Source organism: Pyrus communis, chromosome 17 (assembly GCF_963583255.1).
Source record: "Pyrus communis chromosome 17, drPyrComm1.1, whole genome shotgun sequence".
NCBI lineage: Eukaryota > Viridiplantae > Streptophyta > Magnoliopsida > Rosales > Rosaceae > Pyrus > Pyrus communis.
In genome coordinates, this window is record NC_084819.1 from 2,143,791 (window position 1) to 2,286,064 (window position 142,274).

The 142,274-nt window shown below is 36.4% G+C and overlaps 13 protein-coding genes across 21 annotated transcripts in view; 7 read left to right on the forward strand and 6 right to left on the reverse strand.

Moving 5' to 3' along the window:
- LOC137722471 (histone-lysine N-methyltransferase ATX2-like) overlaps positions 1–9,930 on the reverse strand; it is a 13,121-nt gene extending 3,191 nt beyond the window's left edge. The window contains exons 1-19 of one of the 4 annotated variants that reach the window (XR_011066766.1): positions 9,223–9,930; positions 9,056–9,107; positions 8,861–8,935; positions 8,508–8,727; positions 7,571–7,694; positions 7,344–7,448; positions 6,585–6,790; positions 5,624–5,716; positions 5,396–5,493; positions 4,069–4,245; positions 3,338–3,481; positions 3,045–3,092; positions 2,730–2,847; positions 2,582–2,647; positions 2,442–2,503; positions 2,163–2,219; positions 1,437–1,505; positions 1,067–1,265; positions 28–303 (exon numbers count right to left, since the gene is read on the reverse strand). Coding sequence is in view for 2 of the 4 variants with exons in the window: in XM_068461479.1 (XP_068317580.1) it covers positions 28–303; positions 1,067–1,265; positions 1,437–1,505; positions 2,163–2,219; positions 2,442–2,503; positions 2,582–2,647; positions 2,730–2,847; positions 3,045–3,092; positions 3,338–3,481; positions 4,069–4,245; positions 5,396–5,493; positions 5,624–5,716; positions 6,585–6,790; positions 7,344–7,448; positions 7,571–7,694; positions 8,508–8,727; positions 8,861–8,935; positions 9,056–9,107; positions 9,223–9,827 (2,794 nt within the window). In the remaining 2 variants the exon portion in view is untranslated. Of the gene's footprint in view, positions 1–27; positions 304–1,066; positions 1,266–1,436; positions 1,506–2,162; positions 2,220–2,441; positions 2,504–2,581; positions 2,648–2,729; positions 2,848–3,044; positions 3,093–3,337; positions 3,482–4,068; positions 4,246–5,395; positions 5,494–5,623; positions 5,717–6,584; positions 6,791–7,343; positions 7,449–7,570; positions 7,695–8,507; positions 8,728–8,860; positions 8,936–9,044; positions 9,108–9,222 lie in introns of all 4 variants that reach the window. The other 3 variants (XR_011066767.1, XM_068461479.1, XM_068461480.1) reach the window with 3 other exon arrangements.
- A 10,541-nt stretch (positions 9,931–20,471) lies between these two features.
- Positions 20,472–25,043, forward strand: LOC137722634 (nifU-like protein 4, mitochondrial). Its single transcript, XM_068461683.1, has 6 exons — positions 20,472–20,771; positions 21,184–21,345; positions 22,056–22,231; positions 23,476–23,579; positions 23,738–23,849; positions 24,577–25,043. The coding sequence occupies exons 1-6, from the start codon at positions 20,561–20,563 to the stop codon at positions 24,643–24,645; spliced, it is 834 nt and encodes a 277-aa protein (XP_068317784.1). The 5' UTR covers positions 20,472–20,560; the 3' UTR covers positions 24,646–25,043.
- Positions 25,044–28,646: 3,603 nt separating this feature from the next.
- LOC137722329 (importin beta-like SAD2) lies at positions 28,647–40,967 on the forward strand. The gene is made up of 22 exons (XM_068461298.1): positions 28,647–28,905; positions 29,443–29,578; positions 29,673–29,760; positions 29,976–30,125; positions 31,249–31,411; positions 31,517–31,701; positions 31,826–31,999; positions 33,256–33,401; positions 33,480–33,603; positions 33,699–33,879; positions 34,757–34,916; positions 35,001–35,042; positions 35,121–35,239; positions 35,327–35,525; positions 36,005–36,136; positions 36,642–36,745; positions 37,143–37,322; positions 37,998–38,137; positions 38,376–38,515; positions 39,119–39,279; positions 39,850–39,976; positions 40,074–40,967. Exons 1-22 carry the CDS (start codon positions 28,816–28,818, stop codon positions 40,232–40,234), a joined length of 3,102 nt encoding a protein of 1,033 aa, XP_068317399.1. The 5' UTR covers positions 28,647–28,815; the 3' UTR covers positions 40,235–40,967.
- Positions 40,968–55,297: 14,330 nt separating this feature from the next.
- LOC137723606 (probable pectinesterase/pectinesterase inhibitor 35) lies at positions 55,298–58,448 on the forward strand. The gene is made up of 2 exons (XM_068462804.1): positions 55,298–56,375; positions 57,614–58,448. The coding sequence occupies exons 1-2, from the start codon at positions 55,304–55,306 to the stop codon at positions 58,312–58,314; spliced, it is 1,773 nt and encodes a 590-aa protein (XP_068318905.1). The 5' UTR covers positions 55,298–55,303; the 3' UTR covers positions 58,315–58,448.
- A 1,118-nt stretch (positions 58,449–59,566) lies between these two features.
- LOC137722477 (UDP-glycosyltransferase 92A1-like) lies at positions 59,567–61,324 on the forward strand. The gene has a single exon (XM_068461485.1). It carries the CDS (start codon positions 59,597–59,599, stop codon positions 61,136–61,138), a length of 1,542 nt encoding a protein of 513 aa, XP_068317586.1. The 5' UTR covers positions 59,567–59,596; the 3' UTR covers positions 61,139–61,324.
- A 55-nt stretch (positions 61,325–61,379) lies between these two features.
- Positions 61,380–63,735, reverse strand: LOC137722478 (chitinase-like protein 1). The gene is made up of 3 exons (XM_068461486.1): positions 63,267–63,735; positions 62,639–62,798; positions 61,380–62,169 (listed from the first exon to the last, which is right to left on the reverse strand). Exons 1-3 carry the CDS (start codon positions 63,652–63,654, stop codon positions 61,752–61,754), a joined length of 966 nt encoding a protein of 321 aa, XP_068317587.1. The 5' UTR covers positions 63,655–63,735; the 3' UTR covers positions 61,380–61,751.
- Positions 63,736–71,830: 8,095 nt separating this feature from the next.
- Positions 71,831–72,425, forward strand: LOC137723626 (putative lipid-transfer protein DIR1). Its single transcript, XM_068462823.1, has one exon. The coding sequence runs from the start codon at positions 71,878–71,880 to the stop codon at positions 72,202–72,204; it is 327 nt and encodes a 108-aa protein (XP_068318924.1). The 5' UTR covers positions 71,831–71,877; the 3' UTR covers positions 72,205–72,425.
- A 4,450-nt stretch (positions 72,426–76,875) lies between these two features.
- On the reverse strand, positions 76,876–84,609 carry LOC137722617 (signal peptide peptidase-like 5). Its single transcript, XM_068461661.1, has 14 exons — positions 84,229–84,609; positions 83,833–83,991; positions 83,495–83,606; positions 83,154–83,273; positions 82,611–82,768; positions 82,000–82,176; positions 81,233–81,267; positions 80,996–81,152; positions 80,387–80,440; positions 80,149–80,241; positions 78,594–78,733; positions 77,643–77,713; positions 77,247–77,330; positions 76,876–77,123 (listed from the first exon to the last, which is right to left on the reverse strand). Exons 1-14 carry the CDS (start codon positions 84,367–84,369, stop codon positions 77,008–77,010), a joined length of 1,617 nt encoding a protein of 538 aa, XP_068317762.1. The 5' UTR covers positions 84,370–84,609; the 3' UTR covers positions 76,876–77,007.
- A 1,660-nt stretch (positions 84,610–86,269) lies between these two features.
- On the reverse strand, positions 86,270–93,989 carry LOC137723580 (prolyl 4-hydroxylase 1). Of its 3 annotated transcripts, none has more exons than XM_068462778.1 (12): positions 93,816–93,989; positions 92,702–92,749; positions 91,474–91,542; positions 91,315–91,364; positions 90,492–90,557; positions 89,364–89,438; positions 88,851–88,925; positions 87,818–87,888; positions 87,675–87,726; positions 87,469–87,558; positions 86,935–87,027; positions 86,270–86,723 (listed from the first exon to the last, which is right to left on the reverse strand). In XM_068462778.1, the coding sequence occupies exons 1-12, from the start codon at positions 93,877–93,879 to the stop codon at positions 86,616–86,618; spliced, it is 861 nt and encodes a 286-aa protein (XP_068318879.1). In that variant the 5' UTR covers positions 93,880–93,989; the 3' UTR covers positions 86,270–86,615. The 3 variants fall into 3 exon arrangements, with proteins under 3 accessions (XP_068318879.1, XP_068318881.1, XP_068318880.1); XM_068462780.1 differs by having other exon boundaries at positions 91,470–91,542; positions 93,816–93,908; XM_068462779.1 differs by lacking the exon at positions 91,474–91,542.
- A 2,722-nt stretch (positions 93,990–96,711) lies between these two features.
- LOC137723147 (mitochondrial import receptor subunit TOM40-1-like) lies at positions 96,712–103,640 on the forward strand. 2 transcript variants are annotated; one of them, XM_068462318.1, is made up of 12 exons: positions 96,712–96,994; positions 97,408–97,489; positions 97,590–97,689; positions 97,782–97,877; positions 97,989–98,039; positions 99,543–99,608; positions 100,811–100,912; positions 102,415–102,483; positions 102,604–102,687; positions 103,164–103,259; positions 103,355–103,446; positions 103,528–103,640. In XM_068462318.1, the coding sequence occupies exons 1-11, from the start codon at positions 96,859–96,861 to the stop codon at positions 103,409–103,411; spliced, it is 939 nt and encodes a 312-aa protein (XP_068318419.1). In that variant the 5' UTR covers positions 96,712–96,858; the 3' UTR covers positions 103,412–103,446; positions 103,528–103,640. The 2 variants fall into 2 exon arrangements, with proteins under 2 accessions (XP_068318419.1, XP_068318418.1); XM_068462317.1 differs by having other exon boundaries at positions 103,355–103,640.
- A 1,433-nt stretch (positions 103,641–105,073) lies between these two features.
- Positions 105,074–111,015, forward strand: LOC137723481 (uncharacterized). 2 transcript variants are annotated; one of them, XM_068462676.1, is made up of 9 exons: positions 105,074–105,522; positions 106,160–106,371; positions 107,308–107,589; positions 108,537–108,659; positions 109,100–109,250; positions 109,565–109,785; positions 110,349–110,385; positions 110,485–110,644; positions 110,780–111,015. In XM_068462676.1, exons 1-8 carry the CDS (start codon positions 105,138–105,140, stop codon positions 110,601–110,603), a joined length of 1,530 nt encoding a protein of 509 aa, XP_068318777.1. In that variant the 5' UTR covers positions 105,074–105,137; the 3' UTR covers positions 110,604–110,644; positions 110,780–111,015. The 2 variants fall into 2 exon arrangements, with proteins under 2 accessions (XP_068318777.1, XP_068318778.1); XM_068462677.1 differs by having other exon boundaries at positions 109,688–109,785.
- A 377-nt stretch (positions 111,016–111,392) lies between these two features.
- LOC137723482 (clathrin interactor EPSIN 2) lies at positions 111,393–119,261 on the reverse strand. Of its 2 annotated transcripts, none has more exons than XM_068462679.1 (14): positions 119,061–119,261; positions 118,508–118,633; positions 118,203–118,254; positions 117,977–118,056; positions 117,816–117,894; positions 117,479–117,562; positions 117,094–117,239; positions 116,337–116,696; positions 115,817–115,858; positions 115,308–115,400; positions 115,010–115,209; positions 113,309–113,532; positions 112,299–113,232; positions 111,393–112,203 (listed from the first exon to the last, which is right to left on the reverse strand). In XM_068462679.1, exons 2-14 carry the CDS (start codon positions 118,540–118,542, stop codon positions 111,740–111,742), a joined length of 2,793 nt encoding a protein of 930 aa, XP_068318780.1. In that variant the 5' UTR covers positions 118,543–118,633; positions 119,061–119,261; the 3' UTR covers positions 111,393–111,739. The 2 variants fall into 2 exon arrangements, with proteins under 2 accessions (XP_068318780.1, XP_068318779.1); XM_068462678.1 differs by having other exon boundaries at positions 113,309–113,550.
- Positions 119,262–123,232: 3,971 nt separating this feature from the next.
- Positions 123,233–127,463, reverse strand: LOC137723139 (mitochondrial import inner membrane translocase subunit PAM16 like 2-like). Its single transcript, XM_068462310.1, has 4 exons — positions 127,315–127,463; positions 125,090–125,177; positions 123,738–123,871; positions 123,233–123,639 (listed from the first exon to the last, which is right to left on the reverse strand). The coding sequence occupies exons 1-4, from the start codon at positions 127,315–127,317 to the stop codon at positions 123,508–123,510; spliced, it is 357 nt and encodes a 118-aa protein (XP_068318411.1). The 5' UTR covers positions 127,318–127,463; the 3' UTR covers positions 123,233–123,507.
- Between the last annotated feature and the right edge of the window lie 14,811 nt (positions 127,464–142,274).

Genomic DNA, 142,274 nt, shown 5'->3' on the forward strand with positions numbered 1-142,274 from the left:
CATATGAGTAAGAAAACTATATCTTACCAAATGCTAGTCTTTTTCGAAAGGTGTCCCTCATGTATTTATACTTCTCAGCCATAGACAGTATGTCATTAGGAGCATCAAGCTGGGAGGCTTTCAGCCTCTGAAGGCTAGAGCAGAACTTAGAGCCATTTGGAGGCTGTGAATTACTTGACAGTTGGTGTTGGCTGTAACCACCAACTAAGTAAGGCTGGTTTTCGACAAACAAACGCTTTAAGGATGCAGCAGCTATGGCTTCAGGTTCTTTTCTCCCTCTTCTACAAAAATAGTTGTATGGCTCTGCCCAAGGGTTGAAAGGAGCACAAAATTAATGAATTTCAAAATAATAAATTCAACAAACTGAGTGTCTAATATCTATATCAATGATTCATAGTAAAAATACACTATACAAGCATTCATAAAAAAAGATCACAAACTCTACCGAATCTCATTAATTAAACAGAAAAGATAAACATGCACTTGATTGTTTGGAATTAAGTATCTATCCCATAAAGCGTTGAACCATCTTTTAGTATGATCCCAAAAAAGAAGTAAAGTGATGATGGCAGGAAAGGCCAAAAGAGTAAATGAGAGTGACATGATGAGGGATGGTAGAAGATGTAGAAAGTTATACTGAGGATGGAGTCAAGTTCAGGGTGTCAAACCTAGTAAGTTTGGAACATGTTGCAGAAGACAAACAAGCAGTATAACTCATAATCAACTTTGACTCTCAGTAAATGGAGGCTGGCAACCTCAAATATTCATGGCTTCATAGTACAATTTTCCTTAAAAGGATGCAATATTGCAATGACCACCTGTGCAAAAACTACAAATACTTCAAGAAAGACAAATCTTCCTATTATATGGGGGACTGGAACCAGTACATAAGCAAAGCATGCGAAAATAAGTGGAGAGACATTATGATTTATAACATCATATCTGTCAAGTGTACCAAAAGCGCCGTAGAGATGTAAACAAACTTGTGAGGTAATTTGCAGCAGGATTGTAAAATTTCACTCAAGTAAACTTTACTCTAAAGTAGACTGATTACGCATTTACTTACCAGTCCGAGCACAACCAGATGGATTGGACGGTGGAATGTATTCTGAGCATCGGCGCACCGTTCGGCTAATACGGTTATCAGCAGCTGAACGGTCATTTGTTGGCTGCCTATGCTTCTTGCAGAAGGAAAGAAGACGAATGCACTGCTCTACTTCATCATCGTCTACAGATAGTAGATGTAGTCTGTCCTCATCCTCAAGCTTCGTAGTAATAAATATAGAATACAAAAACAAACAGAAAATAATTAAGAACTACCTCGGGCAAAAAATCTATCAAAATCATTCAGTAATGCATCCAGCAAATTATTGAAAAAAAAAAAAGAGAGTAACATAAAACCAATGATGCAAGTAAAATGAAAAAAAATCAACTACCTCAACACATAGACCAGCAGCCCGTGCACAAAGTGGGTGATATGCCACACAACACGTATGGTTTGAACACTGGAAGGGGCAAAAAATGAGACAGGTTATTATCAATGAATTTTGACCAACAACATTTATACAGTTAAGAAAACTAAATCAGGGAAGATACAAAGATGGATATATATATATATATAAATAGATATATCATATGAAAATAAGTAAAGAACATATGAAAACCAACCAATTTCTACATAGATGCAACAATCATGTACGGGACAAAAAGAATACAAATTTAAAGTTTTTCACATGATATTCTAAGATGGATTAAAAGTATATTTTTCTTTAAGACACATTAACCATTTTTTTCAAGAAATGTAACACCAAATAAAGAAGATTGGTAACCAGCATTATAGCATAAGAGTAAAAGATTCTACCAAATGCTCAATTCTGGAACATTTATTATGTTAATTATTTTACTTGGATCAGGTACCCTTCTTTCTTCAAAAATGCAATAAATAAAGCAGATTGATAACCATAATATAAGTAAAACATTCTAGAAAACCCTCAATATGAATCATTCATTCCGTGAGTTTCTAAACAGACGAGAAAACATTCAACAAAATTTCTTCCCCGCAAGTTGCAACAAAATATTCAGCCAGTTTGACATCACGATACATGTTATAAATTCAACAAATTCACAAGCCGTTGGCTGTTATTGGAATATAAATGAACTACCTGAATGCAGGCTCCATATGAAACCCCACAGATACTACATAATAGCTTCCAACGGTCCTGTCACAAAACAGAAGATTAGTGGAAGCGGGAAAACCTCGACAGTAAGGTTTTTAGTAATTTTGATCCGAAATGATCAAAACTATATGAGACCACTGCAACACACAAATCCTCACAAGATAAACATAAAAAAGGTGACACACGTCAAAGACAAAGGGGAGTGGTGCGAACAAAAGAAGACGGCCATATGGTGTGGAAACATACAAGTGAACAAGGAAATACCTTGTTGATTCTACTAAGCCCATCAATTGGCTCCATTCTCTTAACATCAGATAGGCAGGTTTCTGATACATTTTCAAAGCATTAACAGGAAAATAAATAAATATTCAATGACCAAAAATGGAAACTGTATTTTCATGAACCTGGTATCCATATGGCACAAGCCAGATGAGCCCAGCACCCATCAGTTGTAGGCTTCATTGCACCCCCTGGAGGAAAATCAGTTCAATAATTTAATGATGTGAAATCCATGGCGTTACAAAGGTCAAAGATTAATTGAATTATAAGTACCTATTACAGGACAAAGGTAGCAAGGGGGTGGAGGTTCAGGAGCCCCAGGCCGACATAAGTTGCATAACCATAGTACCCCACCAACAGGTTCCAATTCTCCATAGCATCTTGCATGGACCTACGAAAAGATTACTACTGATTAAACAAGGAACCAACCAGGAAACACACACGACAAAGTGGAGAACAAAGCATTCCAAATAGCCTTGAAAAAGAAACTTGGTTGACTAAAGCAAATATGACAAAATCTATCTTGAATTTAGTAGTTTAACCACCATTAGCAGTAATGTGATCCCCAGTATCAGAAAAGACCCTTACCATCATTCTGCATTTGTCACACTGCAGGAACAGGTTGTTTTCGTACTCCTATGAACAAACACCGCTTAGCAAACCAATAGGGAAAAATGTTTAAACAAACTCCCACTTAATAAATAAAACACTGCAACTTGCAGAAATGAAAGAAAAAAGTAATATATATATATATATAATTATATATCTAGTAGACCTTTTAAAGTAAAGAAACAAGATGAAATAAATACAGAAAACCAACAGACAATTATTATGCAGAAGAAAAGAATGTCACTGATATGGGGAAAAGCTTCAGTGTCCACCTCATCCATGTGGCAAACACTGCATTTATCAAGGTCCTTCCAGTCCACACAAACAGGTCTGTAACCAACAGGAGCATCTCGATATCTCCTAGAGGCTAACTTGCACTTAGGTAATTTTGAAGAAAGCCTGGATTTTGACAACCTCTGCCAATACCCCAGATATTCATATTAGGCTAGAAATCAAGGAATACGGGCTGAAGCAAAAATTTGTGTAGCATCTCAAAATGGAATGGGCTTCAACAATTTACAACTTGTCACCAAAACAAATATTAGTCAAGAACCATTAACTAAGCAACAGAAAAGATTCCATATATTCAACAGAGAAGTATATCATCAAAATTAAATAATAAAGAATAAGCATATGTGTGTGCACTGCACATATACATATATACAAACAAACATATGCATTTACATTTATATTATATCTTCATGGTTTATATGGCATTTATTCTATATCCAACCCAAGAGTACAGTAGTTCGGCCTGATTCCCAATGCCTTAATTTGATTATATTCATTAGAGAGGTGCAGTACAAAACAGTTGAACATGCTTATGAATTACAAGTTATAACAATCGTTATTACAAAAATAAATAAATACTTGACCTTGACAGGACAAATAAATAAAACTTGGCATCAAAGCCCAAGAAAAAAAAAGGATCACATTTTATTCATAAATACGTTAACGGCACAAGAAATTTAAATAGTGCTAATGCACAACTCAGCTTAGGTACCTGAATACGTTTAGCAACTTCCGGTATAGAGAAACCAAACATATGAGAACCAGATTTATAGGTCCTTTCTAATCTGCCTTCAGCATTAGCATTAGAACCACCAAATGAATTGTTTTGTGCTTTCCTTATCCTTTTGTATATTTTATTCCAGCAAGCTGATGGTGTAGATCCCTTGAACTAGAAGAGATGAGCAGAAAGGAAAATGAATAACAGAACATCCGCAGATATTCATTCCAGATACTTTTTTGTGCATCATACTCCTGTACTCAATAAAGGAATCACAAATAGAAGATGAAACATATAACAAGACAATACAACCTTTTATTGTGTACTGCCTAGGCAGTGCATCATAATTATAAAGAGAGTATACACAGCTGTCATCGCTATTAAAATTAGTGAAAATAACACAATAGATACATATTCTGGACTGTAAATAGATATGTTTTCTGGATTGTAATTGTAGACCATTTAAGGGATTTAAAGTTTAAACTAAGCAATGATAAGTTACTAAACCTTTAATCAGATGCCTAACATGTTTATATACATTAGGATTAAAACGGAGGAGAATATACAAGTCCATTTACTATATAATTCAAGAAGATTATCAGCAAGAAAACCACCGTGGAAGTAAGAGGTATAACTACAGCTTAACAGGTGGTGAAGCTATACACATTAATACATCAGGAAAAGAAGTACACGGACAAGATCCACATAAACATAAAACAATAGAGGAAAACTGGTTATTCACTTCCCAAACAACAGATGAAACCAACCACCTATATTGATTTTAGATTTTGAGAAATGTAAGATCCAAGATTAAGTATCAGAGTGATCCAGGAACTGAGCCCTTTTGGAAGACAACAAGGTAAGAAGTAACACTTTCGAATTCAGAGTCATCAAGTTAGTCAGGACAGCTATTACTCTGAGCTAGGCCTATAAGAAAGTAAGGAGGAGAAAGAAAAGTACAGTTGACAATTCTTCAAGGCAACAGTGATAATCCATGGGTGCAAAGTTCCAATCCCAAATACTACCTAAAAATCTGTCTCTGCTAAAATGGGATTTACCAGATGGCATGATCATGTCTGATAAATATACGCATATTATATGCACTCGAGTATTACGCAGACATCTGAGATATCATAAGTGATGAATAACATATGAGTAAACAAGAATAGAAGTATATTATTGAGGCACAAACTGATAAACTGGATGAAGGAAGTTAAAGAGACAATCACATACTATACAAACTGATAAACTGGTGAGGAAGTTCAAGATACAATCACATACTTTCAAATGCACTCAAAACTGAAACTGGAGAAAGCCTAACCTGCTCTCCTGTATCTAATGACACTTTGAACAGAGGTCGAATATTTGATTCGGTATCTCTCAACACCTCCATCTTATATAAGGCAAGTACACTCGGATCTGATCCAAATATTTATCAGAAGCAAGATCATTACAATACTAATATCATTGCAATAAAGATGGCATTAACCTAATAAATAAAAATAACTTTATTATGAAAAACCTGTCTATAAAAAAGAGAGAATCCCACCTGTAATTGAAGTAAACTTCCTCAAGGCAGTATAGCCTTCAGGCCAAATGTACTTCTCATCCTGAAAACATTCTGAGTCCCTGTCAATCTTTCCTGCAAGAAATTTCCATATGGCACTGAGTAGGATGAAAGTCTCAAGAACCAACTGGATATACTTTGTTTCTTATATGTGTGCGTACCGAAAACAGGCACTTACTAAAATACAGAAGGTACAAGAAAAGTGGAGTCCACAACTGAAAATACTAAATTTAAAGTATCAGCCTTAAACTAATGAAAAAAATAAGACTACAGAGAAGACTGCATATTACAGAACACCTGCTCTTTAAACAGAACAAATAACAGAAAAAGATAACTCTCTCGACTTCGATGCAGTAGATGCCCACAAAGAAGACTAAAATCAAATTCTACCCTATAAACAACTTAGCTCCTCAATGGAAACAACCTTGAAACACTCCTATTCTCTATAATTGTCGTTGAAGCACAACTTCAGAGGTCAATAATTAATGAAGTACCATTTATTGAACAATTTCTATAAACTACCAGATGTTAAAGAATAATTGTATAGAAACTATTGAATTTAATCTATATTTCTTGGCAGAATATCTCTAAATCAATTAAATACTAAAAACATTAAATAAAAAAAATGCTGGCAATCAGCACCGGGCATCCTTTTCTCATACATTCTTTTTATCAAAACGTCTGGTCTACAAAATAGAAATAGCATTCCCTCTCCCAACCACCCCCCCCCCTGCATGGATTGAACCCAATACCCTCCCTTTGATGGTGGGAGGTACAACTTTGGCTACAAGACTAGTGGTGTTTCCTCGCACAGTTGGGATTCAGAAAAATCTAGCCTTGAAGAATGAAAATGTGTTCAACAATTATAACATCAAAATTTGGACAACGCATGGGAACCATCCAGCTTATATTATATAATGTCTACAAGAGTATAAAGAATTACCTAGGTTTATTATCTGTAAATCTCCGATCACAAAGGGAGAAGTTCCAAGGTAATCCAGTGTCCTCGGAATCCCTGCATCATCAAAACATCCCTCACCAGAATCTGCACTCACTTCATCCTCTCCACTTATGCTTTCACATTCATCAATGTTAATTCCATTTTGCAGCCTTAGCATTGTTCTTGGAAGCTTTTGTTCATTGAGATACCTGATGAAAACAAAAGATTACCCAGTTATGCTATAATAAAAAAGGTCTTCATATTGCACTGAGAAACAAATTTAATCAGGTTAAAGCCTGTATCTTACAAATGATCTGTAAAATTTGAATGGGTACAAACTACAAACAAAAGGAATTACATAAGAATAAGAAAAAACCACAATGCAGTCATTACCAATTAAAGCTACGTAGGGTGATGGATTCACATAGCCTCCTTGATAATGTCTCAAAGACATAATAGTTTTTCGCATAAATATTAATTAAAGTGAATGCACACATTGTCTCATCAAAACTTGCCTCTTAGCGTATTAGGTCATTATATACTAGCACAACATATTCAGAGCATGCAGAGTTAGGGTCAGAACTACAACAATCTCAAAATGCCCGATTTGTGAAGGATGCAATGCCATGTTAAAAAAATACATTATGATGTAACAGGTTATAGTAACAAATGAGAACAAATGCATGGATTTTAAATTCATGAGTTTAGCACCATGAATAAACTCATAAATGAAAAGGTGTGTAAAAAACCATAAAAGATTACATTTTTGCTTCTTCCAAGCTTTTGATGAATCCAGGCTTCTTGCACTTCAAATGGAATGAAGAAAGAAGCCCTTTGAGAAATGAGATTGCTTGTTTCACTTTAATCCTGTATAAATAACAACAGGAAAACGATGTCATGTAAAAAAAAAATGGAAATTTCAGGTATAATATGTAATTAAGTGCACAAAATATACATAAAAGTTCTGTAGATGTCAAAGGATCCCAAACCTTGCAAAGTCATGGGTACCGAAAAACTGCACTGGAACTGATATTCCTCCCAAAGTTTTGCTTAAGCCTTTACGATCACCAATAAGGGATTCATCCACAACAATCGCTGGCCACATAGCATAACCTGCACTACAGCAGTTGAAAGAAGTTTGAGTGAAATCCAATAACTGAAATCACCAGTTGGTGCAAACTCCAATGAATAAAAAATAGATGTATAACGGTGGAAGAAACTCACAACACAAGTAACTGAATATTTATATCTATGATTCATGAAACCTAATAAATCCTCATATAGTCGGACAACAGTCAGGGAAGATGAAATGATCAAACTGCCATAGTTTTACACTTTCAATTAAAAACAAAGCAAGAGAAATTAGATTCTGCAGATAATTGGATACATCACTATTAACAATTCCGATCTAGTTTTGAGTTCAATGTGATATGATATATATTTCATGATTCTGATCTTGATTTTGATGAACACCGTTGACTCTTTCCCTTCTTTCTTTTCAATAAAAGTTTGTGTTCTTGTCCACGAAAAAAATATCATATCAAGAAACCACAGCGATAATTAACATCAATATCTACAGTGGTTAACATAGCAGAAGGAAAGGAGCCACTCAGGCCGCCTAACACAATCAGAGCCCTACTACTGCTCCTAAACCATAACCAAACAGAAATACATGTTCAGTTGGGTCAATATACTCTTAACATAAAACTGGTATCTAGTTTCTACGGAGGAGCCTCTGAATCATCTAGGACAAAAACCATCTGGTTTGTGTAGGCGCCTGAAAGGCCCAAGAAACAATTTGTTTTTTCCAATGCAAATGGATTACCTTGTTATTTGTTATCATATGTGACCATCCTCTCACTCAAAAGTCATAAGAAATATAATAACAACTAAAAGCAAAATCAAAACAGTAGATTAATCACACACCAGTAAGCTTGGCCCATATAATATCCCCAGGCTCTAGTTCTTGGCAGTCATCCAAACTCGCAGCCAACACAACCATCTCATTATAATCATAGACATCACTATTTGTACTCTTGGGACTGCAACTCAAATTCAAACTTTCCATTTCTTCTCCAGAGATATAAAACTTGACTCTCTCGCTTGATAGAAGCAAATCTTCCTCATCAGCATCTTCATATTCAATCTACATTGCAAAATTCATAAGTTATTGCTCCAACGACTTTTTATGCCTTAACTTTCACAAATTGTCTCGGGCGCTCAGAACAACATAAAAATGATTAAACAAAGCAGAGAGAATGAAGATGATAGAGCAATACATGATGTCTATTAGTGTCAGAGTTATAACCCACAATGCGGCCCGAATACCAATCAGCATCCAATGGCCAATAGACCTGTACTGAACAAAGCAAATGTTCAGAATTTCCAACAAGCACAGCAATGCTATGCTCCTCACATCCTCAAAACAGAGCAAACTTGTAACAATTGTCAAAAATAGCTTACAGAGAGCTTGCCTTGCATTGTAATCCAATAAAAGTTTTGGGATTCACATCTTTGAAACTCAACCTGTCGAAAACAACCATTAGCACTTTCTCAATAATCATTCAAACATATTAGAATTGAAACCTTTTCTACGAAATAACAAAAAGACAGAGAATTGAAACTCTAAACTAACACATACCCGACCCATTTCTTCACAGAAGGCGAATCCAAAAGAATTTTCTCGCAGTTAGCAGAAGAATTTCGCTTCTTGAGGCGCAATTTATCTCCTTTTTTACTGCCATCGAGCTTCAGATTGCTGCGAGAATCCCTCAATCGAGGCCCCTCCATACTACACAAAATACTAGAATCAACCCCCAATTTGAGTAACTCGTTAAACCCGAGCTTCCTCTTCTTCTTCGTCTCCGAAACCCTCTCGAATTCACCATCGACATCATCAATCTCAACCTCCTCAATCTCAACCTCCTCAATCTTCACCTCCGCCGGCTCGTTCCGGGCAAGCAAAGCATCGAAGAATGAGGAGCAATGGCGAGGCCGCTTGGCACGGCGCGAGTAGACATTGACAATTGAGGGTTTGGGAGAGGGCTTCAGTAGATTCTGATCGCCGCCACTGCCATTACCATCGTCGAAGTCGTCAAGCTTGCGAGCCTTGACCTTCTTGGACATGACGTTGGAGGACCCACTGGCGCTGACGCAAGGAGAGGTGGCGGAATAGACGTGGTTCAGAGATAGGTAGCGGAGGGGCGTTAAGGCGTCGTCGTTTTGGTGCTTGAGGGGAAATGCCATGGAGAGAGAGCAAAAGAGGGGAGCTTTCTCGCTTTTGCTCTCTCTTTCTCTCTCTAAATCTCTCTCTCTCTCTCTAAATCTGGAGATTTGTGGGTTCGAGTGGATTAGGGTTGGGGATTTAAGGAAAAAAAGAAAGAAGAAGAGAGACGCCTTCTGACAGGTGTCTCTGCGGTTTTTGGGTGGGAGGGTTTTGTTCCCAAATATCAGTTTCCCGCCTGCAGTAAGAGAGAGGAGAGAGAGAGAGATGGAACCACTGAAACTCGTTAAAATGGTGGGACATTTGATCTTGTGTACCCAATCCTCACAACTAGAGGTAGCATCTCCAAATAAGATGTTAAATTGTCCAAATCAGTTATAATAATAACAAAAGATATCATTAATGTTTTTCAATCGAAAAGTCAAATCTGATGTGGCATAACATGGATTGACATCTCTCCCCATTGCTGCTAAATTTGACAACATCTTCAGATTTTTTTAATTAATTATTAAATGCTTTTTATTAATTTTTTATTGGTTTAAAACATTACCATTTTGTTTATTTTCATTCCTAATGCAAAGAAAATACATATGAATTATTATTTTATGTTTAAAATTTGACATATCGGTTGGAGAGCAAAAGTTTAAAAGATGTCAAACTGCCTCGTAAGCCTTCAAATTTAAATTTTAGGTTTGAAATTTAATATCTCCTTTGGAGACAGATGTTTACTTTACTTGCCAGGTGCCCGGCTAGAAATATACATCGACTCGAAAAATGACTTTCGCACTCTGTTTTTTATTAGTATGCACTCACATGTTTTGTTTAGGATTTTTATTGAATAAATTAAGGAAAATTCAACTAATAGAAACAAAGAGACGGTCAGACAAACTAGAAGTGCGGCAATTATTTCTCGTAGAAGATAAATGCAGATGGACAAAACAAAAGTGCATCAATCATTTTCATGAAAGATAGTGCATAAGCGGAAAACAGATGGTGCAGAAGGAGAGACAAAATGCATCAATCCTTACCTTTTATCATGAAAGTGTAGAATAACAAAGCAAGAGGGTAAAATTATTTCATGAAAGATAGTGCAAAAGCAAAAACCGAAAGGTGCATAAGGAGAAGATACAATGCAGTTATCATTTACCATGGAAGATGATGCATAAGGAGAAATAGAAGTGTGGCAATCATTTTCCATGGAAGAGGGTGTAGAAGGAGAAAATAGAGTGCGGCAAACACTATCCTTTATATAATCGTTTTTTGAAATATTTCCTTATGTAGCATATATAAAACAAGTGTATAATGGCTTTATCACATTTTTTTTCTAACTGTGCGCCTTCTCTTCCATCATCTTCTCCCTCCACTCGAGCAATCATTCAAACCCCCAAATTTGGAAATCTATTATCATATCTCACAAAACTAATTCCATCACATCCCTCTCACCCTTTTACCTCTCATCTCTATGACGTGCCTTGTCATCTTTCACAAATTCTAAAATCCCTAGTTAAAGGAAATTCTAAAATCCCAATGATTTATCATCTTTTTGGGCCTCTTTATTGTTATCATCTCCAACTCCCCAAATTATTCGCCTTATATTTTCAAGCCAACAACACCATCGGTAATCTCTGTCACATGTACCTTATGTGATATCTTGTCTTAATATTGGTGGATGTATGCCCTAAAAGTAATTAAAGGGTTGATAAACCGTTTAGAGGGATTTATCCATAATATATTAATGTGAGCAAGCCCACTAAAGCTAATTGTAACCACATCCAATATGAGAATGTTACGTGGACACTAGACCTCTAAGGGCCCGACATCCGTCTACCCTATAGATCTTGGGCCTTTGGGCCCACACACATATCAAGGTGTCCATCGGACCCATGATATTTCATTTATGCCACCGTGTCCTCTCACCCAAGGAGGTAGGAGTTGACTCTTCAATGTCTTTTTTGGGTGCCCTACACTACGGTGTCACTACCTACCAAAGGCCTTTGAGAAACTTCATGTATCTGCATGCGGAGATTGGTTTGTATCATACAGCAGAACATAACGATATACCCTGTATACCCTACGGCCTCCCTTCCAGCTACATGCAAGGATGTAAAAACCTAAATTCTTATATTAGTATTAATATTTGATTATTTGTTGGATTAATTGGTTTTTTTTTATTTATGTAAATAGTTATTCAAGACTTCTAGCGTGAAAACAGAGAACACAACATGTTCTCTTCTCATTGTATCAAATTGGAGCTCATTCAATTCATCATTATATATAGAACTGAGGAGCTTGTGAGCAATCTATGAGGATTTGTTGGAGGTCTCGTTGCATATGAGATGTCCCTGAATTAAGATGCAGCTTCATCACTTCGAGATGAAATTATTAAGATGGGAATGCTACGTATGTATTATACTCTATAAATGTAAATGCAAGTGACCTTACATTGTTTGCAATATCAGTTTGAAATATCTCATAGGAAATTGATATTTGGATAAGATAGGGAGTACAACGATTACATATGTGGTACCATAGTTGCTCAAAGAGGGGAACAACCTTGGCCAGTTGGTGAAGGATTTGCTCAAGGATTATCAGAATTAGGGATGGGCAAATACCCATTGGTTATGGGTAACCAAGGTTACCCGCCTATTTAAATTTGACGATTACGGTTATGGGTGGTTTAGATAAATAAACGATTATGAGTATAACCGTTTACCCGTGAAATTTAAATGAACGGTTATGGGTATTACCCGCGGTTATAAACGGGTACCCATTTAACATTTTAGTTTAATATATGTAAAACTAAAAAAATAAAAATAAATAAATAAATAAATAAATTAGTTTCTAACTAGGTTTAGTATCCCGAGATATATTTGGTTATAAAGGACCATATAATATATATATATATATATATATTTTTATTATTATTATTTATGCCTCGCTTGAGAGAAAAATATAGTTAATAGAACGGGCTAATGTTTAATATATGTGATTGAATGTGCTAAAGCATTAGAGTGTTTGACATTTTTGTTTTTGAGTATTTTGGAGCTTTGACCAATTTAAGATAATGATTACCTTTAGCATTTAGAAACATATTATTATCAGATGATGCGTACCTATATATATTATCAGAGTTGTTAGAGATTGAAATGAAACGGGAGCCATGTATTATTCTATTTATTTTCTTCACTAGTATCAGATAAGATAAATGAACAGAGAGAGGGACAAATGAGGAAAACATGATTATTACTTTCTGCTTTTCATCTTTTTGTAATACTCATACAATACAAGCATACGTCTCTTTTAATGCATGTATCAGGCTTACACACCAAAACAATAAAAACCAAACTTCTACTATTTAAGCAATATAATTTTGACTTCTATTCTTCCACTTTCCACCCTTAGCCATATGTGGTTGTTTTCTTTATGTGGGCATACATACCAATTTCACAACAGAAATCATTACTTGAGTATTTATAGTCTCAACAACTATTAATGTGAATGAGAAACAATTCAAGAATTAATTGCAAAAAACAAAAAGGCACAACTTTGTATTACTTGTAGGGCAAGTAACCCCATTATTTTTCTTTAAAAAGGCACAAGGTACGGAGAAATATCATCAAAGTAATTCCCAAGCCTATCTTTTCTCTTTATGCAGCTGCACCCATCTCTCTCACCTTTATTTAAATTTAGGCCACAACGCATTGTTAAATACACTCCTGACACTGAGCTAAGGCACTGAATGCTTGTTTACTACAAGGCCGTTCACAATATTCATCAAGCAATCCAAGTAATCTATAAAACATAGCTTCAATATCGATATTTTTTCAGCAATGATTGCATGAAACAGTCATCATGAAGCATGAACTCTAATTTTACGGTTTTTTTTTTTTAAATTATAGATTCAACTTAAATTTATTGTTCTTATAATTGCAGTGAATTGAATATGCGTGAATAAGAGAAGAAAAAAAATGGGATTTTTCAAACCCTACACGCATGGGAGTTGCAGCCTGAAGCCGCGTTACCCGAGCCACCAAGTTGTTCCTGCTTCAAAACTCTAAGGTCCAAAACAAAGCTGTTTGCATCATCTTTCTTATGGACCTGGGCTGTATGCAGTCGACCCGCAACCCAATTGGGCATATGCACCAAACTGTCCCACTTGTTTTTTTTTTCTTTTGGGCCTTTGTTTTTTTGGCTCGCATGAAATAACAAGCCCACGGGTTAGGTCTTGTTTTTCACTTTTCATTCTTAGCCCAATAATTGGGTATATAATCTGTTAACCCATTTACTTCTCATTTGTTACCCAGCAACCCAACAACCATTATTTTGGGCCTGCAAGCCAAGACAAGCCCATATTTTGGGTCGCCACTCATTCTTTTCACACATAGGTCCCGAAGCTATACCCGTTCACTACATATGTATAGTGTGTTTGTTTGCAGGTATCATGAACGTAGAGTTCGTACTTAAACTCGAACTTGAAGTTTTGAAAATAAGTACGATAGAAATTCGAAGTTTCATAAAACAATACTCCCATAAAAATCCGGAGTTCTTGTAGGTGATTTGTTAGGATTTTGTAGATGATGCTTTTAAAAACAACTGTAAAATTTAGTTTGTATTGTCCATAATTTTATTTTGTGATAGGAGACAAAAATGTTTTTTCACCCTCTTATAGTTGACAAAAATAGTTTCATTAATATGTGGTTTAAATTAACTTATTCCTTACAAATCTATTATGTGTAAATAAACTAACTTGAAATAGGTCCAATTTTATGGAAAAAAATCCTCTCCACATCCCTTCCACCAAATCCACCTAATCAATCAATACAGGCTCTTGAAATTTGATCCAACGACTACAAACAAGAGGCCCCTTTAAAAGTTATAACTACTTTAGCGGTTGAACTAAATTTCAAGGGTCCGAATTAGGTGATTGGGTGGATTTGGTGGAAAGATCTGGAAATTATCCCTTTCCCAATTTTATGGCCTAACAATTAAATTAGTCCAATTTTTAGTTATTTTTTTATTTAGGTCCATGAATATGACTCCATGTGTCAGCACTTTTTGTTGTTAGATAGATACCTTGCATTGTAATTACTATTTTACTCTACTATAGTTATTCAATGGAAAAAAAAAAATGATACGATCGGTACTTTGGTAGCTATTCTTGTCGAGAATAATCGCCACAAAGATAGCGACTAGTAAGGAAAAACGTCGCTATCTTCGTACCGATCCTACCCTTTTCAATTTTTTATTTTTATTTTTTATTTGGTTAATGTTTATTTTATTTCTCTTATCATAACAACAAACTATCATATTCGTGGTTTTCAAAATATATTATAATTCATTTTTAAACACTTGTAATCAATGATTTAAAACCTAAATTGAAAGATATTTTTATATTTTCTCACTTTAAGAATCAATAAAAAATAGTTTCAAGACCTAATAATCGGTAAGATTATATCTAAAGGTTTTGCAATATTTTCCTTAACTCCAGTGCAAAATATTCTTAAAGCTAAAAATTTCAATTTTTTTTTGCAAAAAATTGTGTGCTATGAGTGTGACAGCCCATCTCAAATTATTCGTACCGTATGTGTGAATGACGATTTTGGCCTTGGTGGGTATTTGTCATTTTGGGATGTTGTTTAATTGTTTTTAGGGGGTTGATTCTACAGGACCACACACCTACACCCACATCATATTCTCCCGTGCTCTCTCTCTCTATCGCAGACTTTCTCTCTCCTTCTTACTTGTACGGACGAGACTCAAAACCCTTGCAAACGTGACGGATCGAAGTGGAAAATGGTACCTTTGTGTTCATGAGGATCATACAGGTTTAACCATATCAATTTTAGGTAAGGAATCCTTCGATTTCACGTCGAACCAGGAACCTCCGATTTTGTCACTGTTCATGCACACGTGAAATATTATTTTTCAAGGAATTTGAAGCTTATAGGAAGTTTAGTGAGGTCCTTAGGAAGTTCGGGGTGGTTCGTTGAGTGGAATTGGACGTCGGGAAAGCTAGTTTTGAAGTTGGCCGGTTTCTCTCGAATTTCTCCGGTGAGATCCTGTGATCTTTGAGGTTTCAAACAGGTATAACGTTGTTATACTCATCTCCAACTTTCCATTGGTGCAAATTTCATAAAAATTGGTGAAGAAACGAGTGAGAACGAAGGGTTTAAAGTTTTTCCAGGTTTCTGGCGACCAGCGACTCATCGGAGAAGAAGAAGGAATATTCTGTCAGTTTGGACGAAATATTCTGACGCTGTCAATCAGATTTAACGGAATTTGTTAGGGTTTAACGGAATATTCCTAACGGCGTTAACTGACATCGTCAGTGTGACTGGCACGTGGCTGCGCGTGGGGGGGCGCGTAGGTCCGTGCACTCGCCTGTGCGTGGCGTCTCGGAAAATTATTTTAAAAATATGGGGATATTCGTGAGGTTAAGTACATCACGTTGGTATATCCAAACACCCCACTTGAGCATTGTATGAGAAGTTATTACCTAGTTTTGGTTATGTGCTTTAATTGACGTTTTTATAATTGTTTCACATATAGGTGAGACTTATCCTGAGGACAAGCGCAGTCACTCAAGGTTCGGGGGTTACGACCCTTTCACATACCAGTGAGTGGGCTTTTGGTTTTCCGTATATACCTATATACTTGAGAATTTTCCCAGAAAATGAAATTGAACGTTTATATGTTTTAAATGCCATGCATAGTCTTTGCCTATTTTAATTATGCATTAGTAGTTGCATATATTTATGATTGATACTGCGGACGCACATGTAAATGCCAGGTAAGGTTACAGATTATGGTTGTGAATTAGTGGTTATGTGAGATGCATAGAGAGCTCATAACCTGCACCCCTGTTATTACTGCTTCCGCCCAGAGTAGGGCACAGTCATTCACGTGATGTTCACCTCCCGCACCACACGCTCATCTTGGATCCAAGTTAGGTGCACAGTCATGTCGTACAAACCACTTTAGGTGGTTCCGACTCGTAGGTGACCCGCGATTATCCGCATAGTCTTCACGTGATCGTAACACTTGAGCGTATTTATTTACACTCAGTCCTGTCGTATAGACCACTTTAGGTGGTTCCGACTCGTGTGCAAGTGTAGTGATTGAGTTGTGGATTTGAGCTCTAGATTCAACTGTACAAGTCACGTTAGGTGACTCTGGCTGACATATTTTCTGCATTGATTAACATTACCTGGATTACTTACATTATATGTTGAGTTAGTTAACATGGCTTACATACATACATATTTATGAATGTTGCTACTCTGAGTATAGTTGTGATATATTTATATATTCTATTTTTTTGGAAAATTATACAGGTTTTACGGAGAAGGGTTAGAACTTTTGAGAATGAAGTGATTTTGAAAAGCTTTGTTTTTGCCCACTCACACTTTCTGTTTTGTGCCCCTCCAGGTTCTAACTAGAAAGCAGCTTTGGTGGTTCACGAGGACTTCACGGTGGTTCTGATAGAACATCACAAGTGTAGGATCACCTTTGGGTGTTGTGTAATTAGTATTCGTTCTTCTGGACTTCACTTAGGCTTTCTGTGGTCTGATACCAAACTGACACACCCCAACCGAAATTAAGGCGTGACGCCCATCACACATTGATTTCGGTCAAGGTGTGTCAATGAGCCAAAGTTAGAGTCATTCTATTCGCATTGCACCACATATTTCCTAAAATTAATTTAGGACATTTCCAAAATTTCGGATACCTATAAATCTATTGGGGGGCCTCGCTATTAGTTATATTATTTTTCTATTTTTTTTTTCAACTCAGGTACCTATTAGTCGGCATAAACCCAGATTTCAGCTGATCTTTTACAATCTAAACTATCTATCATATAAGTATTTTTACAGTCTAAACTACATGCCATATAAGTAGTTATACAAGTTAAACTACCTATCATATTATAATATTAGTCGGCATAAACTTAGATTTCAACTGATTTTTTATAATCTAAACTACCTATTATATAAGTACTTTTATAGTCTGAACTACCTGTCATATAAGTACTTGTACAAGTTAAACTACCTATCATATTGTAACTACCTATCATGGTGGAATAAGTAATTTAACATGTTATAACAGTAAGATGTAGTTCTTCATCTTGGTAATGTTAAAAGCCCCCGAAACTAACACAATCAATGTCAAAAGTCTCTTGAGCAATTACTTACATAAGACAATCAATATATAATACTCGCGAATCATGTAGACTAGAATGATGTAACAAATACCAGCAAAAATGAAGCTTACTGTTGTAAACGACTCAACAAAAACATGTAAAATTAATTGTAGTTCTCGTAGCTTCATGCAAATTCAAATTCAAATTTGGATACTAATATGTAGAAATCGCAAGGAAAATTCAAAATAGGAGTAGGATAGAGTTTTTGATGAAATGACGATATTTGATGAGTAACTTTTATTTTATTTTATTTTTAATACAACAATATATTTTACACTAAAAAGATGAGAGTTTTTTATGAAATGATGAGATTTGATGTGTAACTTAAAGTTACATGTTAATTATGGAAGAGTCATGATAAAACATTCAACGACAATCGATGCAATTTTGTTTTCAAATTATGGACACTTTAATTGCTCTATTTATTAGACCCTACCTATGACTGTGCAATACATTAGATCCATATCAAAACATGAGGATCAAGATCCTTTCCTAAGCAAAGGGTGAAGATCCTCCTGACCAAGCTCATCGGGCTGTTGAAATTTTATCCAATGACTACAAACAGGAGACCCCTCTAAAAGTTATAATAATTGTAGCCGTTGGATAAAATTTTAACGGCCCAATGGGCTTGGTCAGGAGGATCCTCACTAGGGATAGGCAAATACCCATTGGTTATGGGTAACTGCGGTTATCCGCCCATTTAAATTTGACAGTTACGGTTATGAGTAACCGTTTAGATAAATAAATCGTTATGGGTATAAGCATTTACCGTGAAATTTAAATAGACGGTTATGGGTATTACCCGCGGTTATAAACAGGTACCCATGTAACCGTTTATTTTAATATACGTAAAACTTAAAAAAAAATAAAAATAATTAGTTTGTAACTAAGTTTAGTATCCCTAGATATATTTGGTTATAAAGGGCTATTATATATATATATTTATGCCTTACTTGAGAGAAAAATATAGTTGATAGAACAAATTAATATTTAATATATGCAATTGAATGTGCTAAAGCATTAGTGTTCAGTAGTTTTGTTTTGGAGTATTTTGGAGCTTTGACAAATTCAAGATAATGATTACCTTGAGTATTTAGAAACATGTTATTATTAGATGATGCTTACCTATATATACATATATATATTTAATTGACCTCGAGTTTTCAATAAATATTTGACCCCAAAATTAGAAATCAATTAAATGACTTGGATCAATGAACATATGTTTCTAAATAAAAATCCAAATATTTATCAAATTAGCCTATTAGCAGACTGATGCGTACTTACACACACACACACACACACACACATACACACACACATATATATATATATATGTATGTATATATGTATACAAAAATATTAATTAACCTACAACTATGCATGATTCTTGTAATAGATTGACCGTCAAATAATTGGGAGACATCGCATATATTCATAAATAATATTGTCGTTAATATAAAAATACATGTTAAATGTACTTATAACGGTATTTAATAGTTAGAAAAAAGAAAATTATGACAAAATTCTTTTTAAATTTCAAGTTGTTAAAAAAATAGGTAGACAGGTAAAAAAAAAGAGTAAATGGGTATGTGGTTATGGGTATGGGTATACTCGTTTATGTAAATACTCAATGGGTAAACGGTTATGTGGGTAAAAACTTAAGCGGTTATGGTAAATAACCGTGGTTACCTGCCTGCCATAACCGTTGCCCATCCTAATCGGAATAGTGGGTTGGTGGTGTAAAGGAGTACATCGGCAGGCTTGGAAGTGGCAGGATTTTGATTTCGGTAGCCACCACGGTGGTGTCATTTGTCGACGCCAACAACTACACCATTGTCCCCATTGTACTGGCTCTGGCATCAGAATGATAGGATCGGTCCATTCAAAGAGAAGAAGAGGGAAGAGAAAATACAAAGAGAAAGGAAATATACTTAAATTCATTAATAACCATATATATATATATATATATATTTTTTTTTTAGTATATCGATATTTTTACATCAGGGAGAGGAAGTTCAGCTAAGCCACAAAATGGACCCTAATTTGGTATCAAATTCGTCATCCGCAAAGATTCGAATCTAAGACCTCTCAATTCTAAGTAAAGAGGAATATCGTTAGACTGTAGTACTGAGTGACAATTTCTTAATAACCAATTTTGACCCAAAAAAGAGAGAAGGATAACTGGTGGTAAGCCAGGGTCATCCACTTATTTCGTGGCAGGAAAGACTCATAGAGGGATTTCAGCCTCAGAAAAAGAAAAAGAAAAAAAAAAAAAAAAAAGAAGATAAAGAAGATATTAGTACAGCTCGGAAAAGACTAACGAAATACATAAGAAATACGAAGGAAATACGGTAAGATATGGAGGACCACAATTGGGCCTCAGCTTGGGCTTCGTAAAAGCGTTCTAATTGTAATTGGGTCTCATAGTCCCCAAATCTATTGAAAGTTGAAACCCTAGAATCCCAAATTGGCCCCAAATTCCGTTAGTCTGATACATCTTACTGAGAATTGTTCTTCAACTCCATAACGAAGAGGTAGAGAGAGCTTGCGGGGATGAGAGGGCTACGAAGATTGCTTGGACGAAGTCTTTCGTCTCACACAAGGTGCCAACCTCCTCGGCATCGCAATGGCACCCAGTTCATCTCTCGCCGAACCTATTTCCTATCTGCTCATTCAGCTCCCACGACGTCGTACCTGGCTCACAACAACTCCCCCTTTTCCGATGCATCTCCTTTCAATTCTCTGAAATGGGGCCTTCTCGGCGGTTAGTTTCCTATATGTTACAATTTTCAATTGAAATTCCAATTTTTAATTCACTTTTTTTGTACCCTTTCCTCGAATCGCTTGGAAAATGAAGGAAATGAAACGATTATAGCTTTGTAATTTTTACTTTTATAATCTGCCATTTACTCATGATTATAAATAATTTTGTATCATTCATAATTTTTACCTTTTTTTTTCTTTTTTTCGAACAATAGATTTTGTTAGATTAGATGTTAGAATAGCCACCAACGGGGTTTGAACCCACGCCGTCATGCAAGAGCTCAACATTTTTCCATCGCTGTGGTAAAGGGCCACTTGCATAATTTTTACCTAATTAACATCAACAAAAAGTAGTTGTAGTTTCAGATTTATGTTTAGTGTTTAAATTACATTAAGTTGCTGTTTTTTCACAGGGCAGAAGAGAAGCATGTTTATCCAAACTCAATCCACACCCAACCCTGCATCTCACATGTTTTATCCTGGGAAACCCGTTATGGAAGTTGGCAGTGCAGACTTCCCGAATGCTCGTTCGGCCATGAATTCACCACTTGCCAAAGCCCTTTATGGAATTGATGGTAAGATTGTTGTCGCCATTACTTTACAAGTATGCATGGTCATCCTATTTCTTCGTCTTCATGAGAACGATTGCCTGCATGTTTGTGTATTTAAGATTAGTGCTTATGAAAATGTAACACTTGATTTTTGGTTTTTGATTGCCTTCAAGGATGGTAATCATTTTTTTGGTTATATCTATGACTCTGAGCCTTTAGTTTTCTACTTTTGTTGTGTAAGATTTATTTTTTCTCTGAATAGTGAATGAATATTATTGTGGTTTTAACTTGTTTATGATTCATAAGAACATGTGGATAGGGGAAAAAAAAGGCAGATTTCAGTGCAGGCTAGAAGCGTGAAATGGAGGTTATAGAAGTAACTCTCAAATGTGCCATAAAAATTCTTTCAAAATATGGTTTAATTGCTATGTGGGCAAACTTTGCACTTTGTTGTTAGCCACTCTAGTTACTATTTGATTTCTCCCCACCCACCCTTCCATTGGATTGAGTGTTAGTCGATTATGTCTGAATCCTTTGAAATTAAAAGAGTCATCATTTTCACAATTTTTTCCAGTTGCTGCAGACTTTATTACTTACTAGTTTTCTTCCACTCATTGAACTTTGTTATTTCAGGTTTAATTTATCTTTTTCTTCTTCTTTTATTCTAAACATTTAATTGCTTAGTAATGTTTTGTTTGACGAAGTAATAAATCTAACCTGGGATCCTAATACAGGAGTCACTCGAGTGTTTTATGGATCAGATTTCGTTACTGTAACAAAATCTGAAGATACTTCTTGGGATCTATTGAAGCCTGAAATCTTTGCTGCAATCATGGATTTTTATTCTTCTGGGCAGCCACTCTTTCTAGACGAAAAAACTGCATCAGCAATGGACACAGCTATTCAAGAAGTATGTCATCAAATTTCTCTCTGTGAACTTTATAAGTTTTGGGGCCAACATGTTAACAGAGCGATTAGATCAATGTTTTACCTTTGCTTTGAAGATATTTTCATTTTTCTTTAGTAATTAAATAGCATTTTATTATAATTAGATTGTTCTTTCATAGACTGGATATGCTAGTATTAAGTCGCCCCAAGTGGAACTGTGGGAGTATACAATCTAGTGTAGGAAACTCCTAGGTGTTGGTCAAGGTGTAGGATTAGTCTTTTGTGAAGTCTTATTAGGATGAGTGTGCAATAGACATTGGAGAGCATCAAAGAGGAACCTTGTGTTGTGTATCTTTTGTTTGAGGCACGGTCACAAGTAACTAATGTCGTGGTTTCACTTTGTAACCATTATCAGTGTTTTGATAATCTTACTGTTGAAAGTTTGTGCAGCTTCATATTAAATCTCTTTTATCTTACAGCATCTCTTGTATTAAATACTAAGAATGTAATCTCTGAAGTCTGAAGCAGGATTTACTACCTTAGCAAACCCACCAACACAGCTTGTAGCCAATCATTCCTCAATTGTTATTGATTCTGCTACACCGGTTGCCTATTTTAGTGCCATGGTACTGCCAAGTTTACAGATCCTAAAAGAATCTCAAATATTTCGAGGAGCAGGATAACTTATCTATTAGAAAAAGAAACCTTTAAAGAATGTGCAGCGCTTTAGAGTTAGAAGGAAACAGAAATTACTTTCAACTACAGTGACAAAACTTGCACTTATGCAGCATTTGATTCTTTTTGGTCTAGTCATGAAATCATGGTCTGAGTTCATCATTATGTCTGCCTTTCAAAATTGTGTTTGTGTTTGCGTGGTTGCTTCCTATTAACTACCAATGCTGCCTTACTAGCTCCACTAGGGGGTCTCCTCTTCTGGATTGTATTTTTGTATTTCTTCTTAAGTTTTTTTGTATGCTTGAAAGATGTGGGATTGCTTTGGCAAGCAATCATCCGTGCTTGAGTTTACAGATGATACTGTTTGGTTATTGTTATGGGCTATCATTACTAGGCTATAATGGACATGCAAGATGATTCATTAAACTCTGTACAGTGATGTGCTATTCTGTTATTTACTGGGATGTGGCTCGGATGAACAGAGTCATCTGTCAGTATGAAAGAGCAGAAATGAGAAGGAATTTTGGTTATGTTATTAATTTCTTTTGTGCATAAATCTGAGATATAACTATTTCGGTGGTTGCTTTGCAGGATGATTCAGAAATCGTTGCAATGATAAAAGAATTGTTGGAGACTCGCATCCGACCAGCAGTGCAAGATGATGGTGGGGACATTGAGTATAGGGGATTTGATCCGTAAGTTGTTCTCCTTCATTTGATATACTGTTCTTAATTTTAATATTGGAAAATGCCTGAATTCTTTTCATTTTCGTTGTCGTTTTTATTTCTGGGCGCGTGGCTTCTCTCTCTTTTTTTTTCGTGTTTTTTTTTAACTTTTCGTAAACTGTGTTTAGAGAAACTGGAACAGTGAAATTGAGAATGCAAGGAGCGTGTAGTGGCTGCCCAAGCTCATCAGTCACCCTGAAATCTGGAATTGAGAATATGCTCATGCACTATGTACCTGAGGTAACAGATGCCAACCATTTTCTTGCATTTTCAAGAATGTATATATTTCTTTGTCTTCGAATCTGTCAGTACATGATTAATCACCCATTAGAGGGAATGTAGACCCTAAAATAATTAAACAGACAAGTCTTCCAAAACACAAAATTTCTCCTCTCCCATCCCTGTTATCTTTCAAATTCTGTTGTTATCTTTGAAGGATGAATCTTGTTGAAAATACTGCCAATCCTGCAATTAATTAGTCAGGTTGTTTCCAGTACCACTTTATATCGTATTAAACAGTTTCATGGCGTTATTTTGATTCATTTATAGTTAGGTTTTATTGTTCAAGAAACTTTTTCTTTTGGTGCCCGTCTTAAGATAACCTCCTTCAGTCCTCAAAGCTTCACTTATGCCTCGTGCCTTTACTAGATTACCAATTTCTTTGATTTTATTTACAATGGCATTTCTCCTTTAGTACATGTTGAGACCTCTATATCAGTTAACTGCAGCTTTTAGAATATGAGATGATAAGGATGGACTTTTTGTACTTTTTTATACTTCTTAACGAGCACAAGAACTATAAGAAAACCGAGTGACAAGTTCTTCCAAAATCTTTCTAAAATTTGTATTGTTTATTAGAGGAGCGAAACCATGAGTGATTATCTCTCTGATACTCTTCCTGAATAGATGCTGACAAAATATGACCATTTTATTTGTGTTTATCTGACATAGATGTCTGCATTTGTAGGTCAAAAGTGTAGAGGAAGAGCTAGATCCTGATGACGAAAATGCAGCTCTAACAAGTCAGATGGAGTAGGAGTTTAAAATTTTGTGCTCGAGCGGCAAATGGTGAGCTAAAGCAGGACTTCGGGTGCACTTTCCTCTGTACATAAGCAAATAAATAAGCTGTTATACTCAATTTATTGATTGTTTGCCTCTTATGGAATCATCAGTGTAGTAAAATGCATGTTAAAATAAATTTTGAGCTTTGTAAGAACATTGTACAACGGGAACAATGATTCGTCCACTGTTACCGGTTAAATTTTCCTGCTCGTTAGAAGGCTACTAACATTCAGATTGTCCGTATATCTGCCACTAATCAGTCATGTTTCCGACAGCGTTTCAGTGTACCATACTGATTTGCTTTTATGCAAATAAACCATCTTATGCTCTTCTGTGGTAAAATAAAGACATTCCCATTGATCATGTGTCGAATATTACAATTTGTATTGGATGTTTACAGTGCGACCCATTCCTTTACTGATACAATTTGTATTGGATGTTATTGCGTTCGGAGATAATTTGCGTTGCCTACTCGAGCTATCATTCCGGTCCCTACTTGAGCGATCGTTCCGGTCCCTACTTGAGATTCTATCGTCGTTTCCTAATGTGCCGAGGTTGGGGTTCGGTGATGGAGCGAAGAAGGGTGCTGGCAGCGGTTTGATCACGGCTGAGGGCTGGGGCAGTGCGGGAGTTTAGGGTACCTTTACAACTTTTAAACAGAAAATTAAGACGGAATATGATGGGTGCGGCAAATTTCTCTTTTTTCGTTTCTCTATGCGTGAATGTTCCATCATTCCCGCATCTGTTCTTGTTAATCCACACGCCAAAACACACGAGCCTCGCATGTCCCGTATCGTGCCTTGGCCTCGAGTGTGTCTTGTTATGTGAATTACCACCCATGACACATTCGTTCACGTGCCATCGTTATGACAATTTTCATTCCAATCCATCATGATACAACCCCATGTAACTCACACGATTCATGCCTCTCATAATTGCAATGCATGATATGAATTCCATCTTGTATACGTATAACATCCAACCACATTTATCAATGAACGAGTTATTAACACAAAAGTTCACCACCGTGGTCAAAGCAAATCACTAAATCAACACCAACAGATTCAAATAGTCATATGGTTGGTGTAAAATACCAAGTCATCATAAAAGAAACGTACGTTTGACTATGTTTGGAAAAAACAAGAGAAGATGCAGTCAAATAAAATCCAAGGAGATAAGCTCGTTACAAACTTCAGTGTATAGATTGTATATGAAAAATCTCGATTGAATACGTTACAAACTCTAGTGTATAGATTGTATATGAAAAATCTCGATTGAATACGTTACAAACTTCAGCGTATAGATGTACATGAAAAATCTCGATTGAATCCACACATGCATCCAACCGTCTTTTCATGATTGATCCATGAAAAGGGATCCTCTTCAAATTCCTTCCACCAAATCCTAGGGATCCACCAATCCGGACCCTTGAAATTTGATCCAATGGCTAAAAATAGGGGTCTACTTTAAAATGATTAAATTTCAAGAGTTTGGATTGGTGGATCCCTAGGATTTGGTGGAATAGATTATGAGAGGATCCATTTCCTTGATCCACATAGACACTCAATTAACTCTCTCATATATATCATAAAATAATAGGGCTAGTAGGCTAGCAGAAATCACAACATTCCTTATTCCAGATGCACTTATGGAATCAAATAACGGAAGGGGTGTGATATCCACACACCCCATTTTACTTCTCACACATTTTTTTTTATTTTCGACCGTCGGATCGGATGAATTGAAGAAGATCAACGGACATAAATTATCAAGGGGGTGTGTACGAAGTAAAATGAGATGTGTAGATAGCACACCCCCTAACGAAAATACATAGACATTGGATTTCATACTTTCTCGTGGCAGTCTGATAACATAAATATATAGATATTGCATTCCAGAAGGCAACCCGAGCATAGTTTTTTGTCCTAGACTTTCTCATGGCAACTAAAAGAATTCTAGGCCTAGACTTTCTCATGGCATACCTAGAATGAATGTATTCGCATGAGTCTCAAATCAACTATTGAAACCAGAAAGAAAGATATAAATCTAGGGTTCCAAACCTACACATGGAGCCAGAATGAAAAGTATACAACGATAAGAGTTATCTGCTAGCCCTCTCAGTTTGCAATCATTTCAAACATACATATATATCATTTTACAAAGCAGATTGATGACTCGGTAATAACATATTTGTAAATCCATGCTATACACACAAAGTATATAACAAAGAAACCTTTTCATATGCAAAATAGTTTATCACATAATATTATAGTCCATTCACCTCGAGTCTTGTGCACTTCCAGAATAACCATAACAAAAGCGTCATGCAAACTAATGTGCACGCAAAATCATGTGCATGTCATTGAGACATCTCATATACTAGATGAGCCAACAAGACTCTGGTAGAACGTAATATTGTACACGACACTCCACTTAGGAATCTTTTCAAAATTGACACGCAAAACGAGTCATAGTGCTTGAGACGCACGTTAATTGGGGACTATACATCATCGTGATGAGGCAACTAAGCTCCATCAAGCCTCTACAACACATTAAAAAAGTCAATCCTCACTCAAAGTAGGACCTGTTAGAGTCAACAATCTAAGATTCTCAAAATCTAGAACGTCAGGTTTCTAATCCACAAGTTCTCAAATGTTTGAATATTAATAAATAGCAGGATCACAAAATTGTACAACAATCTAACGGTCAGATTGTCGTTAATTTTGAAAATCGTACAATTGTACAATTATCCCAAAAATCAAATAATCGTACTTTGTCCAAAAGTGGATAGAAGACGTCCAATTTTACCAATAAAAGTCGCAGGTGCAATAAATTTCACGGTGTTGAGTTGCTGCCTACAATGGTCTAATAAGGCCTAGGTTGGTTTGGTTTTACTCTAGGGATGTTGGGCTACAAGACCTAGATCCAAGAGGTGGTGTCGGTCGTTTCTTTGTAGATTTGCCGATCAATGGATAAAAGCCACAGGAACGATTAGGAACGCTAGAACTTCACGCCCTAGCACCGCCGTGTGTGGTGGTTCTTGGGTGGGGCTTGTAGGGGGAGTGAGAGCTTCAATTTGGTAGTAGTGGCGTCAACCAATTATGTTGAATATGGCTGGAATTTGAGTCAAAAAATCGCAATGGGAACGGGTCATGGCTCCCGCCACAGGTCGGTGGCTCTGGGTGATTTTTCTGAAATTAGAAAGTTTTTTATGGCAAGTTTTCAAAAACAAAAAGTTACTACTTGTAGTAAGTCCAAAATATCAAAACGTCTATCACTTTCAATGCTAGTAACTTCTTCGTCTGTCACACCCAATGCTTGTAACTTCTTCGCGTAATGCTCGTAAGATCAGGATCGGGCTCTATCCACCCATTCTAAACTCACCTCCAAACACCAAAGTGAAATTTAAAATGACCAAATCGCTATTCAAATCGTTTTTTCCAAAATTGTAAAATAAATAAATAATAAATTTCGAGACGGAATATTGCAGTTGTGACACTGCTTTTCCTGCTCATAACAATGTTAAAAATTACAAATTTACAACAGATTATTCTCAAGGTACATTAAAAGCTATTTATATAAAAAGGAAGATCAAATTGCCTAAACGAGTGCCAATAATCTTTTTTCATACATCGATATATTTATAATAAAAAATGTGAAATAAATTAATATTCAACACGTCAATTCATAACATTTGAAAATAAAACTCGTCATGTTTGTATTTTTAGCTATCATTTATGACCCAAAATAACCACTACATCTAAATCAAATAGTATTTTCATATGTGCTATTTACACATTTATTTTTATTTGTTATACACTTTTGTTAATTTTTACTATTAATCTTCTTTAATTTATTTAATGTGACAATTGAAAATTAAGAAAAAGGAATTAAAATGAGTGTACGGATTTCATATGATGGTAAGTGAGTTCAACGGCCGCAAAACCCTAGTGGTTTAAATAGCAGCACACTCCGTAGCTGTCTCTCTCCTCATGTCCGTCTAAACCCTAGTAATTCGTCAACACTCTCTCTCCCCATTCCCATCCGCATATCATATGCCTTTTCCCCTCGAGGGGTTTGGATTGATTCGCATCAATTTCTGATCGTCGAATTTTGATCCGAATTGGTGCTCCGATTGTCAGCTATGGATCTTCCCAGCCTCGCTGTAATACTACAGGCTGCTCTCAGTACCAATCCCGATGAGCGGAAAGCCGCCGAGCAGAGCCTCAATCAGGTACATACATCATTTGGTTGGCTTAAATTCCCACTTGTACTGAAGCTGTTCGCCATTTTTCGATTAATTGGGTGTAATTTTGATGCAAAGTTGGGATTTTTGTGATGAGAATTGAGCTTGATTGTGCAATTCGATACCTTCACTTGCTTTTGAGTACTGAGGAGAAGTGGTCCTGAGAAATTATTAGAGAGAACGATTTACTTCGGATTTATATTTGGTTTTGAGCTGTATATTGACTTTTTGATTGGGAAGAAAAAAAAATCCCACACGTAATCAATGCATCTGTCCATACAAACAGAGCTTAGTTGCTGAGAAACCATTTCTTCTTTTTTCCGTTTTATAAGATTACGCGTTGGAGAAAGACACTTCAATTCCACTAATTAGATAAACACCCTTTTTACTTTGCAATGGGAGAAGGGCTCCAAAGTAATTTTGCAACTGAAGTGGATAGTTAAGGATTTTTTTTATTATTTTTTTAAATTTACTGCTGTATTTTCGTCAACGGAGTTGTTAATATTGGGGTTTTGTGTGTTGCAGTTTCAGTATACACCACAGCATTTGGTGAGAATGTTGCAAATTATAGTGGACAGCAATTGTGACATGGCTGTGCGGCAAGTTGGCAGCATCCATTTCAAGAATTTCATTGCAAAGAACTGGTCACCTCTTGATCCTGGTATGCAATGATTGTGTGGAATTTAGCTAGTATTGAATGCCCACTGGTGATTCGATCCAGTTGGCTGTTGCTTATTCTTTGCGTGTTGATGTAGATGTGCAGCAGAAGATATCACAGAGTGATAAAGACGTGGTGAGGGATCACATTCTAGTCTTTGTCACACAGGTTCCCCCATTATTAAGGTACTTGCTATTTTGTTCACTGTTTTCAGTTACTTAAGTTGAGATGTGTGCATAGCTAGGTCGATGAAACCACTATGTCTGCGAGTGCACAGACATAAAATTTCTCAGTAGTTTTAATTTGTTAGCTCCTTTGTAATATTATGTGCTGTAGAATAATATTTGGCTTTATCTTCTTATTTGCTGGCAATGTCAAGTCTCAAAGTCATTTTGTACAGGGTACAGCTAGGTGAGTGCCTGAAGACAATTATTCATGCTGATTACCCCGAGCAGTGGCCACGCCTTTTAGACTGGGTGACGCATAACTTACAAGATCAACAAGTCTATGGAGCTTTGTTTGTTTTGCGGATTCTGTCTAGAAAATATGAGTATGCTAAGTTATTTCTGCTATTATTTTGAAATAATTCCTAGTTTAATGGCTATTATGTACGGCTGCATTGCCTTCTGAAAAAAAGCTACAAGCTTAGTTAGTTTTGCTATGTGATGCATGCTAATGGTTTTGAACCTGTAGTTTGTGTGTGACATATATAATTGACTCACTTTGTTCTCCTATATTGTGTGCTTCGTATCTACTGTTCATTAGAAAAAATATAGGATTCAAATTTTCCCAAATTTATTTAGTTACATCATGACTATTTCATAAGTTCCTTGTTGTTCTTGTAATCATGTTTGTGGGTGTGTGGTCTATGCACGTATCTTGATGTGCAAAGTGATGCATGGACATTGTGAAATTGTCACTGCTGTGATCAAAGTTTGGAGTTGATTCAGTCCACCCAAACTTTAAAAATATAGGATTAGGGGAGCATGTTGGTTAGGGTTTATGAATATAAACTAGGCCAATATTATTGCATTCCAAATTCTGAGCATTGCCTGTCATTCTTTCATCTAGTTCTATTAATTCACCTTGCATTACTTCAGCAAGACTATAAGTACGCTCAATGACATAACCTACATGAAGTACAGGATCAGTTTATTATATCTTTACTTCTCTATTGTATTGCTTTTTACTTGGTGCAATTACAGTTTATATTACTAATTTGATCTGCCCAAAATGAATAGAATGAGCATCAAAGTTGCATAGTGCATATATTTTATGCAATGCAGAATTCTAATATTTCAGGACACAATATCCAAGTTTTACTTGCTATGCAGATCAGAAGTTCTGTACTGCTGAAAAATTCACAAGTTCTCACTTTTTAAGTTTTTTCTTCATTTCTTCTGTGTTGAAGTTATATTCTTAATCTAGTTTGTTTAGTGGGTGGTTGTAACTTGAAACCACTGTCTGTCTGTAAGTAAACAGACCTTCAAATTGATCTGTAGTTTTACATAACATGGTATCGTTGTGGAGAACTGTTGCGTTGATGAAGTTGTCATCTTTCTAGTATTTTGAATTGATGAAATAACTAACAGAAAGCCTTGACTTTCTATATTTGTGTAATGTGTATCTTCAGAGTTACTTTTGAAGTTTAACTAGTGATTTTATATTCTTAGGTTCAAATCTGATGAGGAGAGGACACCGGTTTATCGCATTGTTGAGGAAACATTCCCAGCTCTGCTAAATATATTCAACAGGCTTGTCCAAATTCCCAACCCATCACTGGAAGTGGCAGATTTGATCAAGCTTATCTGTAAAATTTTCTGGTCATCCATATATGTACGTTCTGGACATAAAGGTTGAAGGAATCATGATATGTTCACTAGAATAAAATAAATATTAGACTAACTTTTATATGTATCATTTTTTGGTGCCTTTTCTCAGCTGGAGATTCCAAAGCAACTATTTGATGCAAACGTGTTTAATGCTTGGATGATGCTTTTCTTAAACATATTGGAGAGACCTGTTCCTTCTGAAGGCCAGCCTTCAGATCCCGATCTTAGAAAAGCATGGGGGTGGTGGAAAGTGAAGAAATGGACTGTTCACATTTTGAATCGGCTGTTCACTCGGTAAATTTTTAGATAAGTTTCTTCTAGAATAAGTTTTAGATCAAATTAAAACTGAACAAGAACTAGGGATCACGATGTAACCATATTTCTGACGTTGCATCACATTTTCTATTGTTGTTTCTAGGTTTGGAGATTTAAAAATTCAACAACCAGAAAACAAAGCATTTGCTCAAATGTTTCAGAAGAATTATGCAGGGAAGATTCTGGAGTGTCACTTAAATTTGTTGAATGTGATCCGAACTGGTGGCTACTTACCTGACAGAGTTATCAATCTTGTTCTTCAGTATTTAAGCAATAGGTGGGCAATTTTTTTTTCCTCATGGGTTAAGTCCTATTTGATTGCATTTTATTTGTCTGGTGGTGTATTTATTCTTTTATTGGAAATTTAATGATCTTTTTTTTTTGTTAAATTTCATTTAATGGATAGGAAGGTGGCCAAAACTTAAACGGAGTTGACCAATTATTTTCTGTGATTTATATAGTCCCAAATGTGTAATGAATTTCTATTTGATACGGAGAACTCATGCACAAGGGAGATCACTGGTAGTTCTGACTATGCGTGAAACCCAACTTTGGGTTATTGAGCATGAGGTTTTGATGTATGATGCGGAAATGTTACTTGTTTTCGGTAATTTATTGTTTTTTGTTACACCTCTGAAACATTTGAAAAATTGGATGCTTTTTGTGTGTCCAATACAAATTCAATGAACTCCAACAGGATTGATATCTCTTGACTAAAATAAATTTTCATGTCAAAATTGGAACTTTTAATGTACTAGATTTTGTGAGCATGGTTCCATAACGTTATGGAAAACTTCAAAGTTGTGCTAATAGGTCCTGATTGTACTTATAGCCTACTATGTAGAGCATAGCACGGAAGGCTAGAGAGAGGAGTAATTCGTGAGTTTAGAGAGAGGGAAAGCTTGGAGAAGAAGAAATGTAAAATTCTGATACATTTCCCTTAATGAGAAAGTCATTACAATTACTCACTTATTTAATCTAACAATACAATAATATAACAACTCTCTAATAAACTAACTATAACTCCTCTCCTAATCAGTTGACACTTCGCATGGTGCATGCATTTGTATCCTCTAACAGAGAACCTTAGCACCACTACTTCATTGCTTATTATTCCTTGATGCACTTTAGCATATTATTCTTGAATATTCTGAAAATATGACTTGATTGTTTACTTTTCCATTTTATTATCCCCTTTTAATTTTGAAATTACTGTGATCCTATGAATATTGAATGTACTTGAATTTTTCATGATGTTGCACTAAGAAAGAAAACCTAATTTTTGAAGTGAGCTCATTTCGTGTGACTAATTACTAATGTATAACCTCTAAAGAAAAAAATTTGTTAATACTTATATTGTTGAATGGTTTCTGTTGTATTGGATCTGTCAACCTTCAATATGAATTCTCTGTATAAGACGATGTTCTTTGTGTTAATTAACTTATGATTTGCTTATAGTACTGCTCCAATGGTGGAGATGTACGGAACATTTTTGTATCTCCCTAACCTCCTTTCGTTTGCTTATATATGCAGTATCTCAAAGAATAGCATGTATAATCTGATGCAACCTCGACTTAATGTTCTTCTTTTCGAGATTGTTTTTCCCCTTATGTGTTTCAATGATAATGATCTAAGGCTTTGGGATGAAGACCCGCATGAATATGTGAGGAAGGGTTATGGTCAGTTTTCAAACTCTTGTTTTATTACTTGCAGATCTCTGCTTCATTGGTGGTTTATTCGTTTTCTTGTTGGTGCAGATATCATTGAAGACTTATACAGTCCAAGGACAGCTTCCATGGATTTTGTGAGTGAGTTGGTTAGAAAACGTGGAAAGGAAAATCTTCACAAGTTCATTCAATTCATTGTGGAGATTTTTAAGAGGTAGCTTTTCGTTATCTTTTGAATATGATATGTATGTATTGGTGACTTAACATTGACCATTTTTTTCCTCTTAAATTTTTTATTTCTTGATCCAGGTATGATGAAGCACCAGTGGAATATAAGCCATATCGACAGAAAGATGGTGCTCTTCTTGCTATTGGATCACTTTGCGACAAACTGAAACAAACTGAACCCTACAAGTCTGAACTTGAGCGTATGTTGGTGCAACATGTATTCCCCGAGTTTAGCAGTCCTGTTGGCCATCTTAGAGCTAAGGTTTGCTACGTGAAATTCCTTTACTGTATTTCTTACAATAATTGTGTTTGTTTTTATTTTTCTGGCTATGTTGCACCACCTCCATGATATTCTATAGATCTTTATTAGGACTTTCTACTTGTTGCACCCGTGCAAGAAATTATTGCATATGAAAATAAGGTGGACAGTGACATGCTAGTGTTCTTGAAACACCGACCCTAAAGATCCTTGAAATGACATCTGATCTTTCCATAATCAAGAATCTTTTATTTCTCTTTATCCATAAAATCTCAAAAGAGGCCCACATGGTATTAGAAATTGGCGTACACTAGAGTGTTGCACAACAACAGACAAGAACCTGTCAACACTTGCTACTTTGTCCAGATGAAACTTGAAATATACATCCTTCGCACACAAATCAATATATTAGAAAGGTGCTCATACAATGCATGTGCATCATAGAGGGAGTTATTGGTAGATCGATTTTAAATGAAAATAGTAAGTTGATTTTAAGTAAACCATAGAACATTCTCTGTTTCTCAGTCTATTATCAAAAGTTGGTGGTGAAAATGTTGGAGCCTCTTTGTCCAGCAAGGGAGAGTGAGCTTTTAATAATGGTAACAACAATGCTTGTCAGTCGTGATAATTTCTGTGCAACTGTCTTTGGTTTTCCTTGTTTTATTTTCACAAATGTTCTTAATGTTTTGTTGAACCCTTTTTAAATTAATGGAGGAGAGTAGATGCTCAGTTTTTATTTATTCTTACACTAGGCAGCAGTTTTGACTTTAATATGTACTTTATTCTTCTTCCCTTTTGTAGAGTTCTATATGCATTCATTGTACCTTTCCGTTTTCTGTTAAAAGGGTATACTTATCCTTCATTATGAAATGAATATTAGGCAGCCTGGGTTGCGGGACAGTATGCTCATATTAGCTTCTCGGATTCGAACAATTTTCGTAAGGCATTGCATAGTGTTGTCTCGGGGATGCGAGATCCAGAACTTCCTGTTCGAGTTGACTCAGTATTTGCATTGCGCTCTTTTGTTGAAGCTTGCAGTGGTACATAGCTACATCTCTCTGTCTCTCACACGCATTCATGTAGTCATCTTTTTGTGTGTGAATTTTTTTTTGTATGCTGTGCAGATTTGAATGAGATTCGGCCAATTCTTCCGCAGCTTCTTGATGGTATGTGGGATAGAAAACATTGTTTGCGTCCTTAACAATCATCTTGAGACTTACCCAATGTGTAATTTTTCTGTTCAGAGTTTTTCAAGCTCATGAATGAGGTTGAAAATGAGGATCTTGTCTTTACTCTGGAGACAATAGTGGACAAGTTCGGGGAGGAAATGGCACCTTATGCTCTTGGTCTGTGCCAAAATCTGGTAATATTTACTTATCGGTGTTTTTGAGAGTACTTCTGCTTCATCTTCAAATGTGCTTGCATAATTCTGTTGTTTACTTGTTTGCAGGCAGCTGCATTTTGGAGGTGTATGAATACAGCTGAAGCTGATGATGATGTTGATGATCCTGGTGCTTTGGCAGCAGTTGGTTGTTTGCGTGCTATTAGCACCATTCTTGAGTCAGTGAGCCGGCTTCCTCACCTTTTCGTTCAAGTTGAACCAACTTTGCTTCCTATAATGCGCAGGATGTTGACAACTGATGGCCAAGGTTTGAATGACACTTGTTTTCCTTTGTCTCGTATATCTAGTACTTCTGTTTACTCCATTTCAAAAAGTGTATGTTTCACTGCTTTCAATAGGGTTGAGGTCACTGTTATATAAAACAGAACACTGCTTGATGGGTGTATCCTTCATCCTGAACTTCGTCAATGCTTTATATGGCAGTTTTTAACGACTAGTAAAAAAGCTCTTGGGTATTCTGTTCTGTTAAAATCCCCTCAAGTCAGAAAATAAAAACTTTGTTTCTCTGAGGTCCAATTTGATTTATACCTCTCCTTTGAAATTTTTTACAATTCAAGAAACTTACAATGTACGTTTCTAGATTAGTTTAATGATCTTTGTTATAACAGTTCAAAGCACTTGTAAGATCTTACGTGATTAAGAAACCTGATTTCTCTTTCTTTGGTGTTATGCACATTGTTGATTAAGACTAACAGATCTACACCCCTCTTATGATTTCCCTTGCAGAGGTTTTTGAAGAAGTGTTGGAAATTGTTTCATATATGACATTTTTCTCACCAACAATATCTTTAGATATGTGGAGTCTCTGGCCATTGATGATGGAAGCATTGGCAGAATGGGCTATTGATTTCTTTCCAAGTTAGTCTCATATTTCCAAGATCTATGCATTAAAACTTCAATTCTGCATGAAACAAAAGCACAAGACAAATAGTATCATTCCATGATTCCCTGCTTCATGTTCTATAATTTTGTTATTTACTGTGATAATTATCTCATCTTAGGATATTCTGGGCAGAAGCTATTGTTTTTGGGCTTGCAGTTCCTTTTGCAGTATGCTATAGTGTATAATTCGTAACCTACCATTTCTTCTTGATGCAAACAATAAAAAAGCAATTAAAGAAACCTTAGGAGAAACTTGAACCTGTAAAATGATACAATGCCACTGTACATAATGCTTAACATGGATGTACAACATTGATTTTTTTTTTTTTGTTTTTTGTTTTTTGTTTTTTTGGGGGGGGGGGGGGGGGTTGTGATAGAAAAAATCATTATGTAAGTGGAAATTTTGATGGTTCATGCAATTATGCACTCATGTACTCTTTTTCTTTCCCATACACTACTCATATTATTTGTTCCTTTGCAGATATTCTGGTTCCTTTGGATAACTACATATCCAGGGGGACAGCACAGTTCCTCACTTGTAAAGAACCAGACTACCAGCAAAGCCTTTGGAATATGATTGCAGCTGTGAGTTCCCTTTATGTTACCAAGTTTTTATATTCTTGTTAGACTGAAGAATACATATAGAATATGTCCCGTGCACTTTATTTCTATATTATTTAAGCAACCATCTAGTGAATGGAACAGTTCATAAATTAATAAAACACTAGATGGTAACCCACGAACTGTCCCAATTAAGAAGATATTCGGTCATTAATCCTGTCCAATTGACTTTAGTAAGTTGCTTGAGTTAATGTGATAATTAAGTTAGTGATTTCATATAGTTAGATCCTATTGTGAATTTCAGTTGGTCTAACAGATATTTATTGGCAACCAAGCAGACCCTTAATATCTCTGGTGATATAGTAATATGGTCTCTATGCTCTTGTTGATGAGATTTGTGCATTCTCCTTGTTCTGTTCAGATCATGGCAGATAAAAATATGGAAGACGGTGATATTGAGCCTGCTCCAAAGCTCATTCAAGTAGTTTTTCAGAACTGCAGAGGGCAGGTTGATCAATGGGTTGAACCATACCTTAGAATTACAGTTGAGCGGTTACGCCGATCTGAGAAGCCGTACTTGAAATGCCTTCTCATTGAAGTTGTAAGTAGCCTGACATCAACTCTGTATTTCTCATTTTAAATCTTCTCTAAAGTCTTATGTCTGCCTAGTGGATCTGTGCCTTAGAGGAAAGTAGACATTCTAGATTATTTCTGTCATCGTAGCTATTAGCCATATCAATTTTTCCCCTGGACCCAGTCTATTAGTTCGATAAAATTGGTGCTTTTCGCCACCTAGGACATTTTCGGACATTTTCTTATTTTGTTTGGTTTTTTATTACTGCAGTCTCAACCCATCTGTAACATGGATTTATATTATCATGGACCTAGAAACTGTTATATTAGTCCATTAAAATAGTGAAGCCACTGAATGTTTGTTGGAACCTTACATGATATGTATTGCTCTCACAATAAGGACATGTCTACAGAAAGTGGTTTTAATTGTCAATGGACAATGTTTCATTGGCTTTACTGTTTCTCTAAAAAATTTGATTAACAAATTGACATAATTAAAAGAAGCTTCTCTGCAGTTTCTACATGAGCAAGATGTAGCCTTTTCCTTTTATTGTATGACTGCAATGCCAGAAGCGATGGTGATATGCATTCAGAACTTTCTATTATACATGACTTTGTAAACTGACCATTTAAAGCTTTTATAATGACAACTGTCGGAGCCTTTGTATATATGTTTTTAATCGTCTTATTTTTCTGCTGGCAGATTGCGGATGCACTGTACTATAATGCAGCTTTGGCGCTCAGCATATTGCAGAACCTGGGTGTTGCAACAGAGATCTTTAATCTTTGGTTCCAGATGCTGCAACAGGTCAAGAAAAGTGGTGTGCGTGCAAATTTTAAGAGGTAATTTGTGAAGTTTGTTTCACATTGTGTTGCCCCACGAACTGAGTTTGTTTCCATGTGCTTACCTGTCTTGTATGTGAAAGCTCACATTGGTATTGCGAAGTTTGTTTCACATATTGTTGCCCCACGAACTGAGTTTGTTTCCATGTGCTTGTCGGTCTTGTATGTGAATGCTCACATTGGTATTGCTCCTTCTGGAAGTGTTTGTTGTAGAGCGTGATTGAGTTTTTCATTGCAGGGAGCATGACAAAAAAGTATGCTGTCTGGGTTTGACATCATTAATGATACTCCCAGCTGAACAGTTGCCTGGGGAGGCATTGGGCCGTGTTTTCAGGGCTGCCCTTGATCTCCTAGTTGCGTACAAGGAACAAGTTGCAGGTCTGTTCTCCCTCTTAACTATATAGATTATATACTAATACAGGCCTCCATTTTTTTCATTGTGAGCTTTTGTCCTTCATATGCACTTAATTTCTTTTAATCCTCCATTTTTCTTCCTTGGACTTGTCCACAATAAATCGCTCTTTTTTTCACTTGAAATTTTAATGAATATAACTGTTAGATTATCACTTTTATAATTGTTATGAAAAACATGTAAGCTTGAGGCCACTTACTTTTCTTTTCATAATTTTTCTGTCCTTATTCTCTCCCATCCCTATTGTTATCTTAGTCTTATTGTTAATTTCACTCCATTTTGTTATGCGTTTTATTTACTCTCTAGTTGCATCTCCACTTGGATTAAATATCCTTGAAACAAATAACGTATGAGAGGAATGTGTGACAGTGATTTAATTCAACAAATGGGAATATTTAGATTTATAACGTGAATCAATTCAGATTAAGAAATGAGAGTGTTTATACATTTCATTGTAGCTGGTAAAATATGTTACTTCTACATTTTAATTTGTAACTTTTGTTTGCATGGCTCATGCACTTAAGTTTTTTACTATCAGTTTTAGATACTCATTAATGTTGTGTTGGCAGAAGCTGCAAAGGAGGAAGAACCAGAAGATGACGATGAAATGGATGGTTTCCCAACTGATGATGATGATGAATATGGTGATGGATCTGACAAGGAAATGGGACTTGATGCCGAGGATGGTGATGAAGTTGATAGCGTTAAACTTCAAAAGTTAGCTGCACAGGTGTGCCCTGTTTTCTTATTAGAATTTTTTTAGAGAGAATACTCGTTATTCTATGGTGGTCATCTTTTATGATCTTTTGAGGGTAAGGGTGAAGTTAAACATTCTGTGTAGTGTTGTCACATTATACTGGTTTGTGATGCATAATATTGACTGAACAATTCACCTTTCTAACTTATCCCAAAATTTGAATTTCTTTTCCCCTTTTTTCGTTATGATACGAAAATTACATCACAACAAGTTAGTCAGGCTTTCAGGTGATTCTCGATGCTTGATGTTTGTTCAAGTTCAATTTCTTTAAATTATTTTAGTCCTTGTGAGGTGTGCTGTGAAAGGCCAGCCCGGTGCTTGCCCAGGTACTAAGTCAATAAAGATGCCTAACAGTCCCATAGGACCCTTATGCATGCAATTTAATGACGCGCTTCGTCCCCTGCATCCCTTGAGAGATTGTCGCGAGCTTTTTTATTTTTTGTTCAAGTGATTGTATTTTCTTTTACTGCATGTTTTCACATTATTCTTTCTTGCTATGTATCCTCTGCCGGCTAATTAATTGTTGTTTGCGGGGTGCTACAGGCAAAGTCTTTCCGCCCTAGTGATGAATATGACTCAGACTCGGACGATGATTTCAGTGATGATGAGGAATTACAGTCACCAATTGATGATGTGGACCCTTTTATCTTTTTTGTTGATGCAGTCAAAGGTATGTGGACAAACTTTCCTGTGTTATCTGTTGAATAACTTTTAAATTTATGGCATTTCTGACATGTTTCCTTATTTCCTATGCGTTGCTTGTGAAGCCATGCAAGCATCAGATCCGTTGAGAGTTCACAGCCTTATGCAGACTCTGGACTTCCAGTATCAGGCTCTTGCAAATGGGGTTGCACAGCATGCTGAACAGAGGAGAGCAGAGATTGAAAAAGAGAAGATGGAGAAGGCAGCAGCTGCCACAGCTTCATGATTTTACTTCTCTCGTTGTGGCTTCAATTTTGCCTTGCTCTTCTTTGCCTCTTCCATTCATGTAGTTACGGGAATATAGAGAAACAAAGTCGTTGACAGTCCAATCAGAGTATTTGGTTGCTTTGGTGGTCGCAGTTGTCGGTGAGTCTCAAGGACTTTTCATTTTGAAGTACTTGGAGCAGTTGTCTGATGAGTTCCAACAATATGCAAAATTTTGGGGAACTCTGGAGCTGGTACGTCAATTCTGGGTTTGGCTTTTAGTCATTGTCCGGTGAGTCAGGCCATTCTGTGGTAGGATATGCCTTTCTCCACGGGTTTGTGTTGTCCTTTTCTTGTTTCTTCTTTTTTCGTTCACGTCTCCTGTGGTTTAGGCATACCATTTATTCAGGTTGAGATTCTCTTCACAGAGTATTGTTGATTTAGATCCGATACGTTATTATTGTGCATACCAGCGAGGGTTCAATGCACTCCGGGTCTGTAATATTTTCAGTGTTGGCCATTATATGGGGTGTTTTAATGGCTGTTTTCTTGTTAAGTCTGCAATTCTTTCCCCTGTGTTCCTCATCTTGTTTTGGTATATATAGCAAAAAAAAAGGTCGGCGGTATCGGTTTATTGGGTTGGGAGTTTTGACATGAACGCAGAGAGCTCCAAGGGTTGCTTGCTGCTTATTGTAAAAACTCTGATGGATCTATTTTTTCGCAGATTGGTTAATTGGAAATGGTGGGTTTATTTATTTTCTTGACTTCTGCGTTGTTTATGTTATTAAATCGAAACCTTATGCAAGAACTGTAACTTTGTCTTTATTTTTGTTTGTTTGTTTGATCACCATAGCACCTACTTTGGTGAATGCTTCATGCAATGGAGGCCGGAAAAATATCAAAATTTGAATGTGTTTTAGACGTTACTTGCCTTGCTGCTTGAATATTGTGAGCGGGTTTGTAGAAGAATTGCTTTCAATTGCGGGTTTTCATCTTTAATGCATTGTATTACGTCCGACCTTGACATTGAAGAATGAGTAGTTGAATGAGTAGCAAGTATATCAATTTAATAAAAGAACAAGTTAATCAGAATAATAATAATATGAAAGCAATATTCTCCTAATTGAAGACGTTGAATGGTTGTTAAAAGAGGTGGACTCCTTTGGCATAACATTTTGGAGACTGGATCATTGATTTTGCAAGTCATGTGGGTGATGGAGAAGTGCTTGAACCAAAGCTACGTTGGACATTGTTAGGATGGTTAGGAAGCACGTCCTAATTCCTAAGATGGATTACCAATGCATCTCAGAGTGGGTGTATTTAATTGGAATTTTAATGGATTATAAGAGTTTAAATACATGGGGTTTTAGATTCGATTTTTGTCAAAGGTAAATCTGAACTCACTGTTCTAAAAATCATCGCCTATCACTACCTAGGCTGTTAGCCACCGCCTCGATTAATACCTAGGCATTTGAAAATTAAGAAAGGGCGCCTGCATAAACCGTCTAGGCACTTGCCTAGCCCATCCAGACTCGCCTGGGCACCCGCCTAAGTTGCGACTCACTTTGATAGAAAATAGATAACTTTAATTTTGCATTTTATTTTTTTTCAATAAATTGTAAGAGACTTGTTGAATACTTAAATGAACACATATTATATGCTTGTTCCCCATGTTTTCATTATGTTTCAATACTTCATAATATATGTCATTCTATTTTATAGTTTATGATGAAGTTGTATATATTCAAGTATAAGTAGACACTTATTTATACGAAATATAATAGATTTACTTAAATTCGCCTAGAACTGTCTAGGCGCTAGGCTCTAGCTCGCCGTCCGACTAGCACCTAGCATTTTTTAGAACCTTCTGAACCACATTATTGATAGTCTATTGTGAGACTTAGTCCACTCTTCATCCCTTAGTGTAGATAATTTCGTTTGTTCACAAAAAAAAAAAAAAAAAAAAAAAAAAAAACAAACAAACAAACATTTGTATTCAAACAAGATTTTAAAGGAGTTCATAATGACTTTTTGGTAACGTTTTACAAAACGACTTTTGAAGAACTGTTTTGTAAAACCAGCAACACACACAAAATATTTATTTTTATGGTTTGAGAATCATCTAGTAGTTTAATCCGAGAATGATTTTTGAGAATGAAAACATTGTAAACGCATTTGATATCAATAAATAAAATGTTAAAATAAATAATGTAAATTTGTATTTGGTAGTAATTGTGGAGACATAATAACTACATCCAGTAGAAGATGGACATGTAGACAATATGCTCAATATGTGCTCTTACCAATAAGGACCGTAAGAACTACTAGTTGGCAGGACTGTGGATATTGGCTTGCATCATCAAGGATTGCCTAGTATGCTTTGCAGTCTCCCCTCCCAGCTGCCTGCTAGGATTATTCCCTATAAATAGGCAGGTAAAATAGAGGAAACCATAATCGCCACTTACTACTAAGAACTCTCTCAAGTTCTCTTTTCTATCCACTACTTTTTGACTTAGGCATGAGATGCCCTTCGATACACCCTCACCCGAATATCCACGTGGACCCAAAAATCAAGGCATGCTAACCATCACCTGGAGGGTCACGAAGCCATAATATATAAGCGATGTGTAAAAGTACAGATACATTAAAACCAAAGTCTAACTAAAAGTTTTAGTGCGAACTGTAGGATGAACCCTTATTACAAAGCATGCAGTGTCAGAGCATAAATAAAAGTGTAACACAATTAAAGAATATTCTCATTTGGATAGGATGGATATTTGTACAAAATAACATAAACTAACTTTTTACATAATCGGAAGTGGATGTCAGCAAGTACCAATGATCCTCGTCTACACCGGAATACAACTACTAAGTCCTAGAGGGCGCAAAACAAAAATATAAAGATTTTCTAAAACCTTTGTTTCTTGGAATATAGTAACCCCTCACACCCTATCCACTATTATACTGGATCACATGTTAGATTTTGATATCGTGGACTTTTTAGTTAGTGTGGATCTTGTTCGCGTTTAGCCTTTTAGGTGTTTTTATAGTTTTGTTGGGATTTGTATCTTGTACATGTCTCTAATTTATTGTTGAAATTGTTTTAATGAATATCACTATTTTTTAAAAACATTAAAACAATTTCACATGAGAAAATTCAATTTAATAAGATTGATAAGGAGACTTTCTCAAAGTAAAACTCTTCATGGGCTTTCAACCACCTCATACTTTTGGCATATTGTTTTATAATGTTGGCACGAGAATTGTACCAAAAACATAAAATAACGGTGAATCAAAAGTGAGGGAATCTCCTTAGCGTTTATAATTTGAACATATAACATTTTCCAATAAAGTAGAGATTAAATAATTATTGGCGAGTCCTTATAGATTTTAAACCTAAGCACTCTTTTCGTAAGCATTTGACATCCTTCGTTTTTCTAAAAAGATTAATTTAAGGACGACTATCTTTTTTTTTTTTTTTTTTGAGATCAAGAAGGAGGATCTTTAAGATTTCTGAACTCCACTTAAACAATTAATTACACTTAAATTCAAATTTAAATCTCTCTGTCATTTAATCCAAGTGGCTTCGAGAAGCATGTGGATTCGACACCTAGATGATTCTTTCCAAAACATAAAAGTCAAAGAGAGTTTTGTCTAGTTGTTCATTTGATTTGATTTCTCTTGTCCTTTTTACATTATTGAGTTTTTCTAAGGCCCCATATACGTATTTCAATACATATAACAACCATTCGACTTCTGACGCATGTATACCTCCAACCCTTTTGGTATGGAAATGACATAGTATATAGTCCCATATATTGCATTATTAGGTTAAGCTGAGTCACTAAACCATATTTATCGCTTCAATCTTAAAGAGGGGTTGGATTAGCCTAATTGTGTTTTTGTAGTGGCACCTTAATTATATATATATATATATATATATATATATATATATATATTGAGAAATGCTAAGGACACTTTCAAGTGAGACTTTTCATGGACTTTCTGTCACTTTATAGTTTAACATTAATTTTCGTGTCAACATTATAAAACATTGTATAAAAAACATGAGGTAACGAAAAGTCCATAGAGAGTCCTAAACATTAGGGTTTTTATCACAAATGATTCCTGAAATTGACCCTCACCATCAAGATGGTCCCTGAAATTGAAAATCAATCAATGTAGTCCTTAAAAATAGGTGTCGAAAATCAATGTGGTCATTCTGACACAATTCTGTTAAGTGTTGATGTGGCACATAAATGAGCCTTACAAGTCTTTTTTTTCCCTCACAAATGGTCCTTGAAATTGACCCATGACATCAAAATGGTCCCTGAAATTGAAAATTGATCAATGTAGTTCTGCAAGTAAGTGTCTCAAATTAATGTAGTCATTCCGTCACAATTCTGTAAAAAATTATGTTATGTGCTGATGTGACACATAAATGGGTCACACAAGTCTAATTAAATTAAAAAAAATTACAAATAGGCTTAATAATTTAATAGTTAATAAAAAAATTGTCAACCTAAAAACCTAGTCTTGCAATCACCTCCGATCCTAGTTCACATTTCTCTACCTCTTTCGCTCTCTATTCTCTAAAAAAAAAAAAAATTCTCAATACACCCATCTTTACACACTTCGACTTTACCGAATTGAACCTTAATTGAGACCACCTTTGGTGACGGCTTGGCCCATCGGCAACAACTGCTAGGACATCACCGTTAACATTTAGGCGATCAACATTCTCACAACTTAATCTTGGAGAGCTTGTTCAGCGCTTCCTTAGTGGTCTGGTGATGCAAAGAACAGCGAGGCCTGCCTTGAGATAATGAGGTTATAACTGAGGTGCATCCATTGTTGGTTGAAAACTATTTCCACACCTCCTCTTAGGCCTTGGTTAAGCCTTGTGCCTTTGAGAATTTATGGAAGGGATCTCTCTTCGGAGTAGGCCCTACTATAAGGAAAAGAAAATCGGTTGTGCAAAAAGGTACTTAGACAATTTTTTTTTTAAATTAATTATTAAACCCACATCAGCACATAACAAATTTTTTTACAAATTTGTGGCGGAATGATCATATTCATTTGGTACACCTATTTTCAAGGACTACATTGATTGATTTTCAATTTCAGGGACCATATTGATGGTGTGGGTCAATTTCAGGGACCATTTGTGATAAAAACCCGTAAATCTCATGGGGCCCATTTATGTGTCACATCAGCACTTAGCGGAATTTTAACAGAATTGTGACGGAAGGACCACATTGATTTATGACACCTATTTTCAGAAACTATATTGATTGATTTTTAATTTCAGGGACCATCTTAACGATGAGGGTCAATTTCATGAACCATTTGTAATAAAAACCTTTAACATAATGTGTTTCGTAGTGCACTTTATATATACGTTTCCCTCAATTATTTGTTCTCTTTTAAGCTGTTTATTGTGATGCTACCCTTCCATCTATCACGACATCCATATATTTATGCTTTTGGATTGAATAATCTTTTCTTTTCTCTTCTCAAGTCAATTTTCTAATAGCTGTATTGGCAATGAATTGACATCTACAGCTCTAACTAGAAACTGCTTTGAGGAAATAAATATGCTCAATATCTACAGGTTGATCAGTTTAAGGATAGATGAGTTCGGATAAGATGTTGATATTATACTAATTATTTTTAAAAAAGCATTGTCTTCGGCTGACAATAATGCTAGAAAGATATATTTAAGCTGAGTTTGATACCTAATTGTAAGCTTACTTGTAGTGATATAACTTTATTGTAAGTGAATTATCCTGTTTTGAAAGTATCGTAGCTTTGTAAATATACTATCATAACCTTGTGATCTAGTGATCATTGCCGGAAATCTAAAGTCATGTCATGTGAATGTGAAGAAGGTATATATTTGTTGCGAGTTCGATAATCGGTTTTGGCTAGCTTGTTCACTAGATTATTAATTAGTTGGTATTAATTAAACACATTTTTTGAGTTTTTATTTTAATTTAACGATATATTTATATTAATGGGTGGTGATCTTGGGCTAGACTACAAAGTGGGCATGCAATAATACTTTAGTATCGAACTTGTCATCGACTGAAATTAAAGCAAAATCTCTTATACGTAGAGAAAAATACTATTTGACCATAGAAGACTAAATGACATTTTCAAAGTTTTAAAACACAGAGCGCTTAAAATCTTGTGTACAAAATGATGGACAAATCTTCGTATGCATGACGTTTAACCGTCATATATGCATGGGTTTGGGATGCTCTGAAAGTAACAACCTTAGTTATATACATGCATATATATTTTCCTTTACGACGTACATGCATACACAGTTATTACCAGGTGAAGCAATTTTAGAACGACATTTAGCCTGGAAATGATGAGATTTATATCTGAGGGCACAAAAATGTTGCCCTTTATGTAATAAATAAATTTCTGGTATTTGTAGTACTGTTTAAAGTCTAAAGAACACAGGCAACCACACACTTTATAGTCAGCGATTGTTAATCAATTAGAAGAAGAACTAGATTATAAAGATGATATAGATAAGGAAGGGTGGCTTTTCCTTTTGAGTGCAACTTTGTACCAAACATATACATTTAAGAAGAATTATGTTAAAGCTGATATAGAATAAGCTGCTGGCATCTCCTTTTCCCATTATTATTGGATGAATTGATATATATATATATATATATATATATATATATATATATTCTTGAGTATATTATATAAAACTACATCAATTATTGGGTCAGTCACAATTTCATACCTCATATTTAAAACATTTCAATGTTATACCTTATCTTACGAATTTGTTACAATTTCATACATTCCGTCAATTTGTCTGTCAATTCTTTCATTAAATAGTGATGTGACTTGAGACGGGGCCCACTCTCTATTAAAAAATTAATTAAATATTAAAAACTAAAAAAAAATATATTAATAAATTTTTTTTTGCATGGGGGACCCACCCCATATCCCCCTCACCCTTCTTCCCCGCTCCCATCTTCCCCAACCCAAAACCAGAACCACCCTAAACCTAGATCCCAAAAATGGCAACATGGGTTTTGTTCATTTGGTATTTTTCTTTGACCCTTTTTAATATTTTCAAGTGCAGAGCTCGCCCCCAAGGTGGGTGTGAACTACAGCCAGCTGGGCAACAACCTCCCACCACTGTCGCAATTGGTGAAGCTCATCTAGTTTCTCAAGGCCAAGTGAGTCAAGCTCTATAACGCCAACCCCAAAATTCGCACCACCCTCTGTAACACCGACCTCCAGGTCTCCATCGTGGTCCCTAACGAGCTCATCAACAACATCTCCTCCAATTAGACGTTCACCCACCATTGGGTCCACACCAACGTCGTCCTCTTTTACCCATAGAGACTCTGATTCGGTACCTCCTCATTGGGAATGACATCCTTAGCCAACTTGATAAACATATTTGGTATAATCTCGTACCCGCAATGCGAACACCAAACCGGGTCCTAGCACAGATAGGAATTTCGAGTTGCATGTGTACTCGGTTGACTTGAGCGAGAAGATGCTTTTGTCAGAGTACTTGCCGTTGCTGGCGGCGACGAATAACAAGCCATATAAGGGGCTGATTTGGTGCATGGTGGTGAAGGGAATGAATATGAGTGCGGTGGCGTCGGCTCTATCATACGCATGCTCGTGAATAGGGCCGCGGTTGCCACGTTAAGGCATGGGGGGAAGCAGCGCGGTTGAAGAAGGTGGAGGAGCAGGAGAAGAAGCTGGAAGTGAAGGAGGCGAAGGCAGAAACAGATGAGAAACTGGAGTGGAGAAGGCGAATGCGGGTCGGATCTGGGTTTGGGGTGGTTTTGGTTTTGGGTTGAGGGAAGACAGGAGCGGGGAAGAAAGGTGAGGGGGATAAAAGGTGGGTTCCGCATGCAAATTTTTTTTTTTAGTTTTTAATATTTAATTAATTTTTAAATAGAGAGTGGGCCCGTCTCAAGCCACGTCATTATTTAACAGAAGAATTGACACGGAATGTATGAAATTGTAACAAATTCATAAGATGAGGTATGATATTGAAATGTTTTAAAGATGGGGTATGAAATTGTGATTGACTCACTAGTTGATGTAGTTTTATGTAATTTACTCATTTATATAAAGCCAACAAGTCCAATGAATATTGTTTTTTGGTTCACAAGCTTCGCCAAAAAAAAAGAAGAGGACAAAAATGCCCCTCAAACAAAAAACTTCAAAAGCAACCCAAAATAATGCATCAAATATGACAAGGGTATTTTCGTCATTTTCTGGTATTTTTTAATGATTAATTTTTTTGTACTGTTTTTTTTAATTAGTAACTCACAATATACTAGCCATAATGTGATTCAATCAACTGTTCATTAAATATTATTTTCTCTATTTTTAAACACGTTCAAAACATCTTAAGAGGCATGCAATGCCGATTATAAAAAAGGTTTTTCGCACGCGAATAATAATGTGATTAAATAGTTGTCAAATGATTGTTTATTTTTTTTAACAAACGATATTATCTACACTAAGGCCATCACCAACCGAAGGGTCCAGAGGGCCAGAAGGCTGAAAATAGCTCGAAAACCGTCTCCAACCGAGGGCAAGGCCAGATGGCTCGTGGAATCTGAGAAGGCCCCACGGAATCCGAAAGGGTTGGAGGGTTGGCTGCAAGCAACTAGCCAGCCCGGCCGGGGCTGGCCAGAAAACTGATTAATAATGTCGATTATAATCGACAGGAATTCTTAAAAAGAATTTTGAATCCAACGGCTAGTTGACGTCAACTAGCCGTTGCTAGCTAGCTCTAGTTACCGTTGGATTCTTTTTTATTTTTTTAATTCTATTTTTTTTCCTATAAATTCCTCACAAAATTTTCACCATTCCTACACCATTTCAATTCTCATATTTTCCTTCCTCTTTCAAAAATCTATCCTTCAATTTTTTATAATAATTTTGAAATGGCTTCGTCTGCAATGAAAGGTAGGGATTGGACCCGAAAAGAAGATGAAGCTCTTTGCAAGGCTTATAGATAGGTGTCGGATGATAGTGTGAGGGGGAATTGTCAAACAAATGACGGTGTTTGGACTCGTGTGTCCAAAAAATACTTAGAGTTCTATGAAGGCACCACTCTAGTGAATATTCGAAACCATGAAAGTTGTTCTTCAAGATGGAAGAAACATCTTCAGCCAAGTTTGAACAAATGGCATCAAGTATTGTTAGCAGCCGCAAGTAGACATGAAAGCGGCGCTAATTACTACGATGAAGTAAGTGTTTTCACAATTTATTTTAAATATTTAATTATATTACATTTAATTTCATAAATTAATTTCCTTTAATTTTTTTCTAGGTATGCCAGGCGGAGGAATTGTATATGGACAGCAGCTCGAAACCCTTTTAGTTTCACAGTTGTTGGGAAATTTGTAAAGGGTGGGTGTTATTTGAAGATCCACCACAGAGAGCTCCTACGTCGGTGTTCGGAATTGCATCCTCAGCTGCAGATATGGATGAAGATGGATCTCCAACCATTCAACAAACAAGGGTAGAAAATCTGTCTTTGAGTGAAGGTTCCATACCTAAGGTTATGGGATGAAACAAGGCTCGAAGGTTGAAGGAAAAGGGTAAGGCAAATGATGATTACGCCGCTCAACATGAAGTAGTGGTCTCATTGCGATTATTGGTGGGGCAAAATGCCCTTGAGGCGGAAGAAAGGAAGTGTAGGCATGAAGAACGGGCCAAACAAATACAAGAAGAGATGGATGATAAGAATATGGAAATGAACACTTCGAATTACACTCTAATTAGTAAGGCCTATTTTGATAGGAAAAAAAAGAAGAAATTATGAGCCGACGGCAGTTGTTTACCTCTGACTATACTCCTACGATGGTGGATGATGAAGATGATGTTGATTATGGATATTAAATTTAAGTTGTAGTAGTTTTTAAATTTAAGTTAATGTTGTTTTCGAATTTAATTTATAGTTTTTAAATTTAATTTGTCTTTTTTAAATTTTAGTTGTAGTTTTTAAATATAAGTTGTTGTTTTTAAATTTAAGTTGTTGTAGTTTTTAGATTTAAATAATAAATTATGTTTGGTCCTATGGCTCTCTGTTGGAGATGTTTTTTGTGACAGGGCTAAAATGAGTTATCTGGCCTTTTGACCCTCGGTTGGAGACGGAGGCAAATATGACCCTGTACTGTTTATTAAAATATTAATATCGTAGAGGGCCAAATGGCTAAAATGAGCCCTCTGGCCAGCCCTCGGTTGGAGATGGTCTAAGGGGGAGGGGGTGGATTTAGCCTCACAATGGGCTAGCAATAATGTGATTCAATTAGTTGTTTATTAAATATTATTTTCTCTATTCTTAATGTAAATTCAATAGAGATCGATTTTATTATGTGGATTCAGCTCTTTTAATTGGTTTATGAGGGATTTCTTCTAGCATGATCTAAGATTATTCATTTACTTCAAATATTTGACTTTCCTTTTGTTAATTTACGCATATAAATACATTTAAAATGTGTAAGTCACGTGTAACACACCGTAATTCAAAAAATGCCTTCTGCACTATGAAAAAAATGTGCATAACTTGATTAAGAAAAAAAAAATCACCCTTTCACTCCCTGCCGACAGTGTATGCTGATACATACATGCTTTATTCTCTAATTCCTAACTTATCTATCATAGATTGCAACCAGCAACTACAAAGTATAGCTATTTTTTTTTATTGAAAAAGATGTCATCCGCCACCCTTTATAGCCGGATCCCTTTCAACCTAATTAACTTTAAATCCGGATCGTTTAAATTTGATTCAACGGTTACAGTTATTATTATTTTAAAGGAGCCTCTTATTTGAGATCGTTGGATCAAAATTTAACGGTCCGAATCTTGAACTAAGTGAATTAAGTTGAAAGAGATCTGGAAAGGATACCTTTCCCCTTTTATATATATCATTTCAAATTGCAAATTTTGACAGTGACATTGCGTTACAGTACTAGCTTGTGGATGTGTTTGATTTGACGTAGTAGAGAAATACTGCCACAACTAATTTTGAGGCTAATTTTAAGTACAATTAAGGCTACTTTATGGGATGAAAATTATGCAATTGACATTTTGGCCTTAATCTTGTACTTAAACGTACGTTGATTTTTTGGAATTTCATATTATAACCTTCTCAAAGAAATTCAAGGTTCAAAATTCTGGACCCAAATCGACATACTTATGGACATAACAGTAGGCCTTATATCCACTAGCCTTTATGCATGCGATAAACTGTGTGCAGAAGGTTGTCAAATAATTTTTTTTTTTAACAAATAATATTATCTACACTAAAAATCAGGGGATGAACTTAGGGCTGGTTTGGTATTGCTGTGCTTTGAAAAAAAGCTGCTTCTGCTGTGCTGTGAGAATAAGCAGCTGTGAAATAAAGCAGCAGAGTGTTTGGTAAACTTTTTTGTAAAAGTGCTTTTGAAAAAAAAAAAAGCAGTATTAGAGTGTTTGGTAAACTTTTATGTAAAACAGATGTGAAAAAAAGCCAGTTTTTCAAAGCTAGGTTTTGTAGCTTCTTGTTTTTGGCTTTTTTTCATCCAAAACTGTGAAAAAAAGCTGAAGCTGAGTGTTTACCAAACACAAAAACAGCTCCCAGCTTTTTTTTATAGCAGCTTTTTTCAGAATCACCTCAGTACCAAACCAGGTCTTAGTCTCACAATAGGCTAGCAATAATGTGATTCAATCAGTTATTTATTAAATATTATTTTTTCTATTCTTAATATAAATTCCATAAAGATCAATTTTATTATGTGGATTCAACTACTTTAATTAGTTTATTAAAGGTTTTTTTTCTAGCATAATATAAAATTATTTGTTTACTTTACTATTTCACTTTCATTTTATCAATTTACGCACGCGTGTGTGTGTATATATATAAAGGACTTAATTACTGTGCAGGAGTGATTAGTGTAGTATTGATTAGTAATTACTTAACCAGCAAGCAAGTAGCCTTGTATGTCTGCAGGTACATTACGTATACCAAGCGATAGTCACATCGAGCTTTGGTTTGATAAACTGAACTTTCAAGAAAGACTATGGAGACTTTTTCAAAACGAAGTTCTTTTCATGAATTCATTGTTATTTTATAATTTAATGCCAATTATTATATTAATATTATAAAATATTATGTAAAAAATATGAGGTAGCATATATCTATTGAAATTCCCCTTAACATTTCTCTTGAACTTTCCCTGTTTAAGCTCTGTCATTTAGGAAATTTAGCTGACGTAGTCACATTTGAAGTGCTCGCCACGAGGCAATTTTATAGACTTCCAAGTAGGGATGATTATTGGTCCAAGAGGTGATCGGTATGCCATTTTTAGCTCTGCCTCTGAGTACATAGGAAAATAGGGTTTTGTTAGAGAGTACGTGGATTGACTTGTCATTTGCCTCTCGAAGATTCTCTACCCTTTAATTTTCATTCATCTTCATCTTTTTCTTTCGCATATTATTTTTTATCTTATTATTTTTATAAAAAAATCAATATAAGATGTTGACGTAGCTTAATCGTGACCGTTCAAATAAAAAGACATACAAGGATAGAAAGATTAGGAGGATAGAGAATCCTCTCCCTCTCTATAGAAAGCTTAATTGAAATCTCTTCCCTCTCTATAGAGAGCTTAATTGAAATCGATCAAAATTTTGAAAGTAACTTGAAAATGAATATAGATTATAAAAGCACTTTTTGGTGCTCCATCTGTTCTTCGTAGAGGATGTGGATCATCATTGGATTCTTCTTTTTGTGGGAATCCTATAAATCTTTATATTATAGTCATTTATCGTACATGTCCGTTAAGTAATGTTTATATTTAATTTTAAATAAAAAATTTAAATAATTTTTGACCGCACGATATATACTGAATGACTAAGATGTGAGGATTCTTAAAATCCCTACAATTTGAATCCGAATAAGATCCAATTCCCTCCATAAAGCTTTTTCAAATTGTGATGAGCTTATAAAAAACAATTTATCGTACAATACAGTCGCAAACAACTATTTGTGACTGTAACCCAACATATTAAAATTGGAGCAGGATTTTTTTTTTTTTTTTTTCCTTTCCTTTCCCTCTTCTCCTATTTGAACGGTCACGATTAAACTACGTCAACATCTTATATTAATTTTTTATAGCAAGAGAAAGACAAAATAAGAAAATGTTAGAGGAGGGGATAGGAGGGGATGAAAATGGATGAAAAGAGGAGTGAAGAGAATCCTAGTCCATTAAAATTTTGTATAGTACATGTACATGTATTTCAAGGAGCTATTATTGCCACTTTATGCAAAATCATCATATAGTAATCCCTGCTTGTAGAAAAAAAAACAAAAGCAAAAAAGTGTATGATAACTATATTAGAATGTCGTCAACAATTTCTCTATTTGAAGTATAAATATAAAATCATTGAAATTATAATACCGCGTACCCATCATACTTGAAGGATAGTATATTATTCATATATTCATTTTTATCTCTTATACACCCTTATTAATATTTTACCATTGATCTTCTTCAATTATTTCGATCTGATGATAAGAAATTAAGAAGAATGTGTGAGAAGTAAAAATAAATGTGGATATCACTACCCTACTTAAAAATTACTTGGAGAAGGCCAGCCTAGCATATGCTAAAGATGATCTCAAGGGTCTTATAATTTTATTTTGCAAACTAAAAAAAGAAAAAAAAAAGATGAAGATATACGTTCTCTGTATAATCAACTATGACCAAGAAATCAGAGATTCTATTATATTACGGCATCTCTATTGAAAGATGCAAAATTGAGATGGAAAAGTTACATTTACATCTTATTTTACATTTTCAGGAGATGTATAATTTAGGATGAAAATTTAGGATTTCATTTATTTTTCTCTCTTTAAATGACGGGTTTCACCTCCAAAAGATGTTAAATGTGTAAGTTTTCATTTTATTACATCTTCTGGCCAATATTGGTGTTTTACAGATCACCCGTTGGAGATCAAAGCATATAAATGTCAATTTCAAAGCATTTTTCACCTTCCATTGGAGATGCTCTTATATATTAATTAAAAATCAATATTGTCATAAGAAGATTCTGCCAGTGCTAAAACCTTAAAGCAAGCGTTAAGAGGTGGATTATCTATTTTGGTGTAACTAATCTTTCTTCTGCAGCTTAATCTGATATTAACGACATAATCGTACGTAGTGATTAGAAAACATTGGTAGCTAGCTAGCAGCCTGTGCCAACCTGCTTAATTAGAATACAAATCTGCTTAATCTGGTTATGGTTATATATAATAATGATCAGAGAAGTTTGTACGTAGGCAGTAATCAAAACCTACTCCACTCCACTTGCATGGAAGAATTAAATACTGAAAACCCTAAATATTAAATAAATATATATAACAAAAAAAAAAAAATGCATGCAAGTTTTAGTTCCTTAGTTCGTAACAAACTGATCAAGTACTAGTGATAAATTAATACGCAAATTATATTAATTAACTTCATTGTTCACTAAATTTTTTTCCATCATTTGGTTACATGCATAAATTAAGTTGGTATATGTACATATATGTGTAGGGACCCAAATACAAGATAGCGTTGCTTCTAAGCAATATATTAGGAATTAGTGATCAATAATGGTGACAACAATCACATTTAGAGTATACAGCTACCAAAGTCACCTTTATTTTTGTTGAAGAATGCAATTTCAAGTCAAAAACTTGAATAAACTACTACAACGTGATAATAAATGGTTTTACTGTTGATTGTATTAAGGCATTTTTGTGATAAAACTCAACATCGATTGAACTATACAATTAGTTAAGTTGGGACAATATTTGATTGTATTGTAGTGTGTTAGGGTGCACAGGTAATTAAGTTGAAACAAAATTGATTTAATTAGTAGTCAACCTCTAACTGAACACTGAAATGAAAGCCCTTACATATTCCCGAACAAGTCATAAGGTGGCATGAAACTAAAGGCCCTATTGTGTATATATATGTAACCAAGCTAAGTGCTCACATACGTACAACTCTCTCTAGATTCTCTAATCTGTGTCCGTCTCTCTCATTTAAGCATGTTTACAATACTGAGTTCCTCCAATATTGGAGAAGACAGAAGCAAAACACACACTTCCTTTCTAAGCATGTTCTTGATCATACAAATCTTGCTGCTATCAGTAGAAGCTAATCAGGCTTCTTCACCATCCCTTTTCTCCAAATTCTCCAGAGCAGGACCATCCAAAGAAGCCAACAACATTGTATCTGTTTGCAAACATACCCCTCACCAAGCAGCTTGTGAATCCATTTTCATCTCCAAAACAAGTAATATTACTACAATTACTAAACCACCCCCTCAAACCCTTGAAGGCCTCTTTGTCCACTCAGTCGACTTCAGCATTATAAAGGCTAGTTTGGCTCGCGCTCTTGCCTATAATCTTACCATCTCCCATCGTCAAACCTCTCATCAAACACACTCACTTGGCGTTATCAACGACTGCCTTGAGCTGCTCGAGGACAGTATCGATTTACTCGATAATGTCATACTCAAATACGACAGTACCAAAAGCGCCTATAGCCATGCTGACGACGATATCCAAAGCTGGCTCAGTGCTGCTTTAACCAATCAAGAAACTTGTCTAGACAGCCTTGAGAGTGATAAGTCAATGGTAGACAAGGGCTCTATGGAGACTTCAGCTCAAAATATCAACCAATTCATAAGTAACTCTCTGTCACTTTTCATGCTCACTAGTAGGTCACCAAAGCAGGCCCAAAAGAAAAACCCTAGTAACATTGTCGGTGGCCGGAGGCTGTTGTCAGATGATTTTCCCAGTTGGCTGTCCGGCGCTGAGAGAAAGCTTCTAGAAGCTTCTGTGGGTGACTTAGAAGCACATGCTGTGGTGGCTTTGGATGGGAGTGGTACGCACAAGAGTATCGGCGAAGCACTTGGGTTGGTGGCCTCATTGGCTGAGAGTGGAGATGGCGGCAGGTCTGTAATTCATGTAAAAGCTGGGACTTATCATGAATATATTAAAATACCAACGAAGCAGAAAAACGTTATGTTAATTGGTGATGGTTTGGGGACGACGATTATTGTGGGCGATAGGAACTCTGATGATGGTTGGACCACTTTCCAGTCTGCCACAGTTGGTAAGAACATATCAAATTTCCCTCTTTTTTAGGTTTTTTGGTTTCTAATTAATATAAGAGAATTTCCTCTTCTTTTTCTTCATTTAAAATATATGGCTTTTTTATTTTGTCAAATTGTAAAATATGTAAATTACCTGTTAACAAAATCTTTTTTGTTATAAAGAATGGTGAAAAAACAATTTGGTCATATATCAAAAAATAAAATCATAACAAGTAATGTCTCGCACAAGTTCAAAACTTCCCACTTTTTTAATTATTGTAATCTTTTTGAACCTCCTTAATAATAATAACTTTTGTTAAAAAAAAAAAAAATCAAAACTGTTAGAGAAAAACTAATATTTAATGACTGGTGCTATTGTCACTCACCAAAATTATTTACAAAACTCACTTTTAAAAGAAAATTATTATGATTTTATACTAGTTGAAGATAATATTAAAAATAAAATTATAAATAAAAAATTATAGGGTTTGCTACCACTCATGTTATTAGAATTTGTCTTTGACAATTGATATTTAACTGGTGTCCCGTGATGCCAACTTTGGGTTGTCTTGTAATGTCAGTGGGGAGCAATGGTAGCAATGGTCTCGATCGTAGCTCCCGCGTTACAGTGGGAGACCAATCAACGTTAGTTAGTCAGCTAAATATTACATCTAATCATTCACTTTATCATCATTTAAAAATTATATCTGTAAAAAAATTATTCAATTTGATATCATTTAGTCATCCATATGTGTCAAACTAATCAACGATGTTGATAACAAGTAGCATCGTTGTGATGAACCGTCAATTTATTTGATGCATATGAACAATTTCGATTATGAAGTCCGTACGTCAAAAATACATTAATCATAAATGGAGAATGAGTAGATTCTCTGTGAAGGAAAAACAAGCATTATTATCCATAAAAAAAAAAATAAAAAGACAAGAAAATATAAAAACAGTTCACATGTCTATACATCAAAATCAACATCAAATAGAAAAGAATGAAATCATAAAGGAATAGTTGGTTCTATTAAAATTCTTTCTTTTCTTGCTTTAGTCCACCACCTTCCTTCGATATCCATTTCCCTAAATTATAATGTTAGACGTGATGCTCATAAAGGATGATCAAGGTTTTAATTTCGTAGGTTTTTTTTTTTTTTTTGACAAAAAGAGTTAGAAGGAAACTTTTCTCTTACCTAATAAAAATTGCATGTCCTCATGGCACATAGTAACATGCAAACAACCCTGTTTTCAGCTGCTATGGGAGACGGATTTATAGCTCGTGACATAACGTTTGAGAATAATGCCGGTCCATCAAAGCACCAAGCGGTTGCCCTCCGAGTCGGCGCTGACAAGTCAGTGATTTTCCGATGCTCCATCGTCGGCTACCAAGACACCCTCTACACTCACTCCAAGCGCCAGTTCTACAGAGACACCCAAATCTACGGAACAGTTGATTTCATATTTGGAAACTCAGCAGCAGTTTTCCAGAACTGCAACATTTACGCAAGAAAACCCGCTTCGACCGGTCTCAAAAACTTTGTCACAGCACAAGGCAGAACCAGCCCGGATCAGAACACTGGAATTTCGATTCACAACTGCAAAATTTCGGCTACTTCGGATCTTGCTCCGGTGAAATCCAATTACGAGACGTATCTTGGAAGGCCATGGAAGCAGCACTCAAGAACAGTTATCATGCAGTCTTACTTGGATGACTCAATTAGTAGGGCTGGTTGGTCACCTTGGTCAGGTGGGTTTGCTCTAAATACATTGTATTATGGTGAGTATTCAAATTATGGGCCTGGGGCTTCAACTTTGGGTCGGGTCCGGTGGCCGGGGTATCATGCGTCACTTACACCGGTTGCTGCACAAGCCTTCACTGTTGGTGGTTTCATCTCTGGGAACCTTTGGTTGCCTTCCACTGGGGTTTCTTTTGATTCGGGACTCATTAAATGATCGCAATAGCGGTTTTCGCACTCTCAGTTTAGCTTCTGACACTTTGGTTGTGATGTGAACGTACAAAGTATATAACATACACAATTTAAATGCGAGAAGCTAAACTAAGAGTGCCAAAATTACTACCTTTTGAAGACGTTGTGCATTTGTATAAAGTTGTATTTGTGTTTGGTTAGATGTGATCTGAAACCAAGGGGCTTATGTGATCGCAGGCGTATTGTAGTTATGTTGTGTGATAGTGTTTTCGGCCTTCGATCCCCTTGAAACAAGCAATAGTTGTGTTACTATTCTTTAAGTTTAAAAATCCAGTTGAATAGATTGGAAGCTTATGTAACTTGTGTTGCTTTTGGTGAATGCAAATTCGCCTACGAATAACAACGGTCTTCATCGTATAAATTTTACAATTAGAACTGTTACATAATAGAAGTCTAAATTGTGGGTGCAAAGAAATTTCTCAATAACCAAAACGACGATTTCCTCAATGTTGTGAAATCTTTAGATAAATGTCTTATATTTACGGTACGAGTAAGTACAGATATATGTGTGTTGTGATTGATGAATCCTCCACTAATCACCATTTGTCAATCTTAATCTAGAGTTTACAAATAAATTAGTGGTGACTAGGGACCAATAATTCCATAAACAAAACTACAAACAATCAAATGAACAATTTGTAATATATATATTGACGCTAACCTAGTTTTTAATGCCCAAAAAAACTACAAACAATCAAATAAACAGTATTGTTTAATGATGATAGCGAGAAAAATAATTTAAAGCTGCATAATCACATCCATGTTAATTTGCCAACAAGGGCATAAATGTTAATTTACATACTCGGAGAGAAATTACATAGAAAATTAGAGACGGATCGTCACACTAATCACCATTTGTCAATCTTAATCTAGAGTTTATAAATAAATTAGTGGTGACTAGGGACCAATAATTCCGCAAACAAAACTACAAACAATCCAATAAACAATTTGCATGGTTGATGATGACCTAGTTTTTAATACAAAAAAAAAAAAAAAAAAATCACATAAAAAATATAAACTTAAAGATTTGACTCCGCCTTGAGTCCTGATTGATCAGAACGTGGCACCATAAAAGGGAGACACGTGTCTTGTTAACTCTCCAAATTCCTTAACCAACCTTGCATTGTTTTTTTTTTTTTTTTTTTTTGAAAATTCATTCTTTGTTTTGATATCAACCAGAAAAAAAAAAACTGAAAACTTCCTGTCAAATACAAAAAGGCAAAAAAGAGGATGAAAGGTAGGTAGGGATGGAAGGCCAAGACCAAGAGCACATTGTGATGCTGCCATTCATGGCTCAGGGCCATCTCATACCATTCCTGCAACTTGCAAGAAATCTCCAACAGAGAAAAAGCTTGATCACTGTCACCGTCGCAAGCACCGCCCTCAACATCGACTACCTCCGCACAACGATCGCCTCCAACTCAAGCTCCCAATCTGACTCCAACATCCGCTTGGCTGAGCTATCATTCTGCGGCACAGACCACGGCTTGCCCCCGAACGGCGAGAACACGGAGAACTTGCCTCTCAGCAAAATAGGAAACCTAGTTGCTGCATCAACGAGTCTTGAAGCTCCTGCTCGCCGCCTTATCTCGGATATCATCGAAAAGGAAGGCCGCCCGCCGCTTTGTATTATCTCTGACATGTACTTTGGATGGGCTGCTAATCTTGCAAACTGCTTTGGAACTGCGCATGTGACTTTCACCACAGGTGGTGCCTATGGCACTGCAGCTTTGGTGTCTATTTGGCTTAACCTCCCACACCGTTCTACAGCTTCGGATGAGTTCCCGGTGCCGGGGTTTCCTGAGAGTTACCGCTTCCATATATCTCAGCTGAATCCATACTTAAGAGCTGCAGATGGTACTGACTTCGGGTCAAGAATTTTTCAACCTCAGCTTTCGCTTTCTACCAAATCCTTTGGTTGGTTGTGTAGTACTGTTGAGGAGATTGAGCCAGTTGGATTGAAGATCTTGAGGAACTACCTGGGGCGTCCTGTATGGTCCATCGGACCACTTCTTCCTTTAGAAGCACTCAACAAATCATCTACGTTGGCCTTAAGTGTTTCAAGGCAACGCGCCGGAAAAGAGTTCGGCATACCTCCTGAAGCATGCCTCGAATGGCTTGACTCACAAGGTTCGGATTCGGTTGTTTACGTCTCATTTGGTTCTCAAAACAGTATAAGTTCAAACCAGATGATGGAATTAGCTCTTGGGTTGGAAGAAAGTGGAAGGCCTTTTATTTGGGTAATAAGGCCTCCGATTGGATATGACATGAAGGGTGAGTTCCGAGCAGAGTGGTTGCCCGAGGGGTTCGAAGATCGAATGAGTAAAGGAAAACAAGGGTTGGTGGTGCACAATTGGGCACCCCAGTTGGAGATATTGTCACACAAGTCGACGGGTGTGTTTGTTAGCCACTGCGGATGGAATTCAGTGATGGAGAGCTTAAGCCAGGGGGTGCCAATGATAGGGTGGCCGTTGGCGTCCGAGCAGGCATTTAACTCGAAGATGTTGGCGGAGGAGATGGGCGTGAGCGTCGAACTTACAAGGGGATCACAGAGTGTTATTGTTGGGAAGGAGGTGAAGAGACTGATAGATTTGGTAATGGAGAAAAGTGGCAAAGGAGGAGAAATGAGGAAAAAAGCTGGTGATATTGGGGAGCAGATAAGAGCAGCAGTGAGGGATCAGGCAGAAGACAGGGGATCGTTTATTTTCGAAATGGATGATTTTCTTGGCACCATTTTAGCAGCTAGAAGAAAATCAGCGCTTAAAAATTACTCCGGGATAACGGGCTGATCTACCCCAAGAGTTCACAGCAACAGGAAGATTTGGCACCTTGATGTCAGCTCTTCACCACCTGGGGCTATAGTATGTTCCAAGGGTTGGGCTGTTTGCCCAGTACGTCAGCTGATTTCAGAATGTCAATCCATAGAGAATTAGAAGTGTGAATTTCCTCTTGTATGCCGTAATCAAATGCCTAACAGGAATAAGATTACGTACTTTGTCGAAATAAAAAATAAAGCAAGAATTTGCCATATACTGATGAAACTTGGCACTCAAATTTAGTTGTCCATAACAGATATACGAGAACAAAACGGTTCATATATTACATATAACAAATTACACAGACGACGCATTTCGACATTGGAAACAAATGGAATTCAAAACCCAGAGAGCAAATATAACTTAAGTATGGCAACAAATCAATCAACAGTTCACACATTCTCACAGATATGCATCTTCACGCGCGAAATTCCAAATAATCTAGCAACATCTAGCTTCGACGCCTTTTTATTAATACTTCACCTTGTAGAGAAGAAGATGCGTTTCAATTTTCCTTTTGAATTTCTAAGCTGATGGGAGAAGAAGATCGCTTTGATAGGGCAGGCAACCTAACACGATATAGATCTCAAGATGATGCAGTAACAGCAGGCTGGATTGGGTTAAATGCAACCTGCTCGGCACAAGTTAACACGTCATGAGGCCCTGCCTCGTCTCGACCGACACCCATAAGGTCAAGGTAGTACTGGTAATGTGAAACGATGTTGTTCATGGCATCAATGTCACCCTTGCCACAAACTGATTCCCCATAAAGAATATTCATTGTAGTGCCAAATCCAGGAAACCGCTTACTCAATGTATCGTTCTTGGTAGGCTTCCAGTCTCCGACAAATGCTTCGTGGGCTGAGGGTTGTGACTTCTTGATAGGGGTCATCCACCTCCATACTGCAGCTTGGAAGGCAAGAGTAGCATTCTGCTCAATGTATTCTGGATGGTTCAACAGATCCGCCTTCAAAGCGTCTCCAGCTGCACCATAATTGTAGTTCCTGGATGGTAGAACCAATGTTAAATTAGTAACATTGTCTATTCAAAGAACTCAAACTACATCCTAATATATCTTCTAGAACGTCAGATGTCACTAGATTTGAGGAAAAACATAAATGTGACAATAGCTAGACTATGGAACAAACTGACAGACAACAACAAAGGCTTATCCCACTAAGTGGCGTCTGCTGTATGAAGACAAATATGTCTGACCGACAAAACAACTCTATCTAGTTTCCGCCACAAGTAAATTACTAGCTTGCAGTGTGTATCATCTAATTTGTGAACTTGCTAAGATGGCATTATACGAGTAGACCAACGAATTAATCTCATCTAACGATAGCTCGCTCTACTTTACAACACAACTGACATCATCTTTGGTTAATTTATTTGGTAAACGAAAGCTCAGAAATATGAATATTATGAAAGGAAATCGACATAAACCAATGATAAAATAGATGGAATACAAACCAGTAGATAGGCAAAGCACCACGGCCATAGTATTCAGCTCCAGGACTGCACGGATATATGTACTTGTAATAGTCATCACAGTATGACTGCATGGGACTCATTTCCCTGTTGTAGCAAAGCCCCCAAGCGAATGGTCCTCCGGTGGCCACACCGTAACCACCTGGAACAATCATCCCCATCGCCGTCAACAACCATAAGAACACCGGTATACATATGTGAAGTACAGCAAAAGCTTACTGTATTTTATCAAGGGTTAAAAACCCTTTTCGTCACTGGATTTATGGTCACTGCGTTTTCAATTTAGCCAATTCGGTCACTGTGTTTTACAAAATTTGCAATCTTCGTCACTTCTCGTAACTTTATGTTAAAAAATTATTAATTTTTTCATTTTTTGACTTAAAACACAGTGACCGAATTAGCTAAAATCGAAAACACAGCGACCAAATTGGGAAAATCGAAAACACAGTGACCAAAATTGTATGAAATCCAAGTTTTTTCCCTCAAAATCGAGGTTGTTCATAAACCCAATTCACTAAAACTCAACAAATCTCAATCAAACATTACTAATTATAAAAACAAGAGCTACCCAAAATAGCAATTCTATGCACAAACAAGAGTGGTGACTTACAAGAGGTTTTGCTGCCGACATGTCCAAGAAAGGCGGCCATCTCCTTCATCTGCATAAGCTTCCCACCGGTGGTCCCAAACCCAAGAGGCTCGAAAAGCGCGGCGGCGGTGATAAACGCCTGGTAATCCCAAAACCCAACGGCATGCGCCACCGGCGTGTTTCTCTTGGAGAACAGATTCTCAAACTGGTAAGTCTGGAAGTAATCGGAGATGGTGAGATTGCAACAGTACTTTGACCACCCTTTACATTCCCACCCTTTGTCGCACAGCTTCTTCCCCCTCACGATCTTCACTTTTGCGACGGTGGACGAGTAATCGCCGTCGCTGCTGGCACACAGGACAACACTCAGCGCCACCACCGCCACCAATGCAGCAGCGGAGATCTTCATGGTTGGATGCGGAAGAACAAATGGGTTTGCTTCGGAGCTCGGCAACCAGGAGTTAATAGCTAGCTGTTGGTGAGGTAAGCGTTCGACGGGGTGTCGTTGGAGGTAGATGTGAGTGTCGGTGGTTAAATGGCGTGCAAGTTGAGGCGGCAATGGACGGTGGATGATGGGTTGATTAGGGAGCTAAGATCTTGAAGGTGTTCGAGGTTTAATGGGGGGAACAGGCTGGAATTACGTTGGAGGGGGGCTGACCCACGAAGCTCCACCGACAGCGGCTGACGTGGTGTGAAGTCTCAGTACTACCTTCTTGCCACTTGGCAGAATAAGCAAAGGAGAAAATGGGAATTGAATACGGATCGACACAGAGAATCCTCGCCCCTTACTGCCTCGAATGGAGGGAAGAAGATCCGATCCGAATCTCTCACGTTAAAGGCCAATGATCAAGTGATTCGGATCTTTGAAATTTGATCAAACGGCTACAATTATTATAACTTCAGAGGGGCCTTTGTTTGTAGCTGTTGGATCAAATTCCAACGGTCCAAATCATTTGATTTTGGGCCTTTGATGGAAGAGATCCGGACCGGATCCTCTTCCTGAATGGAGTAATGCTAGGAAGATCAATGTTGATTATCGTACTTATTTTTTATTGGTAATATATTATTTACTTTGCAAATTTGATTTATAGATGTGTTATGGGACACGGACAACTACAAAAAATAATATTTACAATATAGTGCAAAAAGAGAAAAATAAGGTCTGAAAATCATATCATTTCTTCATTTTATTTATTTATTATTAAGTCGAAGGAGGTCAATGCTATTACAATAATTTAGGGAAGTAGAATTTTTGAACCTCAAACGCGTGGATTGAACTCCAACACCATGTTCATTAGAATATTTGACCACATGCAAAAATATAAGTCATTTCCCATCTGTTGTTGGGGTGTTTTGTGATGTGTGTATTAGTATAAAAATTACGATACCAAACTCACGAGAAATTTTTCAATGTGTTCAAAATAGGTGGTGGTATCTCATATGTTATTATACAAGCAGAGAAATTTTTTTTATTTTTTATTTTTTCAAATATCTTTCTACTTGTATAATAACATAAGACATATGTATCGTGTTGCTTCTATACTAATTCTCCAACCCCACAACGTCTCAGGGAAAGCCTACTCCAATAAAAGACCATGTGTGGCCTTGGTAGGCTAATATGACAAGAAACACAATAGAGTTGAAAGTTTACCTAATGACACGAGGAATAATAAAAAAGATTCTTGATTTCTTTAACCCATTCCAGGTTGACAAATTATCAATATCAGTATAAATTATGTATTCCTAGCTAGCTTTTTTTTTTTCTTCACACTTTTCTCAATTTTTAGACGTCAAATTGAGTAAATTACAAAAAAAACTCAGATAAAAAAACTATCAAATCATGTGTAAATAATAAAAAAAAGCGTATGAAAATCATCATTTTTCAAAATTTTCATCACCGATAAGATACAATGTCGTGGCAGGTGCAATCTTTGAGGGTGAAAGTCGATAATTTTTAGCACCGACAAGATAAATGTGGAATGCACCAGAGAACGCAAAAAATATTATGTTCTTTAGTATACATGCAATTAAGGTTATCTTTGAGTGAGAAATTTGTAAATGCATGTATGCAGATTAGTTAAGAATTCCCTTTTAATTTGTTAGTAATTTACAAATCTATCTCCCATGCTTTTCCGATGCTCTTGAAATGCGTTTCGGTTCGGTTTCATCTAACATTTTGTAGTACCTTCTTTACTCAGCCTCAATTCCTTTAGATCGCCATCCTAATGTCCTATCATGGGTCATTCTCACAATATCGTTTTTCTAGATTTAGTTTTGCGATCAAGGGGATATTTTATCAGTTTCGCAATCAAGATTTAATCTTTTATCGTTTTAGTCAATTGCCCATATTTCTTTGCCAACCACTATTAACTAATTAATTTCCTACTATTCCCCTATCTACATTTCCTAATATATTTTTTTCTTTACTTCCAAAGTAAATTTTCTATTATTTCTCTACTTTCCAAGCCAAAGCTATCTCACACAACTTATGTATGAAATATCTGAGTACTAGTATTATTTTAAAGCGGTGCTATACACATATTTTTATTTTTTATTTTTCATATATCTTCATAATTTTTGACTAATGAATTGAAGAACATCAAAGGATATAAATTAACATAAAATATATGAACGATAAAAAATAGGGTGTTGATAGTACCAAACACTCTTTAATATAACAACAAAAATGCGGAGCGCTTTAGTTTTGACAAGTAGAAAGCCGAACAACATCACGTGAAGAGATAACTTAAGAACCCTTTTTCCCAACAGCCAAGGAAAACAGGTCATGACCCAAAAAATAGAATAATTAACCCTTCTTGTCAAGAAATTAGATATTCCACACTTTGGCAAATGATTTCCACACTTCTTTTTACGCTTTCTCCTATATTTTTTCATCTTTTCCGTAGCATTTGAATTGAGTAGATCAAAAGAAATCAACCGACATAAATATAGGAGAGAAGTGTGGGGAAAAAAAACCCAGTAGCGTGAAAATCACTAACGTATCCAGAATTATAATAACTAGGGCAAGTAATACTAATAACTAGCAAGAACAAAAGAAGAAGAAAAGACGAGTAGGTTAGAAATTTAAAACATGCAGACAAAAACAAGTGCGTCGAACTTATCTGAATCACAAGTACGGATCCCGTGACACCACAGCATGGCCAACTTTTGGGTCCACGGGACCACCGTCAGCAAGCAGTACCGCTCCTCCCATACCTTCCCACCACCACCAATAATATTCCTTTGCTTCTCATTCCCCTATAAAACCCACCAACTTTGGAGCTCCAAAATCCACAACCTTAACGCACCAAACAATTCCTATGAGAAAAGATATGGAAGGTGCTCGTCAAAAGCTGGTCGTAGTTTTGGCTGCTGTGGTTTTGGTTGCAATTGCAGGCAATGGCGGTTTTGTTCATGTTGTTAATGCTCAGAACATATGCAACGTCTCTGTCAGCGATTTGATGACTTGCAGGCCGGCTGTGACTTCTCCGAATCCGGCCGGCACCGCCTACAAAAGCCTGCTGCGCGGCGCTGTCGCATGCCAACCTGAGCTGCCTTTGCTCCTACAAGAACTCCAGTGTCTTGCCTTCTCTGGGGATTGACCCTAACCTTGCCCTACAGCTTCCCGCCAAGTGCAAGCTTCCCCATCCTGCCAATTGCTAGACAGAGCGACGTACACAAAGGTCTAATCAACAAACATGATTTAGTTACGATTAAGATATGGTTAATCGTGCAATCATACACAACTTTGGATAATTAATATGCTTTGTAAGCATGTTTAGTTTGGATGTGTGCGTTTCTTTTGTCGTTCTAGTTCAATTTGCTATCATGTTTTCGATATCGAATATGTAATATTATTAATAATAGAAATGTTGGTTTTTTTTCTTTTTTTTTTCGGTAACAAGCCTCTTTGAATACAAATTTTAGGGACGGGACTTACCACAAGTCTCTTTCAATACAAATCTCGGTTTTCACATAAGTGGTTATGTTCAACTTATGGAATATATAATTAAGATTGCAGTCATATATTTCGCATATAACTCTAGTTTTTTTTATATGGTTTTCGAGAGAAAAGAAATTTATTAAGCTTAATAGGCTCCAGCAAGTGAGGAATATCTCCCATCAAAATTTCACAAGTATTATAATTATTAAGATGATTAAGATCTAAAGATTCCTAATCCTTCAACAATATACACATACATACATACATACATACATACATACATACATATATATATATATATATATGAAACACCATCTCCAATGGTTTCCTAATCCTTCAACAACATACATACATACATACATACATACATACATACATACATACATACATATATATATATATATATATATATATATATATGAAACACCATCTCCATTGGGCTAAAAGTCAAAATTTTTAGTCTAGAAACAGCTTTTCTGCTCCAACCGTTATGGCCTAAAATTTTAGCCCGGGATTATTAAAGAATGAACTTAATCTATTTTTTTCTTAAATTAATTTTTTTTAAATGAATATGTAGACTATCGTAAATTAATTTTATGAACACTTTAATCTAAAAAAATTTAAATTCTAATAAATATTGAAAAATCACTAAATTTTCCACAAAGCAAGCCTTCAACTTTCACCAATCTTTCAACCCTGGGCTAACTTTCAATTCACCAACCGTTCAACACCAAATTTTCAATTCACCAACCGTTAAACATCAAACTTTCAACTTTCATCAACCGTTCAACACCAAACTTTCAACTTTCACCAACCGTTCAACTTTCATCAATCATCCTCTATATAAACATATGCCCAATATTTGTTGATCATACAACCTTTCAACCTTCAATCATCCTCTATATTCACCAATCTTTCAACTTTCAAAGAGTTTTTGTTTCCTAAAAATCCTCAATATCTCATCAATGGGTGATAGAAGAAGGCGTAGCATGGCAATGCAGATGGCAGGTGTAGCATGGCAATGCAGATGGCACAATACCAAGCAAGGATTGAGATTGAGGATGCAGAATTGTTCAACGCCGAAGCTGAACTTGTCAACTCGTTTGGCGTTCATATATGCAGCGTGATAGAGAAGAGTGTCATGACCGAATGATGAAAGATTATTTCATCGAGCGTCCGATATTTATTGCTCATGATTTTCGGAGGCAATTTCAGATGAGGAGAGAGCTTTTTGAAAACATCTTGAATGCAGTTGTCAATCATGACCACTACTTTGCATGGAGGCTAAATGTCGCAGGCTGACAAGGTCTATCACCTCATCAAAAGCTCACATCTGCTTTTCGCATGCTAGCTAATGGGTGCTCTGCAGACTCAACTAACAAGTATTGCCGACTTGCACAAAGTATTGTTATTGAGAACCTAAAGTGCTTCTGTAAGGCAATTGAAGGTATATATGGAGCCACATACATCCGCAACCCAAATCGTGAAGACTTGAAAAAGCTTTTACACAAGGCAGACAAAAGAGGCTTCCCTGGCATGATATGAACTCTCGATTGTATGCATTGGGAGTAGAAGAATTGTCCTACTGCTTGGGTTGGCCAATTCAAAGGCTGTCATAACAAGCCAACCATCATGCTTGAGGCTGTGGCGTCTTACGACACATAGATTTGGCATGCTTTCTTCGGCGCTCCTGGATCAAACAACGATATCAACGTTCTTTGGTCTTCTCCTCTATTCAATAATGTTGTCAATGGATGGGCACTAGAATTTCAGTAAAAGGTAAATGGTAATAGGTATAAGCTACGTTACTACCTAACTGATGGTATTTATCTTAGTTGGTCTACCTTTGTCAAAAGTTTTTCTCATCTAGATAGTGCAAAGAAGAAATTATTTTCGCAGAGGCAAGAGTCTTACAGGAAGGATGTGGAGATAGCGTTCGAGATCCTACAAGCTCGATGAGCCATTATTAGAGGGCTTGCATGATTTTGGCAGACCGAAGACCTCCATTCAATCATGATGATGTGCGTAATTTTGCATAACATGATTGTGGATGATGAGTACATCGAATTTGAAGAAGATTCAGATGAAGATGTGGATGATGACCAACCAACACATGCGAGAGCTATTGCAAGAGATGTTGAATATCTCGCTCCAACCACATATGAGACCCAACAAGATAGGGTCACCTTGAGTGAGTATATGAGACGTTTAAATAGAATTCAAGCTCCTCAATGTCATGATACACTCCGCAAGGATTTGGTCGAACATGTATGGCGCTGAGAAAGTTAACGTTGATGATATTGGTTAAGCATTTATATAATAATTTTAAGTGTACTATGTTGTTATTTATAGAGCTTTTGTGTGGATGATTGAACAAATACATAGGTATTTATAGAATTTTTGGGTGAATTTTGAGTTAAATAATTTTTTTTAATTATTTTAGCCGTTAGATTTAAATTTGGGCAGTTAGATCTTTTTTTTTTTACCGTTAGATTTGATTATATTCGATCTCAGCAGTTGGATTCAATAATATATAAATATAAAAACAAAAAAAAATTGAATCTAGGCCGTTGGATTAACCAACGGCTTAATGATCACGACCGTTGGATGCAAAGAACCGTTGGATGCAAGGCGGAATGTGGCCGACAGGCCCACGTGGGTGGGTCCCTTGCGGTCAGAAGGCTTGCGCATTAGGCGCATTGGGCGTTGGGTTGGGTTGCGTTTGGCGCCCAAACACTGAAAAGCAAACATTTCAATGAGGCCCACACCCACTTTTGGGCTAAATTTTGGGCAGAATCTGGCCTCACTTCCCCATTTAGCTTTTAACCCAAAGTTTCCCCTTGGGTTGGACTGAGTTTGGGGGGAAACGGCCTGATGATCATGATCGTTGGATGCAAGGCAGAACGTGGCTGACGGGCCCACGTGGGTGGGTCCCTCGCGGTCGGAAGGCTCGCACGTTAGGCACGTTGGGGGTTGGGTTGGGCTGAATTTGGCCTCACTTCCCCATTTAGCTTTTAGCCCAAAGTTTCCCCTTGGGTTGGACTGAGTTTAGGGGAAAATTTTGGGGGGAAATTTAGTCCATAGGCCACCATTGGAGTGAATCTTAAGGGAAGGATCCCCATTTTTTTTATAAAAATGAGGATTAGTTATAAGGTTCACACTGCATCAAACTTTAACGATCCGAACCGTCTATTTTTCAAGTTGCACCTCATAGATCATTCTTGCAAAATATTAGCCAAATCCAAAATGTTTAAGACATCTAATTGAGTTCAAAGAAATTAACAAATATTTTATTATATAAGAAATAATGAAATTTTATCTTACTTACAAAATAGACGGTTATATATATATATATGTATGTATGTATGTATGTATGTATGTATGTATCTGGGAGCAAAGTTGCATTTGATCGAATGAAATTACCGGAACATCCTCACAAAAAACACAGAAGTTGGGCTATGATAGTTTGAGAGCCTAATTCTAAAATAATTAGGGAGAAATTAATTAAAATTGGAGACCGTTTAGTCAGTCAACATAAGCAAATAGATAAACGGCCTACCAACTCCAACCATCTACTCCAACCTCAAATTTTATAATTCATTGCAAAATTGATTTTTGTATGGTGAATTATAATATGAACGGTTCCAATAACTGAACAACACTTTGGTTCCGCATTAATTTGTAAGGAAATTCCTTCAAAATATTGTGAAGCCAAAAAAATTGCTCTTAAAATGATTCGTCGTCCAAATATGCTGATGCATCAACACAATTTAAGAAATTAATAGGCAATTTTAAGTCCCACGTTAAATATCCAAAGGTTAAAATATATTTTTGAGTTTTACTATGAACTCTTGGATAATATAATATATACACGAATGCATTTTGAGTTGAGCATAATTCTTGTACAAATTAGACAAATGAACCTCTTATACCATAAGCTTTTATGGAGAAGACAAGCATCATCTCCAATAATATATGTACATACAAACCGGGGCCGTCAGACCGATCTAGCTACTGGCGTCTACGGACGGTTCAACGCTCGATGGGGATACCTCTGCGCCGTAATCCCAGAGTTGTTTCAGCTCACGCCTTATCAATCCCAAAATCACTGTAACACCTGGTGACCAGAGCAGGAATAGGAAGGCAAGGTAAAAGTTCTGCAAATTCTATCGGCCTAAAATTGGAAAAACGCGTCTAGAAAACCAAACAGAAGATGTAAGATCAATGCGCTGGAAAAGGAATAACGTTCCATTAGTACCACATGAAGACAATATGAACATGTTTAGTTCGATCATGCTGCAGTCTGCTATTAAAAGGAAATGAAATAAATACAGGAGCGTGAAAATCACTACCGTATCCAGAATTATAATAACTAGGGCAAGTAATACTAATAATTAGGGCAAGAACAAAAGAAGAAGAAAAGACGATTTGGTTAGAAACTTAAAATATGCAGACAAAAACAAGTGCGTTGAACTTATCTGCATCACAAGTATAGATCCCGTGACACCACAGCATGGCCAACTTTTCGGTTCACGGGACCTCTGTCTGCATGCAGTACTGCTCCTCCCATTCCTTCCCACCACCACCAATAATAATCCTTTGCTTCTCATTCCCCCTATAAAACCTACCAACTTTGGAGCTCCAAAATCCACAACCTTAACGCACCAAACAATTCCTATAAGAAAAGATATGGAGGGCGCTCGTCAAAAGCTGGTCGTAGTTTTGGCTGCTGTGGTTTTGGTTGCAATTGCAGGCAATGGCGGTTTTGTTCAGGTTGCTAATGCTCAGAACATATGCAACGTCTCTGTCACCGGTTTGATGACTTGCAGGCCGGCTGTGACTTCTCCGAATCCGGCACCGCCTACAAAAGCCTGCTGCGCGGCGCTGTCGCACGCCAACGTGAGCTGCCTTTGCTCCTACAAGAACTCCAGTGTCTTGCCTTCTCTGGGGATTGACCCTAACCTTGCCCTACAGCTTCCCGCCAAGTGCAAGCTTCCCCATCCTGCCAATTGCTAGACAGAGCTACGCAACACTGGTGCAATAAACAAACATGATTTGGTTACGATTAAGATATGATTAATCGTGCAATCATGCACAACTTTGGATAATTAATATGCTTTCCTATATGTAATGTAAGCATGTTTATAGTTTGGATGTGTGCGTTTCTTTTGTCGTTGTCGTTCTAGTTCAATTTGCCATCATGTTTTCGATATCGAATGTGTAATATTATTAATAATACAAATCTCGGTTTTCTTTTTCTTTTTTTTTTGCGGTAACAAGCCTCTTTGAATACAAATTTTAGAAACCGAACTTACCACAAGCCTCTTTGAATACAAATCTCGGTTTTCACGTAAGTGGTTACGTTCAAATTATGGAATGTATAATTAAGATTGCAGTCACATTTTTCACATATAACTCTAGTTTTTTTGTATGGTTTTCGAGAGAAATGGAATTTATTTAGCTAATAGGCTCTAGCAAGTGAGGAATATCTCCCATCAAAATTTCACGAGTGTGGATGCAAATTTTCCCCTCCTTCTTCTTGGACAAAATTACACCTACAAAACAATTAACACATTAGGGTCAACGCCAAGAGCCTCATGAGCCCATGATGAGTGGGGACTTTGGCCGAAGAACCTCCGATACCAAAGTTAGAATTTAGAGAGAAAAGTGTTTAAAGAGTTTTTGGAGTTTTGCAAGAGTGTGGACTTAGCTTTTTAGAGAAAATGGGGTCCAATTTATAGAGCATGGCTGGCCCTCTTTGGGAGAGAGAGTGGCCGGCCTTTGGGTGTTTTTTTTGGTGTAATGGGTGAGTTATTTAGCAATTAATGGATTAATTAGGTAATAAATCCATTAATTGGCTAATTAACTCAATTTATATGGAATGTTTTGAAGGTTATGGAGTAAATACCTTCTAGGGAATATAAGATGAGGATGGATGAAATAATTTTGAATTTGTTGCCTATTTTGGGCACTTTTGGCTTGGTTGAGGGATGTTTGCCCGCTGCTTGCGTGTAGGAAACCTGGTGTGCCTCAAGGGTAATTTTGTCCTTTTTACCCAAAAATCCACGTGTCGTCTCTTAATTATTTTTGGTTCCACAAATACCCCTACACCTGCTGGGTTGCTCGTAGGAAAGGGCAGCAGGTGTAGAGATCTTGCTTTAGGAAACTTAGGACTGCTTCCTATTTTGATGTAGATTCCCTCTTTAATATGAAATTAGATCATTCTAGGAAAAGGAAATAAATTCCTCTCAAAGTCTATTTAAGTCCACCTTAAGTGCGTTGTTAAATCAACTTTGGAGAGCAATTTATTCTACCTTACAAGAGAGAGAAAGCTTAGAGGATATTTGCTCCCCCTCCTCTAGCAATCTTCTACATCTTGCCCGTACAAAAGATCGTCTTTCGTTGCTTGCTTCGTCTCCGCGCCGCACCGATATAAAAAATTTAATTTTCCTTGTCTTCTTCTTGGATAATGTTGTCACGGTGCAGCCGTTGGGGTGATGCGACACGTCGGCTGACAGGGGCTAGGAGTCGGCTTGGCATGGGCCAAGGAAATGGTGTGGCAGGGGCCATTGCTTGTGCTACTCAACTTGATTGAAGCCAAGGATTGGCTCGGCATGGGCCGAGGAAGTGGCATGACATGGGTAACGATTTGGGCTACCACGTCTAGGCTACTTGCCAAAAATGACTCGACTGCTTGAGCTTGATCTCTTAGCTACCGTAGATGGAACAATCAAGGATGGAGCTGCCAAGATTGGAGTTGCTGAAGATGAAGTGTCGGATGAGCGAACTGTTAAGTGTAAAAGTGGTTGCTGCCCCTTAACCATTTATTGCCTAATTGATCTTCAAGCATTCGATCTTTTGAGCTATGTAGCCTTCTCGCACTGGAGAGCTTACCCAGATAGGTGTCGGGGAATTGGTTTACCTTCTCGCACTGGAGAGCAATTAGTTTATCCTCTCGCACTGAAGAACAGATCCATATAGGTGTCGGGGAATTGGTTTACCCTCTCGCACTGGAGAGCAATTAGTTTATCCTCTCGCACTGAAGAGCAGACTCATATGGGTGTCGGGGAATTGGTTTACCCTCTCGCACTGGAAAACAATTAGTTTATCCTCTCGTACTGGAGAGCAAACCCATACAGGTGTCCAGGAATTGGTTTACCCTCTCGCACTGGAGAACAATTAGTTTATCCTCTCGCGTTGGAGAGCAGACCCATATGGGTGTTGGGGAATTGGTTTACCCTCTCGCACTGGAAAGCAATTAGTTTATCCTCTTGCACTGGAGAGCATAGAAATCATTGTCGTGAGTGCAACTGAGGAAAGCTGGAATCCTAGGACAACCGAAATAATCCTTAGCTTGTCCTCGGTTCTTGGTAGTTGGGCTGGTGTGTCCTTCTGGTACTCATCTGCCCCCGGCGTGCCATTGGGCTGAGCTACTACATTTGTCGGAACAGAAGTAGTCTTTATATCCAACAATCTATATGGGGTAGTCTCGTCTGCTCGACCTTGTCATTGAAAGATGACTCGCTCATGTTGGTCATGTCTCATCGAAGCGTCTTGTTAATAGATTCGTTGTGTGGGAAATTGCGCAATCGCTCAGTCAGGAGCCTTTCTACTTCTTCCTGAATTTTCCTTTGTTAAGGCTGGTAGAGCTCTCGGCTACCCCCAGTCGTGACCTTTTGGTCTAGGCTGTTCTTCCATGTGTTCAGCTCGTTTATATCGCGGTTGTGGTGGGTGTGGTATGTTCATAGCAAGCAAGCGGGTAACTCGCAAGCTGCTGGTTAAACTTGAGTTGGATTAAGTAACTGTTTCTCTCAGTCCGCTGTGTTGCCTACTCTGATGTGAGGTGGAAGATGCTCATTGCGGGTCTTGTCGCGAATGAACACTTCACTTGGAAGGTTGCTTATGTTGATTATCGGAGTGTGGCCCTTATTGTGAATGTATGTTTGTCCGTGGGCCTAACTGAGAGTGCACACTCCTCCACGCTCTAAGACGGAAGTATACGCTATCTCGAAGGTCCAGTCGGGAGTGTACTATGTTAGAATGCTCTGTTCGTGATTGGTCAAGTGGCTGCTTATTGGGACGCTGGTGGAGATGTTCGTCTGCCCTTTTCCTTCTTCGGGACACCTCGTCAGGGGCACATTAGATCTCGGTGCGTTGCAAGAGTTGATTCACCAAGGTTGTTTGTTGTGCAAGGGTGCTCGTCAACTCTATGACTTGTCGAGACAAGTGTTGTTTGCCATTTGGATTGGAAGAGCTTGGAAGGAATATGCTTCCTTAAGCAGTGGAAGTGTGGTAGGCTCCGGGCACGAGATTTGAATTGGGAATTGCCAAATCTAGGAGAAACGTGGTGAAAATACCTCTGGCTCGATGGTTGGTCCGGATAGTTAAGATAGTCTTAGGTCGATTTAGGCTGCTTGAGATGTCACGGGAGCAGGCTGGGCCACGAGAGTGGGCTACTCAGTGTGAGCAAGCTAGGCCACAAGAGTGGGTTGCTCGGCGGGAACAGGCTAGGCCATGGGAGTGGGCTGCTCGGTGTATGATGCACGCGGGTGCTCGGCTTGGCAACGCATTGGGCTCGTGTTGGGCGTGGAGTGACATGGCTTGGGCCGTGGCCTTAGTGTCGTGAACCACCTTGGATGGCACGGCTTGGGCCGTGGTGGTGACACCATGGACCTCGCCACAGGTGGTTACCGTGGTAGCCACCGCGGTGGTTCCCGTGGTGGAAACTCGTGGTGGTGGTGCCGCTTCACCTTTTGTCACATTTAGCCTCGTGGATCGTCGTGGTCCCATCTCTTGAATGTTGAAATTTTCATTCGTTGAATTTTCTAAATTTCTAGCCATCGTATTTTTGAGAGTTTTCTACGAGTGTGGGACTTAACTTTCAATGAAAGCACCAATTTGTGGATGCAAATTTTCGCCTCCTTCTTGGACAAAATTGCACCTACAAAACAATTAACACCTTAGGGTCAAGACCAAGAACCTCACGAACCCACGATGAATGGGGGGCTTTGGTCGAAGAACCTCCGATGCCAAAGTTAGAATTTAGAGAGAAAAGTGTTTAGAGAGTTTTTGGAGTTTTGCAAGAGTGTAGACTTAACTTTTTAGAGAAAATGGGGTCCAATTTATAGAGCATGGCCGGCCCTCTTTGGGAGAGATTGGACGGCCTTTGGGTGTTTTTTGGGGTGTAATGGGTGAGTTATTTGGCAATTAATGGATTAATTAGGTAATAAATCCATTAATTGGCCAATTAACTCAATGTATATGGAATGTTTTGAAGGTTATGGAGTAAATACCTTGTAGGGAATATAAGATGAGAATGGATGAAATAATTTTGAATTTGTTACCTATTTTGGGCACTTTTGGCTTGGTTGATGGATGTTTGCCTGCTCGCGCGTAAGAAACCTGGTGTGCCTCGAGAGTAATTTTATCCTTTTTGCCCAAAAATTCACGTGTTGCATCTTGATTATTTTTTGCTCCACAACGAGTATTATAATTATTAAGGTGATTAATATCTAAAGATTTCTAATCCTTCAACAGTATATATATATATATATATCTCTGGGAGCAAAGTTGCATTTGATCGAATGAAATTGCCGGAACATCCTCAAAAACAAAAGTCAGGTTATGACAGTTTGAGAGGCTAATTCTAAAATAATTTTTGAGTTTTACTATGAACTCTTAGATAATATAATATATACATGAATGCATCTTGAGTTGAGCATAATTCTTGTACAAAATAAACAAATGAACCTCTTATACCATAAGCTTTTATGGAGAAGACGAGCATCATCTCCAATAATGTACATACAAAGGGGGCCGTCAGACCGATCTACTGGCGTCTACGGATGGTTCAACGCTCGATGGAGATACCTCTGCGCCGTAATCCCAGAGTTGTTTCAGCTCGTGCCTTATCAGTCCCAAAATCACTGTAACACCTGATGACCAGAGAAGGAATAAGAAGGCAAAGTAAAACATCTGCAAATTTTATCGGCCTAAAATTGGAAAAACGCGTCCAGAAAACCAAACAGAAGATGTAAGATCCATGCGCCGGAGATTACCTAGTGTACATGGAACGAGATATAGGAGTGCAGGCTGACCGTTGCCATTCATGAGATACAAACCCAGGTAAGTAAGACCGAGTCCTGGAAAAGGAAGAACGTTCCATAAGTACCACATGAAGACAATATGAACATGTTTAGTTCGATCATACTGCAGTCTGCTATTAAAAGGAAATGAAATAAATACACTTGATTTATGAGCAAGAACTTACAATCTTATATAAACAAAGGTGAAATGGATTTTACCGTAACAGAGCAGAAAATGAAAATATATAACACAATGCTTTTCCCAAGCAAGGTAGGCATAATTTTTGTAATTCATGTATATCGTAGGAGGGGAAAGAAATAATTATTTTTTTTAAATAAAAACAAATTAGATGTTGCAAGAGCACTCACCAATTCCATAGCCAATTAACAACCAGGGAAAATATCCGTTAAACGCACTCTTCTTATTTTCTTTGTCAAACCTGAGACAGCCAAACCAGGAAAAGATCAAAAACGGGGGAAAGATATACAGAAAATCAAATGTAAAACAAAATACTCAGAAATAGAAAATCAATAACAATTTAACACTCAAAGTTCAATATTTGTATGGCATTCATTATCAATATATCACCCAATTGACTTTAATTATCTTGGCCATCCAGCAACAATTTTTATATGGACTTTTTGGGTTCATCAGCAGAAACTGAGCAAAGCATGAGTCCAGCATGCAAATAACAGAGAAAGGAATCGCGTTACTTTAATCTCTCAACCCAACCCTCTATTGCCCGGAACCAAAATCAGCCAAAGTAATCCATATAATGTCTAGTCTGGACTTCATTACATAGACGACTAAGGAAAAATTATAGGACTTGATAACAAGAAATATATATGTGAAAGGCGTTAAGTTTCCTCTTTCATTGACGAGGGAGCGAGTGAGTCCTGATACAGATACAAAAAATCAATGTTGGAGCTGATTTCCCATTCATAATCCAATTGTTCACCATCATGATAATGTATCTATCCCAAAGACAGGTGCATTACCATGATGCAACATAATTCAAATTTTCACATAAAACATCCCTCACTTCAGTTCGTACACGATTTTCGTATGCTTTCTAAATATGCAAATGTATGAAAATTGATAGGTTAGGTGCACTTCTGAGTGTAATAACTGTTAATTGTGGTATGGGGATCTGGGAACGTATGTTATATGCTAATTAAAACCTCATTTAATCCGGAGAGAATCATATTTAACTAAGGACTTCTTTTCAATTAATCAACTAGCTCAAGAACTTAATCCAAAAAGGAAATGTTGTACTATCTCTTTAAAAAATAGAGACATTAACTGAAAGAAGTCAGTACCTGTAAGTAAATACAATAAGCAAACCAGGAAACAGAACGTCCCCGAAGCCAATCATATTCACACCACCCCAGGGGTCAAAAAAGCGAGGGATTCTCAAAAGCATTGGTAGGGCTTCACCACTGCTGTCACCCTTAGCAACCTATAAGCAAAAGCAAATTGTAACATTTTAGTTTCTCTAATAGAATTTTAAATGAGGATTTCCAAACAAAAACAAAAGGGCTAAAGTGTAAAAGCTAATACTCTAGTAAAGCACATCTCACATCCATGAATCAATTTCCCAACAATGTACATGATATCGATACACAAGCATCATACATGCACACACAAGATTTACTTAAACGGGGATCATGGGACATAAGCCAAAGATGTCAGGCACATTTATGCTTGCATACTTTTGTTGGTGAATTCATTGAACTTAACACATTACTAAAACTGAGCCCAGAAAATAGAAGGACTAATTATTTCTAACGAAACATGGTTGTGAACCAGAACAAGTATTTTCCTGAGGCTGGGGAAAATTGCCATGATATAAGCAATGCTTTTATTACCTACAGAAATACATGTCGATGTACATATGCCCTCTACGTATGCAAAGACACACAAAGACTCTTTGCGTCTTAAGATTCAAACAAGCCAATGAGTCAAACCTTTTGAAGGGATCTACTCTCCCAGTTTGGCATTTGGCAAATGACCAGGCTATTTACCAGGTGGACAGCTGGGCATAGTCAAGCTGAAGTTAGACAACTAATAATCTTTACACCTTAACACTGGACCACCACCTAGACTGCTAATAACATTTTAAAATTACTACTTTTATGCATTACAACATTAGTATGCTAACAACTGTAATTTTATAGTTATAAATTTATGAAAAAAATATAAAATGGATGTCAAAACTCCACATGTAGGTATATTTATTTGTTTCTATTACCATTTCATCCACAAATTACACATCATATTTTTGACAGATTGTGATGGCAAGGTGGGTTGCAAAAATCTAAAAGTATGACTAACGGCTTGAAACCCTGTCCTTATCTTTTCGCTATCAATGTTCCAGCCCAGGTTTTATTAGTACAGTCGATGTAGGTTTCATGTGTAACGAAAACAAATAAATGAATTTCATGTGTAACGAAAAGAAATAAATGAACACAAATTAGGGATATATGTATTTGCATATGATTGGACAATGGACAACTAAAAATCAACATCAAGGAGTATACACGTATAAGCATACTTGTTCAAACACTCAACACTCTTTCAGTAAAGACTTTCTGAGATGAAAAAATCAAAATTGTATTATTTCTTAATTCTTTTTAAAATATCAGAAAATATTGAATAAGAAAAAAAATGAGTTACAAATAAAAAGGATTAGGTGTCCATCAATAACATATGTAGAATCATTTTGAACAACAGTGAGCCTTCATCAAATAAACACATGCAATACACCTCAATACTCCAATCGATGCATTTCAGACGAAAACCTATGCACTTTTCGATACAAGGTATCTAATAAACCGAGAAAAAGAAGAAAAAGAAGCTGAGATCAGAACGTACCGTAACCATGACACTATCTTTGAATATTAAGGGTGACAGGAATACCCAAAAGATGTCATAGACAAATGCACAACAAAGTAGTACGGTAGCAACCTGAGACATGTCAGAATTATGAGACAAAAACACATGTTACAATTATGAGACAAAAACATACGTTAGAATTATGAGAGAAAAACACATGTTAGAATTATGAGACAAAAACTTGATACATTAATTAAATGAAAGAAAGAACTGGTACCTTTATATTAGGCAATCGAGCAATTTGCAAGACCGTTATCATCAAGCAGATACCCTGTCAAAAAATTATAATTTTAACTAGCTGATATGCACAAAAGGATAGACGGATGTAGAAAATCATGTAGAGAAAAACCCAAAGATTAAAAATGGTAGAATAATGATAAAGATATGGCACAAACGTCATAAATTTTTAGGTTTCTTTGCAATATTATATCAGCAGTCCATACAGAACCCTCAAACCGCTCAACTTAGGTTGATAGAAGATCTTTGGGTGACTAGCTTACAACAACAACAAAGCCTTATCCCACTAAGTGGGGTTGGCTATTTGGGTGACTAGCTTAACAAAAAATATAAGCAAGAAATAGATTTTTTCCAATTTGCTATACTGTATGCATGACCCCCAGCAATTCAATTTTGAAGGTAAGTAAGAACTTTCTTTCAGGTATGACCATTAGAAATGTTCTAAGATATTACAATAGAACATCTCCAATTACTCTGTTACCAAGTATTCAGAATTTGAAAAAAAAAAATTCAAATTTCTGAAACTGCATAAATTTGCTGAATGCATAGTACACTCAGCCTAGCACACATATCAAAACATGAAACTTACAAGAACATCTTGGCCAATCCATGAATATGATGCCCGCCGGGTAACAACCCAGAAAACTGCAAATGCCGCACAGAAAGCCAATACAACAAGCGAGAGAATAGAAACCTCATCCAGAAGAGGCAAAGTTATCGTCTTCTGTCCACCACTTCTCCATTTTCTATTCGACAAGTAAATAAAGACATTAAGGAACATGGGTAATAGGTTCAGTAGAAACAGGAAAAATAATATCAAATGTACCTCAAAATCAGGCTCAGAACACAATTATGCATTCCCTGAAAACAAAAGATACATCAGCTAGTATGACACACAAGTCAACTGACAGAAGATTCACGAGTAGCAGATCAAACACATTTAAGAGAACAATTCAAAAGGATGTCCTCATTTAAAAAGTTATGGACATCTATTTCCAGGATGTGATTCAATGATGGAAACCATTCAGTTTTTAGATTCTCATTCAAGGATTATCCATGCCAAAAATCGGTTATATCAGAAAATGTTTAGCTGTTTGATTATCCACAATTTCATCTCAGCTTTATGTAGCAAGCCATGTTGCTTTGCACATTTTAGATGACCAAACACTTTAGGATTTGGATATTTTTTACAGTGTTGAAATGATGATCTAAGATACAGATGGTTCCAATCGTTGAAAAACATTATGGGTAGACCTGGGAAGGATGTCCATAACTTTCTTACAATAAGGACATCCATAACTTTCTTAATATTACTGGTATGCTTCTAGTTTCCTATTTAATGTTGTTAGTAGGATTTTAGGTTAGTTGACATCTTGTCCTTAATTTGTATGAATTAGTTTTTATTAATAAAAGTTGTTTCTTATTTAAAAAAAATGCATTCTTTAGCATTCTTTAGACTGTAATGCACAGTTCTATTCAGTTTAATTCCCATATAGGTACAAAAATGCCATGAACTCTGTTTATAGTCAATTTTGTTTACTTTGCAAGCAAATTAATAAATAAAAGAATAAATAGTAGAATTAATCACTGTACCTCAATACCACCAATGCAGAAAAGTACAATCAGCACCCAGATAAACCAAGTAGACATAAAGAAATATAGTAGCAACAGAAAAGTGGATGCTGTTATGACGAAACACACAGCGCCTGCCACACTAAGATTCATGACTTCGTCCTCAGAATCATCTTTGGCTGTTCCAGCATTAGATTCCTATCCAATCAAAGATGATATAAATACTATTTCCCATAACTACAACACATTATAAAGTAACAGGAGGGCTGAGAAGAAAATATCAGCCGTGATGGAAATATCTCTACTCAAATTATGGAGGATGTTTCGGTTTCTATATCAATATCAGTGACTGTCAACAGGTTGAGGTATATTTTCTTTGAAAATGAAAGTTTTGAATGAAACTTCAGTGAAAGTTAATTCAATCATTATCCGTTGTGTTGACAGTCACCAATATCAAAACATCCACCAATATTTCCGTTCATAATGAAATATGCAGCCCTGATAACCACACAATATTTCATGTAAAAAAAACGTTCAAGTGAATTAAAATTAAGACATATATACGAGAAAAGCATTTAGAGAACAAACAAGTAATGTGAAGACACAGTGAATTGAGGCTTGCATGTACAAACCTTTTCCGCTAGTTCATTATAATTCTCATCAGACTTCTCAGGAGCAGTAATCTTTGACCAAAATGAGGCAACTATTATCGTTCCAACAGCCATCAGCCAGAGGAACACAACTGAGTAGTCCACCACTGGACGCTTGGGAGAATATAATAGAAGCTCCACTGCAATAAGTTAATAGAATTATCCATATATTATCACATCAAACAAACTTTAGAATTGAAAAATGCAAGCACATTAGCTAACCTATGGATGTAAACAAAGATGGAAAGCAAACTCTTAATCTATATATATGGAAACCTATATGTCCAACCTTGAAAACCCTAATTCAACTGACGCCTGAAAAAGCTATCTATCATCTGTTCTGCCTCTGAAACTTCAATTAATTCAAGCCCTTTTTCTATGAAATGCCCTTTATAAAAGCCCTAAATCAGACCTCCCAAACTGTCCCACATCATCATGCTATCTTCCTATTACGTTATATTATTACTATTAATCACATTCAAGGAAGTAAAGAATTTGACGAAACAGTAAACATCAGAAGTTGACCTTTCTTTCCATCTTCAATAGATTTCTTGAGAGCTTCTCCATCTGACTTCGGAACCATTACGACAAAAATTGAAATATTCAAAGAAGTGCTATTATCAGGACAAGCCATCTTGGCAAGATCTGAAACAATAGGGAGAAAACGTTAGAATTTAGTATTTAAGGGGAAAAAGAGTGTGCTGCAGGTCTTTCCTGTGTTGCATCAAGTCCCTAAACTTGCCAACAGACACAAGTTCACTTGCAAGTCCCAACACATAATAATTTGTCTCACAACAAAACAGGAACCCTAGCCAAGGAAACTATAAAATCACAATGGGATGTGGTAAGTGCATTGAGATTTCAACCTTCTTCATTATTTATCACCACGAGCGCCTTAGCACCTCCTGACTGTGCAACTTCTGCCTTTACGGAGAAGTCACAATCACCACGCGTGGACAAGGCAATAGCTCCAGATAACTGCAAAGAGGAAAAAGGGACCGTAAAGACTTCAGAAAACCAAATATGGGTTTATCTTATACAGTGAATTCCAAAGAGACAATGATGCTTGATCATATCCTAGAACCTCAAGGCACACTTTGCTTCTACATTTTAAGTGTTTAGATGAGATGATTTCAGTCCACATTTAAAGTGAAAACAAAACAAATTAAGCTTCCATTTAAGAAGGTAAAAAACAAAGTTAAACCTTCGAAGATGACGCTGAACAACCATTTAAGGGATTCGAGATAACAACGGGCAATTGGACGGCTTTTTCTTCTTTGGAAGGCAATAAAGCCCCAAACTTTGCACCTGCCCCTTCAATAGTTTCTCCTTCATGGCCATTAACCCAATTCTTAACCTTTGCCTGAGAGATTAGATAAACCAGTAAAAAAGGGTTTTTAGCAGGAAAACAATGACAGTATCAAATTAAATTCCAGAAAAATCCCAACTCAATGTAATTTAAATTCTCAGCAAAAAAAACCCAAAAAAAATAAAGAACATGCATTTTCTCATAAAATTGAATCCCCATTTAACAAAATTAAGAACTCAATTTCTTGAAATAAAAAATGCAAAAATGTATGAAAAAAGAAGGGAATTTTACCATTAGGTAAGGGTTGCTGCAGGAAGGAGTGTCGGGGGTGGAATCCACATCCAAAACCATGTCCTTTTCACCACGGGCCAAAGAAAGAGCAATCAGAGATAACAGAAACACAAGGCGGAGAAGACCCGACGCCATTGCCATTGGACACCACCACCACTCGAAGATTCAATCTCCTCCTCCTCCTCCAACACTTTGTGATTTTAATCCAAGCTATCAACCCCAATTCAATCAATCCAATGTCGAGCGAGGGAGAAAAGAAAGGGAAGAGAATTGATTTATTTACTTTTTCAATTGTTTTTTTAATTTTTAATTTTAATTTTTCTTTCTTCGTCTCTCTGCTCCTGAGAAAAATAAAATAAAACAAGAAAGCTGGAAATGGCTGAAATATTGAATTATTTATTTGTTTGTAGTTGTATATCTGCCTGACGTGATGCCGAAGACTGGTAGGCGGATAGAGGAGAGAATGTGACGGCAAAAGTAGGGAAAACATGTCAACAACTACAAGGAAAATTACTCAACGGATTCACCGTCACCGTGCCATCCGATAACAATACGACTCAACCAATTCATCGTTATTCTGTTATTCTGGTAATAAGGATAATAATACGATGGATTTACCATCGTTCTGATATTCTAGTAATAATATGATGTCAATTTTAAGTTTTTGAATATAAAATGAATATAACGGTGAATCAGTTTTATATAAGGTGCTCTCGAATTTTACGTTCAAAACAAATTCATCCCAATTTTGTAGATTTAAAATTTAACCCTTCAACAATATTAAATGTCAAATAACTACTTTAACCTCAAATCAAAATTCAGCAGGTTCAATATAGCGTGACTTGACTATAACTTTGCACTGGTAGGTGTTAAGTGTTGTCAATTCACTCATGGCGAGCTTGGATGAGGGAATTTAAAGTTCTTAGCGTTTAGGCTAAATTTCTTTGTAATGCAGTACAAAAATTAGATAGAGGAACATGAGAATAAAACGCAATACATGTGAGAGAACTTTCATTAACATATTAAAAAAATAATTCATTTTAGTGTTTTAATAGTGGCTTTGTATCGTTTGAGTAGTTGGCTGGTAGTATTTTTGTAATGCATTTTTAATAATCGAATATAAATTCTCTTTATACTTTCAAATCCCTCGTAAACAAGAGTTTTTTCAATGTACCTGAAATACGCAATGGTACACAATGTGTCATTATATAAATGAAGGGGTACTTAAAAATAAATAAAAAATAAAAAAAAACTTCCCTCGACGTTTGTAGCATAAATTTAATTCAATAAGAATATTCATAGTTTAATATAGGAGTAGTAGTCATTTAGATCTCCATTACTTATCAATTTGTTTGAGACACAATTTTCCATCTATTCTCACCACGCCAATCACTAAATCTCATGTTCCACCCCGAACACCACTTGTTTGAAAGACAAAACACCATAACCCTCGACCTAAACGCGTACCCTTATCGATCCACGATTGTATTGAAATAAGTCTCGAGATCCTCGGCAAACGGATTTTGAGACTTTAACATATTTTTGACACGCCCGGTGAGACCTTGTATATTCAACCAAGAAAATGCCTACTTTTGTCTCAATATTTCTCTTTAGCTCTATTTAAGTATGGAATTAATTTTCCTTTGCTTGAGATAAGGAATATATGTTTCATCCATTTTTTTGGAAACCAATATTCCTTGACATTCCAGCAGAAGATGAATGGCATTTTTTTGGAAACCAATATTCCTACTGAGAACTGTAAATATAAAGAATCGTTTGAAAGTATTTTTAAAATGTTTGAAAGCGCTTTTAATGAGAATGGTTTTGGAACCAATTCTTAGTAAAAATGCAAGTGAATCTTGGAAAAGTACTTGAAGTGCTTCCTGCAAGAAGCACATAACTAATGTTGCTTGCATGAAGCACTAAAATGCTTTTGGAACCCAAAAACACTTTCACCAAAAGCAATTTCAGCCATTTTAAAAGCACTTTCCAAACGAATCCTAAATGTCATGCCATACATGTCTCATGCATACAAAATAAATAAAAGGCAAAAGAAGATTTTCATAAATGTACTTTATTTGGTAACTCAACAACACAGATTATCGTCATAGCTCTTTTCTGCAGCAGGTATTCGACATCAAGTCACATTTTTCGCTTTCTAAGACCGATACAGAGAGGGTTCAAGTCAACTATTAGATTCTGATGGGTAATACCACCACTACCTACGCTGAGGCTGTATGATGCTGCTGTCGATGTATCACATTTCCGACGAGCTGATATGCTTCATGTTCATCTTGGTTTCAGAATCTGCTGTACCTAAACACTACAGGATCACTAAGCTACACATGTTGTAAACCCCCTAGTAAAATCTCCAAACTTCTTACAATCTAAGAGGTACGTTTTTGCCTCATCCATTTTGTAGCCGACCACTTTTCCCCGGATAGTACCTCACACCCTCCATGTATGCTCGTCGGATCCTCTTTTCCTTCAAGATTCTGAAAGAAGCAGGTAAAATAAAATTCACATGGATAGAGGCCAGACTCTGTTAGAAAGCTAGAAACTTCGAAATTGCATTTCACAACTGTACTAAAGGCAAACTATCATTTCGTTTTCAGCAATGCAAACACAGAATTTTACATATCTTAAAAATGGTCAAGGGACCGAAGGCACACCCGGAAAATAGTATAAGAAATTAAGGAACCTTACCATGCTCCAAAAAAGTACTGCATCCCCTTTAGTTGGCTTCACAGACAAACCTGTGACAGCTCGTCCACCGCAGGTACATTTACCTGAACTAGCCTGAAATTCCACACAAGTTAAAACATAGATTGGCAACGCGATATTCTACATACATTACGTGCAAAACTGACGGTAGAAAGACCACAAAAGAAATAGATCGAAAGACAACTAATGATTTGCATAATTATATATTTAAATCCCACGGTTTTTTAAGTCCCTGATGTAATATAAAAAAATAAAAATAACAATGTCAGGTACAGTAAACTTCTCTTTCCAGAAAGATGCTTGATAAAATGCCCTGAATAAACAATTCATAAGCAAAGTGAACACCTTGGTGCACACTGCACCGTAGCCCGTTCTCCCCACCATACCATGTTCCAGTACTCCCAAATAATTGTAGCAAGTATATTTGCCTCTTTTAGCCCTTGTAATTTTAGCATCAAAATCTATACCTATCGAAGATAACATCAAAATATAGCATCAAATCAAAAGACAGATTACCATAGGGAAAATGGTCTCTCCGCCCTCAACATTATCACTCAAATACATCAGAATTGTTGCTACTCGCTGACCACCACGTTTCAAGTTAAACTGTCAACAAAAAATCAATGAACATTTAGATTCCTAATGTTATACATTAAAAAATTGAAGGATTGGCTGCAATTACGGGATACCAATTCTTACAAATGCAGGGTAAATAAACTTACAGTGTCAGAGAAGTAGTCATGGTGAGGTTTGTAATACTGATCCTTTTCGTACCTGTGCTGCTCCAGATGTTAGTCTTGATACTAAATATATTGCTCAACATTTTCATGAAACTTACCGCATCTTGTATAAATAAGACACCCACCTTAAAACTTGAATGAGCTCCCCATTTTCTATTGGCACTTGAGAAAACACAGCAATACGCTTTTCAATTGCCTAATGACGAAATAGAAAAAGAGGACAGTTAGAGTTCTGTTTTCTGCTTTACCACAAAGAACAATGGTAACCCAAATGCTAAAAAGTGGATATCACAGATACTTCACACACACATACATATGCACACAAGGAAACAAATGCCTGACACATACGGAGGGTTTCCCAAGTAATATTTGTTGGCAGGCAGAGGCTGTGGATGTTATTCATACAAATTGTTCAAGTTTTTGGCAGATCAATCTGCCAAACCAACAACTTCCGTATCTTCATCCCAAGAACTCACTGGTACTCATCAAAGAATGAGGCCCAGATATCATATGTACACAGAAACCTCTGGATTTCTTGTCAATTGCTCATTGTTGTATGGTCATGTTAAATAGTCGCCGCTTGGGTACAAAAAGGGCTCTTGGATACCAAGAGAAACCCTCCTGGAACAAATTCTGGAAGGCCTTGTGCATCCATTTAGAAATTAGAACCGACTATCAAGATTAAAAAATTAAGAGTTTGTGATAGCATTTCTTTACATTCAACAAGATTTTTTTTAACTGCCTCCATTTTGAACAACGCAAAAATAACTAAATTTAATTTCCATCTTAATGCTTAAAACTTCCTCGTCATAACGTCATTGTATGTTCTACATACATCACAAATGAATAAGCGTGTATGCTGTAGTCGGTGAATTTGAAAAAGGTAAAATGAACACACAAAAGAAGATCGCAATTTGGATGCTTTTCCAATAAGAAATGAGATTTGTATATTATTCACAGGATGAAGGTATGAATTTAAAACTAGCCTACAGACCAACGATGATAAACAAAATATTCAAATCAAATAATGAATAAACACCCTGAACTTGGAACCTTTAAGAAAACAAAAATAACATTTAGTATCTTCTGAAGTATAAAATTATAAATATGAATCTGAATGCCAAATGGAAGAGAGCTGAACTTAAAACAAAAATTAACCTGTATCATCGGGTACTTTTTCTCTTCGGGACTCAAGAACATACCAGAACTTGTGCGAACATTACTCTTTATTCCCTGAAAAAATGGTACACAATATGATCAATTATGCACTTAAATGAACAGGAAGAATATCAAACAATAAATATATATATATATGTCTATGTATTCGATTATAGTTTGATATACAAAAGATTCCATAAGAAATTTAGAGATCACTCTGCTATCTTGTTGATGAAAAGTAAGGACATTTTCATCAGGTTCTCTATCCAAATAACACATTTTATTAAACAGATAAACAGAAAGATATCATACAGAAGTCAATTGTAAGTAACTATATCAAAGCATTGTCCTTTTCTATCCAAAATAGTAAAGTTGTGGCTATTCTAATAAAGCATGCATAAAACTGGAAAAAAGACTAACGAGTAAGCCCGTGAAATTGAGTGAAGTCATGCCCTAAGATAGAGAGTTATCTGATACCGAGGTGTATGATAATTCGTAGGGCATCCTGCGTACCTTTCCTGTTCTTACATCCACTACAGTGGAGACTTGAAGGCGAGGCGAGGCAAGAGTTCTAAGGTAGTCACATTCCTGAAAAGGCCATAAAAACTTTCACTTTCACTTAACTATATAAAGGAGCTTCTTTTTAGAAGAAAAACCCAAAGCTGCTCAATAATAATGCAAGAACCTCATAATTTCACCAGAAGTCAAATTTAATGTGCTACCAAACAACATAGACCAGCCAGCAATTGACAGGTTAAGACTAATAAGCAATTGCAGAAAATTCTATCAGAACTTGGGAATTCCAACTTTGGTACTAATACTTTTTGGGGCCATTAATCATTACCCCCCTTTTCATTACTTCCTTATGTTTTTACCACCCGGTTCTGTTCTTTTTTTGATCTTCCCCTGCCAACAATTTCACGTGCACAGAATCACGAGCCAACACAATTACATCCAAAAACGTTTCCTGCCGAGCTTCAAAGAAGCATACTTTTTTGTTTTAAATAATATTTTGAAATCCAATGTAGCCCAACTCCAAACTACAATGAAAATAATTTTAAATTCCTTTTATTATTATTATTTTTTTGGTCCAATTCACTTTAAGTTAGTGTTTTTTTAAAGGTTAGTATAGATCATTTTAAGTTAGTATAGTCCCTTTCAAAAATAAAATACAGACTTAAACAATTACACAATTGCACAATTAGACTTACACGATGACCCTATTACACCATTACTGTAAACACTACTTGCATATTCTCACCAAACAATTATAGTTAGGTAACCCTGAAAACAATTCCAGTTTTCACTATAGACAATTACAGTTAGTTACTCCTGCAAACAATTACAGAAAAGCTACCCTTAAAAACAATTACGGTAATCACATGTCCAACAAAAAATTACAAATAGTTAGAACTTAAATGGTGGAGTGTTCTCTTTTACTGCAGAACGAAAGTGGATACAAGACCCTTATGGTTGCTAACAACAAAGGTTTTAATCATTATTTTAATTTAAGTGAACTTCCCTGCCTTTTGGGTCCAACTTAATGCATCCCATGTACTTGGGCATGGTAGAATATTGTAAGAGTTAAGAAACATCATGCCACACGAATAGAGGCAATTCTGTTATAAGATATAAGCATACCTCCATGCTCAAGAACTTATGAAGTACAATTATTCGAGGCTCCCAGCTGATTACTTCAGGTTTGACCTACATTGAGAGAATAAGAAAAGAAAAATCAAATTCTATTTGCTAGAAATTATAATGAGGTATATTAGTCCGGCTTCATGTTCGTATGCAGAGAGAGATAGAGATGCATCTCTGATGTGTTCGGCCTTTATTTTTCTTGCGATAGGAAACTGAAGAAATACACAGATGTGTTATGCCTTTATTTTTCTTGCGATAAGAAACTGAAGACATAAACAGATAGGAACTAACACAGGAAAAGTGGTTAACTACAACATTCTAGGTACTGGAAAACATGACAGACCCATCAACCAGTGTCAACACTAGTTTAGAAGCTACTAATATCATTAACCTTACTAACCTACAATTGTACAAGATTTTTTGGACTACATTACCGCCTGCAATACAGATATACCTGTACTTGTATCTAGATTGTTTCAGAAACTTTGTCCAACACCCTGTCATTGGATTAAATACCAATACTCACTTCTATGTGCACAAATCATTACAGCACCGTACAACTCCAGGCGGTAGACTATGACTAGAAGGTTCAGACCTAATAGACCTAAGCAACAACAAATTATTTTAAGACATAGATTGCATAAGTGTGTCATATCACACATACTGCCCCCAATTATGAATTGAAGGTACTCAAATGTCCAATTTTCATTGTCCTGTACGTCAAATGATGCATGATATTTACTTTTAATCTTCTTTTCCAGCAGGCAGGGATTATCTCAAGTACTTGAATAAAAAATTAAAGCTAAACTTGCAAACATACATATCCCAGGCGTAAAATTTCTGCTTCTTTATCATTGCTCCAATGAGCACCTGAGAATTCAAAACAGAGGAAAGCAAATTAGATTAAAAAAAATATTTGTAACTTAAGCAACAAATGTGGTCTATCTACCAAACTAAACATGATAAGAACCATACCAACCTCCGGGCAACTGACGATAACCATCATTTAGACTTCTACGCACTTTTCTAGGAGATGGAAACTCAGAGCCTAAAAAGACCAAATTTTGAAGCAAAAATCATCTAACACATTAACGATACAATAAGCATGATATCCACTTGCAAACAACCGTAAAATAAATATGACATAACTTACAATAAAGCAATACAAAGAAATTGTTCTAGATAATAATTTAATCAACAATAAACAGGCTTTAAAAATACAAGATTGCAAGAATTATGCAATAAATATATCAGTTCCATTGGTGTCCAATGGACCAAAGAAGAGGAAAACCATAAAACATTTAATTGATGAAATAATTCCAATGATACATACCTTAACTGAGAAATATGAGCATAACAAAGGTGGAAAAAGAAACATTTAGAGACAGAATAAACCATGCAAGACGAACACTCAAATTATTAGAACCAAAAGTCAAATATTTTTTATAAGGGAATAAACTACAGATGCCAAAATTTCTGCAAACATTTTTCGTTTCCCTTAATCAAAGCCTCTGAGGAACTTTATACGAAACCTAGTGTTATACTCTTGTAGGATCTCAGCTGGTCACTTTTATGACTAGATCTAGAATCACCATGGACTGTCAAGAACTACAGATTGAATGAAATAACATGTTTCACACAAAATCTAACGTGCCTATATGTGTAAATGCTGTAGTTTGCTTCCAAGGAGCACCTGTAAATCAGTAAAAATCTGATAGCCTTAATTATCCCGAATCTCCTTTAGTTGCATTGCTTTATTTATTTATTTAAAATCTATCCATAATTTCATGGCTTAACTGCATTAAGAGTTGCATCACTAATCCACAACCCAATGCATCAACTCTTAGTAATGGTTGTCCCAGCTTGACAATTTTGTTTTGCTAAGAAAAATGATATAACTAGATGAAAAGGGATTCACACTATTCTGTCAAAAAGACACTTTCAATCTGATCCATGTTAATCTGACCAAAAATCTTGATCCATATTATAGTAGGCAAAGCGGGAAAGAAAAAAGGAACCAAGAATTTCTAACATATACATAGTAAGAGCTTCACCAAATGGCTGTGTCACAAAACGTCTTCTACTTAGTGTAGAAGAAGGATACATCAAAAAGGCATAACAAAACCACAACCATGAATTTAACATGCAAGGAAGACGGGGAATTACAAGAAAATATATTTGTATAAGAATAAAGAACTAAAAGATACCATATGAGTCTTCTAATCTTCGTATAAATGCCAATTGAAACAAAGCACCTGTGAGTTAAACAAAAAAGGAATTCAGTAGATGCTTGTTTATTGAAAACTGAGTAGCACAATCAATTTAACATCATTGTAGTGAAAGGATTCATGTGCTGATGATCTTCAAATGCTTAGCTTATAGAAAACTAAACTTAGCATAATATACAATACAATACAATACAACGCAGAGCAAATAGAAGGTAGAGGTTCTCAAAAGACACAATGAAGATAGTTGGTAATAAAAAGGCCGGAAAATTCCCCAGACGGCATCTCTGCGTTCTGCATAATTCGTAGTACTAGGATATGGTGTGGTGCCAGTGGCCCACATGTCTCCCTGCTATTGCAAATTCCTGTTTAGAAGAAGGATATCAAATCTTTCTTTATGTAAATTCTTTCATTTCTTTCTTACTTCTAAACCCTCTGTGTCCGAAATGGGAGTTTCTTTTAGCAAAACTATGACACCAACATATTAGACACACATACCTCTACAAATTTAGTGCTACTACTATGCAATACCATACTTTCCGGCACGCGTAGCCAGCAATCAATGCAGCACATCCCAAGCAACTCCAGAGCTAGGGTAATCCGATAAATCTCAACCAAATATATAAGCATTTTTCACTCAAAAATATTACATCGAATACTATGCTAGTATTGACTTACAACAACAACAAACCAAGCCTTATCCCACAAAGTGGGGCCAGCTGTATGAATCTTAGAACGCCACTGAGCTCGGTTTATGCTAGCATTGACTATAATTTGAAAACCATTTTTGGCCAGGAGCCATTACGATTTGCCCTAAGAATCCAAGTCAAAGGAAGCTTCTGACGGAGCTGGTAAAATTATGAATCCGAAGACTTGTTTGATTACAAACCTTAAAGTATCCAATACCCAGATCAAACCCAGACAGGAGCTTTCGTTTGGTTCCCGAAAAACACGGGAAAATCGAAAGTACTAACATAGGACCAAACTCCTACAGTTTTCTGGGTAATCGCAGAATCCACATATGCACAAATCAATCAAATGTACATGCATGTATATAATCAAGACAACAGAAATTGCTTCGATGGTTTGATTTTACCTATGATCATTCCGACAGTGACAAAGGTTAGCAGCCCGAATACAAACTTCATCGGAGCAGCCATGGTTTCCGGTGAGAGAGAGAAAGAGATTGCAATCAGGAAAATCAGGAAAATGTAGGAAAATCAAAATACGAAGAAGTATTCTGCACTCTTAAACAGTTGCCAGCACAAGGACCGGCCATTTGTTGAAAAGTCATGTCCCGGCGTTAGTCAATTACTTTCTCTTTTTTCCATTTATTTATTTTTTTTTTTTTTGCCGTTTTCAGTCTTATTTTCTAACATGATTTTTTTGGTCAATTTTCCTAACCAACGACCAACGAACAGGGATGAATTTCTCTCGTTCACTACGGCTTGGAGCGCACGATACGAAAGTCTGTTCCCATTTTTGTTCGGGATTGGGATGCATATTATATGATTTTAAGTGAAATTAGTTCGGATTGTCATGTAGTAATTGATGGGAAATCCTTATGAGAAATAGATGTAGTGATGCCGATAATTTAGATAAGGTTTTTTTTTTTTTTTTTTTTTTCTTGAACAAACGATATTATCTATATTAAGGAGAGTGAGTGAACTTGTCATCATAATAAACTAGCAATAATGTGGTTCAAATTCATCTTTGACAAGAACCAAACTTAAAACCTCTTACTTACAAATAAAAAAAAATTATCAAAGTGGAGTAGTACGTAACAAATAATATATTTTTTTGTTCTTGTGAAAGTAGATAAATACTAAATTGGACTAGGGTTTTACACTGTTTAGGACCTCAGTTTGTTTGACCTCCTTAGCTAGGACTGGACTAGCTAGGACTAATAACCTATGTTTGGTATGGCAAGAGACTAAGTTAAATGGGATTAGCCAGACTCTGGACCAGCTAGGACTAATAATCCATGTTTGGTATGGCAAGGACTAAGTTAAATGGATTAGCCCAGACTCGTGTGAAGTTCGGATCTCGCTAAGTCGCCTAAATTAGTCCCGCGGGTGAGCAAGGTATTGCTAAGAACCTCACTACGCCGCCTTCTCTCACTTTCTCTCACTACGCCTCCTCTTACTACGACTTCATCAAAGCCATCGATCATTGAGTGAGCTTTATCCAGAACAAGTATCCCCTCTCTCTCTATATGGGAATTAGGAGAATTGGGTGCTTCGAAGAGAATGCTGGAAGAAGAGGAATCGCGGTTGCTAAATCGTGGGTGGAGGAGGAGGGTGGGCGTCGTGGCTTGCTTCGAATCTGCAGATTGGTAGGAGAAAACAGGTCTGCAACTATTTGTTTTCATAATTGGGATGATGATGGGATTAGCAAGGCTATGGCAGATGAAGAGAGATGGAGAGGCGTGAAGAAGAGAAATTGATGAACTTAGTTATTATTAATTTTTTTTGTAATATATTAGAATTACCATGGTTATCTTGAAGTTCATCAATTTAAAAAGTAAAAGAAAAAAAGAATTTGGTAGGGATCTAAATTTAATTATTTAGATCAGAATGTGAAATTTAGTTTTTATAATTAAATTTAAAAAATCAAAATTTAGTCCTAATCCAACACCACAAAAGTATCACAATTTTAATAGATTCAAGTTAAGCCAGTCTAGTTTAGTCTATGAAACTAGTTCAGTCTGAACTAGTTCGGTGCAACGAAGGCACCAATCTCCTAAAGGATAGTGAATTAAATCTCATCCCCAAAAACTCCTCTAACATACCACTTAGTACTATTCTTTTTTACTTGTAAGAGAGGTTTTAGGTTCGATTCTCACCAAAGGTATTTGAAGCACATTATTATAGCAAGCTTATCAGAAGACTTAACTCACTTCCTACTCCCTTAGTGTAGATACTATCGATTGTTCAAAAAAAACCCCTCAAACCGTTTCCAATTCACCTGGCCCTGAGTAGCTCAGTTGCTCACCTAGGCAAAAATCAAATACCCCAGGGCCTAGACCATGTGGCACAAGGTTGACGTCAATATGACGAAAGCACGATTAAAAGTTATAAATAATTAATTAAAAATACAAAAAATAAATATTTTATGTTTATAAAAAATTTCATATAAATACTTAAGTATGTTCTTCCACTTTATATCATATTTCAATATTTTCAAATACTTTCAATCAATTTTTTTGTTATTATCCGAAATTAAAAATATTTTTTTATAGTTTTATAAATAAAATAATAACAATATTTTAACACTAATAGCCTAGATTATTCAATTTAGGAATGAAGATGGACTTTAGCATTTATTGTTCACTTAGGAGGTTAAATTGACCATTGCCTAGCAGCTTTTTAAGAGTGCAAGTGCCCTGAACTTTGGCTCAATTGGCAGGGCCGGTATTGAGATTTTTGAAGCCTGGGGCAGCACAAAAAATGTGCCCTTTAAATTCTTTTCATTAAAACACCAAAAACGAAAAGCAACCACTTAGTACTACAATTAGTGATATTTTTTTTCACTTGTAAGGTTGGATTCTCTCCAAAGACAAATATAAACCGCATTATTACTAGCCCATTGTGAGACTTAGCCCACTCCCCCACCCCATGTAGATAATATTGTTTGTTTTCCTGTCACCTTTGTCATTTTGTCAGTTAGTACTACGGTTTAGTGGTATTCATTTTCATTTGTAAGTAAAAGATCTTAGGTTCGATTCTTGCCAAAGGTGAATTTGAACCATATTTTTGCTAGCCCAATGTGAGGCTAAGTCTACTTATTTACCTTTAATGTAAATAATTTCGTTTGTTAAAAAAAAAAAAAAAAAAAACTGGAGATCCTCTTATGCCAATAGAGTTAGTTACTTTTATACCAAATTTACCATAGCAATCAGCCCCATTATTTTTTACTGCGTTCCTATTTTTTTACCCAAAAAAGCAGCCACCAACGGCCCATTTGGTTCCTCAACCCAAAACACCCGCTTCTCTCTCTCACTAGGGTTTTAGACTTTGGAGGTTTTGCCACTCGAAACCCTCCAGTTGCAGGCTTCTCGTTCTGATTTGATCGGAATCCTCGAGAGCCATTCTTCTTCTCTCCGAGTATTGTTGCCGACGGAAGGCAGAGCACAAGCAATGGCGGGCCTCGTTCCTCCTCCTCCTCCAACCGCCGCGGCTGATACTATTCCGAAGCCGAAGGAGGATGAGAAAGTGGATTACTTGAATCTTCCTTGCCCTATTCCCTATGAGGAGATCCACCGTGAAGCTCTCAGTTAGTCTCTCTCTCTCTCTCTCGCTCTCGCTCTTTCCTCCATTATTTTCATATTTCATTATCTTTCTAGTTTATCTTGCTTTGTTTTTTGATGTGCAAATTATGGAGATTTGTGTTTATTCTTGTTAATATTTAAAGTTTAAACATTTGCTCTTCTGGGTTTTTCTTTTACATGTAATTCATGAAAGTTTTATTGTGAATTAATCTGTTATATAACTTATATTTGAATTATGAATTATTGGAGAAATACAAACGTATTAGGTCTTTTAGCTACCATTGTGGTGGCTCATGTTGCGTTACCCGATTTTAGAAATCAAAGGGAATCACATTTTATTTTTGGGTTTACTTGGAAAGGAAAGAAGTGCACTTTGAGTGCCGAGTCTAAGGCGAGATTATTTTGTATGTGTATGCAGTGTCTTTAAAGCCGGAACTGTTTGAGGGGATGCGCTTTGATTTCACCAAAGGACTCAATCAGAGGTTCTCACTCAGTCACAGGTCTGATCAGACTTTCAATTCACCCATCATCATTACGTTTAATTCTTATTATTTCGATACTGATCTGAATCATAACGCTCCTTTGCCAACCAACAATCAGCGTGTTCATGGGACCTACCGAGGTTCCTTCACAATCTCCCGAAACTATTAAAATTCCCACTGCTCACTATGAGTTTGGTGCCAACTTTATAGATCCAAAGGTAACTAACTGTCGTATGAAATTGATCTTTTTGCATACTTTTCTTTGGCAATATGAATTTAAACTCTCATTTAAACATATGGTAACATGCAGTTGATGCTTTTTGGGAGAATCATGACTGATGGGAGGCTTAATGCAAGAGTAAAGTGTGATTTATCTGAGAATCTTACTTTGAAGGCCAATTCTCAGGTGATTTGGAAGACTGTTGAAGCGCTTTATCCCCTTTTTTATTAGCAAAGTTTGTGCAGACAATCTGTAATGTCTAAGTTAGTTAGTTAACTTTTCTGTGCTTCTTTCCAGCTTACCAACGAGCCTCACATGTCGCATGGCATGGTCAATTTTGATTACAAGGTATGGTGCTGACTTTGTAATATCTTTCAGTTAATTTTCTTTTATATAATGGTGTTGCTACCAAGACGAGGTTAAACTTCTCTCATGGCAGTGATCAAGAAAGAACTTTCATATAGCTATTTTAATTCTAAGTACTTGTTTGGCACAACCTTTTCAGCAATGTAAGAGTTTTGCTGTAGTAAAGGCGCTTTTCTTTGTTTACTATGTCGCTTCACAGCACTTGAAATGAAACTTCATGTTAGGTTCATGCAAAAGCTAAAAATGCTTTATCTGTCATAGAAATGAGACAATTGTATCAAATCAAGCTAAGAACTGTTTGTGGAGAAGCTCTAAGTTGTAGCTTTTCCAATAGCTAAGAAACATCTTATGCTGGAAGCAGTTGCCCTCTTTAATTATTTCTTCTGTGATTGACTAAGTTAACCTTGTAACTTTCATCAATGCCCTTTTCACTTTTGAAAATTAATCAGTAATACGGATTGCTAATTGGTTGGTTCAAAAATTGTTTCATGGTTGCTTATTCGGTTGAATTAGTTTTTATATTGTTGTTGTCTGGTAATTTGTAGAGTGGATAGAATGAGAGTTTGGGTGGGAGATCTTTTTTCAAAGCTTGCCTTCTTGGTTGTTTAATGTTATTGATGTCCAGGTACCATAATGGAACCATTTACTGGCTTCATTTGATCCGGGTGAATTGGGATTTTGGTTGTAGACATTTAGGAGGTACTTAAATGAGGTAGTACTGAAATGAGCAGATTTCTAGAAGTTTGAAGCTGGAGTCTTCAGCATCCTACTTGTATGTCTTATTTGAAACTTATGTTTCACTTTGACACAGTTCTAGAATTTCTACCACCATGAAGGGGAAGCTTCTTGCGTGGATTTTGCTCATGGTAGGGCTAACATGTGCAATTTGATACAAAGACAAGCAAATTGGTGTATTTCAATTTTCACCTCATTGGTGCATTTTGTATAAGCAGGGGGAGGTGTTCAGATTATATATCTGTGCGCTTTCCAATATCTCTACATTATGGTAGAACGGAGGTCAGTGAGTCGGGTGGTTGCGGCATCCACTGGTAAGTGATAAGCCTTTTGGTGATGGGAACAAGGCTAAAGTAAAGCCCTTTGAGAATTTACCTTTTGGTGATGGGAATAAGGCTAAAGCCCCTTGAGAATTTATTGTGCTGGCAAATCGAGGAGTATGTAGGGGTTTGGGAATGACCGCTAGTCTAGAGTTAGGTTTTGGGCTTTGATTTGGTCATCTGTTTCTGTGGAATTTAGGGGGTGTTCTGTTTGTATCTGCTTTAGAGATTAAGAACAAGAGCTTTGAGAAGAAGAGATTTAGACTCCCCTCCTCCCATCTATATTTTTTTCCTAATTTTTTCAACAACTGGAACCCAAAAGGATAACACAGTTATTGATTTTTGTCATGTATTTTGAGCTAACCACTTTGTAATTAATTTTCGAATCATTTTTTTGTACTTATGCCCAACATTGACTTCCTCTGCACAGGGAAAAGATTACAGGTCACAGTTTCAACTAGGAAATGGTGCACTGTTTGGAGCAAACTACATTCAGGTAAAATATTGGACAACATGTTCTGTGTTTAACCGTTTCATTAGCTTATGACAAAAGCAAAGTTTCATGTCATGATAACTTACTTATTGTTGGCTAATCTATATATATTAATTATTGCCAAATGGATTCTACAAGGTTTCCTTAATGTAAGAGGGTCCATTTTTTGTTCTCCTTCTGGGCTTCTGTATCTTTGGAGCTCTGTAGAGTTTTTTTTTCTTGTAAATATGTGTTAATTGGCAAAGCTGCTGTAATTTTGCTATTTGATAGGTTGGTTGGTTTGTTTTGTTTTATGTAATTTTGCTATTTGATAGGTTTGTTTGTTTTGTTTTATGTAATTGCTATTTGATAGGTTTGTTTGTTTTGTTTTGTTTTATGTAATTGCTATTTGATAGGTTTTTTTCTTGTCACCTCTCAAGGAAGAAAAAAGTTGTTCTTATATTTATTTTATATGGATTGTGCATTTCACAACGTTTTGGGAAAGCACTTAATACAAAAAGGCAGAAATGTAAAAATCTGTATTAATTATACTAATGTATTAATGTACTCATGTTGGAGATCAACCCTGGTATTTGATTACCATATTTAACCCAGTAAGATTTTCTTGTTCTTCCCCTGACCATATTTAACCATGTGATGACCATGTTTTTTTGCCAATTATTAATAACTGCTTGTTTACTTGCTTTTATTTATCATTTTCTTCGTTTTCCCAGCTTTTATCATTTCTATAAATCTATTAAGCTGTGGAAGCTGTTATTGGCACTCCAAAAAGGTCATCCTGCAATCCAAGGGAGAAATTGCACTTCAAGTGCAGGATGACTTTTTAGTGTGCCAATAACAGTTCCCTAAGATTTTGCCAAAACCCTTTTAGCCATTAAAGCACTTTGATTTTAATTTGAACATGAACCAAAGGTAAATGGAACAATAAACGTAAGTATATAAGATAATTGCAGTATTGATTAAAAATTTGTCATCTTCCCGTTGGTTGTGGCACGTATTATGATTTATACTGGCATTTATTATGTATTCTGGATTGTTTTTCTCTGTAATTGTTTGTTCCATTTAAATTCTTAGTGATAAGCATATTTTGTTGCCTTCATGCCAATGGCACATCTTCTTCTCTCTCTGAAAGTATGAAAGTGGGATTTTTTTATTGATTTACCTAGTGCATTTTACCAATCTTTTGAGTGCTTATTAATTTTCAGAGTGTGACCCCCCATCTCGCTTTGGGTGGTGAAGTGTTCTGGGCCGGTCAGCATCGGAAGTCTGGTATTGGCTATGCTGCTCGGTATAACACAGAAAAGATGGTATAGTTCTTGAACCCTTAAATTATAACTTCTTGAATATGCGACATACTGTTTTCATTGATTCCCACTGTTGTTTACTCATTAATTCTTATATTGCAAATAAGATATTAATTTGTTACATTCTGGCACCAGAAATGGCATGCATCAAGATTCATATATCTAGAATGTATATCAGCAGTTAACTGCATGCTTTCTCACTATTGTTTCTTTTTCCAAATACCTTCTTTGTTTTAGATGAATGCCACAATTGTTTAGGTAAAGCTAAAACATCATGAATATTTTTTCATTTTTCAGATTTAAAGTTGATTTTGTTAAGTTCAATGTATGCAGTTAACTAAAGCGAATAAAGAGGGAAAAGATGTAGCTCATTTTGATTGCAATGTTAGTTTTCAAAATTAACTTTATGACACTCTTAAGGTCGTAAGAGTTGGTTAAAACAATGATATGATGAAATAATTGGAAATAAGGGAAACTAACTAGTTGTCAAGTAATAGTAGGATTGTTCATGTTGCAGCCTCATGGTCTCTATTCTAGAGGAAAAGCGGCAAATATCCCGCACATTAAAACTAATGCTATATTTTCATCTAGTTCAAGTCAGCATTACACTTTAGTTCAAACTTTTGAGTACCACAGGGTATGGCTATGCATATGGGAAAGCATTGAGGTTGAAGTAAGAATAAAAAGTTATATATATATATTGCTTACCTCATATTCCACACATTTTCGATTTGCATTTGCATGAGACCTTAATAATTTTATTTTTGATTTTGGGTAAATCACATTTCCCCCCCCCCCCCCCCTCAACTTTTTGTCCAATTTCAATTTCATACGTCTTCCATTTTTTCTTTTTTTTTTTAATTTCTTACAATGTCTCACGTACCAATGTCATACATCCGTCTCAATTTCTGTTAGTTTCACTGTTATCTCCTCATGTGGACCTTGCAGGCCCCACAAAATTTGTGCCACATGGATAAAAAACAAGTAGTCCACTCCTGAAAGAAAAAGAAAAAAACTCAAAATTGCAGCAACACCCTAATTCTTGGGGGAAAATTCAAAACAACACAGAAAGCAAAGAATTACAAAACAACTTGAGACCTAATATTGCTGATTGGTCTTCATAATCATCTTTGGTACTTCATGAATCTTATAAATGGATTTCAGCTTCTTAGCTGCTTTAGTAGTTGTTAAGGGCACATGGCCAACATTTTTCCATGGCACTAAGCAATAACCATCTCCGGTGAGGCCTGTTCTATTAACAAAGGTGATATAGGGTCATAAGATTTTAAAGCCCAAGACGTTGAACCTTGGAAGGTGAACCTCAGCATGTATACTAAATGAACCTAAGTAGGAGTATTCCAACTGTTGTATGACTGGGCAGCTCCAGAACATATTCCATGGGATTTTGTTATATATTTCCTGGCTGATTGTTTTAATAGGAGATTTTGACTCGAGTAACTGTTATGTGATCCACACCTTAATCCAACTTGTCTTTGCACCCTCAGGTTGCCACAGGGCAAGTCGCTAGCACTGGAATGGTTGCTCTTAGCTATGTACAAAAGGTTTCTGATAAGGTGAGCAAAGTTGATCTATGGTTGAACATATTTAACTTTTTATGCTGTTGGAGTATCTTTCTGCAGTTTTTTTTTTCATGATTTATCCGAGCTCTTTCTTATAGTGTTTCTTCCTTGTAGGTTTCTCTCGCATCAGATTTCATGTACAACTACATGTCAAGAGATGTCACAGCTAGTTTTGGTTATGATTACATTCTTCGACAGGTAGCTTTCGAATTGTTAATGTTCAAATATTTCATTGAAATAAATAGACGTTCTCTTTTTCTTCTTCTTAGTTCGTATGTTGTGGTCTTACTATATGCATAGTATGGTACGGTTACACAACCAGTGGTATCTGATTGCTGTTGGAGGATGTGACCACCTATTCGGTGAACAATTTCATGAAGCATGATTTCTCGGACATTATGGCCCGTTGATTCTATGCAGACCTTGATCCCGATTCAGATTCTGTCTGGCTACATAATTTTTTTATGTACATATGCAGTCCATGCATGTAAAACTCACTATACACTGCCTTGTCGACCGTAAACCATAATCACTTCCTATTCATCTAGAACCTGGAGGCCTTAACAGATTGGGTTGTTTCTCTTTTTCTTTCAAATAGTGGTTTCTTAGATATGAATTAGTAAGTATTGACCACTCTTCCTGACTTTTTTTTTTTTTTTTTTTAATTGTTGCAGTGCCGTCTTAGAGGAAAGATTGATTCCAATGGCACCGTAGCTGCATTTTTGGAAGAGCGACTAAATATGGGTCTTAATTTTGTTCTTTCTGCAGAGGTGAGGATTTAGCAACGTTTTCTTTTTCTTCTCAGTTAACGAAACCCTGCTTTGCCAGTTCTCTCTTGACAAGTACTAAAATACACGCCTCGCAGATTGATCACAGAAAGAAAGACTACAAATTCGGGTTTGGGTTGACTGTGGGAGAGTAGAGTGCAGGACCAATGCTGTTTCGTCATTCTTGCCGGCAAGATACTCTCTCTTTATTTTTCCATTCGAGTTGAACTAGAGATCCCTGTATACTTAATCTCGGGTAACATTATCGCAGGGCGGCATCGGTTGAGCCAGTTTTAGTAGCCGGTATCCTTTTGGAGTTCCCCTTTTTCAGTTAAGAGATGTAGAATAAGATTTCGGAATAATTCAAATTGAATTCCTAGTCACGACATGAACCCTTGCCTGAAAAAAAAAAAAAAAAAAGAAACGATTTCTTGTTGGTTGTTTGGTCATTCTTGGTCGTACATCAAAGTATTTGGAAGCTAAAACTTCCCCGGTTCCCTTGATTTTCCGGTCGACCTCTCCTCGTTCTTGTGATCTTGAGCTTGGGGAGCAGCAGAAGCCTTCAAGAGTTGCATTAATCGCCCCCAGTCTGGTTACGACCGGAATTCCTCCTACGCGTCGAACCTAAAAATAACAGTTGCTTGACGAGGATAAGGAGAGCTTGTGAAGAGGACGATGAGGAAGAGGACTTGAAGATTTATGTTTCCGGAAATTGGTCACTGGGTTTTGAAGAACTGGTGGATTCCTCCCCCTTTTCTGGGTGTTCAACTCGCCCGAAATAGGCCAATTTTAAGGATAATTTGAGATAAAATCTTTTAATATCACCAATTATTCAATCAACATTCAAACACTGCAACTTCAAAATCATAAATTTTCATCAACTAACAATAACATCACCAAAAGTTTAATTGACATTCTGACTTCAACAAGATGGTATCTATGTTGACAAAGTATTACATACCTACAAACCAAAAGACAACTTTACAAACTAAAGCGTTGTTCCAAACAACTTTACAGAAATATTTTAGTTCATCTTAAACTTTTATTTGTGATATTACATATTTTTGTACTTATTAACAATTATACAGTGTACTTTTATTCAGTCATAAGAGCACAGACTGTGGTGCCTCAATAAACATAAAAATGTGGAAGGTCCAGAGTTCAATGCTCTAAGCTGGTGGGTCTGCTTGACGTTGCCACAAACAGAATAAAATTTCCCATAGCCTCTCTGCCTTTCTGGGTCTGGAAGAGGTGGATAACCGTGGCTTGCCATCAGTTGTCTTCCTTTTAAGGGAAAAAAAACAATGATTACAGTGTGGAGTTGTGTTTTCTCAAAGTGGGACCAAGAAAAATTATAACTTATTATAATGTAGAGTTTATTCCTACACATAACTGGTTCTAAGTTGGGAACAAAACTTCTTATGACGAGGTTATTCCTTTATAGAATATTACTTAGAGAGGTTTTGCTCTACTTCCTTCTTGCTAAAATGTGGCGTGAACATTGCCACTACGCATACATGGATATTGGATTAGTATGACACGAGTACTCTCACAGTGATATTTGATAATCATAATACAATAATATATGTTAGTTTATCTCTCTGTGTTCTGTTATCATTGATAATAGGACGTTAGCTTAATACAAGAATTAGTATGATCTAAGTATATTTTTACGATGATATTTCATGTCAATAATACAAAAATACGTGTTAGTTTATTTTCCGGTATTCTTCGATCATTGATAATCAGACGTTAGTAATAGCCTCTACGTAACATACAAGTTGCTCTAAACAATGTGTGTGTGTGTCGACGTGTCGTCATAATTTATAACGCCTTTGATGACCTTGAACACGCACAGAGACACAGCCACAAGCCATTGAAATGAATCTGCAGCATCAGGTGTTGCTTAGCAGAAACTGCAGCAGCACCGTCTCTCTTCTTCCCCACAATTCCTCCTCCTCTTTCAATCCCACCACCACATCTTCAAATCTCCCATTTGGGTCATCGTCAGCCCTCCATTTCAATCAACAGCGACCACTTTCACTGCCCCACAAGTTCAAACACACCACTTTCACTGCCAAAGGGGCGGCCCTCCAAACCATCGCAGCTTACTCCGGAGGAGACAGAGAAATGGCCCCCGAGTCTCCGGCGAAAGAGCTCCGCCGGATTCTGCAGTTGCCGGGGGTTGTCCAGGCCCCTGCTTGTTTTGATGCTCTGAGTGCCAAGCTTGTGGAAAGAGCTGGCTTTCAGTGCTGCTTCACTAGTGGTATATGATGTTCTATTTATTTATTCAGTTTGTTGATGTGGGTCTTCTTCCTTTCTTGTAGATGTTGACATAATTACATCGTTTGATTGTAGTGACTTTAGTTTGAAGCAGTTTTTGATGTGGGTTTGGCTTGACATGTTTATTGTGAGACTCTGGGAGTCGTCTTGATTGTATATACTCGTTGTTATTGATACCATTACTTGTAAAAGGTTTGGGAGGGTGCAGTTGCAAGGTATATTGAAATGAAAATTTTTCAGCATTGGTGAACCGAGTAGTATTACATCGATAAAGCTAACATGAAGAAATTGAAATGAAAGTTGTTTAATCAAAGAAGAAAAATGGTAAGATTCTAAAGTATTTCAAACATAAAAATCATAAGTCATCTTTCGTTATTCGTGTGAGTTTACAGACTGTTGTTTCTTAAGATCTTATCTATTCTAGATATTTGGTAATTATCTGTTGTGCAATACGTTGTGGATGTTCTTGTTTTTATGTTTGTATGTTCTTTATAAAAAATGTAGTGCATGTGATTGCGGTTGTGTTACTGCATCCCTTGGTCGTTTTTCTGGTATATCTTCTTGCCTAAGTGTATCAAACACTGAAGCAAGCTTATTAATGCCATTTATTCTTCCATTAGGATTTTCAATATCGGCTGCTAGATTAGCGTTGCCAGATACAGGTTTTATATCCTATGGAGAAATGGTGGATCAGGGGCAACAAATTACCCAAGCTGTGTCAATTCCTGTTATCGGTGATGGTGATAATGGATATGGGAATGCAATGAATGTGAAGAGAACTGTCAAGGGATACATTAAAGCTGGTTTTGCTGGGATTTTGCTTGAAGATCAGGTTATATTTATACTATTGAATTGAACTTTTGCATCCATGAATATTTCCTGTTTTCTTCATCGTCTCTCTCTCTCTCTCAATAACTGTTGCTGTTACTTTTTTAAATTAACCAATGGTGGAACTGGCAAGGAACTTTGGGATAGGGAGGAGGTGGGAGTAGATTGGAGAGTAATTAAGGTTTAAATTGGGTTTGCTTCTTTTTATGGAAATTTCTTCATGTTTCCCAATCCTACGTTTATAGTCATGTCTACCCAAAGATTTTATAGTTACTGATTTTTTGTGTTCTTAAGCCTGATTTATTTATTTTCCTTATAGTGGATATTTACAAAGAATAAAACCCTACTGTCCATCAAAGAAATTGGATCAGAATTCTGCTAACAGAATAGAAAATTGAATCTTTTGTTGAAAAGCAAGTGTAAAGCTTTTATTTTTATTACTTTACTCAAGTGGCCGGGTTAAAATGAATAAACAATATCTCGTATCTATCTATAAGTTATACTAAAACTTCGGTCCAACTACGTTGGAAATTTTTATTATAAAATAGTTTCTTCCTCATACATTCCTTTTTGTTTCCTCAGTTAATCTTTAGAGAAGCATTACAAGCATAATATTAGGTTTAAAATATTGAAACTGTTGATTGTCCAAAGAGATCTTTTATGGAATCGGTGTCCTCTCGAGACAGGGTAACTGGATGGTCGGAATGACAAAAAACATGTGTTTGATTCCCATTGGTCTACATGATGTGATTTCATATTGGTATGCGAAGTATGTTACTTCGTATTTCTTTGTGGTTGGTTTGATCTATTTGAAACACCTTATCACCATGTGCTTAAATTTGTAATTGACTAGCTTTTTACTTATTTTGCTAAGTATTATAAATTCATTTATCTTGTCCCTGTTTGAGACAATTATCACTGACAAAACTGTCATCTTTAGGTCTCTCCAAAAGCTTGTGGTCATACGCAAGGAAGGAAAGTGGTGTCAAGAGAGGAGGCTGTAATGCGGATAAGAGCAGCTGTTGATGCTCGGAAAGAGAGCAGCTCTGACATTGTCATTGTAGCAAGAACTGATTCTCGTCAAGCAGTGTCTTTGGATGAAGCACTCTGGAGGTCAAGGGCATTTGCTGATGCTGGTGCAGATGTTCTTTTCATTGACGCACTTGCTTCTAAAGAAGAGATGAAGGCTTTCTGTGGGATATCTCCCTTAGTTCCAAAAATGGTACATTACATTTGTCAAAGACTTGGATTTCGTCACGTTTCTTTTTCTACATTTGTATACCCAATATGTCTAGCCGTAGATTAGTTATTCTTGTGCATGATCCTGAGTTCATCTGAGGATAAGCTGTTTGTAGTAGGTTGTATTTTGTTGGTGAAGTCAGAAACTGTCCTCAGTAATGGTATAGTAAACCCTTAAAATTTGCAGAATATAAACCTCAATTATATCTATAATTGAAAATTTTCTTTGTTAATAAAAGCAAAAAGTTACAGCTTTTGTTTAATGAATCCAAGTTATATTTCATAACATGTAATTTGACAAAGACTCCGAGTTATGTTCCGACTGGAGCCCTCATGTAAGTAGAAGGATATCGGTCGCCTGGTGCTTTATGTGTATGAAAGATGTAGAATTTGATGGTTGTGTACTAAGGTGTCACTGTGCTTCCTAGTATACTTATTCTTTGGTCTTTGGTTTCTGTTTATTAGTTGTTTATACGGTGTCAAAACTCAAAACTGATGGGATGCCACATGTTCACGAGTTGTGATACTACTGTGGTTGAAATTTCTGGTTTGGGAGTGAATATCTGACTACGGCCACTTTCATTACTCTTTTTGGTCTACGACTCTATTTATTATTATTTTTAATAGCAGAATGTAATTGAAGATTTTTTGTGCAGATAGTATGGTTAAGTGCCAGACAGGTATTGTATGAGATATTGCCTATAGCATGAACGAGAGTTCTTTGTAGAGGTCTTTTCCATTTATGGTACTAGAAACAGCATTTAGTTCTATATATGTTGCACTGCATGGAGATGGATATATGTGATATATGCATATCATGGTATGTCAATTGATAATATAAGAATCATGCGGCTTAATTTGTAACTTCAGAGGCATTGTTGAAAATGGAGAATAATTTGGTGTGATTGATGAATCTCCATGTTCTATCAGGCTAATATGCTTGAAGGAGGAGGTAAAACGCCAATACTCAATCCGCTTGAACTTGAGGATGTTGGGTATAAAATTGTGGCTTATCCGCTTTCCTTGATTGGGGTATCTATTCAAGCAATGCAGGTAGCGTGCCTACACCTTTTTCTTTTAAATAAAGTTCAGCATCAAGAGAAAAGGTCATTTATCTTAACACCCTATAATTATGCTGCTGTAAAAGATTTGATATAGTTATGACTATTGATCTCTCCGCTATTGCATGAGTTAATGATATGATTCAAGAATCAGAACCGAAAACACATCAGCAGCCAACAAAGACATTTCTCATTGTAAACTCGTAGTTCCTGAAAATTGAATAGAAAATAAACTTTTTACAATATAATGTTGGATTTACCCTTTTTTTTGTTACAATCCCTAAGAATATCAAGGGAATTTTCACCATTCTGTCAACAATCTAAGTTAAAGCAAACATTGTGTTTCCCTACGCTTTTTAGAAGTGTTATTTGCCTAGGATTCATTAATTTAGAATACTATTTAAGGAAGGAACTTATATGAATCAATTGCAGGTAGCACTGGCTGGTCTCAAAGGAGGCCGCATCCCTCCTCCTGGTAGCATGCCGTCCTTCGAAGAGCTTAAGGAGATTCTAGGTTTCAACAGTTATTATGAAGAAGAAAAACTGTATTCTACCAGCAGCAGTCAGCTATCTCCAGAAAGATGTGAGTAACTTGTATAGTCACATGAGTTGTAGATATGTCATTATTGCTTACCCTGATGATAATTTGTTATCAAATGTCCTCTACCGTCTTTCCTCCCATTTTGATGAAAGTTGATTACTTTTATCAAAACTGGGTTAAAATTGGACTAACATAACAAATTGGGTTACATCTGGATACTGTAAAAGGACAAATGGCTCTATGAAAGATAAATTTCAACTTGTTTCCATTCAATTTTTTGTGTACCAACCAAAATTTTATAGATATAGATGAGCATTTTCGTTTCATAGTGCTTATACATGAAGATTATTTTCCAGTGACCAGTAGTGTATACAGTCTCCAAAGGACTGCTAGAGATGGTGGAGAGCAGAAAGATCAGAATCCTCAAGATCCCGTTGTTGAAGTTATAACACCTGACGTGTACAATAACTATGATGCAGATGGTTCCAGGGGTCCATTTTCTGGGATCTGGTCTCGGACGTTGAGGGTCAAAATAACTGGAAGGGATGGCTTTGAGAGACTGGATGTTCGGATTCCTGTAAGTCTTCTATTCTTTATGGGCATAGCATTCCATTCACAGTGCTTCCACTGTTATCCAGGAGAAAAGATTGTAAAACTCTTGGAATAGGTGCCCCACCAACCTTATTGAAAATCCTAAGTTTGTCTTCATTCTTAATTGTTAGAAATCCCTACGGTGTTGTGATGATAGGTTCGCAAGGAAAGAATTGGTAAACAGATAGTGTTAAAGAGTTCTGAAAATAATACCCTCCCAAAAATTTGGTGAACAGATGGTGATATATCAGCAGAGATTCACCTTATGTTACAATATAATTAGAGAGTTACCATTTCACAGATGGTATTGTGCTAAATATGTGACCAGGCAGTTACTGGAGCGAGACAGCATGGTCGCAATGCTGTTATGAGTATTCATGAAAGAAGTAAAAAAAAACACTTGAGCATGTGAAATTCACTTCATTTCGTCTGTCTCTTCATCTGGGATCGTCTTTGATATGATTGTATATCTTCGTCATTTACATGTTAGTCATGTTATTTCAGACTTACGACAACCTGCTTTCATGTTTTGGTTATAAATTTTTACAGGCTGGATTCTTGGAAGGAATCACAAATATAGTTCCAGGTATTATTCATGTTCTCTCCAAACTTATTGAAATAGGTAAATGCTCCAGACCTGTAGTCCCTTGTAGTGTAATTAAAACTCCACATGCTTTTCCAACAGCTCTCGTGGGTGTGAACATCAAACAACTGCTAAACGAGGCAACTGATGAAATGGGAGGGAAGCTGCTGCTAGATTTTAATGACACAATTGGTGATAGGATTCAAGTTTTTCTAGAGTGAATCCAAGAGAAGTAGAAGTCTTACAAGCATAATGCTAAAAGGTATGTTGACCAAAAAATTGCTTAAGGTATTCTCTGTGTAATATGAACGATCCTCAGACGCTTGATTGCATATTCTCTGAAAGAAAATACCAAATGCTCATGTAACAAGTGTTTCTACTTCTATGATTGATGCAGGGGTAAGGCCAACAAAAACTGAAACTCGGCCAAAGAAATCGGCGGTGATGTACAAAGTTTGATCAATTTAATAGGACGAATGGTTTCTTTTCGATAGATTGTAAATTGAAGTTACGATATGATTACTTTTGATATGTCGTGCGCATTTCTTCTACCTTTTAGTACAAACAAATACAATTTGGGGTTTGGACTCCGTTTTTCGGAGTCGATTGATAATGGCTTTGTTTACAAACTGATTTGTTTGGTTGTTTCAACCAGTGCTTTTATGGTTTTCTTAGAACTCGTTTGATAAACGTTTCGTGAACTACTAAAAAGGTACATCACGCTCACTATCACGTCGTTTTAGTCAATGATCACTGCAATTACGCAGATTGCCTTCTTCGGAACATGATTACGTGACAGAGACCTCGATTTCGGCTTCAATGTACCGCCGAGACCAAGGGGAGGGCATTGTTTTCGAAGTTTCTAACGTTGAGCAAATTGACAGGTTGGGTTGTTTCATTGTTCCCACGAATTCTTGTTCGACCATTTCGGATTTTGTGCGTTTTTCCTTTCCAACGTCGTCAATCGCAACTATTCTGTTTTGCTCGTACCGGCATACAAACTGAGAAAGTTGTAGAATGAATCAAAACCTTATTCGTTTGTGTTCGTAGCCAAACATCGCGATAAATGTTACACAATCTGGCAAAAAGAATATATATCTCCGATAAAAAAAGGACCGAAACGATAACCTGAGACGGGTTATCCCCAACACTACACAAACAAGACAACAGCTGCTCAAACCAGCTAGGCAATGCACCTATAGAGAACACACTCTTGTGACCCATACGAAATGCGGAGTTACAGAGATACATCACATCCCCACATAAAAATTACACGACTTTGTTTCAAAATACCAACCTTCGCGTTCCAACCTTATCGACCTCAAATCAAATATGCATCGACTTACTTCCGTCAATTTCATCGGTAGCCACCGCCATATGGCTGCTGAGGATAACCACCTGCGCCCATCATGGGGTTATAGCCAGGAGGCATGTTTGCACCAGGAGGTAATCCGGTTTGCCCTTGCATCCCCATGCCCATATTCATTCCCATTCCCATGTTCATCCCCATCCCCATACCCATGGGTTGATTTGTGCCACCGTAGCCACCCATGCCCATACCTCCACCTGGACCCCCACCCATACCCATAGCCATTCCCATGCCCGGACCCATCCCCCCGCCCATACCTGAACCCATCATAGCGTTTGGTGGAGCCCTAAGAACACTTGCACCTGCACGGCCAATTCCAGAACCAGATCCCATGGCTTTACCCATGTTAATAGTAGATGTTGCAGGAGTTGCCGGCTGCCTCTCCATCCTCTTTTCCTTCCGATTAATGGAATCAAAGTCAATTCCAATATCATTCAATGGATTAATTTTAGCTGCACGTGAAAAAAAAGGAAATAAAAGCCATTATAAAACCCTCAAAAAACATAGATCGTTAATAAACAAGTTGAAGAAGAGACATAGCACTCACCTCCAGATATATTTAAATTAACTAGGCCTCTGCTGAGTGTATCAGCCCAAACTGCTGACTTCGGTTCAAACTTGCTGTCTTTAGGTGGTTGAGCAACTATAGCAAGTGCCCCTGTTGACGATGACAGCGGTTGCTGGGAACCCATTGAGGTGTTTGGTCCTTTTTGTGAAAAAAGGTTGCCCAGAACATCACTATTATGTTGCAAACCTGGTCCAGGTGGAACTTGAGGAGTGGCCTGTGAAGCTACTGGGCCGACAGAACCTTGTGGATGGAAGTTCCCTTGTTGTGGATGGAAGTTCCCACCATTAAGCTGTGCAGCTGGTCCATTATGAGCATGAGGAGCCATGTAACTTCCCTGTTGTGAAAAATAGTTTCCGCTGTTGGGAGCTGAAAATCCAACTTCTTGTGGAATGAAATTTCCATTGTTAAACTGTGCAGTAGGCCCTGTTGGAGTTTGAGGAGCCCCATGTGAAGTGATAGGAGCTGTAGGCCCTCCCTGTGACGGAAAACCCCCACCGCTGTATTGTCCAGCAAATCCAGTTTGATCATGAGGGACTACAGATCCTGGCTGCACATGAAAATTCCCGTACATATTAGCACTTGGCTGTGGATGTTGACCTGTTGGACCTGAAAAGGACTGCTGTGAAGGTCCAGTAGGTGGCAAAATATCAGCAAGAATATCCATGTTTTCAGTAGACTGTTCTTGAGACGTAAATTGTGAGTTTGTTGGAGTTTGAACACTGGAAACACCAGATGACGAATAATTTGCAGCAGAAAATGAATCCCCAAAGGGAAAGTTGGAAGCTGTATCTGCACTCTGGTTCACGGTTGGTGGGAAAGAGTCTGTGGACGTCGAAGTGTGTGGTTGAGGTTGGACCGTCTCACTGGAAGGGAGAGCCTTGAAGGGGGAGTCACCGAATGGATCTTCAAATGACTGCATTGAAGGAGAACACTTTTAATCCAAGAAGGATGCCACTTGAGAAATTCTTTTAATAGCAAAAAATGCCTACCTGATTCATAACATTAGACGCTGGTGGAGTTGCCGTAAATGTGGTTGCAGAACTAGAGTTTGCATGGGGTTCGACTTCAAATGTAGCAGTAGAAGGTGTAGTTGGTACAATGGCCAATGCATTTGAAGAGAATGAGTCTGACAGGGAACCTAGTAAGTCCATCTCAATGTTTGAGGTAACCGGGGCTGCTTGGACAGCTGGGGCAGCTGGGGCAGCTTGGGGAGCTGGGGCAGCTGGGGCAGCTGTTAAAGGAAAGACAATGTGAGTTTCTCGTAGTGCTGCTTTTCAATCACAAACATAAATGCAACTAAAATCTTGCAGCTAGTCCCTGAAAGGCCAAAGAACAACTGTATCGAAACAACCTGCTTGCAAAAGGGCACCAAGATAGTAAATGATCTTTTTTTCAGGGACAACATATAAGAATTTTATACTCAGGAGCATGAACTAACATAAAAACACTATGTTGTTACACGAGATCTTCATTCTCTGTATCAACAGGGTGTACATAGAAACCTAAACTGCCTTCCGCTCAACAGTATTAGGATGTTAAAGACAACCAGTACAAATTGCACCCCAGACATACTAGCTCATAAAAAAGATGCTAAAACCCTACTTAATATTAAACTAAGAGGAGGCTGTCAACAATATTTCCACAATTCTAACGTTACCACCACAACTGCAATCACCATGTCTAAGTTAATAACCATAATGTCTCCACAACTACCATCACCTATCATTCTAAGAGAGTTGATCGTGGCATGAAACACTGAACAGGAAAGTAAAAGAGAAGAGAAGAGGATTCACAAAATAACAAAAATCTTCCCAACTTCTAAAACCTAAGAAACACAAATAAACACTCACCAATAGCTTAGTAAGGAAAGATGTATTGTTATCAGAAAAACAATAAGACCATCTCCAAAGGAGATGTCAAATTCTAAACATAAAATTTAAATTTGACAGCTTATGTTGCACTTTGACATTTTTAAAATTTTGCTCTCCACCCAATATGCAAACTTTAAACAAAAATAAAAATTCATATTTATTTTCTTTGTATTGGTAATGAAAGATAATGAATTAAAAGGTATAAAAATATTCAAACATTGCATTGGTAATGAAAAAAAATTAAAAGGCAAGACTTTAAACCAATAAAACATTGATAAAAAGCATTTAATAATTTTTTTTTTTCGAAGCTGCTGTCAAATTTGGCAGCAAGGGGGGAGAGATGCCATTCTATGTCACATGCCACATCAGATTTGGCTTCTCGGTTGGAAAACATTGCTACTATCTATTTTTTACCGTTATTACTTATTTGGACATTTTGACATCTGCGTTGGAGATGCTCTAAGAAAAGCAGTCAGAAAATTGGAACGAGACAAGTTAACTTGATTGGTTCCCCCTAGTCAAACAATCAAGATAAAAGAAAGTAACAAATTCATGCAAAAGAAATTATAAACTACTCTTTTTTTTGTCAACTAAAAAAGGGTAGGGTTTAGTAGCAGATGTTCCATGTCATTTGAATGGGACCCTCCATGTCATTTGAATGGGACCCTCAGACATTCAAATACACCCGTCCTGACATTTGCAACAAACAATTCACAATAAAGAAATTTTGGGCTATAATCATTATAAACACAACGATAACACATTCCTCAGCTGTTCGTACTGGAGTAAAGCATAAACATGCCTATGGTACTTACTAACCTGAAACAGAACCACGTGGATCAAATTCATCTGAAGGCTCCACTTCCTGTTTTGCAGGTGATGCAGAAGCAACATGAACACTGGTTGCTTGGTTTGGATTAGATGCAGAAGCAACATGAACACTGGTTGCTTGGCTTGGATTATTGCTTGAAGGTGGAGATGAAGCTCTAGGAGCAGAAGTTGTTGGAGTTTCACCACCCCTGTAATCAAGAAGAAATATTAAATGATTTAGCTAATGCTTAAAATAGGAAAACAAAATAAGGGGAGATCAAATTCTATATTACAGACAAATGAATACCTTTCACTGTGAACAGGGCTTCGAGATTCACTTACAACCTCCTCATAACTAGGAGGAGCCCCAATGTTTTGTTCAGAAAATTTCCTACTTAGCCTGCCAAAGATGAATAATATTGTTATTGGGAAGTGGCAGTCTTCTGGAATGCTCTGATAAAAATACCACATTCCTGAAATTTACTATATTATCATCATTACCTTGTTTCTGTTACCGAAATCTTTAATATTTCTTCAATATGATGCATATGTATATACAGATCCATATACCCATAATAAAATCAATATATTGCAATGAACATAAAGATCTTTAAAATGGCCCAATACTAAAACAATCGTTCCATACACATAAAGTTCCTCTCAACTTTTCCAAGGGATCAGCATGCAGTACAAGTGATAGTATTAGGATCTTAATTGTATCAACTGATTCCTATCCAACTTTAATCACTTATATTCATGTCCAACAGCCACACAGACTTAAGAATATATTTCAAGCACATGTCCCTGAAGATTTACCTTCCATCCTGGGATTGGTCATCAGCTTTAGCACCACTACCACTGCAATGAGGACACATAAAGAATTAACAGTAAGTTTCCAATTTAGGTTAAGTAATAAGTAAACAATAAAGACATCAGACTGCAGCCTCAACTATTACAAATATTTAAAAAATAAAACAAAATATGTAAAAGCATCCAAAAAATTTTGGCATGTACATATATGCACTTCCACTTTTAATGCATTAAGATGGAAAACTTATCTTTAGTACTTCCTGCTGAAAACATATATTTTTAACAGTAATATTTTCTACAGTCAAACCATCACAGAAATGAATAAATTAAATAACATAGAAACAAGAGAATAAAATTGTTAAATAACAAATCTGCCTTCTCAATGTTCAAGAAGATAACTAAGTTGACTTCCTGAAAATAGTCTCTAAAATAACCCAAACAGAATACATGCCACCAATAAAATCAAAATACTTCTTAATCACATACTAGTAATGATTCAAAATTATCAACGGAACAAAACCATTACCGAGAGGAATATTGACCATCATCATCAACTGAACGCTCCCTCTCTCTATCAGAGCTTCTACTTCTAGAGCCATGAGGGTAATCATCAACAATTTGACTTCTTCCTCGGTAATCATCATCCCTGTAACCTTCTCTCCCGTTGCGTTCATCATATTCTCTACCATAACGATCTCCGTCACGACTGTACCGGTCATCATCCCTATAGCCCCATTCTCTTTCCCTCCCATAGCCATTCCTATCTTCATCCCTGCCTCCATAGCGGCCTTCGTAACGATCATCGTCATATTTGTCACCATATCCTCCTGTACTTGAATGGGAACCGGGCCTATACATTCCACCTGTCGATGCTGTATTACGGAACCTGTTGGGATATAGAAATCAATCAGAAACCTCTTTCATTATAATTTCCTGTAGATGATGAACTGGGCATGGTTCTACAACACTACTCTTACTTTTCTTATACATATAGATCTAGACTTTTTTTCTCTTATACCTAGCTCCGGAATCCAACAAGGCAAAAAACTAACACTCTTTTGAAGTATTACAGCCATTACTAAAATAACAGTTAATGCTGTAAAGCAATAAAGAAACTTCAATATAAGACTTCAGAAAATTAACTTTTTCGAGTGGAGAAACTTTTCCTGTTCATAATGGCATGGGATGCTTATATAAATATTAAAATTAAAATAAGAAAAAAAGAATTCAAGAAAAGTAGAAGATAGTTATGAAAACAAAGCCCTTTCTGAGAGAATGCTTACTTGTCCCTGTTAGCAGCTGCTTTCTGTCTAACCTCAATTATCCTTTCTTTATCATTGACAAGAGCCACAAGACTTTGAGACTTCTTTCTGACATTACTTCCCTGGTCCCTTCCACTGGAATCAATGTATTGAAAATTGGACAATGTCTGTATCAAGGAAAAAGTACCGGTTCAGTTAGCTCGATAAACAAGTCTGGTAGCTAATCCAATGGGGCTGGCCCAAGTGGTGTGTGGTAAGTAAAAGGGTTATTATTATGATATGCCAAGGGTTCGATCCCTTCCCAATGCACCAAAAAGAAGCAACTATTTCATGTTCTTTGCGATTCTCAGAAAAATGAATAAATAAAGAGTTAATATGAATCTTGGAAACAAAAGGCCGAAATTACCGATATTTGATAAGCATGCTCCTTTATATCATCGATGACACGTTCTGACCCGTTGGCCACCATGTATTCCAAGACAATTAAAGCCTGATTTGAAGCACAAAATATATTATGAACCACATGTCAACACAGAAGTAAACAAAACCGCGCCATATTACTAGCTGCATCGTGAAGCTAAAAATAAAAAAATACAGTGACGGTAATAATAGGATTTACTCATACATTACATGGAGATAGAAGGGGACAGGGCAGAGGGAGAGAGACAGAGACAGACAGAGAGATAGAAATAAAGAGAGAGAATCCTAAACTATGTGTATCTGAAAGTTACTAGATGACAAACCTTGTAAACATGCCTCCAGTTCTTTCCAGTATCACTTAACCGCTTCCAAACGACAGCCATTATCATTTGGTATTCATGACTGCACAATTGTTCTGAAATGAATATCTTTCGAAGATAATTTGTGATATAAAGAAATCATAAAAAGAAACTCTCAAACTTACTAGTTTCGGGTTGCCTGTGCAATTTCGGCAAGAAGTGATCCATGAGGACCCCAGGGCTCATTACTAGTAGCATCAAGAACCTAAAAAGAAGAGGGTGTGTGTGAGTTGGGGAGAGAGAGTGTACATCCCAAGGCAGTTATGCCTAGCCACTGATGACTATCAACCAACCTACTTTTGCATACAAAATTATAAACGTAGATGCAGAGCTGACTAAGAAGAAAATTACCTTCTGTTCTATTCCAGGAACTTTCAGCACTTTCTTGTTCACCTCTCTCTTTCTGCAACAACACAATAAACCACATCAGTTTAGCGGTTTTGGATACAATCCGTACGAAAAAAAAGAACTTTCTTTATCAACCGGGTCACAAAAAAATACAGAATTTGTAAAGAAGTACCAAAAAAGATCACATTTTTTTCCTTTCAAAATACTCTTAAAAGTAACAAGTAATAGGAAGATCATTATCTAAGCACTACAAAATTGAGAAAAACATAGTAAACAATTTAAAGTGATGAACACAATTCAAGACTTACAAGTCCCTAACAGTTTGATCAAAGACTTTCTTCATCGTAACACAATTTCTGAATCAGTAGCAATCGACAACAGCAGCAAAACCCACGATCCAATCAAACGAATATCGCCTCTTAGGGAACCTTGACCTGCAAGAAGCATCAATACCGTTTAAAGAAGACAAGGATCAAATCAACATCTTTGCTTCCCAAAAACAGAATATTTAAAATTAAATTAAATCATGAAAAATGATACGAAAATGCCTCAGATCAATCAAAATTGAAACCCAAATCTCATGAAAATTCAAAACTTGTTGGCAAATTTGAATCATATGTTATGTGTTGCAAATGAACATACATATATAAACAATGAATGAATATATTGAATCGAGTATTGAAAAACCCAGATGATAATTTGACCCATAAAAAATTATAAATTGGGTAAAAAATAGAATTTGAAATCAAATGTCCAAATAAGCGCAGCTGAATTAAAGCAAACACGCAGAAAGGAAATGAATTAGATCTGAAAACTGAAGAAATTTAAGAAAACCCAGATCTAAAATGACATGAAACCTACCTGTTCCAATTGAAGCGATTATTGGGTCCCCCAAAAAATTGTGAAAAAGAATGAGAAATGGATCTGGTACAGACAGAGGGAGGTGAAGGAGTAGGAGGAGGAGGAGGAGGAGGAGAGAGAGAGAGAGAGAGAGAAGAGCTCCTGAATTCCCTGAGCTGTTTCTGGTGATTGTCTTCCTCTTTGAACAAAATAAGTGTATAGCCAAGAGAGAGAGGATGTCTTTGGCTTTGGCTTTTGGTTTTTTGGTTTTTATATTTATTTTTTATTTGTTAATTATTTGTTTTTTTTTTTTAATTACTACTCAATATTTCTATTTTAAACTACAATAAATAAATAAATCCATAATAAAGAAGAGGAGTCGAAATTTTTAGGGAATTTTGGTTGAAAACTTCATGTTGCACTTAAAATTTTTTATATTTAGGAAAATAATGAATTTTCGATTTAGTTCTTAAATTATCATTTCAGTGAAAACTAAGTTCCTGAATTATTTCTTCGATAAAATAAGTCTCTAAATTCATTATAAACTGCTAATTTTATCCCTAAAATTATACTCAAAATTATTTTATTCAATTTTTCATCAACTTAATTCACCTAACACTTCTTAGAGTATATTGCCACCATTTTCTTGCCTATAAGCTCTTAATGTTGCATATAGGTTGCGAATCTAATGTTTAATTTACCATTCATAGTTATCTCCATAAACTATTTCTTCAAAGGAAATAAGTCCTTAAAATATGAAAAACTACCAATTTACTCTCTAAAATATATTACATGTAGGTCACTTGACTTAAATTGACGAAAAATTGAATAGAATATCTTCGAATCCGATATTATAGACGTAATTGACAAATTTTATTAGTTTGGGGACTGATTTTTCCGAAAAATTAATTCAATAACCTAATTTTCACTGAAGTGATAATTTTGAGACTAAATCTAATACTTGTAAATAGTGCAAAATAAAATTTTAACATGTTAATAACAATTACATATTTTTATTTTAAATTTCACTAAAGATGAGAAATAATTTGGATTCCAAAATACAGTATGTAAAAAGAGTTTAATCCACCGCAACAATCAACCACTTACGGTTATAAAAAAAAAAAAAAAGTTTTGTCCACCGCAACAATCAACCACTTACAGTTAATTATTTTTATTTTCTCTCTATCTAACTTTATTTCTTAAATTTTAATTGTGATTAAAGACATTTTTATTGGTGTGTTATAGTTTTCTTCTTCTTTATGATTTTTTTAAGAGCTTATACTTTTTCTTTCATTTGGAGTTTGCAATAACGTAATAACATTGAAAGATGAGTCCCTTTCTTACCAAAAACACAGTGAGAGGTGTTTTGGGTGGTAGGTGTAGGTGTAGGTGGACAATTCAACCAATTTTGTTGTCATATCAAGTTTGATTCTCATTTCATAGGAGTTGAATTGTTATGGTAGGTCGAAAAATTGAATCTTATCCTTTGTTTGAATAAAAGAAATAAATTTGAAGTTCAGATAAATGTCAAAATTTATAAATTAACGTGCAATAATTCGTTTATTTAGATTCATAAACATAAATAATTGTTATTCATAGTTTCATGAGTGAGAATTTTAAAATATGACACGATGCCACGTTAATGGAATTCAATATTAACTATGCGTAAAAGAGGAAAGCAACGTCATCTCTTAGAGAATCTCCAACTTTTTTTATAAGACAAATAAGTATTTAACATGCCACATAAACCTGCATAATACAATTTTAACTACTTGGTTTTGCTTGTATACATAGAGATTCTCTTATCTACATGCCTCAATGCTCATCATCACCTTAGTAGCAAATAACAATTTTTGGAGTTTCTTAACAAAGCAATGATGGCATGGGAGTTCCATGATGAAGAAAAAGACACTTTATTTTTCTTTAGTGTTTAATTCATTTAAGATGCTAAAGCAACTGGCATAACATGAACATAAAGCTCGTCTAAAAGCGGTTTTCAAAGAAAATGTTTTTGGATTCAAAATGTTTACTAGAAGAAACACAATAAAAGACACTTTATTTTTGTTTATTGTTTAATTTATTTGAGATGCCGAAGCAACTCCCATAATATAAACACAAGGCTTGTATAAAAGTTCTTTTAAAATGACTAAAAACGCTTTCAGAAAAAATATTTTTGGGTTAAAGTGCTTTTTGTAAGAAGCATTACGTGCTTCTTCCTAGAAACACTTAAATGTTATCCCATAATTTACTTGCATTTTACTAAGAATTTGTTCAAAAAATAATTTCACAAAAAACGTTTTCAGCTGTTTTAAAAATATTTTCCTAAACGAAATCATAAAAGCCTTTTTATAATATACTTTACTAACTTTACCTATTTCCATGTTAACCTGAAAGGCGGCCAAAAGCAAAAACCAAAAAAAGCAGTCAAGCCTCCTTTTATTTTTGGGAACACCGACGAAACAAATATATAAAAAAATTAAAAAAATTAAAATCGAGAGAGCTGTAACAGCAACCTCCAGTCGAGCAAAAGCCACACGATTAACGCGGTTTCCATATTTGCCAAAATGGAATACTAAACAGAGTTTCTAGAAACATTCCCAACTATCCTATAGAGAGTTCATATTTTCTCTTCTATTGTGAGCCGCGTCAAAATTACGAGATTGACTACAATACTTATATTATTTAACTGTTGAGATAGTGATTGTATTTAATTTATATAAGTATTGTAATCAAATCTCGAAACTATTTCCAATATAAACATTGATTTTGAAATAATTTTTTTTTTTTAAAGAATTTTAAGGGAGAAGTCCGTAATTTTCTTTTAGACTGAAAGAAAAATTCTCGAACCTCAAAATTTTGCTTCTTTTTATTATACTAATTTTTCTTTAATGGTACAATAGCGTTGAGTGGTATGAGAAATGAATGGTTGTAATTAAAAATAAAATATCTATGACTGAAAAGTAATGTTAGAGAAACCACATATTTATACCATATTTGTGTACTATCTCATGTGACACGTGATACATACAATGAACATCAAATCAAAGTTGTGACATATACACATAACTTATCACATGAGATGAACACAAATATGGTCTCCCTATCAATTTCCATAGCTAAAACACCCGCAACAATAAGAGTGTTACGTAGCATTGAAGCTACACCCCTTTCAAACGCCTTACTATCCAATTTTTGCACGTCTTTTCACCTTATGCACACTGGCGCTCTTTTTCTATATTTTAGATTGAACAAATACAGTAAAATCTCTATATAGTCAGTGTTGGGCCTTAAGCAATTTTAATACTATAAGAAAGTTATTACTTAATAAAGTTGTAGCTAAAAAATATTATTGTTTTATTTTATCTTTAATGAAAGTCATATGGACAAAGAACCGTATTAGTAGTGGAGTACGTCAATTTCCAAAATATAACATTGAAAGAAGAGGGACATCTAATCTCTAAAAGCATACCAAAAGTTTTAGGCCAAGCAGTAAACGTGCTTGAAAATCTTTGAAACATTTTGACCTCAACAAGAAAGTGTTCATATTAACGAGGTATTATGCATCAACTTTAAAAAATAACAATACCCAAACAACTGTACATAAATATTTCACTTCACTTGAACTTTAATTTCCGGCATCACAATTTTTCAAACTTATTAACAATTATTGCTATGCGAAGGCAAGTTTACTTAAGACAGGATCCAGAAAAATTATAACTTACTAAAGTAGAAAGTTTTATCAAGTTTTATCCCTATATAAACGTCCAGATCTCTTTCACCAAAGGACCCGGATCAGCCCCCGGATCAAGTGATCCGGGTCCTTGAAATTTGATCCAACAGCTAAAATTATTATAACTTTTAAAATGAGCCTTTATTTTTAGCCGTTAAATTAAATTTCAAATATCGGGACCACTTGATCCGTGAGCTTTGATGGAAGATATCCTCCGGATCTCTTTCCGTATAAACCGTCCCAAGTTGGGACGAAATTTGTATTAATATATTATTTTATGAGAATCAAAGGTCATACCTAAATAAAAAAAATACTCAATTTGATGGTGCTCTTCATATTCATATTCCACAACTAATCAATTTCACATGTGCTTTTTCCATCTTTTTCTCAATCAAAGTAGCCAAAAAATTGCTTTATTATCCAACAAACAGGAACCCTCAACGACAGCTTGGCCACCGCACGATGAAACGAAAAGCTTTGATGGCTTCTTCCTTCAGGCTGCAGCCCTCCGTTTAAGACCACTTTGCAAATCACAACCACTAATTATTTGATTATTTGATCAAACATTATAATCAAGATGTGATGTGAACACAACAACTTCAACAAACTCTGGCATTTCGAAGAAACGCTCGTGTTTATGTGTCGTAGACTCGTAATACAATTTCAATTTTTCGGTTTCAAGACATCGGACAGACTGCAAGAACACTAATTATACAGTTAAAATAAACCATACTCCTCTCAACTAGGGGTACCCGTACCCTGGCCTTTGTCTCGATATGCAGCCTCTAAACATTCCTTGGCCCTGTGAACTTTTGACTGAAGGTAGAAGGTCCCGTTCTTCGCATTGTTTTCAAATAGAGTGTCGTATCTCTGCTCGGGTTTAAGAAACATGTTTTAGAAACTCCATTCACAACGAATATATAGGGCCAGAGAGGGTAACCAAAGATGAAAATGTTTGAAATATTTACCTTCAGAACTTCCTCCCAAGTGGTCGTCTCTGAGACATTAAGAATCTGCCTTGCTTCCTGCTCTGTCATGACCTTGCTACTTCTACGGACCGCGTTCTGTAATGTTTCTTGGGCAACACCAGTCTTTGAGGCATCTGCAAAATACCGCAGATGGTTAAACAAGAGCCTGCCTAGACATCTAAAGTCGGTAAAATCTTTACGGGGGTAAGAATACCACTCTAACCCAGGTCATGGCAGCAAACAGACAGAAGGAAGGCCCAGAAAACTGACTTAAAAAAAATACCATAGGACAAATAGCACCCAAATACATCATTGCAAAAGTTGCCTAAACCCACGATTACTAATCACTATCATCTGTTACATGTACAACAATACCAAGTACAATTTCGTTGGCCAAGTGCTTATTTGAGCTGAACCTTGTTTCTCCTTAGGGATGGAGGTCAATCTTGAAAGAGGATTTTATTTGAAGTTCCACCAAACCATTACAAAAGCTTGCCCTCCATTTCTCCCCTACCTTGCGGGAAACTTTGCAGCCAACGGATATTGAACTTAAAAAGTATATCCTAAACACAGTTTATAATCAATTACACAAAACCTCCACTTGGATAAGGTGTATATCTTCCACTAATATAGGTTAATCCCATATATTTTTTCATTGCGTGCCCCATTTCACCTTCCTCCTCTATCATTATCTCATGCTCAACCAGAACAAAAAATTGACAAGTGTTGTATTAGTAGAGATTATTGTTTTATGAGGTACAGATTTTGTTAACCTTTTTCTTGGGAAGATCGCAATTAAATTGAAGTCTTAGAAACTGAACATCTCCTCTTCAGTGATTCAATGAAATAAATGATTTAAGAACTGGGTTGTATATTCTACTTTCTATGCAAAGCACCAATTATAAACAACTGAGGTAAGTACGTAAAAAAATTACAGATGCTGAGGACAGCACTAGCAAGCACAGGCACATAACTGGGACAAGATGTGAATGCCAGGTAGGGTTAGAGCATTGGTTTGGAAGTTAATAATGGTACTAGGTCTAAGTGAGACAACATAATCAAATTCCAGAAAAATCAGAAAGCTTTTCCTCTACTTGGGGTATAGGGACACTAATCAACCTGACATATACTAAATTTGTAAGATAAAAGAACTATTTTGGAACCATATTGTTAGATGAGCCAGAACTTTAAACAAAAATGATTACATGAGCCAGACTCCTCCTCAACACTAACCTACCAAAGCGGTATTAAAGAATTATAAAAGGATCAACTACCAAAGCAGCCACATATTATTGCTAGGGAAAAAAACTATGCCTAGAACTGCAAGGATCTCAAGACCAAAGAAGACTTACTTGTAAGTGCCTGACGATATGCTTGAACTAGAGCCCTTGCCACTATACCAGTTCCCATCACAATTAAGTTAGCAAGAATCTTTGCAGCCTGCACAAATGTATGAGGCAAATGGGATAAGCAAGAAAATCTAATGACACAAGAAGTCAAGAGAAATTAAAGTCATTCCCAAAAGCTATGCTTCCTACATTAATGTTATTTCTAAATCACGTTTCCTACCTCACACACACACGCGCACACACATACACAGATGTGTACATTCAATCATGCACACACCAAACTTGACGAACACAATAAAATGAAATCAATCTGTTATGCTTAACTCTATCTTCCGATGTATAACTGAACTTTTTGTTTCATCTATTCCTATCATGTCACTAAACAATCTTCAAAATGCTTATGAAAAAAAATAAAATACATATAAAAGGAACCGGTGACATTTTCACCTCACCTGTGCTCATCTATGAAACTATTTTTGCTCGGAAGCTTATAAAGTAAAATAATCAAAATGGGCTTAGATGGCATCCACATAAAATAAACTTCTTCTTTTTTTTTTTTCGATAATGAGAACACAGATTTTTTATAACTTCTGAAAATCAACCGTGCATACTACATGACATAGTGAACAAGCTTTCCACTGGGATGCATCAAGATGCGTAACCAAAAACCACAAAAAACCTCACTAAAATTCAAAAAGCTAAGCTAACATAAAAAGAGTTTAAAATATCGGGGTCTTCCAATCTGCATGAATGAGGAAAAAAAAGTATACTCAAAACTCTGAGATCAGTGAAGCAAGTATAGCCCTTTACTCTGAGGTCAGTGAAGCCCACAAAGTATAGCCCTTTCACTTCCACCCCCTCAAAAAAAACAAAACACTTCTCAACAATAAAAAAAAATGCATAATTTGGGTAGCTAATGAACTTCAAACGAAATACAAGACAAACCACAACCAAATATTTAAAAAAAGTCATAATCTTGATTCAATAATGGATTTCCGTATTGCAAGTTTTAACTCATGACTTGTTATTAATAGATAATTCTGGGAAGATCATCAAAACTCATTTATTTTAAGCAATCCATTATTCAAGCGCTATTTTCTGGGAAGACCAGAACCCAACAACCTTTTACTACATTATAATATTCTTTTGTAACTGACCTTTTAACCAATACATCTTAGACTGGTAACCTCGCTAAAAATCTTAAGAATGAATAATGATATTCAAAATACTCAAGTGCATTCAGACAAATAGTTCGCTGTCAGCATTTGCCAAGGTCTTTCCAAATTATGGAAAATTTCTGAAGGGATTTCACTTAGAAATCAAATGTTTATAATTGGAACCATTGCAAAAGAAGTAAAGCCAGTACCACTTCAACATGGCCTGGAAATAAGAAGAATTATATTTTCCTTATATTTGAAGCTTGACATCTTTCAAGGAAGAAAAGAACCTACACATTTGCATACATTAAACTTCGTCCTTAAACACCATATACATGAATTCTGCTAACAGGTCTCTAACAGACATATAGGTACTGAATTCACTTGTGTACATAAAGTAGAAAATAGAGATCAATTAAGTAGAAAATAGAGATCAATTACGTGCGTCAAATCGTCCAGTAAACAAAATACGGGAAATGAAACTGAAAATCATAGAACTTTAAATCTTATAACCTTTGAAGGCATGCACACAGTAAGAACATTCAATCATTTCTTCTAATGTCTAATTTGTCGGATAAATATTCGAAAGTACAGCAATATCTTACAAGTGGATAACAAAACAAATACAATTTTTTATCTCAAATTGAAAGCAAATACACACAACAGGTTGTGAACATTTTCGCAAATCATATGCAATCATTTCCAAGATTTGAAAATTCTCAAAACCAAAAAAAAAAACCCACCCCAAGAAAAAAAAATGCTAAAATAATAAAATCATTTGCTTCCGCCATAAATTCTTTAATTTAAGATTTCACAGTTTAAGAATGAGCAAAACTTGAGTCTTCCATTTTACCCAAAAAATAAAAAATAAAAAATTCAGCTTTCCAATGCTGCCACCCATGAGCTAGTTCAAGGATTAAATACAAACATACAAGACGTCGATGCGAACAAACATAAGCTTAAATTTCCCCCCTTTTCTTCCCTATTGCCCAGTTTTTCTCGGCAACCAAACAGAAAATTAACGCAAAAACCATGAAATTAGAAAGAAGAGAAAGGGGAAATGGAGCATACCATAGCTAATTAATACCAAATCGATCACTCTGGATTCTCCTCGCCGTACAAATTAGGGTTTGTAATTTCTTCTTCTTCTTCAGGATTTGGTATTTGTTGTTTATTGGTATTTGTTCGGTTGATGGATTTGCGCAGCGGAAGCGAAACTCGTCGGGAGGGGTTCCAGTCTTCCAAGAGAAAAAGGCAATGTAACGTAGGATTAGGATCTTCTCCGGATCCTTCACTCTGGAATCTGTCCGAAACTCTTAATCCTAGCCGTTCATGAAGATCGTGCGGCTAGTGTCCATTTTAATTTTATTACGCAAAATATATATAATTGTGATTTTTTTAATAGGGACAAGGATCGTTTCCGGATCTCTTCCACTAAATCCATCAAGTCCACCCATCCGGACGCTTGAAATTCGATTCAACAACTACAAATAGGAGGTTTCTTTAAAAGTTATAATAATTTTAATCGTTATATCAAATTTGAAGGGCTCAGATGGGTGGACTTGATGGACTTGATGGACTTGGTGGAAGGGCCAGAGAGGATCCCTTTCCTTTTAATAGGACTTTTCTATTTAAATAGTTTGCACTCAATTTTGAACCTCTCGTAGAATGCTTTGATCGTTTTTAAACATTGTTCTAAAAAATTTCGCCTAGGCCTCACTTAAGTTTTAAGTGACTGGTTACCGCTCTGATTAATTTGTAAACATTTGAAATTTAAGAAAGTTTGCCTAGACCACATATGCGTCCGTCTAGCCCGTTCAAACCAGGCTAAATAACGACTATCAATTAGGCATAAAGTAGATAATTTCATTTTTTTTCAATAAATTGTAAGAGCCTTATTGAATACTTAGATGAACACAAATATATGTTTGTTCACTATATTTTTATTATGTTCTAATATTTTATAATTTTTATGTTATTTTATTTTATAATTTTTGTATCTCAATGCAATTACGTATTTTTAAGTGCAAGCATCCACTTATTTATACGATATACAACAAATTTACTTAAATATGCCTAAACTCCGCCTAACCGTCTAGACGCTAGGTCTCAACTCACTCTTCGTCTAGATTGGTGTCTTTAGAACCTTTTGCTTTTAAAGGCGTATTTTCATAACGAAAATGAAGATGGGGAGAATGAGAGGCGTTCATATTTCGGACCCTTTTACTTACTCAAAGAAGTATGAAATGTACTTGGGGCCTCATCAAAGGAATCAGTTCCGAAGGGTCGAGCTCAAATTGAGCTAGCCAAAATTAGAGAAGAACACCCCTTCTTAATTATAGCTTTCAATTATCAAATTCAACCTCTGATAACTCAATTCATAAACATCAAGTATTATAGCCAAAATTCTAATCGGATACACAATATGTTTAGGCCAGTTCGGTGGGTTGAATGAGATTGAGCCTGAAGGATATAATTGATTGGTATGGATTGGTTAGGTTTTGAATCTCAATCCGTTATTTGGTGCAACACTAAGCTGAATGAGACTAAATTGAACTTAAATCTTGTCCATTGCTAGGTACAAGATTGGATTGGACTTAAGGCCATCTCCAACTGAATGCTGGTTAGATGGCTCGTTTTAGCCCTCTGGTCCTCCAAGAAATTGATATTTAATGAACAGTCCAGGGCCATATTTCTTACCATCTTCAATTAAGGGTCAAAAGGCCATAGGGCTCGTTTTAGCACTGTCACAAAAAAATCATCTCCAATCGAGGCCCAAAGGGCCAAATTATTTAAATTTAAAAACTACAACAACTTAAATTTTAAAACTACAACTTAAATTTAAAAAATACAACTTCAATTTAATAACTACAAGTAAAATTTAAAAAATACAACTTATATATTTCAAGTCAAATGTGAGAGATTTTATTTAGAGCATAAAAAAAAAAGGAAAAAAAAAAGGGAAGTCGGTGGGAGAGTCCTACATCGGCTGTGGGAGAGGAAGTAGAAAAAAAAATGGAAGTGGGTGAGAGAAATTTGTGTAACCAAACATGCTTATAAAAGTCACATCGCAATGCCCAGCTTTGAACAAATTACCTTTAGGCCTATAATTAAATATTTTTTAAAAAAAATTTGGCCCCAAAAAAAAAAAAATCAAATATAACAGCTAGTTGACATCAGTTAGCCGTTGTATTCAATTTTCTGGCCTGCCCCGGGGCTAGCTGGCTGCGTTGGGCTAGTCAGTTGGCCCTTTTTTGTCTAGTAAGGCTCACGAGCCCTTTGACCTAGCCCTCAGTTGGAGACAGTTTTGGGCTATTTTTGGCCCTCTGGCCCTCTAGACCCTTCAGTTGGAGATGGCCTAAAAGGCCTGTTTGGTGGGCTGGTTAGGATGGATTGTGATGAATTAAAATATAGGGTAAATTACATAAAACTACCTTAACTATTGAGTCATTAACAGTTTCATACCTCATCTTTAAAAAGTTTCAATGTCATACCTTATCTTCGAATTTATTTTCAGTTGTCTGTCAATTATTCTGTTAAATACTGATGTAGCTTGAGGCGGGGCCTAATTTCTATTAAAAAATTAATTAAATATTAAAAAATTAATTAAATATTAAAAAATTAAAATACAATTATTTAAATATTTTTATAAAAAGGTGGGACCCAACCACCTTTTTCCCTCCCACCCGTCTCCCTCCATACACTTCCTTTCTTCACTCCAGAACCCCACCCCCTCCCCCCGTGCCATTTCTTCCCCTTTCTCTCTCGGTCTCCCCCCCCAACCTTCTTCATATCTCCTTCTCGTTCATCAGCCATAATTTCATGCGCTCCCTGAAACAATCAAGGGCAAGTGTTATCGTCCCGATCTTCGCCTTTCTCTCTTGGTCTCGACGTTGACCTGTAAATCTACGTCCAGAGCTTTCTCCCTTTGTCTTCCTCTTTCACATCGTCCGTTTTTGATTATCACACCCAGATTTTCACTAATCGTTGCCACAATCCGTCGATTTTTTTTATATTTTGTTGAACGATATGAGGAGGGTGGGAAGGAGGGAGTCGAGCGATGCCATGGTATCTGGGTGGTTTTGGGTTTGGGGAAGACGAGGGGGCAACATCGATGGGGTGGTGAAGGACAGAAGCGGGGAAGAAAGGGGGTGGGGTCTGGGTTTGGTTTTGGGGAAGACAGAGAGAGAAATAGGGAAAGGGCGCGGGGGGTTCTGGAGTGAAGGGAGGAAGGGTGTTGGGGGGGGGGGGGAAGAAGGTGGGTGGGTCCCACCTTCTTTTTATAAAAATATTTAAATAATTGTATTTTTTTTTAATATTTAATTAATTTTTTAATAGAAAGTGGACCCTGCCTCAAGCCACGTCAGCATTTAACAAAATAATTGACCAACAACTGACAGAATGTATGATATTGCAACAAATTCGAAGATAAGGTATGACATTGAAACTTTTTAAAGACGAGGTATGAAACTGTTAATGACACAATAGTTGAGGTAGTTTTATGTAATTTACCCTAAAATATATTTAAGTCTAGTCCATTGTTTATTGTGTCAAAGTGTGAGATGGACAAGATTGAACATGATAGGTTATGAATCCACTAGCCATTTGGCTTGGGGCTTGGGGCTAGCTAGCTAGGTTGGGCCAATCAGTTGGCCTTTTGGCCCTTTTTTGTCCAGTAAGGCCCACGAGCCATTTGGCCAAGCCCTCAGTTGGAGACAGTTTTCGGGCTATTTTCAGCCTTCTGGACCCTTCAGTTGGAGATGGCCTAAATGGCCTGTTATGTGAGCTGGTTAGGATAGATTGTGACCAATTAAAATATACTTAAGTCTAGTCCATTGTTTATTATGTCATAGTGTGAGATGGACAAGATTGGACATAATGAATTATGAATCCATTATAGAGTGGGTTATCTAACATATTCTTATATGTGGGTTACAAGTCTTGTCTTACAAATCTCTGCTAATCCAATCATATCCCTAAGGCCCAACCGTATCCAACTCGCTAAACGGTCCCAAAAAGATTCATTTATTTTTTAATTACCATTCAATACCACATATAATCAATCCAAACAAATAAAACAACCATAAATTTAATAATAAGAAAGTCATATGAAGATACATATGTAAAGTCATCCAAGAAAGTACCCAAACAAAGTCCAAATTAAAATGACAACCTAATCAAAGTAAAAATTCCCAAAATTTAACTAGAAAATGTAATAAAGTCCAAATTAAAATGCAACCTCAACAAAACTATAATTCTTAAAAATCCAACTAGAAAAATATAACAAGCAAATGCAAAAAATCAAACTACATATAAATCATGCTCTCTATGATCGACCTTCAACTAGCAATTTTTTTCAAACCATCAAAAATTTTGTTCGGCCTTTCCCTTTTCCTACTTGCAGTTGCTATCGATGAATCAAAATAAGTTTGAGTTACTACTTTAGTTTGATGACTCCCTTCTAACCCAATGTGAGTCTTAGATGCCTCCACCTCTTCATTATCATCATCATCCATAACCATCTTCGAATGAGCTAAACATCTTGTTCAAGTTGCGCGATCCTGGCCAAATGTATATGGAAACTTTTCAAACCTTGGAAAAGGTCTACCTCTCCATCCATTAACATCTTTATTTACCTATAATAAATAAATATAATAATAAATCCAATGGATCTCTACCTCCTTCCTTGTTTGCACGTTTTAATTTTATTTTTAACTTTCTTCCAGATTTTTAGCTTTTCAATTTTATTACTTCTCTTTAATATTAGTTACAATACTAAATCTAAACCCTCTTTGTCAACCAAAAAAGGGTGAAAGATTATTTAACAAAACAAAATTTTGCTATCTTTTGTTTTAGCCTCACCTACATGTGATTAAAAAAAAAAAAAAAGACTAAATATACATTTTAACATCTGTATATTGTTTGCTTATTTATTTACTTTTCTACTTAAGTAGTCTACTAAATATACACTTGTTGCTCAATAAATCATCAAACCGCTTCCAAATACATTATAAAGATTTCCTTAGTGCTTACGGAAAATATTTCTAAAAAAATAAAATTTGCATTTTTTTAGAAAAAACATGGATTAACACACACGGTTTTCAATTGATTTTGCAAATTTGTACATAAATCACCGTTCAATCTATTTATTTTCATCTTTGCCTCACTATAAAGTTTTGAAAATTAAGGTGAGACTTTCCGTTGAGATTCTTGAGTATCGAACATCATTTGACAACGTTATGGGCCTCACTACTATGTTTTTCACTTATTTTTTTAGTTTTCGGCTCAAATATTCTACTAAATATACATTTCTTACTCAATAAACTGTAAACTGCTCCCAAATTCCTTAAAAAATTTAACTTAATGCTCAGGAAAAATATTTTAAGAAAAGAATTTTTTTTTTGCGTTTTTTGGGTAAAAACATGGATGTTAGGCGGGATCAACGCTCACAAAATGAGGTGGCGCACGTAGACGAGACAAACCATGGCATGCAAAACAAGGCGGGTTCTGCTCATAGAAAATGGGTCGATCTTCTGGCAAGAAAAACGAGGCGAGATTCGTCGCACAAATCGAGACCAGCCTCGCGCATGTCAAGCTGAATGCACACCAAAACGACAAGGGCTCCGTGGACGTAAAAAGGGGTGGGCTTCTGGCACGCAAAACGATGTAGAAACCTTACATGTAGAACCCGGCGAACCCAGACACATAAGACGAGGTCGGTCGTGCACGCAGGACTAGGCAAACTCCCGAGTGCTTAGAAAACAAGTCAGGCTCCATGCAAAGAAAAATATATTTTAAAAAACATTAATATGGTAGTTTGTTGTAGTGGTAAGAGAAATAAAAGAAAGATGGACAAAAATGCACAAAAATGATGACTTTATGCCACCCTGGAATTTAAATCTTTCTTGCACTATTTTTCTTTTATTTCTCTTACCATCTTCAAAATATACTTTTCCATACAAAATCTATTATAATTCGTATTTAAACACTTGTTGTAACATCCCACATCACCCAGGGGTATGAATCATCTATGCCTTATATGTATATTCTCATCCCTACCTAGCATGAGGCCTTTTGGGAACTCATTGACTTCGGGTTTCGTAGAAACTCCGAAGTTAAGCGAGTTCGCGCGAGAGCAATCCCAGGATGGGTGACCCTTGGGAAGTTGCTCGTGAGTTCCCAGAAACAAAATCGTGAGGGCGTGGTCAGGGCCCAAAGCGGACAATATCGTGCTACGGTGGATTCGAGCCTGGGATGTGGTGGGAGCCCGAGTCGGGATGTGACACTTGTGATCAACAATTTAAAACCTAAATTTAAAGATATTTGAACTTTTTTTTTTTTTCCTTTTGTTAAATTTTCTTTTATCTAAATCTAATCTACATATTAATAGAACCCACTTTGTCAACAAAAAGAGGGTGAAAGACTATTTAACAAAACAAAATTTTGCTATTTTTTGTTTAAGCCTCGCTTACAAGTGATTTAAAAAATAATTAAAAAATATAAACTAAATATACATTTGAACATCTCTATATTGTTCGCTTATTTTTTTTAACTTTTTGGCTTAAATATTATACTAAATATACATTTGTTGCTCAATAAATTGTCAATTCGCTTCCAAATACATTATAAAAATTTCCTTCGTGCTCACAGAAAATATTTTGAGAAAATAAAAAATTTGCATTTTTTTACAAAAAACGTTTATTAACACTCTCGATTTTGCAAATTCGTACATAAATCACCGTTCAATCTATTTATTTTCACCTTCGCCTCATTGTGAAGTTTTGGAAATCATGGTGGGACTTTCTGTCGAGATTCTTGAGTGTCGAACCCCATTTGACAATGTTCTGGCCTCACTATTATGTTTTTCACTTATTTTTTTAGTTTTCAGCTCAAATATTCTACAAAATATAGATTTGTTGCTCAATAAATTGTAAAATTGCTGCCAAATTCCTTAAAAAGTTCAACTTAATGCTCAGAAAAAATATTTTGGGAAAATAAAGAAATTTTGCATTTTTGTGAAAAAACATGAGTGTTAGCAGGTTTGACACACGCAAGACGTGGCGACTTATGCAAAATGAGGCAAACCATGACACATAAAACAAGGCATGCTCTGCTAATTGAAAATAGGTTGGCCCTCTAGCACGCAAAACTAGGCAAGCTTAATGCACGAAAAAGGAGGCGGGATACGTCGTACAAATTGAGGCTAGGCTAACCCCACGCATAGAAGATGAGGCTAGCTCCTTGCACATCAAAACAACGCGGGCGTCTTGGACATAGAAAAGGGCGGGCTTCTGGCATGCAAAACGATGTGAACACCACACATGGCACACCCCGACTCGGAAAGTCCACTTGGACTCTGAATCGAGTTGTGCTGACCGCCACCTAGAGGGTGATGAAGCCATAAAGTGTAGTGTAGTGGAAAAAGAATGTGGATAAATTTAAACCTAAAAATGCCTAAACAAAAGAGTGCACGAGTGAGCGGAATTGCACTCATTTCACACGTGATGGTAGAGCATAAGAACAATATAGTAATTAGGGTGAGGGTTATACCACTAAAGATACCCATCTACTGAGATTTGCCAGAATCCTCATTTACACGTAAGCACAGCTATTAAACTTGGAGGGGCAAAACATAAAGTTGAGTGGGTCAGCAAAACAACGTTTTGTAAAAACCTTTATTTTCCAATATACTAACCCCTCACCATAAAACAAGTATAGTTTCCTTAAAACATACAACGTAAGTATGTAAACAATAATACGACAACATTATAACCAGAAATATGCCAAGTCATGATATATCAATGCCACAATAATAAAATCATGTGATAATCAAGTATAGTTAAGCGCTCATCCATCTAAGCTGACATACGAGTTCGAACAGATAATTTCTGACATGAACAGGACTGGGTGTAATCAATATGCTCTAGCACTATAATCTTGTGAAGGCTGGTGCAGAAGCACGATCACATACAAGTTGGATTGCCTAATGTAATCTGCCCGACAGGACTGGCACCTAACTTGGATCCAAGGTGAGCGAACTGTGCAATGTGAACATACATGTGAAGGATTGGCCCTGGCCTCGGGACGAGTACTAACACCGGTGCAGCAAGATGAACATGTACAGATACGTATGAATGTCATGACAGTAATATCCTAACCATATAGCAGCATTTATCACAATTAATATCCCAATAACGAATGCTTGACAATATAAGCGTGAAAGTGAAGTAACCACGCATTTAGGAAAACTATAAATATGTATAGGTATAAAATAAACTGGCCATTCACTTGGTGTCCGCGCTATAACTCCCTAGCACGAATATCAAGGCATCACAAACAATCGTCGCCTAGAACAATTATCAAATCACAACTCAGGATTCTTATCGAAAGAACACACAACTCATGTAAAACATATCCCTAAGGACGTTCTAGAATGATTTGAAACCTATTGACCAAAAGTCAACCGTCGGTCAAAGGTCGGCGGTATCCACAATCCTACGTAATTCGATCCAGAAGATCAATACCTCGGATTTCTGATCCGTAAGTTCCTATGATCCTTAAATATTACGTACTATAAGGTATTAGGATTTGGTGACGATCCAATAGTCGGATCATCAATTCATGCAATGACCCCGTGAAGGCCAACTAGGTAGTCAACTACGAGACTACATTAAAACATAGTAATTTCACTAAACAGATGTCAAATATGGAATCGAGGCTTCAAAATTAGCCTAAGATTGTCAGGTGGGGTCTCGGCCCATATGCCGCCACGGTTCGCCGAAAAATTTCACTATTTCTCAAAATTCTCAAAATTCACAGAAATGAAGATCTCAAAGAGAAGAATAACTTTTATACCTACCACGAAGTCCAAAAGTGGACAAAAGATGGTCAATTTTGCCCACAAATCTTATGGGTACCTAAAGCTTCCCGGCGTCGATTCGTCGTCTACGGTGGTCTAACGGGGTCAAGGTTGATCGAGATTTTCTCCTGGGATGATGGGCTACAAAGCCCAAGTGGTGGCATCACCCATCGCTTTGCCGATTCGTCGAAAAATTGAAAAGAGTGGTCGAAGCACTGTTGATTTTCGTCGACTTTCGTGGCCTCAAACCGCCTTATATCGTGGTTAATCAAGGTGGTTCTTGGGTGGGTTTTGTAGAGGGGAATGAGGGCTTCAAGATGGTGTGGTGGCGTCGAAAAAATCCACCGGAGTTGGCCGGAATCGACATTGGAAAATGGGAGGTCGTGGGGATGTGGGTCGACGGGAAGGAGAAGCTGGGAGCTTCACTCCCTCTTCCTGATTGGCCCCTTTTTTTTCCCACTTTTCTGATTGGTCCTCAAAAGAAATAATATGATTGGTCAGTCTTCCCACAAGGTGGGAGTTTAATTTAATTTAAAACTTAACTTTGAATAACCAATTTCAAACATCTGTAACTATATCGTTATAATCCGGACTCGCAAATGGCTTTCGCCTATGCGTTCGTACCAACGAATACTACGAGGGTACGCTAAAAGAATAAGTCCTACGTTTCTTTATACAATGGTCAATGGAAGTCAAAGTCCTTGCCTCTAAAGCATTTTCATAAATTCATGCTTTTAAATTAATAAAAACTTAAAATTAGGGACGGGTTGTCACAACACATGCATAATGATGCAAACCGAAGCATACAAGACGAGGCAGGGTCCACGCACGCAGAATGAGGAGAACTCCCGGGTGCTCAGAAAACGAGTCTAGCTCCACACACATAACAATGTAGTTTGAAGAACATGAATATGATAGTTTGTTGTAGTGGTAAGAGAAATAAAAGGAAGATTAACAAAATTGTACAAAAATGATCCAAATTCCTGGGGTGGCAGAAAGTCCAAGTCACATGTGACTTTCTGCTTGTTGCTTAATAAATTGTCAATCCACTTCCAAATACATTATAAAGATTTTCTTAGTGTTTACGGAAAATATTTTGAGAAAATAAAAAATTTGCATTTTTTACAAAAAATGTGAACTAAAACTCACGGCCTTTAGTTGGTTTTGCAAATTCGTACATAAATTACCGTTTTAATCTATTTATTTTCACCTTCGGCTCACTGTGAAGTTTTGGAAATTAAGGTGAGACTTTCCGTTGGGGTTCTTGAGTGTCAAACCCCATTTAACAATGTTCTGGGCCTCACTACTACGACTTTCACTTTTTTTTTTAGTTTTCGGCTCAAATATTCTACTAAATATACATTTGTTGCTCAATAAATTGTAAACCTGCTTCCAAATTCCTTAACAAGTTTAACTTAAAGCTGATGAAAAATGTCTTGCGAAAATAAAAAAAATATTTGCATTTTGTGAAAAAAAACTTAGGTGTTAGGCGGGCTCAATGCACGAAAAAATGAGGTGGCGCACACAGAACGAGGCAAACTATGGCAAGCAAAATAAGGTAGGCTCTGCTCACAGAAAACTGGTCGGGCTTATAGCATGCAAAATGAGGCGAGCTCCGTACATGGAAAACGAGGTTGGCTCCATGCACACCAAAACGACGAAAGCTCCGTGGATGCAACAAAGGATGGGCTTCTAGACGCAAAACGACGTGGACACCTCACATAAGACAAGGTGGGCCACACATGTAAAATGAGACGAACTCCTGGGTGCTAAAAAAATGAGTCTTGCTCTATGCACAGAAAAATATATTTTGCATGGTAGTTTGTAGTAGTGGTAAGAGAAATAAAAGAAAGAACAAAAATAATCCAAATTCCTGGGATGGCAGAAAGCTTGTTGCTCAATAAGTTGTCAATCCACTTCCAAATGCATTATAAAGATTTCCTTAGTGCTCACGGAAAACATTTCTAGAAAATAAAAAATTTGCATTTTTAACAAAAAACGTGGTTAACACTCACGACTTTTAGTTTGTTTTGCAAATTCGTACATAAATCACAGTTCAATCTATTTATTTTCACCTTTGCCTCATTGTGAAGTTTTGGAAATTAAGGTGAGACTTTCCATTGAGTTTCTTGAGTGTCGAACCACATTTGACAATGTTTTGGGCCTCACAACTATGGCTTTCACTTTTTTTTTAGCTTTTGACTCAAATATTCTACTAAATATACATTTGTTGCTCAATAAACTCTAAAACTGTTTCCAAATTCCTTAACAAGTTTAATAACGCTCAGGAAAAATAATTTATTAAAAAAAAAATTGCATTTTTGTGAAAAAAACATGGGTGTTAGACGGGCTTGACGCACGCACAAACGACGCGGCGCATGCAGAACAAGGTGCACTATGGCAAGCAAAACAAGGCGAGGTCCGCTCATGGAAAACCGGTTGGGCTTATGGCATGCAAAATGAGGTGAACTCCGTAAACAGAAAACAAGGCTGGCTCCATGCTTGCCAAAGCGATGCAGGCTCCGTGGACTAAAAAAGGGGTGGGCTATTGGCATGCAAAACGATGCATACACCTCACATGCAGAACGAGGCGAACCCAGACACACAAGACGAGGCGGGTTGTGAATGCAGAACGAGGCGAACTCCCATGTGCTTAGAAAATGAGTTAGGCTCCATGCACAGGAAAATATATTTTGAAAAACATTAATATGGTAGTTTGTTGTAGTGGTAAGAGAAATAAAGGAAAGATGAACAAAATTGTACAAAAGTGGTCCAAACTCATGGGGTGGCAAAAAGTCACGCGCCACTTCCGGAATTTGAATCATTTTTGTACATTTTTCTTTTATTTCTCTTACCATCTTCAAAATACACTTTTCTGTACAAAATCTATTATAATTCGTGTTTAAACACTTGTGATCAACGATTTAAAACCTAAATTTAAAGATATTCGAACATTTTTTTTCCTTTGGTTAATTTTCTTTTATCTAAATCTAATCTACATATTAATAAAACCCTATTTGTCAACCAAAAGAGGGTGAAAGATTATTTAACAAAACAAAATTTTGCTATTTTTTGTTTTAGCCTCACCTAAAAGTGATTTAAAAAACAATTAAAGAATATAAACTAAATATACATTTGAACATCTCTATATTGTTCGCTTATTTTTTAACTTTTTGGCTTATATATTCTATTAAATATAAATTTGTTGCTCAATAAATCGTCAATCTGCTTCCAAATACATTATAAAGATTTCCTTAGTGCTCAAGGAAAATATTTCGAGAAAATAAAAAGTTTACATTTTTTGCAAAAAAAGTGTATTAACAATCTTGGTTTTGCAAATTTTTACATAAATCACCGTTCAATCTATTTATTTTCACCTTCGCCTCATTGTTAAGTTTTGGAAATCAAGGTGGGACTTTCCGTTGAGAATCTTGAGTGCCGAACCCCATTTGAAAATGTTCTAGGCCTCACTATTATGTTTTTCACTTTTTTTTTTTTTAGTTTTCGGCTCAAATATTTTACCAAATATATATTTGTTGCTCAATAAATTGTAAAATTGCTTCCAAATTCTTAAAAAGTTTAACTTAATACTTAGGAAAAATATTTTGAGAAAATAAAGAAATTTTACATTTTTGTGAAAAAACATGAGTGTTAGGAGGGCTCGACAAATGCAAAACGTGGGGGCGCATGCAGAACGAGGCAAATCATAACACGCAAAATAAGGTAGGCTCTGCTCACTGAAAACAGGTCGAGCCTTTAGCATGCAAAACTAGGCGAGCTTAATGCATGAAAAATGAGACCAGATACGTCGCATAAATCAAGGCCAGCCCCATGCACGAAAAATAAGGCTAGCACCATGCAAATTAAAACGACGCGGGCGCCGTAGATGCAAGAAGGGGCGGGCTTCTAGCATGCAAATTGATGTGGACACACCACATGCAGAATGAGGTGAACGCAAGCACACAAGACAAGGAATGCTCTATGCATGCAGAATGAGACGAACTGCCAAGTGCTCAGAAAACGAGCCAGACTCCATGCACGGAACAATATATTTTGAAGAACTTGAATATAATAGTTTGTTGTAGTGGTAAGAGAAATAAAAGAAAGATTAACAAAAATGTACAAAAAGATCCAAATTCTTGGGGTGGCAGAAAGGCACACATGACGTTTTGGCTACCATAAAGTCATTCGTGATTTTCTGCCACCCACGGAATTTGAATCATTTTTGTACATTTTTCTTTTGTTTCTCTTACCATCTTTAAAATACACTTTTCCGTGCAAAATATTTTATAATTCGTATTTGAACACTTGTGATCAATGATTTAAAACCTAAATTTAAAGTTATTTGAACTGTTTTTTTTTTTTTTTTTTTTTTGGCATTCTTTTAATTTTTCTTTTAACTACATCTAAACTATATATTAATAGAACCATCATTGTCAACTAAAAGAGGGTGAAAGACAATTTAACAAAACAAAATTTTGCTATTTTTTGTTTAAGCCTCACCTACAAGTGAGTTAAAAAAACAATTAAAAAATATAAACTAAACATACATTTTAACGTCTCTGTATTGTTCACTTATTTTTAAACTTTTCGGCTTAAATATTCTACTAAATATACACTCGTTGCTTAATAAATCGTCAACCTGCTTGCAAATACATTATAAAGATTTTATTAGTGCTCACGGAAAATATTTCGAGAGAAAAAAATTTGCATTTTTTTTACAAAAAACGTGGATTAACTCACTGTCACATCCCGGGCCCGCTCCACCACCGTAGCACGATATTGTCCGCTTTGGACTTACCATTCCCTCACGGTTTTATTTTTGGGAACTCACGAGCAACTTCCCAGTGGGTCACCCATCATGGGATTGCTCTAGACCCCTTCTCGCTTAACTTTGGAGTTCCAACGGAACCTGAAGCCAGTGAGCTCCCAAAAAGCCTCGTGCTAGGTAGGGATGAGAATATACATATAAGGATCACTCCCCTGGGCGATGTGGGATGTCACAATCCACCCCCCTTAGGGGTCTGACGTCCTCGTCGGCACACACGCGGCCAGAGTTACGCTCTGATACCAAATTGTCACATCCCGGCCCGGGACGGAACACTTCCCGGGCCCGCTCCACCACCGTAGCACGATATTGTCCGCTTTGGGCTTACCATTCCCTCACGGTTTTGTTTTTGGGAACTCACGAGCAACTTCCCAATGGGTCACCCATCATGAGATTGCTCTAGACCCCTTCTCGCTTAACTTCGGAGTTCCTACGGAACCCGAAGACAGTGAGCTCCCAAAAAGCCTCGTGCTAGGTAGGGATGGGAATATACATATAAGGATCACTCCCCTGGGCGATGTGGGATGTCACACTCACGGCTTTTAGTCGGTTTTGCAAATTCGTACATAAATCACCTTTCATTCTATTTATTTTCACATTCGCCTCACTGTGAAATTTTGAAAATTAAGGTGAGACTTTCTGTTGAGATTCTTGAGTGTCAAACCCCATTTGACAATGTTTTGGGCCTCACTACTATGTTTTTCACTTATTTTTTAGTTTTCGGCTCAAATATTCTATTAAATATACATTTGTTGCTTAATAAACTGTAAAACTGCTTTCAAATTCCTTAACAAGTTTAACTTAATGCTTAGGAAAAGTATTTTACTTTTTTGAAAAAAAACATGGTTGTTAGGCGGGCTTGACGCACGCAAAAATGAGGCAGCTCACGTAGAACGAGGTAAACTATGGCACACTAAACAAGGTAGACTCCACTCTTTTTTTTAATAAAAATAGGGATTAATTGTGGAGCCCACACCACATCGTATTTATCAATCTGAACCGTCTATTTTTCAAGTTGCACCTATTCTTGCAAAGTATTAGTCAAATCGAAAATATTTTAGACATCTAATTGGTTTAAAAAAAAAGTTAATGAATATTTTTTTTATATAAGAAACAATAAAATTTTATCTTGATAATTAAATAGAAAAATAGTTTCAGATTGAATTGAATTTTTGCAAGGATGATCTGTGAATCAAGATTTACAATATAGACGGTTTAAATCGTTGAAGTTTGATATGGACTGGGTCCCACACCTAATCCCCAATTTTTGAAAAAAAAAAATGAAAATCCTTTTGCATAAAAGGCATATATATATATATATATTGCATGCAAACTTGTTTAAAA

Coding starts and splice junctions, on each gene's coding strand:
- LOC137723626 (XM_068462823.1), top strand. CDS start 71,878: ATGGAGGGCGCTCGTCAAAAGCTGGTCGTAGTTTTGGCTGCTGTGGTT.
- LOC137723606 (XM_068462804.1), top strand. CDS start 55,304: ATGTTTACAATACTGAGTTCCTCCAATATTGGAGAAGACAGAAGCAAA. Junction 56,376..57,613: donor TTTCCAGTCTGCCACAGTTG/GTAAGAACATAT, acceptor CCCTGTTTTCAG/CTGCTATGGGAGACGGATTT.
- LOC137723139 (XM_068462310.1), bottom strand. Junction 123,872..125,089: donor ATATCGTCAGGCACTTACAA/GTAAGTCTTCTT, acceptor GGTATTTTGCAG/ATGCCTCAAAGACTGGTGTT. Junction 123,640..123,737: donor CTTGGGAGGAAGTTCTGAAG/GTAAATATTTCA, acceptor AAACCCGAGCAG/AGATACGACACTCTATTTGA.
- LOC137722478 (XM_068461486.1), bottom strand. CDS start 63,654: ATGAAGATCTCCGCTGCTGCATTGGTGGCGGTGGTGGCGCTGAGTGTT. Junction 62,799..63,266: donor TGTCGGCAGCAAAACCTCTT/GTAAGTCACCAC, acceptor TGATTGTTCCAG/GTGGTTACGGTGTGGCCACC. Junction 62,170..62,638: donor GGTGCTTTGCCTATCTACTG/GTTTGTATTCCA, acceptor TCTACCATCCAG/GAACTACAATTATGGTGCAG.
- LOC137722477 (XM_068461485.1), top strand. CDS start 59,597: ATGGAAGGCCAAGACCAAGAGCACATTGTGATGCTGCCATTCATGGCT.
- LOC137723481 (XM_068462676.1), top strand. CDS start 105,138: ATGAATCTGCAGCATCAGGTGTTGCTTAGCAGAAACTGCAGCAGCACC. Junction 105,523..106,159: donor TCAGTGCTGCTTCACTAGTG/GTATATGATGTT, acceptor TTCTTCCATTAG/GATTTTCAATATCGGCTGCT. Junction 110,386..110,484: donor AATCACAAATATAGTTCCAG/GTATTATTCATG, acceptor CTTTTCCAACAG/CTCTCGTGGGTGTGAACATC.
- LOC137723580 (XM_068462778.1), bottom strand. CDS start 93,879: ATGGCTGCTCCGATGAAGTTTGTATTCGGGCTGCTAACCTTTGTCACT. Junction 88,926..89,363: donor TGGATGTAAGAACAGGAAAG/GTACGCAGGATG, acceptor CCATTTTTTCAG/GGAATAAAGAGTAATGTTCG. Junction 86,724..86,934: donor CAGTACTTTTTTGGAGCATG/GTAAGGTTCCTT, acceptor TGCTTCTTTCAG/AATCTTGAAGGAAAAGAGGA.
- LOC137723482 (XM_068462678.1), bottom strand. CDS start 118,542: ATGAAGAAAGTCTTTGATCAAACTGTTAGGGACTT. Junction 118,255..118,507: donor GATCAAACTGTTAGGGACTT/GTAAGTCTTGAA, acceptor GTGTTGTTGCAG/AAAGAGAGAGGTGAACAAGA. Junction 113,233..113,308: donor CGTCTAATGTTATGAATCAG/GTAGGCATTTTT, acceptor CCTTCAATGCAG/TCATTTGAAGATCCATTCGG.
- LOC137722329 (XM_068461298.1), top strand. CDS start 28,816: ATGGATCTTCCCAGCCTCGCTGTAATACTACAGGCTGCTCTCAGTACC. Junction 30,126..31,248: donor ATTCTGTCTAGAAAATATGA/GTATGCTAAGTT, acceptor TTATATTCTTAG/GTTCAAATCTGATGAGGAGA. Junction 39,280..39,849: donor TTCAAAAGTTAGCTGCACAG/GTGTGCCCTGTT, acceptor GGGGTGCTACAG/GCAAAGTCTTTCCGCCCTAG.
- LOC137722634 (XM_068461683.1), top strand. CDS start 20,561: ATGAGAGGGCTACGAAGATTGCTTGGACGAAGTCTTTCGTCTCACACA. Junction 20,772..21,183: donor GAAATGGGGCCTTCTCGGCG/GTTAGTTTCCTA, acceptor GTTTTTTCACAG/GGCAGAAGAGAAGCATGTTT. Junction 23,580..23,737: donor GAGTATAGGGGATTTGATCC/GTAAGTTGTTCT, acceptor AACTGTGTTTAG/AGAAACTGGAACAGTGAAAT.
- LOC137722617 (XM_068461661.1), bottom strand. CDS start 84,369: ATGGCAATGGCGTCGGGTCTTCTCCGCCTTGTGTTTCTGTTATCTCTG. Junction 83,607..83,832: donor GTTCAGCGTCATCTTCGAAG/GTTTAACTTTGT, acceptor TCCTCTTTGCAG/TTATCTGGAGCTATTGCCTT. Junction 82,177..82,610: donor ATAATGAACTAGCGGAAAAG/GTTTGTACATGC, acceptor TTGATTGGATAG/GAATCTAATGCTGGAACAGC.
- LOC137723147 (XM_068462317.1), top strand. CDS start 96,859: ATGGCGGGCCTCGTTCCTCCTCCTCCTCCAACCGCCGCGGCTGATACT. Junction 97,490..97,589: donor AGGTTCTCACTCAGTCACAG/GTCTGATCAGAC, acceptor ACCAACAATCAG/CGTGTTCATGGGACCTACCG. Junction 102,484..102,603: donor TACAAAAGGTTTCTGATAAG/GTGAGCAAAGTT, acceptor TCTTCCTTGTAG/GTTTCTCTCGCATCAGATTT.